This window comes from Protomyctophum bolini (assembly GCF_963924005.1).
Source record: "Protomyctophum bolini genome assembly, chromosome: 22".
NCBI lineage: Eukaryota > Metazoa > Chordata > Actinopteri > Myctophiformes > Myctophidae > Protomyctophum > Protomyctophum bolini.
In genome coordinates this window covers 29599274-29724734 of record NC_137883.1, presented here as the reverse complement: position 1 = coordinate 29724734, position 125461 = coordinate 29599274, and the positions used below count along the sequence as shown (strand labels likewise).

The window sequence follows — 125461 nt, the reverse complement described above, 5'->3', positions numbered from 1 at the left end:
AAATGGCAAGGGGCCAGGGGCCAGTAGATAAAATTACGACATTAATGATACTTGATAACTTCTCTCTTTCAATTGCTTTATTTTCGCAAAATGTATCAAAGTACAATGTGCATGCACACAATATGTAAATAAATAAATGTGTTACATTTTCTTGCATAAACACAAAGAGCTGTTTCCATAACTGCACAAATTATTGCACATAACATGAGTAGCTGTTATAATAACATAATAACATAACATGAGTAGCTCTTTGCCTGCCTGCCTGCCTGTCTATGAGTAGCTGTCTGCCTTCCTGCCTGTCCAATTGTCCATGAGTAGCTGTCTGCCTGCCTGTCCAATTCTCCATGAGTAGCTGTCTGTCTGTCTGCCTGTCTATGAGTAGCTGTCTGCCTGCCTGCCAGCCAGCAAGTTGGTTAACAGAAAATAAATTGTTATGGCTGAGTAAAATAAAATACAATAAACACAATTTGCCTGAAAATAGATTACCCAGCTATGACCTTTTTCATGAAAAAAAATGAGTAGTTATATGGCTGACTGAGTAAAATAAAACAATCTACCTGAAAATAGATAGCTATAACTGAAGAGCAATTTCCGCAATTTCCGCAATTACCATTTCCGCAATTTCCGCAATTTCCATTTCCGCAATTTCCGCAATTTCCATTTCCGCAATTTCCTCAATTTCCATTTCCGCAATTTCCATTTCCACCATTTCCGCAATTTCCGCAATTACCATTTTCGCAATTTCCATTTCCGCATTTCCGCAATTTCCGCAATTTCCGCAATTTCCATTTCCACCATTTCCGCAATTACAATTTCCGCAATTTCCGCAATTTCCATTTCCGCAATTTCCGCAATTTCCATTTCCATTTCCAACTATTAATGGCAGCTGGGTTTCATCATTCAAATAAAATAGAATTCTGTCTGTTTAGCTATAAAATTATGTCAGGGAATAGGGATACACAGTATATGTCTTTCATTTGCATTGCATCCCCCCCCCCCCCCAAGCTTTTATTTTCGTTCGAGTAATAGTACAACTCTAATAGTATTACTTATAATAATGTAATTAAAGATAACTTCATTCAGATTTATTTCTTTTTATTTCATTTTCCAGATTTTTTTTTCTTCTTGCTCTGCCACCCCCCCCAAGGACAGCTAGAGAGCACGCTGTCTTCTATGTGTGAGCGACGCCTCAGCATCCATGCCGGAATGAACAGAGCAGCCACAGGAAGCAGTAGGTGAGGTTCATGTTTTATTTGTCACTCCTCAATATACAGTACAATATACATACACATTTTTTTTGTAAAATACACATACTGTACAAAAATACCTTCTTCGAGTACCAGAGTGCACGCCCGCGTGCACACACACACACACACACACACACACACACACACACACACACACACACACACACACACACGCTCAAACCTTTTCACGTCATGGACCCCCATATTAATGTTTATTTATTAGTTTATTGATTATTATACATAATCATAACCTAACCTTATAGACCTACAGTCTTGACCCTGGCTTAGACCTAACCCTGGCCTGCATCTCTAACCCGTAGCCGCAACATTGACCAGCAACATGTCAGCACGTTGCACAGAACTGAGTACAATGGTAAGGTTTCTCTCTTGGGTTGACCTCCGTATACAGTACAATGGTAAGGTTTCTCTCTTGGGTTGATCTATCTACAGCGAAACCAATGGAACCTTCATGTTGCGTTCAGGTCGGGCGGTCTCCCTTCGGAAGGGAAGAGGTCATCATATGCAGGTGGAAGTGGACGGGTGGTGATGGTGGTGGTATGGTCACGCTCCTGGTACTCTGCTGTCTCCGGAGGTCTGAGGCGGGACAAATACAATAAAAAAACACATCAAATAAATAACGGTAATATTAATAGATTGCATTTTTATAGTGCTTTTCTATGCACTACGTGCTTACTCAAAGCGCTTCACAATGGTCCATTCATTCATACATTGGGAGGTGAAGCGGCGAACAGTCGACACCAGCATCGACTGTTCGCTTCCCACATTCACACACCAGTGGTGGCAACCACTGGAGGCTGTGTGGGATTCAGTGTCTTGCCCAAGGACACTTCGACATGTGGACAGGAGGAGCCGGGATTCGAACCGCCGACCCAGGGATCATTGGACGACCTGCTCTACCTCCTGAGCCACAGCCGCCCCGAACGTTTCGGCTATCCAGCCTTCATCACCGATGAAGGCTGGATAGCCGAAACGTTTGTCCCTGTTCAAAAATGAAATAAATATTTTGAACTGAAGTCTTGGTGTGTGCGACCCACTACCGTTATTTATTTGATAGGAACAAATATAATACAAGCACCTTATTTACAGTGGCATTGCTTCCCTAACATTTCTGTGTATAGCCTACTAACTATCAATATGAATATGTCCACTCTCAATGTTAATTATGGCTATAGTAGGCCTATGTGTTAAAGTTTAATGTGTTTAGGTTTCCGTAATAATCACACATCATCTCTGCATTAACCCAGAACTCTGAAATATCATGAGTGAAGTCCTGAGATGTGTTTTATTGTATACGTACGTAGTGAATTCCTCAGTGTTAATGTGTGTACACAATAATCAAATTGGGTCAATTTGGTTACATTACCAGTTAAAAATTGATAAAAGAACATGAGTATTTTACTGTGACCTTATGAGTAGCAATAAGAACCAAGAAGAATTTGCACACGGCAGAGTCATGACATGAGTGTTAGTTAACCCTTTACTTAATACAGGTCATTGTAGACCAAAGTTAATGTTTATGTGCTGACATTCTCTACTGTTTCTCACTGTGCTCATTAACAGGAACTAGACCTGTACGTGCCCGTCACAGTCGGCCACCGGCCTACTTGGGAATGATGCAACTCTCCCACATGGAGGTCTGTGTATGTGCCTGTGTGTGTGAAGACTGCAAACTGAAAAGTGTATCTGGCAATCAATTCGGCCCACTGGCAGAGCCTGATTGGTTGAGCCTCAATACCGTCTCAATACCGGGCACTGCACTCCCTGTGGGGGTGTGGAACGTGTGTGTGAAGCCGGTGGGTCAAACGGTTATCGAGTTACGTGCATTACAACCTTCAACATTGCCTTCCCTAGCCCTAACCCTTTTCACTGTCTTTTAATGATTTTTAGCTTCTAGTGATTATTTATTTTTTCTATTAAAGTTGTTTTTATTTGTGTTGTTCTCTGTAAAGACCCCCCATGTAAAGCGTCTTTGGGTACTCAGAAAAGCGCTATATACGTTTGAGATATTATTATTATTATTATACACGCGCACACAGTCAATTTAAAGGAGAATTTCACCCATTTTCAACGTTTCATAATATAATTGCTGAATGCTTCCGTCTACTTGGTCAGTCTCAGAATGAGTGTCGGGCAGGCAAGCGGCAAGAAAGTGCCTACAGCAGGCGTCTCTTCCGGGTTCTTAAACAGCTGGAGGATGGAAATGACGCTCACGCGCGGCTTCAACTTGCAGCGTGGGGCAAAGCGTTTCTGTTTTTGTTGCCGATGCTACCAGTTGAAGCCACACGAGAGCGTCATTTCCATCCACCAGCGAGTACATCAGAGGGACAGCGCATTTCAGATGTTTTGGAGATAAAGCCAGAGAGGCCAGACTGAGATGGTTTGGACACGTACAGACTAGAGGAGCGATAGTGAGTATGTCGGTAGAAGGATGTTGAGGTTGGAACTGCCAGGCAGGAGGCCTTAGAGGAAGGAAGACGAAAGAGGACATTTATGGATGTATTGAAAGAGGACATGAAGTTAGTTGGTGTGAGAGAAGAGGAGGAGGCATAGTATGGGACAGGGACAGGGTGAGATGGAGGCGACCCCTGAAGGGAAAAGCCGAAAGGAAAAGAAGACAAGCAAGTATGCTTTAATTACCTGCTGGCTGTGCGGTGTGTCGTCTCTACGAGGACGTGGACCGAGCCGTGTCCCTCCCTGGTGGTGAAGGCTGGGCTGTCTAGAAGAGCACACGCAGCGTGGTACCGTGGAGGAGGCGAGCTGGGACTGCAGCTCAGCTGGGCTGCTGCGGCGGGGCAGCCGGCTCCCTGCATGCCCAACGCAGCATAACAAGGAGGTGGAATGTTATATATCACGGTCTGACCTGCAGCGCCGTTAAACACAAAGGGATGCCGCCCCGTCGCTGGCATGTTCTCCAGTATCTCGGGCATCGTAGCGTCTTCCTCGTGGGCCCGGTGTTGTCGTCGTCGCCAGCGCCGCCTACAGGGCAGGATGCAGGGCAGCATCCCGAAGCGGAAGACGCTGATGAGCATGAAGGTGGCGCCCACGGAGAGCAGGATGGGCCCCAGCAGCTGGGTCCACTCGAACGCCCGGCCTGCGTCGTAGTTGAGCCAGCCCATGGCGGTGAACGTCATGCCCATCAGGCCCAGGAAGATCCCCGAGAACAGCAGCGAGGCTCCGGCCTTCTCGCCGTCCAAAGAACCGCCGCCTCCTCCTCCCGCACCGCCATGATCCGACCGGCCGACCCGAAGATGAGCGTTCTGAGAGAGGTCGACAGACGACAGGTTTATGACGGCTGGAGGACTTCTGGGGCTGCTGTGGTTCTCCTCTCTCTGAGATTGCTGCCCCGAGGTGTTACAAGTCCACAAGTCTCTGAAGTCTCCTAGTTGCTTCATCGTGATGCAGCCAGCTCGTTGTGGTCACAGACAGTCCTCGGCAGTACAGCTCACCTCTCTCTCTCTCTCTGTGTGTGTGTGTGTGTGTGTGTGTGTGTGTGTGTGTGTGTGTGTGTGGCCCCCTCTCACAGTGTGAAGATTGAGAAATGCTGAGTACACTGACTAACAGAGATGGCAATAACTTAACCAACTTGACCTTAGTTGGCCAAAACAAGTTCTGCTTGTCTACAGTATGGAATGAGTTCCACCATGTCTCCTCTGTCCTACAACCCTGTCCCAAGCACCATGTCTCCCCTGTCCCACAACCCTGTCCCCAGCACCATGTCTCCCCTGTCCCACAGCCCTGTCCCCAGCACCATGTCTCCTCTGTCCCACAGCCCTGTCCCCAGCACCATGTCTCCTCTGTCCCACAACCCTGTCCCCAGCACCATGTCTCCTCTGTCCCACAGCCCTGTCCCCAGCACCATGTCTCCTCTGTCCCACAGCCCTGTCCCCAGCACCATGTCTCCTCTGTCCCACAACCCTGTCCCAAGCACCATGTCTCCCCTGTCCCACAGCCCTGTCCCCAGCACCATGTCTCCTCTGTCCCACAGCCCTGTCCCCAGCACCATGTCTCCTCTGTCCCACAACCCTGTCCCCAGCACCATGCCTCCTCTGTCCCACAGCCCTGTCCCCAGCACCATGCCTCCTCTGTCCCACAGCCCTGTCCCCAGCACCATGTCTCCCCTGTCCCACAACCCTGTCCCCAGCACCATGTCTCCTCTGTCCCACAGCCCTGTCCCCAGCACCATGTCTCCTCTGTCCCACAACCCTGTCCCCAGCACCATGTCTCCCCTGTCCCACAACCCTGTCCCCAGCACCATGTCTCCTCTGTCCCACAGCCCTGTCCCCAGCACCATGTCTCCCCTGTCCCACAGCCCTGTCCCCAGCACCATGTCTCCTCTGTCCCACAGCCCTGTCCCCAGCACCATGTCTCCTCTGTCCCACAACCCTGTCCCCAGCACCATGCCTCCTCTGTCCCACAACCCTGTCCCCAGCACCATGTCTCCCCTGTCCCACAACCCTGTCCCCAGCACCATGTCTCCTCTGTCCCACAGCCCTGTCCCCAGCACCATGTCTCCTCTGTCCCACAAACCTGTCCCCAGCACCATGCCTCCTCTGTCCCACAGCCCTGTCCCCAGCACCATGTCTCCTCTGTCCCACAGCCCTGTCCCCAGCACCATGTCTCCTCTGTCCCACAGCCCTGTCCCCAGCACCATGCCTCCTCTGTCCCACAGCCCTGTCCCCAGCACCATGTCTCCCCTGTCCCACAACCCTGTCCCCAGCACCATGTCTCCTCTGTCCCACAGCCCTGTCCCCAGCACCATGTCTCCTCTGTCCCACAGCCCTGTCCCCAGCACCATGCCTCCTCTGTCCCACAGCCCTGTCCCCAGCACCATGCCTCCTCTGTCCCACAGCCCTGTCCCCAGCACCATGTCTCCTCTGTCCCACAGCCCTGTCCCCAGCACCATGTCTCCTCTGTCCCACAACCCTGTCCCCAGCACCATGCCTCCTCTGTCCCACAGCCCTGTGGGACAGAGTTGTGTACTCTGTATCATACTGACGTGCACCCTGCAGTGCATGTACTGTAAGTGGAGGAGCCGGACAGTTATAGCCCTGCAGAGGGGTCTTCTGACCTATTGACCCTCAAGAATGGTCAGTATGGTACCTTCTGACTGAGGGTGCGTTCGGAAATGTGGTCAGTTTGTTGAGGGTGGTGGGCGGTGACGTCACAGAGTGCGTTCAGTGTGCCTTATTTACGAACGACCACAGCTGCACGCAATCACATCGAATCACACCGGACAACCCCAGCTTCAGGGTAGGGTCGCTCAGTGGACGACCCCAGCTTCAGGGTAGGGTCGCTCAGTGGACGACCCCAGCTTCAGGGTAGGGTCGCTCAGTGGACGACCCCAGCTTCAGGGTAGGGTCGCTCAGTGGACGACCCCAGCTTCAGGGTAGGGTCGCTCAGTGCGGGCACTTGGCACACCCGGTGCGCAGCGCACTGGATTTTCTAACGACAACACACCGAGTGCACTGAATAAAAGAACGACACGAGAGCAGCACACCAGTGCGTTCAGGGCGCATTTCCGAACGCACCCTGAGACAGCATAAAATCCTGCCGTGAAACCATTCACTTTATCCTGGAACTCTCCCACTTCCAGAGGCCTGACATTGTCACAACCCTGGTACTGCTATTACAGAGCACTGCCTTCATGTGCACATACAGGGATATACCCCATTCTATTGACTTGATCCCTACAGACTTACAAGGAGAGACAGTCCCATGGAATATAAACTGTTGCACCATAATATGGATTACTATCCTATTAAGTGTCACCACCACAGATCACACCCTGACTTTGGATATGTCATAATGTTTGAACGTTCCACTCATTCATAAAAGCATTCATTCACAATTCCTTGATCATTGATTGGAAATATGACATTCACTATACAATAAATGTAATTATTGCAGATTGTGTGTCATGTGAAATCTAAAAGCCATGAGCGAGTGCATGCAACACTCAATGACCTTTCCCAAAAGGAACTTCTAAGACTTTGCCTCATAACAACATGTTTACTTCTGGGAATGCATGTTGAAAGAACCTTGCGTCACAAGACGTCTCACATGTCTCCATCTTGCAATGAGACCTCCATATGGTAACTGAGCCATGCATTGCACAACGAACAGAACAGAGCTATGTATTGAGGAGGCAGATGAAGACTAAGCCTCGGAAACCCAGCCGTTTTTATTTCAAAAGATGAAGACCAGCTAGGATTCGGGAAGGAGGATTCGGGGAGAGTCGACGGACTGGCTAGGGATGGCCAGAGAGAGGGAGGGATAGGAGGATGAAGGAACCAGAGGGAGTGACTGAGACCATCAACCCCACTGATGACCACATCCTAGCTCAGAGCCCGGCAGGTCTCAGGCATAGTGTGAAACCCCACGCTACGACCAGAGGCTCAGGGGTTCCCCAGACCATCCGACCCCTGCCGCCGACCCCTGCCGCCTGCCCGCCTGCGATGCTATCCCTCTCCCTGAGAAGACAAAGTCTGCCTCTCACTCAAAGCTCAAAAGACCTACTGTACGCATCGATCTCAGGAAAGTGAATTGCATTACATCAAGTTACTAATTCATGGCAAAGAACTGTATGGCTTTCATCCAATGGCTGTGAAGAAAGCAGGGACGCCTGGTCACACAGGGACAGGACTGTGTGTGACCGCGGCAGTCAAACTGTGCCCATGAAGTGCCTATGCTATACGCCCCGGGGGCCAAACAGCAACATTCTGAGTCACCACAAAGCACAAAGTCACAAGCTGTGCACTTTTAAACTCCAGTATATGGGTCAGTGTATGTGGGTCATTCTACGAGTGGAGGACTGCTGTGTGTCCTCCCCTGCACCCCCACCCCCCCCATGCAATTTAAAATGAAATACATCTTGTTAGATATTTGTTGTATTCAAATAAAATATATTTAAGTTCTTCACGTGCCAAAGAAGGCCGAACCTGCCAATGAAGAAGGGAAAGCCTATAGAGATGTTACAAGCTTAGCGACAGACATCATTGTTTATTTAGTTTAAGTTAGTTAGCTAAACATTATATTGCCCTATAGACTTCCTCTCTGCATTGGTAACATGTCCCACATTGTCCCACACACAAACATACTCTTTGTCCCTCGTGATGTGGTTTGTCTGGATCTGGTCACCACGGCTACATATTTATAAATATAGAAATTACGTTGTTGAATCATCAATGCTTATAGTATCCGAATTCAAAACCGTGAGTTTGTTTTGAAAATGTCACAGAGCAAATGGAACACAGTATGTTTGTGTAGGGCTTTGAAGATTTAAATTGCAGAATACGATTTAAGAAACCAGTGACGATAAATCATATATGTTGTACCATAGTTTGTTGTGAGCTCACACTGTGAGGCATTCTAAAGCCAAAAGATACCCACAACTATTGATGGCTGTGATGCACTTTCACTTATATGAAGTATAGTTTTTGTTTTCATGACTTTCTAATCATAAATTGTGAAACTGTGGTAAGCGTCCTCACTTCCCACGTTCACACACCAATGGTGGGAGCTCACACCGACCGACTCATTGGAGGTAATGCAGGGTTCAGTGTCTTGCCCAAGGACACTTGGACATGTAGACAGGAGGAGCCGGGATTCGAACCTCCGACCCACGGATCATTGGACGACCTGCTCTACCTTCTGAGCCACAGCCGATGATATATCTGCGCTGATGTGCTGTTCACATGACTTAGTATACAGCAAATTAAACCAGACTTAAAACAGGTTTGGCTTTACTTTTAAGTTTAAGCCCTTTTAAAAGTTTAACGCCTGGCATGAGAGTGATACGGGAAGGGGAGTGGAGGTGAAATAAGCATGAAAAGGGCGTTCCTGCACACACACACACACACACACACACACACACACACACACACACACACACACACACACACACACACACACACACACACACACACACACACACACACACACACACACACACACACACACACACACACACACACACACACACACACACACACACACACACACACACACACACACACACACACGAACAATCAAGTGCAGCAGCAGGTTAAGTGGATGGAGGCTTAAAAACGCATCACGCAATATGTGCTCTCTGTGTGGTGAGAGAGGGAGCTCAATGAGATCAGCGCTGAATAGAAGCCACACACAACACGCAGCAGCCATGAAGACATCCCAAAGGTGTCGGACAGAAAACCTTACTTCTCCATAATTGTCTCCACCAGGCTGAAGGCTGAAGGGGAGAGAGTATGTTTTGTTGTCTCCACCAGGCTGAAGGGGAGAGAGTATGTTTTGTTGTCTCCACCAGGCTGAAGGCATGGGGAGAGAGTATGTTTTATTGTCTCCACCAGGCTGAAGGCATGGGGAGAGAGTATGTTTTATTGTCTCCACCAGGCTGAAGGCATGCGGAGAGAGTATGTTTTATTGTCTCCACCAGGCTGAAGGCATGGGGAGAGAGTATGTTTTATTGTCTCCACCAGGCTGAAGGCATGGGGAGAGAGTATGTTTTATTGTCTCCACCAGGCTGAAGGCATGGGGAGAGAGTATGTTTTATTGTCTCCACCAGGCTGAAGGCATGGGGAGAGAGTATGTTTTGTTGTCTCCACCAGGCTGAAGGCATGGGGAGAGAGTATGTTTTGCAATCCGTCCATCCGTCTGTCTGTCCGTCTGTGCAACATTACCAGCTAATCTCCGGCACCGTTAACCCGGTCGATGCCAAACTTTGCACACATGTATTTATGACATGTATCACCTGAAAAGAAAAAGTTTTTTTGGAACATACTGTACAAGGTTTCCACCCGACAGCGTCGATTCTGTGTAATGGAGCCTCAGCACTTAAGCCAAGGTGCTACAGAGCAGTCTGATGCTGTGCTGCTGGTGCTACTGGGCCTGGAGTCACACGTTATTCACTACCCGCTAACCGCTAAGTGCTCATGGATGACTTCTCATCATCTCATGATAACCACAGTGGCTGAATGTAGAACTACTAAGTACATTTAACTATTTTGAGGTACTTTACTTGTGTTTCCATGTCTTCGATATATATGCTTTGTACTTCTACAAATATTGTACCTTTTACTGCAATTATTTGAAAACGTTAGTTACTACTAGTTACTATTATTATTAGAGTTACTACTAGTTACTATTATTATTAGAAAAAACATACTGCAGATGAACTAATTTAATAATGAATTGGCCATTGGACAATACCCGATCTACAAGCTCACAACACAATGTGTTGTGAGCTTGTAGATCGGTGAAGCCGTCATTTACAGTCACGAAAATATATTTTTCAAATCCTTTTTGATTGTACATGTATTCCGCCGGGCTCAAATTTCAAGGTTCTCGTGGCCAGACATTTTGAGGGGCCGGTCGGTGCTCAAGTGAAAAAAAAAAAGTGGCACGACGCATGGAACCCCCCGGAACCCTACCCCCCGCCGTTCCATTTGTATTCCTCCATGCTGTGGTCATTCTTTTTTTTATTTTTATCCCACGATTTTGTAACCCCAATGATCAAATCCTGGGCTCTACACACCCTCCACCAACCTAGTCCCCATCTATGGGGGACAAGGGGAGAGCAACGGACTTGAACTCATGCTTCCTTCATGCCCAAGTTGCTCCTTTACACCTGACAGGGGGGAGTTTCCCTGGTTGGACGTAGCGCGTGGAAGGAACACGTTATTCCAACCAGTTCCTTTCCCCTCCATCAGGCGCCCCGGCTGGCCAGGGGGAGGCAGTTTAGAGACCAGGATTTCTATACTACATTCTATACTACAGTCTGTAGTCTGCTGCGGTAACCAGCCGTGTGTCTGTAATACTGTACACTCTTCTATACTACAGTCTGTAGTCTCCTGCGGTAACCAGCCGTGTGTCTGTATACTGTACACTCTTCTATACTACAGTCTGTAGTCTGCTGCGGTAACCAGCCGTGTGTCTGTACAGTACTGTACACTATTCTATACTACAGTCTGTAGTCTGCTGTGGTAACCAGCCGTGTGTCTGTATACTGTAGTCTGTAGTCTGCTGCTATAACCAGCCGTGTGTCTGTACAGTATACTGACTGTACACTCTTCTATACTACAGTCTGTAGTCTCCTGCGGTAACCAGCCGTGTGTCTGTATACTGTACACTCCAGTAACATCACCTCGGCATCATAAATAATGCACACGTAATGCAAACACGGTGACATGCAAACATGTTTTTCGACTTGCATTTCTGAGCAGCAGAGAGTCTGTCTGCTGCGTGCCGTTCCCACGGGGAGAGGCCTCGCATGCCGTCGTCTATATAAAGGTGCGTTGCGTGTGAGTGACAGGCTGACAGCAGAGAGCTACAGTAGAGTACAGTAGATTACAGTAGAGGAACGACTCCAACAAACAACACCCAGACATACTACACACAGTACTACGGCAGCGGCAGCACATACCCATTTGTGGGTCGCGGACATATAAGGCCTCACTCACACCTTTCGATCTAGCATACAACGTTGAGGCATGCTAGATTTAAGTAAGATGTAAGTGTCATGGCCGCCCCAATGCATTTCCAATGGAAGTCACATGGTTTGATACAACATTTTGGACTACAAGCTGTTGTATGGCTTTCGGCTGTGTTTCGACTGCCCCCCTCCCCCTCATACAACACAAATGTTGTGTCAAACCATGTGACTCCCATTGGAAATGCATTGCGAGCTTGCATCAGCTATACATCTCAGACATACAACAAGCATACATCAGTCTGTTGTAAAGGTGTGAGTCGGGCCTTAGGCTTGACTCACACCCGAAAGCCGTGCAACACAAATGTTGTGTCAAACCATGTGACTTCCATGCATTGGGGCAAGATGTATCACACCCTTTGTATACATCTGAACCGGGGCGGTGGCTCAGGGGTTAGAGTGGCTGGATGGTGACCGCAAGGTTGCCAGTTCGAACCCTGTGGGCTCCCCCAGAGTTAGTGTTGAAGTGTCCTTGAGCAAGACTCGATCTGAACCCCTAATTGCTCCCGATGGTTGGTGCCTTGCGTGGTTTCCGCCGCCATCGGTGTGAATGAATGAATTTGTGTGTGTGAATGGGTGAATGTAATGAATGCACAATCTATATGTAAAGCGTCTTGGATAAAGGCGCTATATAAATGCACCATTTACCATTTTGAACCGGAGTGATGTCTCACTGTAAAATAATGAATAATAAAACCATTCATTCATAAACCACTGTACTATACCGGCACTGCTTCTCAAACTGTGGGTCGGGGACCCCCCACGGGGTGCGTGTGCGTGCATGGCTTGTGTGCGCGGCGTGTGTGTATGCGTGTGCGTGTGTGCGTGGCGTGTGTGTGTGTTTCCCATAATGAACAGCGGGACAAAGACAGTGCAGTGTTTAAAGAACCCCCCAGACTGAGCTCCACACATTCTTCCAATTAACAAACTCCAAATATTTATAATGTGAACATTTCCTCTCTGGATGTCGATGTGAATGGAGCGCATGTGTGCACCGCCGTCCTGCTTTGCATTGAACCCCATGGGCACGGCGTGCGCGTGTGTGTTCTCGTATTTAACTATCCACAGAAGTTGGGAGACATTTGACATTGTGTGTGTGTGTGTGTGTGTGTGTGTGTGTGTGTGTTCTCTCTTATATAACTATCCACAGAAGTATAGAGTTGCACATTGACACTGTGAGGACCACTTTCTTCATCCTCACGAGAGAAGTTGAGAGGTTGTTTTATGGTTAATATTGTGAGGTTAGAGAGACTCTCAGGATTTTGATTATGATTGATGATTAGTGGCGCATGTAACGATTCACTCAACTCACAATATACGCTTCAAATTTTGCTATTGTTGTTTTTAACCTGTAAAGCACTTTGTAACTTTATGTTTGGAAAGGTGCTATATAAATAAAATTCATTCATTCATTCATTCAAATCACAATATTAGGTTTTCAAAATTTTAACCCATATTTGGGACAATGGACTGTTCTAAAAACTAACCTTCTAAAGTTGTCTAAAAACCTTCAAATATTTATTCAAAAATTACACGGTACCAACATGGGTTCTCGTCTTGAAAGGTACAGTTACAAAAAGGTTAGGTATATAAACCAACGTTATACGATTTAGAAAAACGGTACTTTTTTGTAGAGTGGTATACCACACTTTTGGAGCTCGCCCCCCTAAAAAAATGATACGTAGGGCCTACCTTGTGGAGTTAGTTCAGTCAAAATGATACGTAGGGCCTACCTTGTGGAGTTAGTTCAGTCAAAATGATACGTAGGGCCTACCTTGTGGAGTTAGTTCAGTCAAAATGATACGTAGGGCCTACCTTGTGGAGTTAGTTCAGTCAAAATGATACGTAGGGCCTACCTTGTGGAGTTAGTTCAGTCAAAATGATACGTAGGGCCTACCTTGTGGAGTTAGTTCAGTCAAAATGATACGTAGGGCCTACCTTGTGGAGTTAGTTCAGTCAAAATGATACGTAGGGCCTACCTTGTGGAGTTAGTTCAGTCAAAATGATACGTAGGGCCTACCTTGTGGAGTTAGTTCAGTCAAAATGATACGTAGGGCCTACCTTGTGGAGTTAGTTCAGTCAAAATGATACGTAGGGCCTACCTTGTGGAGTTAGTTCAGTCAAAATGATACGTAGGGCCTACCTTGTGGAGTTAGTTCAGTCAAAATGATACGTAGGGCCTACCTTGTGGAGTTAGTTCAGTCAAAATGATACGTAGGGCCTACCTTGTGGAGTTAGTTCAGTCAAAATGATACGTAGGGCCTACCTTGTGGAGTTAGTTCAGTCAAAATGATACGTAGGGCCTACCTTGTGGAGTTAGTTCAGTCAAAATGATACGTAGGGCCTACCTTGTGGAGTTAGTTCAGTCAAAATGATACGTAGGGCCTACCTTGTGGAGTTAGTTCAGTCAAAATGATACGTAGGGCCTACCTTGTGGAGTTAGTTCAGTCAAAATGATACGTAGGGCCTACCTTGTGGAGTTAGTTCAGTCAGATGTAAAGTAACCCTTCACTCTCTCTCTCTCTCCAACACGCACCCACCCACGCACGCACGCAGAATCGCACACACACGTTTGAGGGAGACAGACAGACAGAGGTGTGTGTGTGTGTGTGTAGGGGGCACTGAAATGCTGACGCAAGACTAAATATGTGACTCTTCTCAGTCATCCCCTCCCCCAAACACACACACACACACACACACACACACACACACACACACACACACACACACACACAGCCGTGACAGATAGCCTGTGACTTGCCTCTGTGAACATGGCACGGAAGGAAGTCCCAAGGGTTCCATAGGGCAGAGCGGACTCCCTCATCATCATCATCATCATCATCATCACACTGTCCTTTCAATGGATCTAGGTATACGATCTACTTAACTGTACGTATTGACGGACAAAGGCTGTGTGTGTGTGTGTGTGTGTGTGTGTGTGTGTGTGTGTGTGTGTGTGCGCGCGCGCGCACGAAGCTAATCTCCGATCTGTGTCCCGCACACAATGTTTCAAATTGGCCTGAGGCCTCTTCATGTTTAGCCTATATTATATTGAACCATATATCATAGGCTACTTGAGGGAATCACGATGCATCTCCCCATAATAGGCCCCAACCATTTGTGCCACACTTTCATCCAAAACTAATGCAAATCGGTACACATATCAGCCCTCATCCAGGGTACACATATCAGCCCTCATCCAGGGAATCAGTATACACATATCAGCCCTCATCCAGGGAATCAGTATACACATATCAGCCCTCATCCAGGGAATCAGTATACACATATCAGCCCTCATCCAGGGAATCAGTATACACATATCAGCCCTCATCCAGGGAATCAGTATACACATATCAGCCCTCATCCAGGGAATCAGTATACACATATCAGCCCTCATCCAGGGAATCAGTATACACATATCAGCCCTCATCCAGGGAATCAGTATACACATATCAGCCCTCATCCAGGGAATCAGTATACACATATCAGCCCTCATCCAGGGAATCAGTATACACATATCAGCCCTCATCCAGGGAATCAGTATACACATATCAGCCCTCATCCAGGGAATCAGTATACACATATCAGCCCTCATCCAGGGAATCAGTATACACATATCAGCCCTCATCCAGGGAATCAGTATACACATATCAGCCCTCATCCAGGGAATCAGTATACACATATCAGCCCTCATCCAGGGAATCAGTATACACATATCAGCCCTCATCCAGGGAATCAGTATACACATATCAGCCCTCATCCAGGGAATCAGTATACACATATCAGCCCTCATCCAGGGAATCAGTATACACATATCAGCCCTCATCCAGGGAATCAGTATACACATATCAGCCCTCATCCAGGGAATCAGTATACACATATCAGCCCTCATCCAGGGAATCAGTATACACATATCAGCCCTCATCCAGGGAATCAGTATACACATATCAGCCCTCATCCAGGGAATCAGTATACACATATCAGCCCTCATCCAGAGAATCGGTACACATATCAGCCCTCATCCAGAGAATCGGTACACATATCAGCCCTCATCCAGAGAATCGGTATACACATATCAGCCCTCATCCAGGGAATCGGTACACATATCAGCCCTCATCCAGAGAATCGGTATACACATATCAGCCCTCATCCAGAGAATCGGTACACATATCAGCCCTCATCCAGAGAATCGGTACACATATCAGCCCTCATCCAGAGAATCGGTATACACATATCAGCCCTCATCCAGGGAATCAGTACACATATCAGCCCTCATCCAGGGAATCGGTACACATATCAGCCCTCATCCAGGGAATCAGTACACATATCAGCCCTCATCCAGGGAATCAGTACACACATATCAGCCCTCATCCAGAGAATCGGTACACATATCAGCCCTCATCCAGAGAATCGGTACACATATCAGCCCTCATCCAGGGAATCAGTATACACATATCAGCCCTCATCCAGGGAATCAGTATACACATATCAGCCCTCATCCAGGGAGGCAGGGAGAGCGTCTACAGGCTACATGGGTATGTAATCAATAGACATATTTGGGGTATTATTCTCTTTCTGTGTCAAAAGGAGTGAATGAAAAAGGAGGTTTCATAATAAGCCCCACATTTGGCCTCGACATTAGAGGAGCATAACTCATGATTGTGAAAAAAGGGGGAAAGAGCTTAACACGTTCTGACCTGAGATCAGATTCTATAAATGTCTTCTACATCCTGACAGTTTTCTATTCTGACCTGAGATCAGATAAAAAAAAATGTCTTCTACATCCTGACAGTTTTCCATTCTGACCTGAGATCAGATTCTAAAAATGTCTTCTACAGTTTTCTGAAAAAGCTATGTTTCTATGTCAGTGGTTCTTCGATTAAAAAAAATAGCAGATCTACAAGCTCATAGATCAAGCTATAAGCTATGAGCTTGTAGATCTGCTATTTTTCAATAGCTAAAGCATAACATAATGCTAACACCAAAATGGGGTTCCAGCCCAAAATGGGTTAACACGTTTCACAACGCCAGGGATTTCCGTAAGTCAGGATTTATATGACTGTAATTGACACGGAATCCTTCTTTACACAGTCCAGTCCAGGGTTTCCTTCTTTACACAGTCCAGTCCACAGGGTTTCTGGAAATGTTGTTTTAATGTTCGGAAGGTTGAGAAATCATTTGATTAGAAGTAATCACGCTTTGACACTATCTATCTATCTATCTATGGACTCGGACATATTGGCCCAATCAACGGTGCGACGTACTGTATAAAGAATAATAATAATGAATTGCATTTTTATAGCGCTTTTCCAAGTGCTCGCCAGCGTCCTCACTTCCCACATTCACACACCGACGGTGGCGAGCTCACAGCGACCGACTCATTGGAGGCAGTGTGGGGTTCAGTGTCTTCTTGCCCAAGGACACTTCGACATGTACTGTAGACAGGAGGAGGAGCCGGGATTCTAACCTCCGACCCAGGGATCATTGGACGACCTGCTCTACCTCCTGAGCCACAGCCTCCCCTACTGTATGTACAGTATGTATGTGTGAGGCCCAAACTTCTACAGTAGTTGTTTGAACTTTGAAATGAGCAAACAGGCACCGATTATGACGTCACTGGTAGGCAGTTGTGGCGGTGAGTAAACGGAAATGTTTACTCAGTGCTCCTTTAATTTGGGCGGGAACCCCTTTTGTCATTATGTTATGCTTTAGCTATTGAAAAAGCTTGTAGATCTGCTTGTATATCTGCTCACTGGCAGGTGAGAAGAACGACTGACATAGAAACATAGCTTTTTTAGAAAACTGTCAGGATGTAGAAGACATTTTTAGAACCTGATCTCAGGTCAGAATGGGTTAACAATTTTACCATCACAGGGTGCGGAAGAGTGCTCCGGCACGGACGTAGTGCTGTGGACGCGATGCGGGGAAAACTATAACCGTTCACCATGATGCCTCGACCTCCTGCTCCTGAGAGAGAGAGAGAGAGAGAGAGAGAGAGAGAGAGAGAGAGAGAGAGAGAGAGAGAGAGAGAGAGAGAGAGAGAGAGAGAGAGAGAGAGAGAGAGAAAGAGAAAGAGAGAGAGCAGAGAGAGAGAGAGAGAGAGAGAGAGCAGAGAGAGAGAGAGAGAAAGAGAGAGAGAGAGAGCAGAGAGAGAGAAAGAGAGAGAGAGCAGAGAGAGAGAAAGAGAGAGAGAGCAGAGAGAGAGAAAGAGAGAGAGAGCAGAGAGAGAGAAAGAGAGAGAGAGAGAGAGAGCAGAGAGAGAGAGAGAGAGAGAGAGCAGAGAGAGAGAAAGAGAGAGAGAGCAGAGAGAGAGAAAGAGAGAGAGAGAGAGAGAGCAGAGAGAGAGAAAGAGAGAGAGAGCAGAGAGAGAGAAAGAGAGAGAGAGAGAGAGCAGAGAGAGAGAAAGAGAGAGAGCGAGAGAGAGAGAGAGCAGAGAGAGAGAAAGAGAGAGAGAGCAGAGAGAGAGAAGAGAGAGAGAGAGAGAGAGAGCAGAGAGAGAGAAAGAGAGAGAGCAGAGAGAGAGAGAGAGAGCAGAGAGGAAGTGGGCTTGGGAGACAGACTCAAAACAGCATCCATGTGCACAGCTGGTACCTTTGAACGCCAGCCAATCAGAGGCCATGATTTAATGTATTGTAGCCCACATCGGCAGATGGCGACTGCATCACTTCCAGATCCACAGGAAACAAAGCGTTGGAACACTTTAGTTAGCCTGCAGTTATACGTGCAAAAAGAATCCTGAAAATGGTCGAACTTTTTCGCCCGCAGAAAATGGCTAAAAATTCATTTTCGGCCTATTCGGTATCGGCCCGAAAAGGCAGAAAATAGTGAAGAATAGAAAATAGAATAGTGTAAAAGAGCTGAATAAATATTTTATGGACCCATAATAGTGATTATTATTTAAGTTAAGTTTTGCCATAACCATTTATTTTGCCATAAATCAGGTAGCTTTAAGGTACGGCCATGACAGCAATGGTATAGGAAAAATATATATAATATTAATCATATTCGGATATTCGGTATTCGGCCGACTGTTTCCTATATTCGGTATTCGGTTTCAGCAAAGAATGTCCCTCTCTGCATCCCTTCGATCTACAAGCTCACAACCACTCGACTCCACTCATTGTGTGCTTTTTGATCTGCTATTATAGTTTTGTTCCTTATTTCACGGCATGGCTCTGCAAGACGTAAGAGGGCCAATCACAATTTGCGTCCTCCACTTTTGTCTTCAATGTTTGTGTTTACACAGACCCTCAAAGCTGGACATACTGTATAGCGCCCCTCAATAATGGCTTATGGAAGCCATGGAGTGTGCAAATAAGGTGCAAATACATCTGTTATATGAGCATATACTGATGACATCGGCGATCTCCATATATGGGTATACAAGGGACAATATGGCAGATACAGTACAGAGATCTGATATGTCCATATATTCAATTTAATTACATAATTTATTGTGTTTTGTAGGTAGAAGTAATATAGAGACGTCTGTTCCTATTGTGGAGAATCTGGGAGTGTGAGTGTGTGACCTGTTCAGAAGTTGAATTATTCCGCGGAGGTCTTCTGGGGCTTGGGGAGAGGAGGGGGAGAGGAGGAGGGGGATCCATATTAACCCATTCTGTACGGGAACCCTGTTGGTGTTTCAAGCATTATGTTATATACTTTAGCTATTGAAAAATAGCAGATCTACAATGTGCTATTTTTGAAAAATCTTGAAAATGTGGCGCACAGCTTTGAATAGATATTTTCAGAGCGAACGCTTTAAACTCAAATCTTTGCACCTGGGAGGTCCCTGGAACATATTTTCTGATGGGGTTCGGCTGGCCAAATACATGATATTTCTGGGGGTCCTTGACATGAAATAATTTGAGAACCACTTACAATAGAAACATAGGTTTTTCAGAAAACCGTCAGGATGTGTAGAAGACATTTTTAGAACCTGATCTCAGGTCAAAACGGGTTAATGCAATAAAGCAACACCATCCCTGTTTGCTCAGATGGTTTTCCTCACGTCTGAGGGAGAGATCAAATGGTCACATCTATCGCAAATTGTCCATGAACGTTACTGATGTAGTGCTCTGCTCTCCGGAGCGCAGAATAACTCAACTCTATGGCTCCGGCGGGTCTTTGGACAAACATATCTGAGATGGTTCGACGGTGAAGACCAAATACTCCTCCTGCAAGGGGGCAGAAAAACGGTTAGTTCAGAAGCTCAGGCTCTCACAAACATGGAGCAGTATGGGGCTGTGTGTGTGTGTGTGTTACAAATGTAATGAAACAAGCAGCATGGTGGTACATGGCTCACTGTGTTATGAACCTTGCTACACGTTCCCTGGGTAGCAATTGGTTGCCAGTTCGAACCCGGGCTCCCCCAGAGTTAGTTAGTGTCCTTGAGCAAGACACTGAACCCCTAATCACTCCTGATGTGCTGGTTGGTGCCTTGCATGGTTTCCGCCGCCATCGGTGTATGAATGTGTGTGTGAATGGGTGAATGTAATGCACAATCTATATAAAGCGCTTGGATAAAGGCGCTATTTAAATGCACCATTTATATATATATGCCCCATTACAGCAAAGCATCTTTTGAAGACTATAATATCCATCCAACACCGCTCGAGGCAAAAGGAAAAAAATCATGACACAAGGAGCATGCATGGTGGCCCACTCACTGCTAAGACGCTCCCAGGGTCCAGGGCCCAGATCCCGTGCACCGATGGTCTATACTATAGGCACCGGGAACAGTCATTTGGCATACTAATAGCATGTGGTTGTGGACAGGACAGGACAGGGCCCCTGAATCGAGTGATCGTAACAGCAAGTCTTCAAAATGTATGAAAATCTTTGTGAGCTATATTGCTTCATGTTGTACTGTTGCATGCGGAGGTGCTGAACATCTGAGCATGTTGGAAATGATTCCACACACATTACATCATCGATCGTGGTGGAAAACATAATTGGCATATTTTGCTAATCGTTGTCCTGAATTTGACTGAATTCCACGACCTATAGTCTTTGTTGTTTTGAGGGAATTACCTACCGAGGCCATCAGACAGTGGTTAGAGAGTGTCCGCCCTGAACCTGGGAGGTTCGGGGTTTCGATCCCCGGCCGGGTCATACCAAAGACTGTAAAAAAGGGACCCAATGCCTAGCATAGCACTCAGCATCAATGGGTTGGATTGGACCCAATGCCTAGCATAGCACTCAGCATCAATGGGTTGGATTGGACCCAATGCCTAGCATAGCACTCAGCATCAATGGGTTGGATTGGACCCAATGCCTAGCATAGCACTCAGCATCAATGGGTTGGATTGGACCCAATGCCTAGCATAGCACTCAGCATCAATGGGTTGGATTGGACCCAATGCCTAGCATAGCACTCAGCATCAATGGGTTGGATTGGACCCAATGCCTAGCATAGCACTCAGCATCAATGGGTTGGATTGGACCCAATGCCTAGCATAGCACTCAGCATCAATGGGTTGGATTGGACCCAATGCCTAGCATAGCACTCAGCATCAATGGGTTGGATTGGACCCAATGCCTAGCATAGCACTCAGCATCAATGGGTTGGATTGGACCCAATGCCTAGCATAGCACTCAGCATCAATGGGTTGGATTGGACCCAATGCCTAGCATAGCACTCAGCATCAATGGGTTGGATTGGACCCAATGCCTAGCATAGCACTCAGCATCAATGGGTTGGATTGGACCCAATGCCTAGCATAGCACTCAGCATCAATGGGTTGGATTGGACCCAATGCCTAGCATAGCACTCAGCATCAATGGGTTGGATTGGACCCAATGCCTAGCATAGCACTCAGCATCAATGGGTTGGATTGGACCCAATGCCTAGCATAGCACTCAGCATCAATGGGTTGGATTGGACCCAGTGCCTAGCATAGCACTCAGCATCAATGGGTTGGATTGGACCCAATGCCTAGCATAGCACTCAGCATCAATGGGTTGGATTGGACCCAATGCCTAGCATAGCACTCAGCATCAATGGGTTGGATTGGACCCAATGCCTAGCATAGCACTCAGCATCAATGGGTTGGATTGGACCCAGTGCCTAGCATAGCACTCAGCATCAATGGGTTGGATTGGACCCAGTGCCTAGCATAGCACTCAGCATCAATGGGTTGGATTGGACCCAATGCCTAGCATAGCACTCAGCATCAATGGGTTGGATTGGACCCAATGCCTAGCATAGCACTCAGCATCAATGGGTTGGATTGGACCCAATGCCTAGCATAGCACTCAGCATCAATGGGTTGGATTGGACCCAATGCCTAGCATAGCACTCAGCATCAATGGGTTGGATTGGACCCAATGCCTAGCATAGCACTCAGCATCAATGGGTTGGATTGGACCCAATGCCTAGCATAGCACTCAGCATCAATGGGTTGGATTGGACCCAATGCCTAGCATAGCACTCAGCATCAATGGGTTGGATTGGACCCAATGCCTAGCATAGCACTCAGCATCAATGGGTTGGATTGGACCCAATGCCTAGCATAGCACTCAGCATCAATGGGTTGGATTGGACCCAATGCCTAGCATAGCACTCAGCATCAATGGGTTGGATTGGACCCAATGCCTAGCATAGCACTCAGCATCAATGGGTTGGATTGGACCCAATGCCTAGCATAGCACTCAGCATCAATGGGTTGGATTGGACCCAATGCCTAGCATAGCACTCAGCATCAATGGGTTGGATTGGACCCAATGCCTAGCATAGCACTCAGCATCAATGGGTTGGATTGGACCCAATGCCTAGCATAGCACTCAGCATCAATGGGTTGGATTGGACCCAATGCCTAGCATAGCACTCAGCATCAATGGGTTGGATTGGACCCAATGCCTAGCATAGCACTCAGCATCAATGGGTTGGATTGGACCCAATGCCTAGCATAGCACTCAGCATCAATGGGTTGGATTGGACCCAATGCCTAGCATAGCACTCAGCATCAATGGGTTGGATTGGACCCAATGCCTAGCATAGCACTCAGCATCAATGGGTTGGATTGGACCCAGTGCCTAGCATAGCACTCAGCATCAATGGGTTGGATTGGACCCAGTGCCTAGCATAGCACTCAGCATCAATGGGTTGGATTGGACCCAATGCCTAGCATAGCACTCAGCATCAATGGGTTGGATTGGACCCAATGCCTAGCATAGCACTCAGCATCAATGGGTTGGATTGGACCCAGTGCCTAGCATAGCACTCAGCATCAATGGGTTGGATTGGACCCAGTGCCTAGCATAGCACTCAGCATCAATGGGTTGGATTGGACCCAGTGCCTAGCATAGCACTCAGCATCAATGGGTTGGATTGGACCCAATGCCTAGCATAGCACTCAGCATCAATGGGTTGGATTGGACCCAATGCCTAGCATAGCACTCAGCATCAATGGGTTGGATTGGACCCAATGCCTAGCATAGCACTCAGCATCAATGGGTTGGATTGGACCCAATGCCTAGCATAGCACTCAGCATCAATGGGTTGGATTGGACCCAATGCCTAGCATAGCACTCAGCATCAATGGGTTGGATTGGACCCAATGCCTAGCATAGCACTCAGCATCAATGGGTTGGATTGGACCCAATGCCTAGCATAGCACTCAGCATCAATGGGTTGGATTGGACCCAATGCCTAGCATAGCACTCAGCATCAATGGGTTGGATTGGACCCAATGCCTAGCATAGCACTCAGCATCAATGGGTTGGATTGGACCCAATGCCTAGCATAGCACTCAGCATCAATGGGTTGGATTGGACCCAATGCCTAGCATAGCACTCAGCATCAATGGGTTGGATTGGACCCAATGCCTAGCATAGCACTCAGCATCAATGGGTTGGATTGGACCCAATGCCTAGCATAGCACTCAGCATCAATGGGTTGGATTGGACCCAATGCCTAGCATAGCACTCAGCATCAATGGGTTGGATTGGACCCAATGCCTAGCATAGCACTCAGCATCAATGGGTTGGATTGGACCCAATGCCTAGCATAGCACTCAGCATCAATGGGTTGGATTGGACCCAATGCCTAGCATAGCACTCAGCATCAATGGGTTGGATTGGACCCAATGCCTAGCATAGCACTCAGCATCAATGGGTTGGATTGGACCCAATGCCTAGCATAGCACTCAGCATCAATGGGTTGGATTGGACCCAATGCCTAGCATAGCACTCAGCATCAATGGGTTGGATTGGACCCAATGCCTAGCATAGCACTCAGCATCAATGGGTTGGATTGGACCCAATGCCTAGCATAGCACTCAGCATCAATGGGTTGGATTGGACCCAATGCCTAGCATAGCACTCAGCATCAATGGGTTGGATTGGACCCAATGCCTAGCATAGCACTCAGCATCAATGGGTTGGATTGGACCCAATGCCTAGCATATCACTCAGCATCAATGGGTTGGATTGGACCCAATGCCTAGCATAGCACTCAGCATCAATGGGTTGGATTGGACCCAATGCCTAGCATAGCACTCAGCATCAATGGGTTGGATTGGACCCAATGCCTAGCATAGCACTCAGCATCAATGGGTTGGATTGGACCCAATGCCTAGCATAGCACTCAGCATCAATGGGTTGGATTGGACCCAATGCCTAGCATAGCACTCAGCATCAATGGGTTGGATTGGACCCAATGCCTAGCATAGCACTCAGCATCAATGGGTTGGATTGGACCCAATGCCTAGCATAGCACTCAGCATCAATGGGTTGGATTGGACCCAATGCCTAGCATAGCACTCAGCATCAATGGGTTGGATTGGACCCAATGCCTAGCATAGCACTCAGCATCAATGGGTTGGATTGGACCCAATGCCTAGCATAGCACTCAGCATCAATGGGTTGGATTGGACCCAATGCCTAGCATAGCACTCAGCATCAATGGGTTGGATTGGACCCAATGCCTAGCATAGCACTCAGCATCAATGGGTTGGATTGGACCCAATGCCTAGCATAGCACTCAGCATCAATGGGTTGGATTGGACCCAATGCCTAGCATAGCACTCAGCATCAATGGGTTGGATTGGACCCAATGCCTAGCATAGCACTCAGCATCAATGGGTTGGATTGGACCCAATGCCTAGCATAGCACTCAGCATCAATGGGTTGGATTGGACCCAATGCCTAGCATAGCACTCAGCATCAATGGGTTGGATTGGACCCAATGCCTAGCATAGCACTCAGCATCAATGGGTTGGATTGGACCCAATGCCTAGCATAGCACTCAGCATCAATGGGTTGGATTGGACCCAATGCCTAGCATAGCACTCAGCATCAATGGGTTGGATTGGACCCAATGCCTAGCATAGCACTCAGCATCAATGGGTTGGATTGGACCCAATGCCTAGCATAGCACTCAGCATCAATGGGTTGGATTGGACCCAATGCCTAGCATAGCACTCAGCATCAATGGGTTGGATTGGACCCAATGCCTAGCATAGCACTCAGCATCAATGGGTTGGATTGGACCCAATGCCTAGCATAGCACTCAGCATCAATGGGTTGGATTGGACCCAATGCCTAGCATAGCACTCAGCATCAATGGGTTGGATTGGACCCAATGCCTAGCATAGCACTCAGCATCAATGGGTTGGATTGGACCCAATGCCTAGCATAGCACTCAGCATCAATGGGTTGGATTGGACCCAATGCCTAGCATAGCACTCAGCATCAATGGGTTGGATTGGACCCAATGCCTAGCATAGCACTCAGCATCAATGGGTTGGATTGGACCCAATGCCTAGCATAGCACTCAGCATCAATGGGTTGGATTGGACCCAATGCCTAGCATAGCACTCAGCATCAATGGGTTGGATTGGACCCAATGCCTAGCATAGCACTCAGCATCAATGGGTTGGATTGGACCCAATGCCTAGCATAGCACTCAGCATCAATGGGTTGGATTGGACCCAATGCCTAGCATAGCACTCAGCATCAATGGGTTGGATTGGACCCAATGCCTAGCATAGCACTCAGCATCAATGGGTTGGATTGGACCCAATGCCTAGCATAGCACTCAGCATCAATGGGTTGGATTGGACCCAATGCCTAGCATAGCACTCAGCATCAATGGGTTGGATTGGACCCAATGCCTAGCATAGCACTCAGCATCAATGGGTTGGATTGGACCCAATGCCTAGCATAGCACTCAGCATCAATGGGTTGGATTGGACCCAATGCCTAGCATAGCACTCAGCATCAATGGGTTGGATTGGACCCAATGCCTAGCATAGCACTCAGCATCAATGGGTTGGATTGGACCCAATGCCTAGCATAGCACTCAGCATCAATGGGTTGGATTGGACCCAATGCCTAGCATAGCACTCAGCATCAATGGGTTGGATTGGACCCAATGCCTAGCATAGCACTCAGCATCAATGGGTTGGATTGGACCCAATGCCTAGCATAGCACTCAGCATCAATGGGTTGGATTGGACCCAATGCCTAGCATAGCACTCAGCATCAATGGGTTGGATTGGACCCAATGCCTAGCATAGCACTCAGCATCAATGGGTTGGATTGGTGGTCAAATCAACGAATGACTCCCGAGCACGGCGCACGCTGTGGCTCACCGCTCCAAATGCGGGGAACAAATGTCACTGCGGTAACGTGTGTGACTAACGTGTATGTCACTGCGGTAACGTGTGTGACTAACGTGTATGTCACTGCGGTAACGTGTGTGACTAACGTGTATGTCACTGCGGTAACGTGTGTGACTAACGTGTATGTCACTGCGGTAACGTGTGTGACTAACGTGTATGTCACTGCGGTAACGTGTGTGACTAACGTGTATGTCACTGCGGTAACGTGTGTGACTAACGTGTATGTCACTGCGGTAACGTGTGTGACTAACGTGTATGTCACTGCGGTAACGTGTGTGACTAACGTGTATGTCACTGCGGTAACGTGTGTGACTAACGTGTATGTCACTGCGGTAACGTGTGTGACTAACGTGTATGTCACTGCGGTAACGTGTGTGACTAACGTGTATGTCACTGCGGTAACGTGTGTGACTAACGTGTATGTCACTGCGGTAACGTGTGTGACTAACGTGTATGTCACTGCGGTAACGTGTGTGACTAACGTGTATGTCACTGCGGTAACGTGTGTGACTAACGTGTATGTCACTGCGGTAACGTGTGTGACTAACGTGTATGTCACTGCGGTAACGTGTGTGACTAACGTGTATGTCACTGCGGTAACGTGTGTGACTAACGTGTATGTCACTGCGGTAACGTGTGTGACTAACGTGTATGTCACTGCGGTAACGTGTGTGACTAACGTGTATGTCACTGCGGTAACGTGTGTGACTAACGTGTATGTCACTGCGGTAACGTGTGTGACTAACGTGTATGTCACTGCGGTAACGTGTGTGACTAACGTGTATGTCACTGCGGTAACGTGTGTGACTAACGTGTATGTCACTGCGGTAACGTGTGTGACTAACGTGTATGTCACTGCGGTAACGTGTGTGACTAACGTGTATGTCACTGCGGTAACGTGTGTGACTAACGTGTATGTCACTGCGGTAACGTGTGTGACTAACGTGTATGTCACTGCGGTAACGTGTGTGACTAACGTGTACGACTTTGGGTTGTATTTTAGAGGCAATACTGATCCCTCCTATACGACTGGACGGGGCGACGTAGGCTCTACGACGTCCTCCCGGTGGGGGCTCCTCACTGGCAGGCGAGTCAACAGGATACAATAGCACAGTGTGTGGGATGGTATTCATTGGCATAACGAGAGAAAAGGGGGCTAAAAAAAAAACTGAAGAAAAAAAAAGTGATTGTGCTCCATGATTTGTCTAAATCTGCCGGTCAGAAATGCTCATTTCAGAACGAAAGCCGCGACAAGGTTTCCGAAAGCACAAAATAAAAACCACAGAGTCCGTGATGAAGTAGTCATATTTATATATTTGTATATATTCATATATTACACATTTAATACAGGCACAATGAGAAATCATAAAGTGAGGACAAATAACGCGAGTGAGATATTGGGTAAAAATTTACATTTCATGAGAATCATTTACACAAATTGTCTTTTCTTTTCCATTTTAAAATAATCACACAATGAAAGAATGTGACCCCAAAAAAGGAAAAAGCCTTGTGATAAATGTGTCTGAATGTTTTGTAGTGAGACAGCAAGAACCAGCTTGCTATAATCTTGAATCTGTTCATGCATAGGGCTCGTCTTTCTGAATGCATTGGTACTTATTTAACCACCTGAAACCTTGTGTCCCTATTCAGGGCACACCATCATAATAATAATATTAATAAGGCGAACATTCGGTGAAAATAGACGATCTACAAGCCCATAATGTGTTGCACATTGTGGGCCAGGCCAGCTAAACTTTTTTTAATCGTTAAAATGGCCAGTCTACATTACAAGCTCACAACGTGTCATACCATGTAGATTGGCTAGTTGAACTATTCAAAAATGCTTTTCATTTATGGCGGCAGTTTAGCGGTGACGGAAATGGAGCCCTTGGTGTACGAGGCCCGAAGATAGACCGCTGCCATCCAACTTAACCCATTCAGGACGGGAACCCCTTTAGGTGTTTTAACCCATTCAGGACGGGAACCCCTTTAGGTGTTTTAACCCATTCAGGACGGGAACCCCTTTAGGTGTTTTAACCCATTCAGGACGGGAACCCCTTTAGGTGTTTTAACCCATTCAGGACGGGAACCCCTTTAGGTGTTTTAACCCATTCAGGATGGGAACCCCTTTAGGACGGGAACCCCTTTAGGTGTTTTAACCCATTCAGGATGGGAACCCCTTTAGGTGTTTTAACCCTTCTGGACCGTATTTTGGAGTTCTTGTTGCTAGTATGTACAGCATATATATATATATATAGCAACATAAAATGTTTGTAATTTTTAAATAAATATTATATTTTTTTTTCCAGAAGACTTTAGGTCAGGCTTCAGAAGGCGTTTTTTTAGAATTGGCCTCTGCAGTCATGAATTGGTAGCCTTTACTAGCCTACGTAGGGTTGAAGTGGTTAAGAAAACACCATGTGTTTCTAATTCCACACATGGATATATCTCACTTTACTAAACAACAAAGGTCTGACGCTACAATTTCAGGATTTGTAATGTAAACTCCACTTTAAAGGAGTATTTCACGCAAAAAATGACTTATTTTCTATCAATTACAAAACACCCCATGGGGATTTGTTTTTACTAGTTTTTGTTGCATTCATGAACCAATAATTCGAAGAGCGGCTGGCTGGTCCCCGGAACGACATGTTTTCCGATGGGGGTCGGCGGCAAAATACAGAACATTTTTGGGGTTCTTGACATGAACTAGTTTGAGAACCACTGATATAGAAACATATGATTATTTTTCTTCCAGAAAACTGTCAGGATTTAGAAGACATTTAGTAGAATCTGGCCTCAGTCCTAAATGGGTTAAGAATGCGACAAAACTTTATTTTAATTGACAGAAAATGAGTAATTCTTTGGGTGAACTACTCCTTTTACCTAGCCTATAATATTTGGTTGATTAAAAGTACAAAGTGAGGCACATAGTTTACGTCACAGAGACAACAGATGAAGTGGCATCCTCCATTCATTTCAGGTTAGTATCTGCATCCATATCTACACACTACCACCGAGAAAGGTCTAGTCTTATAAGCCAGGTGCAAATCTCTGTTAGACGCATTATAGAGAACGACGACGACGAAACAGATACAAAATAAAATAAAATAAAGAAAACCCTGATGTTTCAGAGTAATTAATGCCTTAATACAGATAATTAGCGTTTTATTTGACCAGATACGAGCAGACATACGACACGGTTAATGTCCAAAATCGTGAGAGGAAATAAAAGTGAAATTTGCGTGACACTCTTGTACGACAAAGTAGGACAACATGCAAAAGAGACTAAAACTAAAGCCGACTTATGGAGATGAGAGAGTTCTGCCCGACGGCAACCATATCAGAACACATCCTGTTAGACCAACGTGGGGATGACGGGTTAGAAAAACCTGACGTCAAAGTTATTAAAGGCTTCATCCGATTCTGACTAGGTTGAACGGCCATGCGATGTGATACTATACCATGTAGTGTAGTGTCGGACAGGACAATTTACACATTTTACAATTTTTTGAGTATCTGTACTTCACTTCGAGTAGCGGCAGTTGTTTTTCTTTTTTTTTTACTTTCACTCCACTTACATTTCATAGACAAATATTGTGCTTTTGACATCACTACGTTTATAGGAGGGGGGGTAAATGAATGAACCACTTTAAGCCGTGTTTCAACAACAGTGGGATTTGCAGAGACGCAAGAAGCCGACAACAACACATTGCACCGCAACGCGCCGTCAACTCATAGTTTGGCTATTTTCCGACCTATAATATTAATGACATGGCCGAAAGAGTTTTAAAGTAATTAACGTATACACAAACGTCACCGTTATCACTGGGGGGGGGGGGGGAAAGAAAGAGAGAGAGAGAGAGAGACGTAATAATTAAACTGTGTGGAACAATAGTGGAAAAATAAAGTCAGTCTCTCTCCATCGAGTTGAAGTATTGACCGACAGACTTCAACGCAGCGACCCTCCATTAGCATTATAAAAGCAGTGGTTCTCATAGTGAGGGGGGAGGAGTTCCACCGGGTCAGCTCTGTAACTGAGAGTTCATTAAACGAGGTTTGAGAACCAATGGTGTGAAGTAGGAGAGGAGGCGCTCGCCGCTAAATGTTCAGCACCGACAACCAAGCATGGCAGTGTGTTACTGTATGTCACAATAGTATCATCTCATCACAGTCATCAACACCTGATTATTCAGCGCTGGGTACATTTTTCATAAGGCATTTCGATGATTAATTTGGCCTATAGTTTATGCTGCTATCGTTCTTATGCCGTCGTCCGTCAGACAAGGTGTTTACGGTATATATAAAAAAAGGATAAAAGGTCTATTGACAAGTAGAAAATTGAAAAAGACCAGTTATACAACAAGTTGACCGATTTAATAAGTGGAAGACAGCTCTGGGCTCGGCTGTGTACGCACGACGCACGCACAGCAAGCTATAGGCGCACGTTTTCCCTTCAACATCCCTTCAACAAGTAAACGAGTATAAAACGACTGGCGCAGTAATAATATTGGTGCTATTCTCTTTAAACTGTGCTTATTATTAATACACAAACACTATTCGAGAAAGGTTACGATTTTTAGGCACATTTCTCCGTCAAAAAGGGCACAAAAGTTGTTGTCAAGGTGTTGTTTTGACGTCAACACACGAGATTCCATTTGAATAAAACTTTGGGTGAAAACTAAGTTGAAGTTTTTCCTTCACACTTACTGGGCAGCATCCTTTGAATATTTTTATTTGAAAGTGTGTGAATATATATATATATATATATATATACACACACACACACGCACGCACACACACGCACACACACACACACACACACACACACACACACACACGCACGCACACACACACACACACACACACATACGTAAGCAATTTTTCTCCATTAACGCTTCATAATTAAATTAAAATCCAGCCTTAACTCAAACGAAAAAAGGTCCCATGTTGATCACAGGCGTAGGGAGGGTTATTGTTTTTTAACCAGGCAAAAAAAAAAAACGAGAACTCAATTAGATAAAAGAACATTAACACAAATTTGTTGCTTGTATATCCACAGTAAGAGGAGGCACTGAGGTCAGGTTTTTTTCTTAGTTTCTAGTTTTTAAAGTTTTTTGCATTTTTTAAAGCACTTCTACACGGTTTTTAAAATAGTGTATCAAATCATTTGTGCCACAAGTGTGTGTGTGTGTGTGTGTGTGTGTGTGTGTGTGTGTGTGTGTGTGAGTGAGTGAGTGAGAGAGAGAGTATTCATATTGTTTAAGACAGATTCGACCTTCATTGCACATGATCACAAAAAGAAAAATCAAAAGACAGAGTCAACATATAAAATAAATCTTGAATATTCAGTGTTACTATTTACAGTTGGAGAGAAACAAGAGGGTCTAAAACCACTTGTGTTAAATTCCCATCTTTAGAATCTCCCATCTATAATCTGTTTTCATTTTACAAGAGTCTACAAGAAATATAAAAACATTGAGAAAAAAAAAAAAGCTTCTAAAAATGGCCGGAAAGATTGTTAGTGCACTTTTTTTTTCTTTCATTTTTTTATGATTTCAAATATAATATATATATATTTTTTTTATTATTATCTAATTCATTCATACATTGTTTCTGACTTTATAAAAGTCAGACTTGATCAACAAAAAAAAAGCAATTACACTTTATATCATATCTATACAAATTACTAACAGTTAATTCCTTTTCCTTTTTAACAGTGTTCAATACTCAGTGCTACGGCACGTTACGGTAACGTTACGGTAACATTACGGTAACGGTACGGTACGGTAGTGAGAGTCGTTCAGACACACCAGCACATGTAGATGCTTCCAGAGAGTTATAGCAGATCTACAAGCTCGTAGCGCGCCACTCGGTGGCGCGCTATGAGCTTGTAGATCTGCTAAAAAAAAGCGCATTTAGACACACCAGCACAGAGATGGTTGTTCCAGAGGTTTCAGGAGGCGTTTGCAACACGTCTGCACATTCAACCCATCTTTTATCCTTTTGATAAATAAGGTAATAAAGGGAGTGAAAAGAAAAAAAGGAAAGAAGGAAGAACCTTTTCAATATTTTGTTCTTGATCAAAGTGGGTGGGCTTTACTCAGCAATCTGCCATGTAACGCCCTGGGGGAAAAGAAAGACAAAAGATATACTCATTAAGGGAAACGTTGAACAGTACCTGTGGCGAATCTCTTCTTGTTGAGGGACAGCCGGTATCCGGAGCCCTGCAGTACAGTATCAATGGGCCTGAACATTAACAGTACCTGTGGCGAATCTCTTCTTGTTGAGGGACAGCCGGTATCCGGAGCCCTGCAGCTCCAGCTCCACGCCGGACAGCGTTCCGCCCTCGCTCATGAACTGCACCGCCAGGGTGGCCGGGGTCGACGGGCCGTCCGAAAGGTCAAACTTCGCCCTCAGAGAGCCGGAGCCTGAAGGTCAAACAAACAACGGGAGAAAACGTTGCAATGTTGTAGTTCCTTTAAATCAATACCGTCAGTTGATGCTTCATATCATAGTTTACAGTTCTTAGATGACACCAATTCTAAGATGATTATAGAAAAACATAACCCTGTGAGCCAGGGGGATGGCGGCAGTGATGTCACACTTCAGTTCACTAGAAGAATTCACTTTTAGAATTCGTCCGATTTGACCAATGCGGTCGAAATTGAAACAATGTATGTGTGTAGCATCCCTATAATAAATGTCTTCCTTTTACCTTCGTTTTCAGACTTTTCCGATATGTCGCTCAGCTTCCATAGAAACTTATTCTGCTCTGAGTTCCTGTGAGAGAAGAATGAAGAAATGACACGTTCTTTAATACTGTAGGTGAAAGAGACACCCGACACATGCACTCCTATAGCCTGGAATCCAAACAGATCTGCCACAGGAAGGCTATGCCAGGCTAATGCACACCCACTGACATAGAAACATAGAGTTTTTCAGAAAACTGTCAGGATTTAGAAGACATTTGTAGAGTCTAAATGGGCTAAATGTCCTCCTCACCAGATGGCGTTGGGCAGAGCCTGCATGTTGGTGACCCCTCCGTCCATGGGCACTAGGACCTGGACGTTGGACAGCGGCCCGGGGCAGGCCATGGACTCGGGGTTGTAGCGGTAGTCCAGGCGCAGGTCTGTGGTGCTGGGGCTGCACTTCCAGTACACGGCCAGGTTCAGAGGGGTGGACTGAATGCCGTTAGACTGCACCTGCACACACACATTTTAATCATTTATTTATGTCCACATGAGAGATACAATACAAGGACACAAATATTTACAAGGTGCTGTACAGAGTGCAATCAGCAAATCCCGGACACATACAGTACCCACACACCCTTCAAGGGTACAAGTAACTGCGTCTTCGCCAAATTTGGCGGCTACCGATAGTGTAAGAGATTGCACAGAATTTCGCAAGCCGTTTGGCTGCTTTTTTGGCATCCAGAGTTGTTGGAAGCCTCTTACAACCAAACTGTGTACATGTCCTATAGGCTGCCGAAGATAAACACCAGTAGATTGCACCTGTAGCCTAGCTCTGTGATGGTCTGGAGGAGCGGCTGGTTCTTAATGACTTTGGTCATAAAGGCTTCCTCTAAGATAGAATCAAAGGTCCAGTCAGGCTACTTCAAGAATGGAAACTGGAAACTTCATTGACCACAACAACATCTGGTGTGTTAGCAGAGAGATGTGCAAATTTTTCAGGAGTTGAAACATGGAAGGTTTGACAAAGGGATGTTTGTACATTCTCACAGACAGTGTAAAATGTTTAGATATGTCCTTTGTTATGAGATCAACTATTCTGTCGTGGCATGCTACGTATGTAAAGCCCTTTATAGGCATAACATCCATTCAGAATGTGTGTAAGGGAGGCAATGTCCACCGTACTTCAAATCACATCGACGGACACATCCTGGATCTTTGCCCTCCGATCACATCATGGCGAGATGACTGACCTGGTACTTCAGGATGTCCAGGTTGTAGTAGGAGGCTGTAGGACTGTGATGACTGACCTGGTACTTCAGGATGTCCAGGTTGTAGTAGGAGGCTGTGGGACTGTGATGACTGACCTGGTACTTCAGGATGTCTATGTTGTAGTAGGAGGCTGTAGGACTGTGATGACTGACCTGGTACTTCAGGATGTCTATGTTGTAGTAGGAGGCTGTAGGACTGTGATGACTGACCTGGTACTTCAGGATGTCCAGGTTGTAGTAGGAGGCTGTAGGACTGTGATGACTGACCTGGTACTTCAGGATGTCCAGGTTGTAGTAGGAGGCTGTAGGACTGTGATGACTGACCTGGTACTTCAGGATGTCCAGGTTGTAGTAGGAGGCTGTAGGACTGTGATGACTGACCTGGTACTTCAGGATGTCCAGGTTGTAGTAGGAGGCTGTAGGACTGTGATGACTGACCTGGTACTTCAGGATGTCCAGGTTGTAGTAGGAGGCTGTAGGACTGTGATGACTGACCTGGTACTTCAGGATGTCCACGTTGTAGTAGGAGGCTGTAGGACTGTGATGACTGACCTGGTACTTCAGGATGTCCAGGTTGTAGTAGGAGGCTGTGGGACTGTGATGACTGACCTGGTACTTCAGGATGTCCAGGTTGTAGTAGGAGGCTGTAGGACTGTGATGACTGACCTGGTACTTCAGGATGTCTATGTTGTAGTAGGAGGCTGTGGGACTGTGATGACTGACCTGGTACTTCAGGATGTCTATGTTGTAGTAGGAGGCTGTGGGACTGTGATGACTGACCTGGTACTTCAGGATGTCTATGTTGTAGTAGGAGGCTGTAGGACTGTGATGACTGACCTGGTACTTCAGGATGTCCAGGTTGTAGTAGGAGGCTGTGGGACTGTGATGACTGACCTGGTACTTCAGGATGTCTATGTTGTAGTAGGAGGCTGTAGGACTGTGATGACTGACCTGGTACTTCAGGATGTCTATGTTGTAGTAGGAGGCTGTAGGACTGTGATGACTGACCTGGTACTTCAGGATGTCCAGGTTGTAGTAGGAGGCTGTAGGACTGTGATGACTGACCTGGTACTTCAGGATGTCCAGGTTGTAGTAGGAGGCTGTAGGACTGTGATGACTGACCTGGTACTTCAGGATGTCCAGGTTGTAGTAGGAGGCTGTAGGACTGTGATGACTGACCTGGTACTTCAGGATGTCCAGGTTGTAGTAGGAGGCTGTAGGACTGTGATGACTGACCTGGTACTTCAGGATGTCCAGGTTGTAGTAGGAGGCTGTAGGACTGTGATGACTGACCTGGTACTTCAGGATGTCCAGGTTGTAGTAGGAGGCTGTAGGACTGTGATGACTGACCTGGTACTTCAGGATGTCCAGGTTGTAGTAGGAGGCTGTGGGACTGTGATGACTGACCTGGTACTTCAGGATGTCCAGGTTGTAGTAGGAGGCTGTAGGACTGTGATGACTGACCTGGTACTTCAGGATGTCCAGGTTGTAGTAGAAGGCTGTAGGACTGTGATGACTGACCTGGTACTTCAGGATGTCCAGGTTGTAGTAGGAGGCTGTGGGACTGTGATGACTGACCTGGTACTTCAGGATGTCTATGTTGTAGTAGGAGGCTGTGGGACTGTGATGACTGACCTGGTACTTCAGGATGTCTATGTTGTAGTAGGAGGCTGTAGGACTGTGATGACTGACCTGGTACTTCAGGATGTCCAGGTTGTAGTAGGAGGCTGTGGGACTGTGATGACTGACCTGGTACTTCAGGATGTCCAGGTTGTAGTAGGAGGCTGTAGGACTGTGATGACTGACCTGGTACTTCAGGATGTCCAGGTTGTAGTAGGAGGCTGTAGGACTGTGATGACTGACCTGGTACTTCAGGATGTCTATGTTGTAGTAGGAGGCTGTAGGACTGTGATGACTGACCTGGTACTTCAGGATGTCTATGTTGTAGTAGGAGGCTGTAGGACTGTGATGACTGACCTGGTACTTCAGGATGTCTATGTTGTAGTAGGAGGCTGTAGGACTGTGATGACTGACCTGGTACTTCAGGATGTCCAGGTTGTAGTAGGAGGCTGTAGGACTGTGATGACTGACCTGGTACTTCAGGATGTCCAGGTTGTAGTAGGAGGCTGTAGGACTGTGATGACTGACCTGGTACTTCAGGATGTCCAGGTTGTAGTAGGAGGCTGTAGGACTGTGATGACTGACCTGGTACTTCAGGATGTCCACGTTGTAGTAGGAGGCTGTAGGACTGTGATGACTGACCTGGTACTTCAGGATGTCCAGGTTGTAGTAGGAGGCTGTAGGACTGTGATGACTGACCTGGTACTTCAGGATGTCCACGTTGTAGTAGGAGGCTGTAGGACTGTGCTCCGCCGCTTTCCTGAGGTAGGACGTCAGCGCCGGCATGTTGAACCAGAAGTCCTTGGAATTCGAGTCACTTTGTGAAGGATCGCTGTGTGGAATAAATGGTAAATGGTGCATTTATTTACATAGATTGTGCATTACATTCACACATTCATTCATTCACACACACATTCATACACCGATTGCGGCGGAAACCATGCAAGGTACCAACCAGCACATCGGGAGCAATTTGGGGTTTAGTGTCTTGCCCAAGGACACTTCGACATGTGGACAGGAGGAGCCGGGATTCGAACCGCCGACCCGATCATTGGACGACCTGCTCTACCTCTTGAGCCACAGCCGCCCCAAGACAAACACGGAAGACAAACACGCACACGCACGCACACACAGTGTCACAAAGGCACACACACACACACACACACACACACACACACACACACACACACACACACACACACAGAGCGGTGGGCTTGTAGCGTATAGAGAAGTGATCAGAGACTGAATTATTCATCTCTTCTAGGCTTTGTGTGTGAAGCTTCAATAGCTCGGAAAATATGACCCGGTTAAAACGAGCCGGGCTATTAAATGATGAATTCTGTTTGATTCAATTAGTCCAGCCATGAGGTCTCAGGATACCCAGACAGGAAAACCCTTCTCTTTAGTTTTAGGCAAATTAAGAAAAACACAATTTCCACAGATGGCAGATTTGTATTAACCGCAGGAACCCTCTCCTCCATAATGATGGGACAAAACAAATACACGTCAAAAACAGACACTCTGCAAAGAGTGGGTCGGCGTTTTTTCGGTGAAGAGATTTGGGGCTCTGTTTTCGTCCATGCTAAACCCCCTTATCCCTAAACTACTACTTTTCCTTTTTTTTACTATTTTGAAAATAATTGTTGGTTAGTTCAACTAGCCGATCTACATGGACACCTTCACCTTGTGAGCTTTGTAGACTGGCTATGTGAACTATAAATAAATAAATAAAAATAGTAAAAAAAAAAAGTAGTTTAGCATGGAGGAAAATAGAGTCTTTGGTGTTTGGAGAAAACAAGCAGACCAAGAATAGATCCCTGGGGGACTCCGGTCAATAAAGTACAGTACATAGGGTTTAAGTGGTTAAGAATAGACATGCTGGAATGACGGACCTGTAGATTTGCTGTGAAATTGCATAAAGTTTTGCCAAGAGGTAAAACTAATAAATATGCAACTGAAAGGGTTGCCCACCGAGGGTTATATACTGTAGCGTGACAGCGTTTTATTGAAGAGACATGAGCAGATTGTTTAAGACGCTGGAAACTATCTCCCTGGCAGTCCTAATAATGATGGCTTTATGTCACTATATATTTAACTGGATTTCCTCTGGTTGACGCAGAGAGAAGAAGGATCCCCCATCCATTCATCCTCCTTCAGCAACTTTCAAAGGAGCCATGTACGCAGCTCTCAGTTTACCAGGACTTAAGACACGATAGCTCTCATCTAAACTTTAACCCAGACGCCCCTATTTTGGCACATCATGCCATTATTCATGATGGGTTTCAAATGTGCCACATCAATGCCAACACCTGCCAACTATCCAACCTCCGACCTGTTCCCCTCTCATGAAAGCAATATTACTTCTTATTTTTAAGCAGGGCCTATCGTTTGATGAAACAATTTAAAGCCCTCAAAGTGTAAGGTTTTCTACATTTCCTGGAAAAATAAATTACTGGTAACAAACAAATAAATAAAATAATTTCCCGGAAAAAATTACAATTTGGTCGAGTTACAGTAGCTACTAGCTGGTATCTGCCCGATAGCAGAGACTTTGACACAGTGAGTGACACACCTGAAGAGAAGCGGTTTGATTTTGAAGACTGAAAATGTAACGATGATGTTTTAGGTATGATCATTCTAAATCTAAACTATATTAATTGCTGTTCCACACAACATCCGGGCCAGCTGAAGAAATCACAGATTTGAGGCATATTAAACCGCTTTGCTTTTATGACATTTCCTGAGACCATTCATGTTTCTGGAAGATGCTTCTAAACTTTTATTCTATTGCTAGTTTGATCACTTCAAATATTCTTTCCTCTAAAAAATAACGAATGACCGAAAATAGCTTGTAGATCCAGCTATATTTTCGGTGCACAGCATGCTTTCACAGAAGGCTTCTATGGAATCCATAAATGACTGAAATCGGTCGTGGTGACTGAGAACTTTTCTTCATTTTTTTAAAAGACATCTTTTGGTGTTTTTTGTCATTTATTGATAGGGTAAAGTAAAGTAATAGACAGGAAAGGGGGAGAGAGACGGGGAGTGACACGCAGCAAAGGCCGTCGGGCTCGGGAGTCGAACCTGCGGAACGCCGTCCAGCTGGCTCGGCAGCCTAGGTGCCCAGACGGTTGAGCTAACTGTCCGGGCCGTGACTGAGAACTTTTAGGAGGATCTTCTCCAGTCTGCTGGTCTTTGTCATAACTATATGACCTTACCTGAAGAGCAGCTGCTGGTTGGGTAGGATCTGCTCCAGTCGGCTGGTGTTGCGTAGCTTGAAGGTGAGCACGGCGGGGGAGGGGTTGGAGGTGAACACCTTGATGATGCCCATGGGGAACGACAGCGTCATGTCGCCTGTGATCTTCACGATGCACCTGAGAGGAGGGAGGGGGGAGAGAGGGAGGGATGGAGGGAGGGAGGGATGGAGGAAGGGAAGGGGAGGGAGGGAGGGAGGGATGGAGGAAGGGAAGGGGAGGGAGGGATGGAAGGAGGGAGGGAGGGATGGAGGAAGGGAAGGGGAGGGAGGGATGGAGGGAGGGATGGAGGAAGGGAAGGGGAGGGAGGGATGGAGGGAGGGAGGGAGGGATGGAGGAAGGGAAGGGGAGGGAGGGATGGAGGGAGGGAGGGAGGGAGGGAGGGATGGAGGAAGGGAAGGGGAGGGAGGGATGGAGGGAGGGAGGGAGGGATGGAGGAAGGGAAGGGGAGGGAGGGATGGAGGAAGGGGAGGGAGGGATGGAGGAAGGGGAGGGAGGGATGGAGGAAGGGGAGGGAGGGAGGGATGGAGGGAGGGAGGGAGGAGAGGGAGGGGAGGAGGGACGGACCACGTGTCATCAATGTGTTGTAGCTCAGTGGTCCATTTTCACTATTCATTGTAGGATAGGATAGTAGAGTAGAGTATGATAGGATAGATAGATAGGATAGTAGAGTAGAGTATGCACATGCCTCACTCTTTTTCTTTTTTTGGCGTTCCTGCAAAACTTCCGGTTACGCTAACGATGTCACACGCACAGGGCTTAAGTGGTCAACACTCTTAGCAGGGTTAGCATAATGGTTCAGGGAACCAGCAGGGGTCCTCCAGGGCGTCTCCAGCTAGACTAAATGGACACTTACAAGTCTGTAACTCTGAGTGTGTAAAACAAATGGAATCAAATGGACACTTACGGGTCCATTTGGTTCCATTTGTACACACTGGAGAGTTATGGGGGTCCCGTGTCCTAATGCCGGGGCAAAGTGGGGGTCCTTAGAGGTAAAATGTATGAGAACCACTGGTGGTGTAGAGCAGTTGTACTTGGACTTATCTAAACAAATGTAAGTTTTGGGCCGGGTGGGTTTATCCGATGGGGGGGGGGGGGGGACCAGGCCTTTGGTGGCCAAGCCTGCTCTGTGTCTGCTCGCTCTGCTCTGAAATGTTCCATTCGCTAATCCCTGCGAAAATAAGCCTTTTGCACAGCAGCAATTTAACAGCAGTTAACCAATAAAAGACTGTATGTTTTCTCTGCCCGGGACTATAATCTGCCCCATGTGGCTGATCCACCCTGAAAGAATGGTGTCGACCCCGACGCAAATCTAAAACACTCTCCACACGCACAGGGAGGGAGGGAGGGAGGGAGGGAGGGAGACGCACACACACACAGTGTGAGAGGCACCATCACTATAGTGGACAGTTATGTGTGTGCGCGCACACACAATAGGCCTACCTGTGAGGGCCACCTTTTTTTTCTGAAATAAGACAATTTTCTGTATCTTCTCAAGAGATTTGAAGACATAATAGGTTCAGGTTGTGAATAAGGTTAGAACTATAGGCATTTAGGATTCCTATACATGATTGCAAGGTGTCGTGCACCAAAAATAGCCGATCTACAAACTCACAAACGCGTCGCAGCATTTGCAATTTTGCATCAAACTAGTGTGACAGTTCAGTGGTTCCCAAATTCTCTCCTGTTTTTTTTACATTATACTTGTGTGTGTACAATGTGCGTGCGTGCGAGGCCTAGTCTGAGCAGTGCGTGGACATCATGTGAGACTCACTTGGTTGGATCAGCTCCTTTGAAGTACGCATTAACCGACTCCGTGAAGGCCACGGCGATGGGCAAGGCATCCTGGGACGCCAGGGTCACAGGGCTGGGGCCGCGCGACGTCCCTGGGGAGAACCGCACGCTGCTTTTAGTCCTATAGTCTCATTTAGTTTCAGTCACATTTTATAGTCACCTGCTGGACTGTTTCAGTGTTAAGGTCTAGTTTTGGTTTTTGTACAGTTGATTTAGTCGAATGAAATGTATGTTGGCGGGCCTTGATGATGCCGTCGTAATGACTGATTTTACACTTGTTGAAAATTGCTAATCTATATCTTGTGTGTGTGTGTGTGTGTGTGTGTGTGTGTGCACCAATATTGCATCTCAATCGCACATACGTCAGCACATACGTACACAGTACATGTTATTTGGGGATTAAATACAAATTTGCATACATTAGCAAACTTCCAAAGGACATGCTATGACTGTTCAACTGTTGTATTAGATTATGTCAGAGTGACATCAAGCTCGTCAGTGACTTACAATAATTACATTAAACAGACAACAACAAGAATTAAGTGCATTAAGACATTGAACCTGTTAAAAAAAAAAACTTGATTACCGGTAACCATGTTCATTTTCACCTTTTTTCACAATTATTAAAACGATACACAACAACCATGCTAGAGGCTATTTTATTTGTGTTGTTAAACTGTTGACAGAGAGACGAGGTTGAGAGCATCCAGGAGAACATCAGTAGTGAACGTTGCCTTCGCAAAATAAGACAATTCATTCTGAAGACGTGTTAATGCTTGATTCATACCGAGTTGCACGTCAATGTTTGGCACGCCAAAACGTCCCGCATTGAGACCTGAGACCAGATTCTATAAAAAAAATGTCTTCTAAATCATGACAGTTCTCTGAAAAACCTATGTTTCCATGTCAGCGGTGCTCAACCTGTTAAAACCTATGTTTCTATGTCAGTGGTGCTCAACCTGTTAAAACCTATGTTTCCATGTCAGCGGTGCTCAACCTGTTAAAACCTATGTTTCCATGTCAGCGGTGCTCAACCTGTTAAAACCTATGTTTCCATGTCAGCGGTGCTCAACCTGTTAAAACCTATGTTTCCATGTCAGTGGTGCTCAACCTGTTAAAACCTATGTTTCCATGTCAGTGGTGCTCAACCTGTTAAAACCTATGTTTCCATGTCAGCGGTGCTCAACCTGTTAAAACCTATGTTTCCATGTCAGCGGTGCTCAACCTGTTAAAACCTATGTTTCCATGTCAGCGGTGCTCAACCTGTTAAAACCTATGTTTCCATGTCAGTGGTGCTCAACCTGTTAAAACCTATGTTTCCATGTCAGTGGTGCTCAACCTGTTAAAACCTATGTTTCCATGTCAGCGGTGCTCAACCTGTTAAAACCTATGTTTCCATGTCAGCGGTGCTCAACCTGTTAAAACCTATGTTTCCATGTCAGCGGTGCTCAACCTGTTAAAACCTATGTTTCCATGTCAGTGGTGCTCAACCTGTTAAAACCTATGTTTCTATGTCAGTGGTGCTCAACCTGTTAAAACCTATGTTTCCATGTCAGTGGTGCTCAACCTGTTAAAACCTATGTTTCCATGTCAGCGGTGCTCAACCTGTTAAAACCTATGTTTCCATGTCAGCGGTGCTCAACCTGTTAAAACCTATGTTTCCATGTCAGCGGTGCTCAACCTGTTAAAACCTATGTTTCCATGTCAGCGGTGCTCAACCTGTTAAAACCTATGTTTCCATGTCAGCGGTGCTCAACCTGTTAAAACCTATGTTTCCATGTCAGCGGTGCTCAACCTGTTAAAACCTATGTTTCCATGTCAGCGGTGCTCAACCTGTTAAAACCTATGTTTCCATGTCAGTGGTGCTCAACCTGTTAAAACCTATGTTTCCATGTCAGTGGTGCTCAACCTGTTAAAACCTATGTTTCTATGTCAGTGGTGCTCAACCTGTTAAAACCTATGTTTCCATGTCAGTGGTGCTCAACCTGTTAAAACCTATGTTTCTATGTCAGTGGTGCTCAACCTGTTAAAACCTATGTTTCTATGTCAGTGGTGCTCAACCTGTTAAAACCTATGTTTCCATGTCAGTGGTGCTCAACCTGTTAAAACCTATGTTTCCATGTCAGCGGTGCTCAACCTGTTAAAACCTATGTTTCTATGTCAGTGGTGCTCAACCTGTTAAAACCTATGTTTCCATGTCAGCGGTGCTCAACCTGTTAAAACCTATGTTTCCATGTCAGCGGTGCTCGGACTATAAAACCTATGTTTCCATGTCAGCGGTGCTCAACCTGTTAAAACCTATGTTTCTATGTCAGTGGTGCTCAACCTGTTAAAACCTATGTTTCCATGTCAGCGGTGCTCAACCTGTTAAAACCTATGTTTCCATGTCAGTGGTGCTCAACCTGTTAAAACCTATGTTTCCATGTCAGCGGTGCTCAACCTGTTAAAACCTATGTTTCCATGTCAGCGGTGCTCGGACTATAAAACCTATGTTTCCATGTCAGCGGTGCTCAACCTGTTAAAACCTATGTTTCCATGTCAGCGGTGCTCAACCTGTTAAAACCTATGTTTCCATGTCAGCGGTGCTCGGACTATAAAACCTATGTTTCCATGTCAGCGGTGCTCAACCTGTTAAAACCTATGTTTCCATGTCAGCGGTGCTCGGACTATAAAACCTATGTTTCCATGTCAGCGGTGCTCAACCTGTTAAAACCTATGTTTCCATGTCAGCGGTGCTCAACCTGTTAAAACCTATGTTTCCATGTCAGCGGTGCTCGGACTATAAAACCTATGTTTCCATGTCAGCGGTGCTCGGACTATAAAACCTATGTTTCCATGTCAGCGGTGCTCAACCTGTTAAAACCTATGTTTCCATGTCAGTGGTGCTCAACCTGTTAAAACCTATGTTTCCATGTCAGCGGTGCTCGGACTATAAAACCTATGTTTCCATGTCAGCGGTGCTCAACCTGTTAAAACCTATGTTTCCATGTCAGCGGTGCTCAACCTGTTAAAACCTATGTTTCCATGTCAGCGGTGCTCGGACTATAAAACCTATGTTTCCATGTCAGCGGTGCTCGGACTATAAAACCTATGTTTCCATGTCAGTGGTGCTCGGACTATTTCATGTCAATGACCCACAAAGAATTTTATCGTCCAAATTCTTTTTCCGCTGTGAAAGAATATATATTCAAAGATGTGCACTACATTTTCACGGTTAAAAAAAAAAAAGGAAAAAAAGCAGATCTACAAGCTACGAGCTTGTATATCTGCTATTGTATATCTGCTATTAGCTAAAGTATAAAATAAAGGTCAAAGTGGTTAAAAACTAAGGTGACACAGGTGTGTTCCAGGTCGGTCTCAATGATGTGTTCGTTTGGGCACGCGACACAGGCGTGCAACAAAGTACAGAAATCAGGCTTTTAGTGTTAGTTAAATGAACAGATAGAGGGTTTTTTCTTCCTGTGGTTTCAACCATAACGTAACCCCTACCTGTACCTGCGGGCGTCTCACAGCGCTTCTCAAAGGTAGGCAGCTTTGATATGAACAGATCATCCTCTATACATACACAGCCACCAACCAAACGCACAGAACAAAGGAAACAAGAGAGAAGATAAACCCAAAAACCCTGCATGAATTATGAGATGGCGGTGACAGCGACTCCTCGCCAGTTTACCGACTCGCCGCGGTGTCGTGCATTTTAGTTTTACTTCACGTCCATTTAACCCATTTTGACCCGAGGACGATTCTACAAATGCCTTCTAAACAGTTTTCTGAAAAGAACCGTCAGCCGTTTTCATGTCAAGGACCCCCAAAAGTGTATTTTAATGTATTATAATTTGGCCGCCGACCCCCATCTGAAAATATGTTGTTCCAGGGATCCCCCAGGGCCCAGAGGCAAAGATTTGAGTTAAAAATGTTCGCTCGGAAAGAATATATATTCCAAATTTGCGCAGTATTTTCAAGATTTAAAAAAAATAGCAGATCTACAAGCTCGTACGGTGCCACACTACAAGCTTGTGAAAGCTTGTGAAAGCTTGTAGCCTACTTATCATTGGTATTCACATACTCAACTTTTTATCATTGAATAGCTGACAATTGAATTGCACAAAATAATGTGATCACTTTGGAAATGAACTATAACATCTGTGGGTTTGACATACTACACTATACTGATGAAGACAGCATTATGTTAGCATAACGATGAAGGACATTGATGAAGAATTTTCGCTGCGGCGACTTGGTAAACTGGCGGATACCCGGAGCAACCATGACTGGTTGCATCTCTCTGTACCACCAAAAAACGTGCTTCTCTTCTGTAAAAAGGACGGCTGAGTATCCGGCCCTTCAGAGATTCACGTGTTAAAATGATATAGAGAACATACATGTTGGATGTGATAGAAGCAGCTATGTAAGCGAATAGGTTGCACAGCGATATACATATACGGGACGCAGGTAAAGCTGAAATCTGTTTGTTTTGAAAGTGGGTGGTACCAGATAGTTGTTCTCACTTCCTCTTGTATTGTGGCTGTGGGAGTCGCTCACTTTTTTAGACTAGACCAGTACAGTGCGTGCCCGTCGGCCTCTGGCCTACTTGAGAACGATGCAACTTGGGAACCTAATAATACCTGTTGTCAACTTGTCATAGCATGGACTATTGCACAGGTGAGAGGACTTGGCCTCATTAGGCCCACTGGCAGAGCCTGGCCAGAGCCTTTTGTGGGCTTTCTGGACAACGGTGTGTCCCACCGACTCGAGGCCGGGCACTGCACTCCCTGTGGTGGTTTGGAACGCGTGTGTGGAATTTGAAGTCGGAGGGGCAAACGGTTCTCGAGTTACGTGCATTTCAAGCTCAACAGTATGTAATGTGGCCCTCTGGAGTGAGTGAGGAAATATAGTGGCCCTCTCCATCACCACCCCTGAACTAGTACCCGTGCAGTGGTTTGAGGAGGTCTCCCTGCTCCCACTGAGGGTCATTTAGACCCTGGTGGAATCGTCTCCCATGCAGCGGGGAAGAACAGGGTTCCAATTCCAGGGACACAAAAGTCACAGATTGCAGCTTTAGCGGGAAATGAAGGAATGAAAGAAAAGAAGGATGGTAGAGATGGAGGTGCAGAGGGATCAGGGAGGAAAGGAAGACAGACTCACTTTGACTGAGCAGAAACAGAGGAGAGGGAGAGAAGAGGAGCTCTGACTCTGGGGAGGAGAGGAGGAGAGCACGGCTCTGCTCCCAGTGAGGGAGAGGAGAGGAGAGGAGGCGAGCACGGCTCTGCTCCCGATCTGTGAGGAGACCCAGGGAGGGAGAGGAGAGGAGACCCAGGGAGACCCAGGGAGGGAGAGGAGACCCAGGGAGGGAGAGGAGAGGAGACCCAGGGAGACCCAGGGAGGGAGAGGAGAGGAGACCCAGGGAGACCCAGGGAGGGAGAGGAGAGGAGACCCAGGGAGACCCAGGGAGGGAGAGGAGAGGAGACCCAGGGAGACCCAGGGAGGGAGAGGAGACCCAGGGAGACCCAGGGAGGGAGAGGAGAGGAGACCCAGGGAGACCCAGGGAGGGAGAGGAGAGGAGACCCAGGGAGGGAGAGGAGAGGAGACCCAGGGAGACCCAGGGAGGGAGAGGAGACCCAGGGAGGGAGAGGAGACCCAGGGAGACCCAGGGAGGGAGAGGAGACCCAGGGAGGGAGAGGAGACCCAGGGAGGGAGAGGAGAGGAAGAGAGGAGACCCAGTGAGGGAGAGGAGAGGAAGAGAGGAGACCCAGTGAGGGAGAGGAGAGGAAGAGACCCAGGGAGGGAGAGGAGACCTTTGTTTTGGCAAGACGTATGCTGCAGCCTTAAGGGAACATCAGTAAGGAGTAGGGTAGGGTAGGAGTAGGGTAGGGGTCGAGGGATGAACGGAGAGGAAACTAAAGAAAAGTAAGACAGTTCTCTATACTCACAGAGAGGCCATTCTGCTAAATGCTAAATGAATAATGGTCTGTAGAAGAAAACTAATGTAAAAGTATGTGGGGGCTGGGGGGGGCGTGTACTTACCAACGGTGGGCGTGTTGCTGGCGCTGAGCGAGGCGTTGGAGTTGGACGACAGCGAGGAGGAGCTCTCCGCCCGGGCCAACGGCGCCGTGGGCGGAGGGCTGGCGTTGGCCATCTTGGGCGGGCTGAACGGTCGCACCTGATTGGATGGATTTCAGAGTCACTTCATATTTGTATTAATATTCGGGCCTTTATTGACGTCATCAAAAGGAATTTGCATGTCGTCTGGTATAGAGAATAGACCTTATGCGTTAACTTTTCAGGAAATTGAAAATAAATAAATAAATAACCGGTTCCAGTGGTTCCGTGTAGTTATTATTATTTAGTCACAAGCTCTTTGGTTCAATAACTGCCGGTATAAAATTCACAGATGCTTAACCACTTTCAACCTGGCATCCCAATGTTGGGCATGTCTGATTGTCTGTATAGGAAAATGTGTCAAAAGAATTATAGAACATTTTAAATCTTTTTTTTTTCTCCAAAAATATTTAAAATAATAGCCGATCTACAAGTTCACAGCGAGTCACGTGTGAGCTCGTGGATCGGCTGTTTTCTCTCGTTTCACACGAAGCAGCAAACTAGTAATCAGGGCATTCCGAAAATATAATAAAGACTAAATAATAGGACATATATACATGAAGGCGACGGACGGTGAGGCACTTACGATCTCCGTGATGCCGGTGAGTTTGGCGGTGGGGATCTTGGGTCTTGAGGAGGGTCTCGGCGGAGGCACCAGGGCTCCGGCCGTCAGAGGGGTGGTGGGTCGGTTGGGGGCGGCTGGCACTAGTATGGACAAAACACAGTCTGGTCAGACATACGTCAAAACAATGAGTCTACCCCAGGGTAGGTACCCTCACAAAAAAACATGCAGTAATCCTGGTCTCTAAACTGCCTCCCCCTGGCCTGATGGGAGGGGAAAGGAACTGGTTGGAATAATGTGTTGCTTCCACGCGCTACATCCAACTGGGGAAACTCCCCCCCCTGTCAAGTGAAAAGAAGCAGCTTGGACTCCTCATGCATAGAAGGAAGCATGAGGTCAGTCCGTTGCTCTCCCCAGGTTGGCAGAGGGAGAGTAGAGCCCAGGATTACATTAGATAATTGACACTGGGTGGAAAAAATGGGTTAAAAAATCTAGGGATGAAAACTTAAGTACGAGAATAGCCGACCTACAAGCTGGATGCGAGTCACGGCACTCAGTGAGCTTGTAGGTCGACAAATTTTGACGTTAGACAAAGTATAAATCGGCCTAAAAATGGTTTTATCTGAATGAAAACCATCACTACATGTTACAACAGTTACAATAAGTATTTCCCTCAGTAAATGCAAAGAAAAGCGATCATGCATTAAAAGGAACCTTTGCCGATTCACTTCGTGGTTTCGTGTCCAGTGTAAGCTATACACACTCGACTCGTGGAATATAACTTCGTGATGTTAACGTTGCGTTGAGAAATATGCAGAAGTCACACGATATTAGTGATCAGCACAATGTGATTTACCGGTAGATTGTAAATCGGCAATTTTTCCCTTTTAGTTCTCAAACATTTCCCTTTTAGTACAACAAACCAATCAAAACAATCAAAGAAGAACATTCCAAAGAAAAGAAAATAACACTCTTATGCAAACGAATCGGCAAACCAAAAGATGACACACATGCCTCTCAAAAAACTGAAATAAATAAACAGAACTAAAAAAGAACACAACAAACAAGACAGTTCTATTAACAAAAGTCTAAAAAGAATAACTAACTAGATAAATTAACAATAAATTAATTAATAGATACAGATAGAAAAAAAAAAAAACAGCAAACACAAGAAAAACCTACAGTAGCACAAAACACCAAGTCAAAACACTCGCAGCAAAGATGACGCTGTTACCATGTTGCATTTGGCATTTGGCTGGAGACAATCTCCTATAAGAGGACGCCTCCGAGACACAGGGGGCGCCGTCTCCTTCTCCTACTGCGTCGTCGTCGTCGTTGTAGGGGTCAGCGGGGTCGTCGGAGAAGAAGCGGGTCGACCTGCCACCAGCAGTGACGTCGTTGGCGTTCCCGAGCTGGCCCGGCTGCAGCGAGCACTGACGCCGAGACGGGCCAAAGTTATCGCTGAAGGCGATCCACTGGCTCTGGGTCCACGACAACGACGAGAGAGCGTCCACGCTCCTGGGAGGGAGGGGCTCGGCGGTGGCGTCGGGGCGGCTGATGATGGGGGCGCTCTGGGCCCGGGCCGCCGTGGGCCGCAGCAACTCATAGACATTCTCTACGGGAGAGTCCCAGGGAGACGACGAGGGCGAGGCCAGAGAGGACACGTCTTTGGACTGCTGGGTTACTACCGTTAGGGGCCGGGGCTCTTGTGGAGGAGACGCCACCTCAGCTGAGGGGTGGCGTGGTAGGGGGTGAGGGTGGGTAGGGGGGTGGCATGGGGGTAGAGCAGAGTACCGTCACAAAAGGAAAGTAAGTAAGGCCTGAAAGATTTAGTAAAACAGCCCCCAAAGAATTTATACGAATGTCCGCTTGCACAATGAAGACCTAGATTCCTAGACCAGGAAATGTCTCTCTCTTACCCAGGCTTTCATTTTTTTGAGCCGAATGTGAACGAAAATAAAAGCCTGGGTACCGAGGCTAGCCAGTGAGTCAACCATCGGCAACCCTACAGCCTGCTTGCTATCCATAACAGGCCAACGTTAAGGCACAATCGTAGCCGATCTACAAGCTCACAACCTGTCGCAATGTGACACGTTCTGAGCTTTCCAAGTACAGAGCCATGTGGGGCTCCTACTGTTTATTATACAGTAGGATCTGACAAGAATGCCATGCAATGTATTCATAATCAAATCTCAAATATCAAGAATTTACAAAAGTCTAACAATTAGCAATTAAAACGGTGAGGGGTTAATTTGCAATACATTATAATTTTTTTGGGGTCAAATTTCATGCTGAAAAAGCGATTTACCGTTGGGTGTTAGCCGAATGGAGCGCACACACACGCACGCACACACACATTCTTTTACCTGGGGCCTGCTGTGGCAATAAGACTTCTAAGTCACTCCTTAGAAGAGACGGTGACGCAGGGATTGGTAGGAAAATAGAGTCTATAAGGTCTGACATGGGGTAGGTGGAAGAGAGAACCACAATACAATGGAATAAACAGTAAAAACCTTGTGTTGGCATCTTTATTGTCTATGTACTGATCTGTGATCTGTTTGTTTGTATATGTTTTCTGTATACTGATGACTGCTGTGCACAAAACAAAGTATATACTGTATCTGTATCTAAAAGCTGATGGCGTTTTCTAGTGCAAATAAAACAAAAGTATGACAAAAGAATACAGTGGAAAAAAACATGTATAAACAGAAGGAGAAAAAAAAAAGTTCAAAATGGTAGAAAATAAAATCGGGCAACAAACTGTAAAAATAATTATTTTAACAAGCGGTGTTTCTAATGAGAAAGCTCCCTCAACAGCAGATTAGCTTCTTCGCCGCCTAGAATAGCTCAATGTGTCATGAGTGTGTTAAGAGCATGCTAATACACAGCGCAATCCTCAGTGCTCGTCTCACTCCCCCCCAAAGTCCATTCCTCAACACTTTCAGAGTTAAACTAACACTCAGGGCTTTCACTGTGTGTACAGCCACACCCGCGTTGCCAGGTCTGCTTAGAATACGCTGACTTTGGGCTCATTTTCTTTTTGTTAAAGTTGCTTGTAAATGTTGGTACAGTAGTTGCTGGGTGTGTTGTATTTATTGGACAATAATTGTTTAATTCTTTTTTAGTGGTTCTTCTCAAAGATTTTCATGTCAAGGATCCCCCAAATTAAAATGTATAGTATTTTTCCGCGGACGTCCCCATCTGAAAATGGTGTTGGTATTGTTTCAAAACTATTCAAATTTTGTGAAAGTTCTGTGCGCCACATTGATTCGTGTTGTAGATCCTCGATTTTCCAAATAGCGGATGCATTTTAAGAATAGTTTTTTTTAAGTGCTTATGGTGGCCTATAGTCACTTCTGTTCGGGCTCATTATTTCCACAGACATGGTTGCTTATTTCTCTCACAGACTCGGGCAACAACCAGTGCTCCAGTCCACACTGTACACACAGGGAGATTTAACAGGCCCTAAGCAGGGCCTTAAGTCCCGGGCCGGCGTATGGTAATCGGGGTACTTTGCGCTGCTCTTTTGGCTTCTAAGCCGGGACCTTTGACAGTAACGAGATACTGTTTGACAACATTACGTGCCAGTGGGCCTTATAGCCGGCCCTCTGACCCCAGACGAGGTGCCAATTAACTGTGGATTACGCTTAGCCCAGGCAATGGGTCAGTGCTAACGTCACTCCCTTTTAAACGCCATGAGAGGCCGCATGAGAATCGCAACCGTCAATCGAAACAACGTTTGCAAGAAATCTCGCAACCGCACGGGCAAAGCACCGGGCCGTTTTTTCACAATGCTTGTTTTATGATCGTGTTTACAGCACTTCGGTTCAGCTTCTGGTCTTTGTAAATGTGCTCTATAAATAAAAGTTTGATTTCATTTGATGAGACTGCCTATGAAAAAAAAAGAAGAAAAAAAAGTCCAGTGGAGTTGGAATTAAACACATGAACCATTATTCTGGACAAATACCCAAACATTGGCCGTTTTCAGCAGAGCTTTGGTGGTGTAGACTAGAGGGAACAAAAAGGAAGCGGTCGAGTACAGATCCCTGAGGGACTCCGGTCAACTAAGAACTGTAGGATATACTGTGCTTTGTTGTTGCGGTGGCTAATGACTTAATAACCCTATATTATAGGGTTTAAGTAGTTAGGATATATACAGTATAGTGTATGCCTCATGAGACATAATTATTCCCCAAACAAAATACAAATAAATGGATAAATATGAACCCTTGGCTACGAAGGTGGCAGACAGGCAGATACACACTGTACATAGACCAGTGGTTTTCAACCAGTGGTCCGGGGACCACCAGTGGTCCTTGAGGAGCTCCAGGTGGTCCCCAGCTACATAATGGAGAGTTGCAAATGGAACCCTTATAGATCTTTAACTCTTGAGAGTGTAAAATGAAACCAAATGGACCCCGTAACCATTTTACGCTCTCAAGAGTTATATTATTGTTAAACGATCTGCATTATTTCATGTACAAGAAGTCTACACAATTAGAGAATATAGAAGAATTGTTATTTTGATCGTTCACTTGTTAGGTCTCCTAATGGTACCAACATCAATACAGCATGGAATTGGGGAATTTCTTGTATCCAACGACAAATGATATTATTTTGTTTTGGGCCTGAGAGGCGAGGGGCTCCATTTTCGTCACCGCTAAAACCCTTATCCCTAAACTTCTTTGCCTTTTTTTTACTATTTTGATTTTTTTTTGTTAATAGTTCAACTAGCCAATCTACATTGACACGTTGTGAGCTTGTAGACTAACCATTTTAACTATTAAAAAATGTTTTGCAAAATAGTAAAAAAAAAAAAAGGCAAAGAAGTTTAGGGATAAGGGGGTTTAGCGGTGACGAAAATGGAGCCCTAAATGTCATCAAATGGTGGATCCGTGGCTCAAATGCTGAATAAAGAATGGGCCTTGATGTTGAAAAGGGTTTAAACCCACTGTGACAGACATGCCGATAGATAGATGGAAATGGTTCAGAAGGAGATAGAACAGTGTGTTGGTAGCAGAGGTCAGCTCTTTGATCTGCCACTGACCTGAGACTAAACGCTTCCAAGCCAGCGCCTGTGGACAGTACAGGGACTAGTCAAGGTGTGTGAGTAGACTTAAATGATTGCAATTATTGTCTCAGTGATTATTCTATTGATTACTAACTAGGCCTGTCACAATTATTACATAATCGTCTACCCGTAATCGCAATTATTATTTGAGATAATCACAATTGTGTTTGCATAATCGTCAAAAAAAATCTACAAGCTTACATGTCACGTGTTGTAGGCTTGTAGTTCAGCTATTTTTGCTATTTTTTTTAAAAGTATAACATTATTAAATATGTCAGTAATTTCTTGTTACTTGTCATATCTTCCCTGTGGAATTTTTGATTAAGACTACAAGATAATGTCATAAAGGTCATTATAAGTTGTCATACATTATTATACACATTTTTTAACGCGTGTCATGAAGCCTCATGCATTATAATGCATTATAGACGATACCTTTAAGTAAAGTGATACTGAATCTATCACACTGCCATGGCCCTCGTCTTGTAACCATGGGTTGCCAAAGAGAGTGATTCAAAACATCAGTGTGATTCTCCATGGTTAAATAAAGGTTACATACATGTGCGTGTGTACATAAGAGTTTAACTTTTAATGTCCACTGGAGGAAAGAGGGAGTTAGCCCCACAAGACTATTATTATTACTACTACCCCCCTGAACCAATGGACACGTTAGGATTTCACACAAGAGTTTTACTTGAGCGATGGAATGTAAAAGGAGGAATGAATGAAATGAGATGAAAGTAGAAAGTAATGCTTGGTTTTCTAGTCCGTCCCGCAGTGGAGAATAGCAGATCTACAAGCTTGTAGATCTGCTAAATAAGGCTTTGGAAAGGGAATGAACAATGTGGAGGTTTTTGCTGCAAAGCAACAGTGTTTACCTGTTGACGGAGACACCGAGGCTGAAGAGCCTGCCAGGGTGGAGGGCCCAAAGGGATCCAGGGAGAGCAGGTCATTGTTGCTCAGCTTGCTGTAGAGACACAGAGACAGAGAATTAAATCAGCTGAAAACACTGGGATTTATTTTTGTTTTTAGTTTGTTTCCAGAAACAGGTAGGGGGAGCAAGAAAGGAGACAGGGGGTATCTACATGTTTACACATAGCATATCCATCCGTTACAGTACTGTATGTAGATATGTGAATGAATGAATCAAAACTATGTTAAAGCAATATAAGCCCCAAAGGCAACAACAAAACAATACTACAGGCACTGTAAATGACCGAAAAGGAGTATGAAGCAGTAAAAATCTATCATGAGAAAGAAAATAAGAAGAAAAGCACCTTGTTTTTTTCCTTAAATCGTTATACATAGACGCCCTAAAGGTCTTCCAGAAGCGTAACAAATAAACAAATAAGTTGGCAAATATTTCACATCAAAATGTTAATTTGGTGATGTGGGTGATTTTATTCGTGCAGGAAAGTCGATCGAGGCGGGGTTGGCTAAAGGGCCTTTCTGTGTGGAGTTTGCATGTTCTCCCCGTGTCCCCTAGGGTAGGTACCCTCACATGTTCTCCCCGTGTCCCCTAGGGTAGGTACCCTCACAGAAAAACGCGGGCGCCTGATGGAGGGGAACAAAATCGTGGGATAAAAAGAAAAATAAATAAAGAAAAGAAAAGTCGATTCTGTGTGTACCGTATAATATGTACTCATAAGAGAGACAACAGTTTAATATAATGTGAATCCATCGCTCCCGGTGTGATATCTGGACAGTTACAGCAAGATTCTTTTCTATAATACTTACTCATTAAAAGATGTTGGCATTCTGGGTTTGGCCAGCTCGTCACCTATAGGGTGAGAAACAAACTATTAGCTCATTTTAATGACACAGACAAGACATTAATTATGAAGACGTGTCACATGGAAATACTAATTGTCATCTTACAAGTCTTTAAGAAGCAATAGGCCATCATAGTGATCAGTAAAAAATAAAATAAAATCACCAGCAAGAAAATGTTAAGTTAGCATTTTGACAGCCTTGTTGCTCATGGCTTTTCGGTAGTATTCCCATCAACATTTCATTGGCACATACAATTCTTTATTACTTGTATGAGTCAGTGACAGATAAAACTGGGTGAAATCTTGAATCAGTTTGGAGGCTTAATTTGCATTTAGTGCGTCGGAAAACACTGAAGAAGAACAGAGACATAATAACAAGGAAACCGGCCAAAAGTTTCCGACTGACACAAAGATTGGGTTTGGAGTTTGGACCACGGTATTTCCAACAACACAAGTCTTTCTGCGAGTCTAGTCTTTTAGCCATTGCTGGATGCTGTCTATGTTAATGGATGAAGGCTTGCAACTGGGGCTGGCGTAAACAGAGTTAACAGTGCTTCTGTTGAGTCATTGTTGGCAGACAGTGACTCCAAAAGTATGAAAACATACGAAAAAGGAAGCTACATTTCCAGCTCTAGTTGAAAGCCTTCAGCATTCAGTGTTTCTTGCTTTTAAAAAGGTGCATTGTTGAATGACGTCAATTTTATTGTTAGTTGTATCACCTCTCTTTCCGAAGAAAGGTCTGGACGTCGGAATGAGTATGTATTGCGCTTTAAACCCTGTGTACTTTGACTGGGGTCCCCCAGGGCCCTCTAGTAGGCCCCCTCCTTGTTTCCCTGACTACACCAAATCTCTATGCTGAAAACTTCCGCATTGTGAGCTTGTAAATCTACTATTTTTGGCAAACGTTCACCCAAAATAGCGATGCTAGGGTTCATGTGGTTAAGCCTGATTTAGACTTTGTCTCACAACACATTTGCGTTTGGTATTTGACACCGTTTACAGCAAGAGAACAAAATATCAGAAGTTGTGAAATAGCTGTTAGGAGGCCGTGTCCACCAAGGTGACTTTTTTTCCCCCACTCAGAAATGCGAGCGTGTGCGTAGTTAGTTAGTTACTGTACGTCACGCTGGAAACACCAGCAGTAATGTACACTGAGCATCTATTTTATGCTGCGCGTTCACATCTGGCTTTTTATCTGGAAATATAGCGTCACCTTAAAATAATAAAGTCTTTTTATTTATGAAACTTTAAGTAATTTTACATTTTATAGATTATCGTTGCCATCGGGCAGAAACCTCTTATCTCCATATCTGATCATACTACAGCGTCACACCAAAGCATCAAAAGTAGAAGATCCACAAGCTCGGAACTCGGAGCCTGTCGATCTGCCACGGCGTCATTGTTTTGGAACTCGGAGCCTGTCGATCTGCCACGGCGTCATTGTTTTGGAACTCGGAGCCTGTCGATCTGCCACGGCGTCATTGTTTTAGAACTCGGAGCCTGTCGATCTGCCACGGCGTCATTGTTTTGGAACTCGGAGCCTGTCGATCTGCCACGGCGTCATTGTTTTGGAACTCGGAGCCTGTCGATCTGCCACGGCGTCATTGTTTTGGAACTCGGAGCCTGTCGATCTGCCACGGCGTCATTGTTTTTTTGGCTTTTTTTAACCCTGAAATGTAACAGTTTTGGACACAGGTTTCGATGTCCAAAATATATCGTCCACAGAGACGACATACCTTCTACATTTGGTTCAGTTTATGCCATTTATTGGTTTTTCATTTTTTACCAGAACATATTGATATATGCCAGGGATGTCCCAATCACGTTTCTTTTGCTCCCCATCCGATTCCGATCATTTGATTGTGAGTATCTGCAGAGTATCCGATCCGATAATTCTATTTTTATATAGAACACTTATGCTATTATCACAATATGCAAAATCACAGACGATATCCAGTCTAATATCATGATATGGATATAATATTGTTACTAGGGATGTCTCGGTCACGTTTCCTTAGCTCCCGGTCCGATACCAATCATAAGAAAATGACGAGATCGGCCCTGATTTTACGATCACGCGATCGGATCGGGACAACCCTAAAATATATGCCATTATTATTCGAAGACGGCGACGATATTTCAACTCCGGACGCCTTGCGTTTTCAGCTGGTGGGGGAAAAACAACCAACAACAACACGTTTGTGGACACTGGGCCTTAGAGCTTGTTGTTAGCAGGTTGTATAGTGTCGTATAGTGGCAGGTTCTGTGATGACGGGGATAATGGCGTGATTGGTAGAGTGACAGACAGCTGTGGGTGAGGAGGAGGAGGAGGAGGCTTCCACCTTAAAGAGCCGAAGATAATATCTGCTACTCACCTGCTGCTACCTGAGCCTTAGGGCTTAGTGGTGATACTGCTGACACCCCTACGCACGTGTAGAGTATATATTATATATATATCTATATCTATTAGTGATGATACTTTATAGTTTGTTCTATAAAATAAAACAAAGGACATCAATACAAAAGGGTCAAATAATAACAGTTTCAGTCGTTGTAGCAGTGTGTATTCCTGACTTAGGGTGTGTAGTGTTACTTTACACCGAACCTGCGGGCTGATTCTACCAAAGCTTTTCAGCGGGAGCGGAGCGGGTTGTTGCCATTCGGGGGTTTTCTATTGACGAACGGCTTTGTTCCCGTTGAAAAGCATCGGTCAAAATGTACCTGCACAGGCAGAATCACAGTTTGGTGTGACCGCACGTAAAAAAAACCCTTTTAGGTTTCATCAAAAATCCACTCATAGAAGTCTTAAAACAGCAAAACAAATAAAAAGCTGTGTTGCGGAGAGAAACAAAAAGTGAAATATAATTTCTGACATGTGAAATAATACAAAAATAATGAAAGATAATAAAGAAGTAAATCTTATTTGTACGTTAGGAGGGAGATTCCCCTCCTCAAGTACAGAAAATAACTTTTTGCCTCAGTCGGATGTGTTGGTTTTGGCAAGGACTCTGGTGTCTTTTTTTCCCCAGCTCTTTTAAAGACGAGTTGTCAAAAAGCGAGTCGGGGTCAAATGATATGTAGTGGTAGCGCTGGCCCCCTGTACAGTCATCAAACATCACACATACACACACACAAGACAGACGGAGGGTTACTTACTGGACTGGTTCCTTCGTATCTGACCCTGAAAAACACAAACAGGCCTTCATTAATCAAAGCACAGCCGCGCAAGTCAGACCCGCCATTAAACCCTTCTACTAATACTCCACTGTATCAGTGTTGTTTTTGGGCAGCAAATTTAGATTTTAGTTTTAGTCGTGGTTTCTTGAATACTTTATTTACTTTTAGTCACATTTTTGTCACCCGGAATGTTTGAATTGTCGATGAAATATCATAAGATTTTAGTCAACTGAATCTACAGGTGATGTAGTCGACTAAAATGTACTTTGGCGGGCCTCGATGAGGTCGTAATGGCTGATTTTACACTTGCTGAAAATAGCCGATCTACAAGCTTGTACATCAGCAATTCTGGTGTAAAATGACTTATACTGGATCTCTTGTCCACTAGTCCCTTCCTAACATTTTAGTCTAGTTTTTATTTGTTGACGAACACACACACACACACACACACACACACACACACACACACACACACACACACACACACACACACACACACACACAATACACAATACACACAAGCGAGCGTAAGAACATTCACAACAACATGGCCAGCTCAAAGGTCCACAATGTGTCACTTTTTAAACGTTCATGATATACGCGGAGCGACCGCCTTGTTTTCTCAAGAACCGTCTTCAGGAAAACTAATAAATAGTAAAACATATACTGTAGACTGCAGGTCAACGAAACGGCAATGAAAACAACGAGGGAAAAAAAACCTGCGGACTGTCCAACAGTATAAACCATTTAGACCTGAGAACTGTTTCTACAAATGTCTTCTAAATCATGACAATTTTCAAGTTTCTATGTCAGTGGTGCTGAACCTTTTTCATGTCAACGACCCCAAGAATTATCTGTATTTGGCCACCGACACCCATCTGAAAATATGTTGTTCCAAGGACACCCCCCAGAAGCAAAGATTTGAGTTAGCTTTTTCAAAAGCTAAAGTACAACACAATGCAGGGTTCCCGCCCAGAATGGGATAAATGACACTTTGAAAAGGCCCTGAAAACTATATCATGAACGTATTCCCAAGCGGCGGAGGCAATTTTCCACTTCACAGTTAAAGAGACAGTGTATATATATCACAAGGATTAGTGTGCACTCACACATACCAGACATTAAACCTAGGGTGAAGAATTCAGCAGAAACATGGGCTACGACTCCCTCCAACCCCTCCCCGCTCTAGAACCCGACCGTTAATCAGGGATAGAAACTGATGGTGGTGGTCTAAAGCCCTGTTTAGATGGCATCGTGCGCTGAAAATAGACAATCTACAGTACAAGCTCACTATAGCGTGATAATAGTGAGCGATATATCTGTATATGAGCTATACAGATCGGCTGTTTTCGACGCGCGGCAGCGCCCTGTGGACTTGACACATTTAACCCATTTAGACCTGAGGACGCGCATGTGTGTGTCAGCTTTTAACCACAGCAAAACCATTAATTTAAACTTTAGCAGTTGAAAAATAGCAGATCTACAAGCTCATAGCGCGGCACCGAGAGTGCCACGCTACGAGCTTATAGATCTGCTATTTCTTTGAAGAAATTCGCGAAAATGTGGTGCAAATCTTTGAATATTATGTTCGTCTTTAACTCAAATATTTGCTTCTGGGCGGGGGATCCCTGGTACAACATACTTTTAAATGGGGGTTGGCGGCCAATTATGTATATAATTCTGGAGGTCGTTGACAGACATGAAAAAGGTTGAGCACCACTGACTGACATAGAAACATACGTAGGTTTTTCAGAAAACTGTCAGGATTTAGAAGCCTTCTTTTTAGGTCTAAACGGGTTAAGCGTATAACTGTAACTTCCCCTCGAACAGAGCTGCGTGACCTGCGACATAAATCTGCCATGTCACCCTGCCCTCTAACATATAAGATATGGACGTCGCGGACCACCGTAAAGGCCCCTGTGGAAACTCCACCGCGTCAATTTCAAGAAAGAATTTATTCACACGAGAAATGGGGCGACGGGGTGAGGGGGGGTGCGGGGGGGAGGGTTTATTCTGGGGAGGGGGAGTTGAAAGAGCAACAGAATGGGGTTTAAGGAACGTAGCTAAAGCGTTAAACCAGCATAGCGGTGTGAGGCCAGAGTTTAGTCCCACAGGCGCTAAGCAGCAAATGGGTCCAATTACGGCTCTTCTCTGCCTCGCCGGCCCCCGGCCCACACACACACACACACACACACACACACACACACACACACTGGTTCAACAAAAAGGAAGAAAAGGACTGTGGAGGAGAACCAAACAGGAGAACTGAAGACAGAGAGGAGGAGGAGAAGAAGGAGGAGGAGAAGGAGAAGAATGAGAATGAGAAGGAGGAGAAGAAGAAGAAGAGGGGGAAACAGAGAACTGGGGAAAAGAAAATCTCTGTCAATAATTCACACCAGATGATGCAATGCTCGTCATCACCTTGACTACATTATTTAGCTTCTTTCTTTCTTTCATTCATGACTTTTCTTGTCACGGGGTAAACGACATGGTCGAATATTTACAGTAGGTGACAATCACAGACAAAAAATTACCAGATTATTATTATTTTCTTATTCCCCCCAAAAAATATAAATTATGTCAGAGAAAAATCAGGGGACATCGTAACCGCTAAACCCCTTATCCCTAAACTTCTTCGCCTTTTTTATTTTTTACTATTTTTCTAAACATTTTTTAATAGATAAAATGGCCAGTCTACAAGCTCACAACGTGTCAATGTAGATTGGCTAGTTGAACTATTCAAAAATGTTTTTCAAAAGGCAAAGAAGTTTAGGGATAAGGGGTTTTTAGCGGTGACGAAAGTGGAGCCCTAAGTTTGTAAATGATGACAATGTTACTCCTTCTCCTTTCAAAGAAAAAACTATAATAATAATAAAAAAGAACGGTTTGGGACATACAATATCGCTGGTCATTTTACTTTAAAACAAACAGTTGAATTATGTCTATTCCTGGAGAAAACAAATAAGACACGTTTGTCAAGTTTAATAGGAAACTAAAAACTCCATGAACTCAACAAATAAACAAATAAAAAAGAACAAATGACTAATAAAAGACCAAGCAATAGAGTTAAAAGAAAAATAAGTAAAACCTACTCTCCGACTCCCAGTCCCCCCTGAGGTAGACATGTGAGGAGAATATGAGAGAGATGGAGAGAGAGAGAGAGAGAGAGAGAGAGAGAGAGAGAGAGAGAGAGAGAGAGAGAGACAGAGAGAGAGAGAGAGAGAGAGAGAGAGAGAGAGAGAGAGAGAGAGAGAGAGAAAGAGAGGGGGCCTAGACAGAGAGTAGGTAGAGAAAGAGGGAGTAAGAGAGAGTCACAGACAGGCAGACAGACAGAGAGTAACAGACAGACAGAGAGTCACAGACAGACAGACAAACAGGCAGACAGACAGAGAGTCACAGACAGACAGACAGACAGCGTGAGGTTTCGTGACGTTATTTAATGTTTAGTAAGAGAGTGTGGCGGGCGAGCGGGCCGGCAGGGCGGACCTCACTCAACCCATTTTACTACGTTGAGCATGCACTCACACTCACACACGCACACGCGCACACACACACACACGCACACGCGCACACACACACACACACACACACGCACACACGCACACGCACACACACACGCACACACACACAAACACACACACACACATAAATAAAATAAACAAATACAGACACACAAACAGGGGGGGGATGTCTGCAAACATTGTAGTGATGGTTGTGTTAAATTTTTATGGCGAGTAGCAGCGTCTATATACCGGAGCACAGATTGAGTGACTGAAGGGAGGAAGGGAGGAAGGGAGGCTGAACGAGGAAATAAGTTGACTGGAAAGGAGGCTCCTTCATAAGGCATGAGGAAGAAACGCTGGAGCACGCTGAAGGCTGCCACTCACTGATGTGTGTGTGTGTGTGTGTGTGTGTGTGTGTGTGTGTGTGTGTGTGTGTGTGTGTGTGTGTGTGTGTGTATGTGTGTGTGTGTGTGTGTGTGTGTGTGTGTGTGTGTTTAAAAAGCAACAATTATAATAAAAGCAAAAAATAGCTCGACGTAAACAGAAACCTTGCAGAAAACACAATAAGTATTTTTTAACACTTCTTCTATATTTTATTAATTCATCTCTCAAATATCAAACTGTCCAATAAATACATTAAATACAATTATTATTATCATTATCATCAAACAAACTACATGTGTTTTACATTTTATATTTGTGTGTATTTTATAGAGTTTGTGGCTGCATTGAGAACTGTCTTTCCATGAATGAACATGTTTGTTTGACATTGTGCTGTTGCCCCCTAGTGGTGGTACGGCAGAGCAACAGGTTCCTGTTTGCACACACTGGTGTGAACTGAGGATGGTGTCCTGCTCACACAGAAATACCAGATCTACAAGTTCACACACTGACTAGTGGGTCCAACTGGTGTGAACTGAGGCTGGTGTCCTACTCACACAGAAATACCAGATCTACAAGTTCACACAAGATACACTGACGCAGTCAACAGTAACACCACAATTTAAGTATTGTATAGAGGATCTGCACATGCATAAAGTGAGTGGCAAATCGAGGATATCTATCTACATGTATATGTACATCTGTAATCCACGTTAACTTGAAAACCGTTCACCCGACCAACTTCAAATTTGACACACACGCCCCTCCCTGCCCAGGCTCTGGACAGGGCCAGAATTAGCCAGTCGAACACACCTGATCACCCCTAGATCTCCATATATGGAGCTGCCTGTACAATGCTGTTTCAACGTACCGTGGAGGAGAGAGGTGGAGACAGCATGATGTTTCCGATGGAGGCTTTGAGCTCGTCGATGGTGGCTCGGCTCTGGTGCGTGCCGTTGTTGGCCTGGACGGGCTTGATCTCCACGTGGAACTTCCGGGGCTCGTCCTCGTCCTCCGAGTCACTCGACGAGTAGAAGGAGTTCTCTTTGGCATGTGAACACGTTGGTTAAGGAGTCAGGACACTTAAGGTGGTTGCACACTTTTTCGGAAAACGGACGAAAAAAACGCAGCTAAAAATCAAAAGAAGGGCATCAGTGTGCAGGGTCCTTTACTGTAAGGTCTTTACTAAAACAAAGAACTGACAAGCACTTTTTTTTTGTTGGAATTGTTGGAGTTGAGGAATGACATTTAGTTTGACTAGATTCCGCTAGATAAAACATTGTGAAAATAGCCGATTTACAAGCTCACAATGGCTTGCATTGCGAGGCGTTGTTGTGAGATTGTAGTTCGGCTATTTTCGCAATGCACGCCTTGATCTTTCTCTCATAATATTAGACAATTTAGCATTAAAAAGGTATTAAATGTGCTTACATTGAAACTTTAGAAATGTGCAGATACACAAACACTGTTGGTTTGTTTAGTGTTCAGTGACAAAACAATGTTGCACAATAAGCTAATCATCTGGAGACGGGGGAGTCTAAAGCAAAATGAAAATATCACGACTGAAACATTTTGGATATGAAGAATCAACTGACTGAAAACACTAATCACAGTCACACACAGTCGTACGATTTGTCACACACGTGACATTTGTTCTCCGCATTTGACCCATCTCTTGGAGCGGTGAGCCGCAGCCAAGGAGCGGTGAGCTGCAGCAATGTTACTGCTGCTGAATTAGTTACTTTATTTTCACTAGAAACGCTGTATCAAATATAAGTGACTGAATATCTATCATAAACGATAGAGAGACACCTCCCCGACAATATCGCCAAGACAGTTTGGTTATTTTTGGACCACAATTCTCATATGAGACGATATTCTCCATAGAGAAAAACTTCTGTGAACCAGGGGATGAGTGAGTGACGTCAGGACACTCTAGTCTATAGATTCTCAAAACTCTCTAACTTCTTCATGTCAAAGCCACGCCAAACTGTTTGAAAACCAACACACAGGAATAAATATGTATTGATGTCTTAGAGAGAGATGAACCCCAAAGATTAATTATTAATAATGAAATAAGAGGAAAACATTTTCTTTTTAAATGGTCAAAAAAACCAATGGAAGAGGATATCATTATTATCAGTTCCGTCTGGTCTGATACAGAAGCCCTCCGCATCCACCTGGGGGACATTCTAGAAGAGGAAAAAATACATACAGTCAAAAAGTATATTCATGTACAGTTTGCACTCTATTATCAATTCACAGAGACGAAAGTGTGACAGAATTATCTGGATTTGACACTCTCATATTTTCCTTTAACCCAATTTGGGCGGGAACCCCTTTTGGTGTTAGGATTATGTTTGCTTTAGCTATTAAAAATAGCTATAAAAATAGCAGATCTACAAGCTCGCTACGAGCTTGTAGGTCTGCTATTTTTGAAAATTCGAAGAACGACTGACAGAAACATAGCTTTTTCAGAAGACTGTCATTTTCAAACAGACATTTTTTTAATCTGATCGCAGGTCAAAATGGGTTAAATTAGCTGGCACTTTGATACAAGAACTTACAAGTGTAAGTATACTTACACTTACAAGTGTGTGTGGTGTGTGTGTGTGTGTGTGTGTGTGTGTGTGTGTGTGTGTGTGTGTGTGTGTGTGTGTGTGTGTGTGCGTGCACTTACAGCGTTCTGGAAGTCAATGGCTCCATAGAAGCCCGGTGGAGCTCCATTGGCAGTGTTCTGTAGCCACAACAACAGGGAGGTGAGAGATACATTATTATTATTATATTATATTATATTATATTATATTACAGTGTTCTGTAGCCACAACAACAGGGAGGTGAGAGATACATTATTATTATTATATTATATTATATTACAGTGTTCTGTAGCCACAACAACAGGGAGGTGAGAGATACATTATTATTATTATATTATATTATATTATATTATATTACAGTGTTCTGTAGCCACAACAACAGGGAGGTGAGAGATACATTATATAGTGAATTAATACATAATCATGAATCCTTTTGAACTGTTCACTACAGTGTCTCAAAATTAGGAATTAGAAATGTTATTCTGACAGAGGAATAGGGACCGTTTCTTCTTACACAATTCAAGTTATATGTAGAATAGTAAAATACATGTCAGAAGTCTTACTAATGTGAATAATGAATAAGAAGAATACATCAATTCATTCCTTTTAAGTAGTTAGACAATTAATACAGTATAACAAGATAAATATTAGAATAAAATCAGTTAAAAATAGATGATCTGACGATAATGTGTAACATTGTCAATAAACAAATCTTAAAAATAAAAATAATAATAAAATCAGTTATGAAATCCAGATGTTTCTCTGAAAACGAAAGTATACTTACACCAACAGCAGGGTCAACTTCAGTCGATTCTCTGGAGAGAGAGAGAGAGAGAGAGAGAGAGAGAGAGAGAGAGAGAGAGAGAGAGAGAGAGAGAGAGAGAGAGAGAGAGAGAGAGAGAAGAAAGATTATATATATATATTTAATTAAATGTAGAAAATAACGGGACGTAAAATAATGTGTTCAACTAAGACTACATAAGTAGACCTAAAACTACTCCTAAAGACTCCTTTATAATTATGTCTCCATATGGCTGTGTTTGCTCGCTGAAAACAATTTGCAAACTAAAAAATAAATACAAATAAAAGCCTGTGTACCGAGGCTAGCCCTGAACCAAACAAAAAGTAAAGGTTGAGAGAATGTTTCCACTCACGTGGAGTCTGTGTCCTTAGTGTCTTTTCTTCTGCCTGGGATGGCGAAGGGTTTCCTCTTCCTGGGTTTGGCACCTTCCAACACACAACACAGCAAAGTATGATCGGCACTGTCAGACAGAAACCTCGTATCTCTGTCTATCGTAACTTTAAATCTTTTTGCATGAAAAGTAGAACAAAATAAATCAAGTCTGTGGGTTCTATTTTCCCCGAATGGTCACCCATTATGACATGGATGCTAGTGTTCACTGTTCATGGTCGAAATGAAGTAACTTTTTTTTTTTTACACATGAAACTATTGGGAGAAGCAGCTGTTTCTGCAGCTTTTATTCTCAGAACGGTCTAATTTGAATAAGTAGCATTTTTGGGGGTTGATTTATGCCTCTATTGATATAGGCAGACAGTAGTGTGACAGGAAATGGGGAGAGAGATGGGGCAAGACAGGCAAAGGTCGTCGGGATCGGGACTCGAACCCACGACACGCTGTCAGGCTAGATTACCAGCCTACTGTAGGTTGCCTGAACCTCTAGGCCAGCCCCAAGCCCTGAATGATCAGATTGATAATATTGTCTCAGGCTTAATAACGTGTTGTATACCAAGAGTGTCGTGGAATCTATCTTAAATGGATTACGCCGCCTATGTTAACGAGATGCCACGTTTCCACCTACCTTCAGTGGCGATGGATGCGTTGCACTCCTCAAACTCAATGGGTCCTAAAAGAGACACACGAGAAAGAATAATCCTTTATAGTTTGTTTGACCTGGAAAGGACCTCCATGGCCTACTGCTGAGAATGCTGTGACTGTACATCACGCAATGCACGCACGCACACGCACACACACACACACACACACACGCACACGCGCACACGCACACACGCACACACGAACGCCAGTCAGGCGTGCTATATGGAAAGCATATACAAACATGGCTGGGTTTTGGATCCCGCGGGCCAGACAGGGTCAACCGTGGAGTCAACTGGTGAGCGCTCACACCGTCACCGTGACACCAAGAGAGACACTAGCAGAACTACTCTACCGTTCTAGAGCAGTGCTTTTCAGACACTGTTGTTTTTGGCAGCTAATTTAGATTTTTAGTTTTAGTCATAGTCTCTTGAATAGTTTTCTTTTAGTTTTAGTCACATTTTAAGTCACCTGGAATGTTTTACTGTTTAGTCTAGTTTTAGTCGACTAAACATCATACGATTTTAGTCGACTAAATCTACGGTTGATTTAGTCGACTAAAATGTGTTATGGCGGGCCTTGATGCCGTCATAATGACAGATTTTACACTTGCTGAAAATAGCTGATCTATTTTCAGCATGCAAGTGTAAAATGACTTATAGTGGATCTCTTGTCCACTAGTCCCTTCCTAACATTTTAGCCTAGTTTTTATTTGTTGACGAAATTGTCAGTATATTTAGTCTTGGTTTTAGTCATCATAGCTTAGTTTTCATTTAGTTTCCATTTAGTTTTCCTCAGTGAAAAAAGGTAGTCGACGAACATTTTTCGTCTTAGTTTTAGTCGACAAAATCCAACACTGGTTTTAAGCCAGTGGTCCTTGAGGGGGTTCCAGGTGGTCCCTCAGCTAAATGATGGAGAGTTGGTAACCAAATGGACCCTTATAGATCTTTAACTCTTGAAGAGTGTTAAATCAAACCAAATGGTCCATTTGGTTTTCATTTTACGCTCTCAAAGAGTTCAATTATTGTTAAACATCTGCATTACTTGATTTACAAGAAGTCTACACACAATTAGAGAATGTGGAAGAGTTGTTATTTTGACCAGCGTATGCCTGTAATCTCTCCTACCAACATCAATACAGCATGGAATTGTGGACAATAATAATAATTATCCAACAATAACAAAATATTGAGGCAAAAACCTCATGGTGACAGATTTGACTGAGAGCCTGCCATCGCGCAACCTCCAGCTTTTCACCAGAGAAATACTATTTTATTAATTTTGTATCCAAAATGAGTTAATAGCACAGGCAGACTCTTCACAGAAGTGAACCTTTCAAGCCTGTTCTCTCAACTCGCTGTTTTCTGCAAGACATTTACTCTGTAAGCCATATCTCCAAAACTGCTGGGTCAAACTGAACAACCAATATGTCAATTTGAAAAGAAAAACTAAAAAACAATGGCAGTCCCTCAGTCAAATTTGGCCACAATGGTGGTCCATGGCTCAAATACTGAAAAAGGGGCCTTGATATAAAAAAAATGTCGTAGAGTCACTCTGCAATGACATGGACATACACGCACACACACACACACACACATACGCGCGCACGCACTCACAATCATTCACATCACGCGGCAAAATCATTAATGTATGGGTTCTTCACATGAAAAACCACTGACTTAGATACATGAATTATCAGGCTCATAAAGCAATGAAAACTCTAGATGAGAGCATTAGATAGAGGCTCGCTGCTCACAAGTCACAACTAACCCTAGTATGCACACAAGCGTGCGCACACGCACGCACACACACACACACACCTCACTAAACCCTTCTGCAAAAATTGACATAAACAAGACTACAATTAAACGGTATTTAAGTACAAATTCTTTCACAAGCTCAAACGTTGTCCCAGAACAGCCAGTGAGATAACACGCACACATGCACAGTCACACACTCTCTCTCTCTCTCTCACACACACACACACACACACACACACACACACACACACACACACACACACACACACACACACACACACGCGCACGTGCACGCTCTCTCTCAACTTGGCCCTAACCTGACAAGACGTGATGGAACCAGTGAGCAGGTTCCTCATTCAGTCAAACCGGAGTGAGGATGACAGATATTGCAATTAACGGTTTCACCACTTAAACCCTATATACTTCAATGAGCGGAGTCCCCCAGGGGTCTGAACCTGGCCCTCTTCCTCTGCCCCTCCGCCCCTGTGGGTGTGCACCATATCTTTTCGCCTATTATGACATGCCTAGAAAATGGACGCTTAGGGATCAAGTGGTTAAACTCAAAGCAAAACAAAACAAAAACGAAAAGGTCAAAGACGCGCAAGTCAAGCACCACGAAGACAAAAAGAAACTACAGCTGCTTTATTCTTTTTAGAGACAATTAGATGCATATGAACAGAACCTGATTCTTTTAGAGACAATTAGATGCATATGAACAGAACCTGATTCTTTTAGAGTCAATTAGATGCATATGAACAGAACCTGATTCTTTTTAGAGACAATTAGATGCATATTGAACAGAACCTGATAATTCTTTAGAGACAATTAGATGCATATTTAACAGAACCTGCACAACAACAACAGCAGCCAACAGCGTTCACACTTAATTTGCTGCTCATCAACAATACATAGGTTGGCTCGGAGCCTTTGCACTCGGAGTGTCACGCTCACAGCGCGTCACCACAAACATTTACACAGGCTTTAAAAGGTGATGGATAGTTAGCTAACACACACACACACACACACACACATTGCGCTCACGGACATGCACGCACAGTGTGCGTGCATTTAGTGTGTTTGTGCATCAGTGCGTGTGTGTGCGTGCGTCGCACACACACGCACTGATGCACAAACACACTAAAAGCTACAAACAGACACACACACACACACACACAGCGGCAGTCACGCACACTGCAGACATCCTGCATGCACTAAAAGCCGTGGCAAAACCAAAGGCAAGAAAACCTTGAATGAATGAATGCGTACAGTATGCCAACTACGAATATCGATTATTTTGGGTAGGCAATAATTCTATCGTCACACTATTCGTGACACATTGTGAGCTTGTAGGCGGGCTACTTTCACTTTCACTTACACAAAAATATCACCCCCAAAAATGTGATTATTTGTTATAATAATTAAATGCGGTCGCATTTAATTATTAATACAAATAATCACATTTTTGGATACATATAGGGTAGTTTTTTTTTGTAAATTCTGAAAAGGTTTAACAACTAAAATCTTGTATTTGGATCCAAAATCATCTCAAATGCGGTTCTGTACTGTGGCTATATTATATATATATATATGTATATATACACACACATAATTATTGTTTTTTTAATTTGGTTATCCTAAATGTGACGTGAGATTGAGAACCACACTATAGGTCTATTGAATGCCAGACACACACAGCTGTTTGTTATTTCTATAATTCTTACATTGTTGAGGAGCATCGACGACGGAGCGCTTATTGTGCAGTTGTGTGACCTCGCTGAAAGCCAACACTGACTGACACACAGGAGAGAAAAGGTCTGCCCCGAAAAGCGCCCGCTTTTAATAGAGAGCGCTCGCCCTTTGTGTTTATCTTCTTAAAAGCTAATGCATGACCGCCAGGACGTCGCAGACTGTGTTGTACAAGCAGACGAGACAGAGACAGAGAGAGAGAGAGAGAGAGAGAGAGAGAGAGAGAGAGAGAGAGAGAGAGAGATGTGGGGTGGGGGGGGGGGGGGGGGGCCCGTGGCAATATTTCCGATGCACCAACATGCCTTGACCTGAAAAAACAAAGCTAATGATATTTTAGCTCCACAACGTAAATACAGTACAGTAGCCGCGGTCAAAAGCAGCAGGGGGTCTTCCCCTAGCCTGGTTAATAAACCAGACCGAATCAGCCGTTAGTCTTCCCCATGGGGACGTCCACTCACTCACTCACTCACCCACCCACTCACTCACTCACCCATTCACTCACTCACTCACTCACTCACTCACCCACTCACTCACTCACTCACCCACCCACCCACTCACTCACTCACCCATTCACTCACTCACTCACTCACTCACTCACCCACTCACTCACTCACTCACCCACTCACTCACTCACTCACCCATTCACTCACTCACTCACCCACTCACTCACTCACCCACCCACTCACTCACTCACCCATTCACTCACTCACTCACCCACTCACTCACTCACTCACCCACCCACTCACTCACTCACTCACCCACCCACTCACTCACCGACCCACTCACTCACCCACTCACCCACCCACTCACTCACTCACCCATTCACTCACTCACTCACTCACTCACTCACTCACCCACCCACTCACTCACTCACCCATTCACTCACTCACCCACTCACTCACTCACTCACTCACCCACTCACTCACTCACTCACTCACCCATTCACTCACTCACCCACCCACTCACTCACTCACTCACTCACTCACCCATTCACTCACTCACCCACTCACTCACTCACTCACTCACTCACCCACTCACCCATTCACTCACCCATTCACTCACTCACTCACTCACTCACCCATTCACTCACTCACCCACTCACTCACTCACTCACTCACCCATTCACTCACTCACCCATTCACTCACCCACTCACCCATTCACTCACTCACTCACTCACTCACTCACTCACTCACTCACTCACTCACTCACTCACCCATTCACTCACTCACTCACTCACCCATTCACTCACTCACTCACTCACCCATTCACTCACCCACTCACCCATTCACTCACTCACTCACTCACTCACTCACTCACTCACTCACTCACTCACTCACTCACCCATTCACTCACTCACCCACTCACTCACTCACTCACTCACCCATTCACTCACTCACCCATTCACTCACCCACTCACCCATTCACTCACTCACTCACTCACTCACTCACTCACTCACTCACTCACTCACTCACTCACCCATTCACTCACTCACTCACTCACCCATTCACTCACTCACCCACTCACTCACTCACTCACTCACCCATTCACTCACTCACCCATTCACTCACCCACTCACCCATTCACTCACTCACTCACTCACTCACTCACTCACTCACTCACTCACTCACTCACTCACTCACCCATTCACTCACTCACCCACTCACCCATTCACTCACTCACTAGCAACTTAAAGCAAGAATCGCAGCATTGTTCCGTCATCGCCGTATGCCATGTATGGCCGGGGCTGAAAAGCGCAAGCAAGCGTGGAGTCACGAGAGGCACGCAACGGATCACGCCAAGCCGAGTGGATGATGTAGAGGAACCCACAACCGGCGGACGAGCGAAGCTACTCTACTGTGCAATATCAGGGCTCTTCTCCACCAGTGAGTACACACACACACACACACACACACACATACACACACAGCACTGACACGAATGCCTGTGTGTGTGTGTGTGTGTGTGTGTGTGTGTGTGTGTGTGTGTGTGTGTGTGTGTGTGCGCGTGCGTGTTTTCCACTCCAATCAAAACAAAGGCAAAGAGGCTCATTCAAGAGCTTTCTCCCACGAGAGCGACATGAAGAGGCGGGTGTGTGAGAGAAACAGACACGCACGCACGCACACACACACACACACACACACACACACACACACACATATGCGTGCGCACACGCGCACACGCAGGTACTTAATGAAGCGCACGGCATGTTTAGAGAAGAAGAATAAACAAACATTAGCATAATCATTTGAGTCTGACCTCGGCTTTGTTGCATCAGCTAATGATGTCACTAAACCAAAAGTATAGATATATTTTTAACACTATATTGGGCTCCATTTGTGTCACCGCTAAACCCCTTATGCCTAAACTTCTTTGCCCTTTTTTAATATTTTTTTTTACTATTTTGAAAAACATTTTTGAATAGTTCAACTAGCCAATCTACATTGACACGTTGTGAGCTTGTAGACTGGCCATTTTAACTATTCAAAAATGTTTTGTAAAATAGTAAAAAAAAAAAAAAAAAAAAAGGCAAAGAAGTTTAGGGATAAGGGGTTTTTAGCGGTGACGAAAATGGAGCCCAATGTATGCCACACACAAGCGAAATCCCGGGTTTATTGCTTAAGCCCACTTCACGCCAACCCGGGAAATGTCTCTTAAGTTACTGGAGAATTGTACTGCAGATTCCTGCGAGACGATGGGACGATTTGTGAGACGTGAGTTACTTTGGCCAGACTCTGAGATGTCCTAACAAGAGCTGCACTAAACCCCCAGACAGAGAAGAGAAGAGAAGAGAACAGAAGGCAGGACGTCCCAGACGGTGGATCTAAGGAAAAGACCATCCAAAGCTCTAACCACCTACGATAATGAGTCTATAAACACAAGTGCAGGCACTTCCCTAAACGTGCGTGCTGCAGACAGCACAGAGGGGACTGTTCTGTTTGGGGACGTCTCGTCAACAGACTACGTGCACTGTGGGACGTACTCTGTTTACACAGGAAGAGATGGCTTTCTATTCCCTCTAAACGCTCTCTCTGCGAGGAGAGGGAAGCATGCGCTCATGCATGAGTGGCGGATTGTTTTTGTTTTTTTTCAAATTGCATATGCTTCACATGGCCGCTAGCTGCGAGGGGAGGGGAGGGGGGGGGGACGGGCAGGGGTGGAAGGGTTTGCGTGTCTGGCCCTTCGCCAGTTGACAGCTCAGCTGGATATCAGTGAACACTGCCCACCTCCCCCCCCCGCCTCGCAGCGTGTCACTTTGGAATTGTTTCCGCATAGAAAGTTTATTCAACCTCTCTCCCCCCTCTCTCTCTCTCTCTCTCTCTCTCTCACAATCTCTCTTGTCTCTCTCTCTCTTCTCTGTCCCTCTCCTCCCCCTCTCTCCATCCCTCACTCCCTCTCTCTCCATCTCTCACTCCCTCCCTGTCTCTTCTCTGTCTCTCTCCCCCATCTCCGTTTCTCTCTCCCTCTCCCCCTCTTTCTCCCCTCTCTCTCTCTCTCTCTCTCTCTCTCTCTCTCTCTCTCTCTCTCTCACAATCTCTCTTGTCTCTATGTCTCTCTCCATCTCTCACTCCCTCTCTCTTCTCTGTCTCTCTCCCCCCACCTCTGTTTCTCTCTCCTTCTCCCCCTCCCTCTCTCCCCCCTCCCCCTCCCCCCTCCATTCTGCTGTGTCATCAGGGGACAGGCAGGTTATTTTCCTGACAGGGCTGAGACTGCTGTGTGATCCCTAATGAACAGCTTGATACCAAGTGGAATTCTCTAACCGTTCCTAAGCCTTTAAATGTGTTGTCCCAACAAGACGGACGGACGGACGGACAGACAGGGGTCAGCGCTCTGTGTGCACACACACACACACACACACACACACACACACACACACACACACACACACACACACACACACACACACACACACACACACACACACACACACACACACACACACACACACACAGCGGAGACGGACGGACGGACAGGGGTCAGCGCTCTGTGTGCACATGAGGTGATACCGCACAAGTGTCAAACTGTCAACCGACACACAAAAACAACAACAACTTGAACTGAAAGAATATACGTTCAAAGATTTGCACCACATTTTCATGATTTTTCAAAAATAGCAGACCTACACGCTCGTAGCACTCGGTGCCGCGCAAATGTTGACATTTGTTTTGTTATATGCTTTGGCAATGTAGAACATATTTTATCATGCCAATAAAGCATTTTGAAATTGAAATTGAGAGAGAGAGAGAGAGAGAGAGAGAGCGAGAGAAAGCGAGTGAGTGAGTGAGACAGGGGAGAAGGAGGAGGAGGAGGGATAGAAGTGAAAGTAGTCTTAAGTAGGCTTTGGTGTTTTCTCTTGATTACTGTGGCATGGAAAAGTTTACACAAGAGTTCTATAGTTGAGCCCTGACCCCGTGAGCAGGACCATGGAAGCACAGGGCGGTGGGCGGCCTCTAGAAACACTCACACACTGACTGCACCTCACAAGGACGGGTGGATCTTCTTAGAACTTTGACCAACGGAACACGTTCCAGCTCCTCAGGCTGGAACGCGTCTCTGTGTGAGTGCGTAGTGATGTGGACTGTTTCTACTGTTTCATTCACCGAGGTGAGATTTCAGTGACATTTAGAGGGGCAGGTGCTGCACAAAAAAAAATTATTTTTGTGTTTGTTTTATTAAAGGGCACAATGCTGTCCAGAGGGCAAAGGGCAGGTGGTGCTCCAGCAGCCCCTAGTGTCTATCTGTGCACGCCACTGTGTGATTTGCTGCAGTGCAAACAGCGTGAAGTGTCCCTTTAAGCCTCGGTTATTGCGTGCCGGTGCATGTCGACGTGCTCAGTCAAATAAATAGCAGATCTACAAGCTTGCCGCCCCGTCCCGAAAGTGGAGCGCGGTGAGCTTGCATGTCTGCTATTTGAAGGCATGCAACACGCCGGGCGTGCAACCCAAGCCAGTATACATAAGTCAGGCCTCTGGCGTGTCACATGCTGCTGCCTGGCCTGGCCTGGCCTGGCCTGGCTGAAGTGGAATGGAAAGGAATGCAGAGCCTGCCTACCTTTACAGCACATTACTGGGGCTGGCTGTGATGGACGCCCCCCTCCCTCCCTCCCTCTGTGATGGACGCCCCCCTCCCTCCCTCTCTAATTGGCCCTCTCTATTTACTCTGACCTCAGACACACTCTAAAAGCACTGGTTCTCTTTTTTTGTTTTTTTTTGTTTTTGAGTGGTGCACACCTGAGGACGATTCTAAAAAATGTCTTCAAAATCCTGACAGTTTTCAGAAAAACGCATGTTTCTACAGTATATGTCAGTCGTTCAGCGTTCTCAAACAATTTCATGTCAAGGACTCCCAAAAATATAATTATGTATTTGGCCGCCGACCCCCATCTGAAAATATGTTGTTACAGCATGATCATAAATGGTGCATTCATATAGTGCCTTTATCCAAGTCGCTTTACATACAGTAGATTGTGCATTACATTACATTCACACACACACATTCATACACCGATGGCGGCGGAAACCATGCAAGGCACCAACCAGCACATCAGGAGCAATTAGGGGTATACAGAGTCTTGCTCAAGGATACTTCGACACTAACTCTGGGGGAGCCAGGGTTCGAACTGGCAACCTTGCGGTCACTCTAAAGACAGGTCATACCTGGTCTCTCCTTCCCGGTTCCTTTGCTCTCCGCCAGCTTCTGGATCAGGCTCTCCACCGACGTGTTCTCCATGTTCCTCACAAACTCATTGTGGACCTATAGCGTCCAACACAAAGAGGACATCTCATCAACCTGTTTCTACACCAGTGGTTTTCATCCCCTTTCATATCAAGTCCCCACATAAAAACACAACACAGAACAAGCAAACCTCTTATATGGTTAATAATAATATCGCACTATTGCTTTCAGATAATACAGGATACAGGATTGTGTGTGACACTGTTGTCCCATGAAGTAGGCCAGTAGGGAATTCATTTATAAAAAAAAATAAAGGAAGAAAAAAAATGGAATAATAAATGGACAGCATTTATTATAACGCTTTCCTCCAAAGCGCTTTATAATGTATTTCACATTCACCCACTCACCCATTCACAATTTCACACACCGATTAGGGGTTCAGAGTCTTGCTCAAGGACACTTCCACAAAAAAAAATGTATGTGGAAGGTAGTTTACCAAGTTATCCTCTAAGGCAGGGGTGTCCACACTTTTTGGACTTGAGAGCTACTTTCAAAATGACCAGCTCAACAAGATCTACCCACCGAAAACATTATAATACCATTGCTGAAAATGGCTTTGGAATAGCGGTGCTGGCATTACATTTAAGACAAGTTTTTTTGTATTTCATTTGTAATCTACCGACATTTGTGAGCAGCAACACTCTTGAAAACAAAGTATTGCATTATGGGGTTTGAGCTGACAGGCCCTTTTTTATGTCAGTCAATCAATCAAGACAACTTAATTTAAGTGGGGGATGCCAAACTAAGTTTTTATATTTAAATTCAATTTTCTTTAGGGGCATGTCATGTGATCTACCTGCACAGCCTTTGATAGATCACAATCTACCTTTTGGGCACCCCTGCTCTAAGGGGTAGTACCGCACAAGAAGGTTGCCGCTTAAATCGGTCAGCAGTGTTTCCCTCCTACAGGTCACATGTATGGACACAACATGCTTACATAATACATTCTGACATTCATTCCGTCCCGGGTCTCCAGATGCCCAAAAAAAAGATAGGATTCTGTTTTGTTTGTTTGTTTGTTTTGTGAAATGTGCAGTTATGTGTGCACGTATGTGTGTGTGTGTGTGTGTTTGTGTGTGTGTGTGTTTTACTGGGGGGGATGGAGGGAGGAGGGTGGACTTGGATATTATATATGTATAGACATGGGACTGAAGAACAACATGGAAGTGGCTTTGTGCCATCCCATTGGTGGGATGGCTTTGTGCCATCCCACCAAACCATTTACTGTGGACGATGTGCGTGATACTGGAAGCCCCCCCCCCCTCGCCCCAGTGTCCCTGTGGCGAGGTGGAGTGCATTAGCCCTTGGTAGATATACAGGGAGGGGGGTGGGGGGATGTGGTCGGTTGCCGTGGAGAGAGACAGAAGGAACACTCCTTGTTGTGTGTGTGTGTGTGTGTGTGTGTGTGTGTGTGTGAGAGCCACACGCGAGCTGTCAAGTGCTATGGGGAGGGAGGGAGGCTGCTGCTGTGGTGGTGAGGTGATCTCATACATGCCATGTTCTCCATATGCATCTAGATATACACGCGACGCACGCATACACACACACACACACACACACACACACACGCACACACCTCCTCTCCAGCTTAATTAACGTTTCCTCACACACACACTGAACATGCATCTGCCTCGTAGACAGACGGAGGCACGCATAGCGCCACTCACACCTGTCTCTGTGCGTGTGTGAGTCAGCCCGAGACACACGATAGAGCAGCAACACTGAACACACACGCCATCTCCACTTTACTTCCTGTTGTATCCGTGTGACGTACAGTCTTAGAGTATTATTAATAGAGATGGCAGCGGAGGGGCACGGTGGCACAGTTGGTATAGTGCTGACGCCTCACGTCCTGGGTTCGATTCCCACTGGGGGGCGCTGTGTTGTCTCCTCCGTGCCCATATCCCCGAGGCGGGGTTGGCGAAAGGGCCTTTCTGTGTGGAGTTTGCATGTTCTCCCCGTGTCCCCTAGCGTAGGGTAGGTACCCTCACATGTTCTCCCCGTGTCCCCTATAGGGTAGGTACCCTCACATGTTCTCCCCGTGTCCCCTATAGCAGTGGTTCCCAAAGTGGGGTCCGGGGACCCCTAGGGGTACCTGAGGGAGTTCCAGGGGGGACTCATCTATTTTGTTCATGTTCATAAAGTGCTAAAGTGTTTAAAGCAGTGGTTCCCAAACTTTTTCATGTCAAGGACCCCCAAATTGACACTACTTAGCCCGTGGACCCCCATTTGAAAAGATATGCCAGGGACCCCCATAAGAGAAGACGTACACATTTAGACGTCTACATTTAGACGTACACATTTAGACGTCTACATTTAGACGTCTACATTTAGACGTATACATTTAGAAGTCTACATTTAGACGTATACATTTAGACAGTGTCCCCCCGAGTGCCTCCCCAGTGTCCCCCTGAGTGCCTCCCCAATGCCTCCCCAGTGTGCCCCCCCGAGTGCCTTCCCAGTGCCTCCCCAGTGTGCCCCTGAGTGCCTCCCCAGTGTCTCCCCAGTGCCTCCTCAGTGCCTGCCCAGTGTCCCCCAGTGTCCCCCCAGTGTCTCCAATAGCAATACAAGAGCAATAATACAAATTAATCTTAATGTATTAATCTTATTAATTAATGAATCAAATTAATTAATTAATCAAAATTGCGGCCTGTGCCCAGCACCATGCCAAAGCTTTTTCCTGCAGGAAACACTGCTTGTGGTTGTAAATATATTGTTATCCGTGTTGCGAGGATGAGGGGGTACCTGGAAAAATATCTACCCCAAAAGGGGTACCTGCGGTCCAAAAAGGTTTGGGAACACCTGCCCTATAGGGTAGGTACCCTCACATGTTCTCCCCGTGTCCCCTATAGGGTAGGTACCCTCAGAAATGCAGTATAATCCTGGTCTCTAAACTGCCTCCCCTTGGCCAGCCCGTTCATTTTCCTCATAGACTTTTCCGAAAGTATTTATTTAAAGACGGTTTACGCCGCGGACAAAGCAACAAACACAATTTTTCGGGCTGAACAAATAAGAAGAAGAAAACGGAACACTTTTTTTTTGTAATTATTTGTTTGGTCCAAAATATTGTGTTTGTTGTCATGATTTGTCACGACAAGAGTTGGCTTTGTACGACGCTTATAAGGTCTTTAAATAAATAAGTTTTGAAATGTCTATGGGAAAAATGCATTGGGAACTATTTCCTGGGCCTGGCGTCGTCATGAAAGGGGGCGGGACTGCGACGCTCTATATGGGGGATGAGGTTAGCAGAGGGTGTGTAGAGCCCAGGATCACATTAGATAATTGACACAGGGGTGGGATAAAGACAAAAAAAGAGACGCCACCGGGAGGAAACCCTGAGGCGAAATGGACAGTGGCCGTATTTGGTATTGCAGTTTGAGCCAGCGCTGGTCTGTTGACTATCATTGCGCACGTTCATGTTATTGGGCCCATGACACTCTGAGTGTGTACACATGGAACCAAATGTTATGGGGTCCATTTGGTTCCATGTGTACACTCTCAGAGTGTACACATGGAACCAAATGTGACCAGATTTGAAAGATTTGCACAAACTCCAGCTTTTCACCAGAGGAGAAAAACATTTTTTTGTAGGTCTGCTATTTTAGAAAAATCGAAGAACGACTTTTCAGAAAACTGTCAGGATGTAGAAGACCTTTTTTAATCTGATCTCAAGTCAAAATGGGTTAATAATCTAATAAAAGGTCAAATTGGTTACTAACTCTCCATCATTTAGCTGGGGACCACCTGGAACCCCCCTCAAGGACCCCTGGTGGTCCCCGGACCACTGGTTGAGAACCACTGACCTAGTCAACCCACTGGGCAGAAGACACGGTTCCATACAGACACACGTTTCTTTAGTTTACAGTAGGATTGTATCATCATCATAACAATAATCTAAAAAATATATACAAAGCATATAGCTGAAATATACAAAGATGTCCCAATTATTTATGGTTCATAAGTTGACATATCCTATTTGAGAAAAGGGCTGCTTCTTATTAGGACGCACAGGGGAAAAAAACATATCCCATAAAACAAGGATTAGGGTTACACAATGCCATTAATTACTCACAGATGAACTGTGTGTGTGTGTGTGTGTGTGTGTGTGTGTGTGTGTGTGTGTGTGCGTGCGTGCATGCTATGTGCGTGCTATGTGCGTGCTATGTGTGTGTGTGTGTGCGTGCGTGCGTATATGTTTGTGTGTAATTTTCTTTCTTTAAGCTTCCACAAAGTGGTCGCTAGTCTTCCTGGCTACAGAGCTGGAGAGACACTCCTGTTACTGAACAAACACTCGTCTATAGTCTAATAGCAATGATTACTATCGGAATATAGAGCCGTTTAAAGCTGTTTTAACCCATTCTGACCTGAGATCAGATTCTAAAAATGTCTTCTACATCCTGACAGTTTTCTGAAAAAGCTATGTTTCTATATGTCAGTCGTTCTTCGATTTTTCAAAAATGGGCACTATGGGCACATCTAAGATTCCGACGTCTTTTCCGGGTTTTTAGACAGCTGGTGGATGGAAAAGAAGCTCCACCCACGTGGCAGGTTGCCGCGTGGGCCAGATTCCCCGGAAAAGCAGCTTGCCCCAGCGGCATTCTGCCGTGTGGGTGGAGCTTCTTTTCCATCCACCAGCCGTCTAAAAAAAACGGAAATGACGCAAAACACAGCTTCTTCTGTCTGTCCGCGCATGGAATCTAAAGTGTGCCCAGGCTGGAAGAGTGACAAAGTCCTGCAGGCCCGGAAGTGTGGCAGAATGCACTGGACTCAGGCAACGGCCCAGCTTTAATGACCTTAAATCCCTTTATTTTCGATAGTTTGTTAGTAATAAGTACTACATAAACATTACAGAGACTTTTGTTGTCACTGTACAATACTTTAAGACAGTTGTCATGTTGCACAGACGCCTAAAATTGCTGATATTTGCGCCGCTCTCGTTGCATGCAAAACAATGCATTTCAAACTCCAGCTTGTCACACTAGCTCGAGCGCAGTTTTCTGCCCCCTCAATGACGCCACTCTTCTAGTCTACACCACTCTGCTCTCTGACCTAACCTTGCACAGGCCTCATGCTACTCATGGTGGAGCTCTGTCTCCCCCTGTGGACACAGATGGCACAGCAGCAGCAGCTAAAAGGGCCAGCAGTGTGATCGTGTGCAGTGGTGGGAAAAAGTAGTGAAATGTTGTTGTCAGGTAGGCTGGTGTATTTATATGTTAACGTGAAATACAATGCAAGCAAAACAAACCACTGGCCTGTAGCGTTTAGAGAAGTGAATGGACACAGTTAAATACATTGACCCACTTATTGACCCACTGAATAAAACACAAAAAGTTTCAATATGGACAGTACACTAGATGACAAAAAAAAAAAATGGAAATCAAAAATGTACCGTCAAAACTCAAAAGTGACGGCTGGAAGGCAGCGCTGCGTTTGGATTGGTGGAGAGAGGAGAGTTTTGATCAGTTTTTAATTGCTCGCTATCGGAGGCAGAATGGAACGCTTCCTGTCTCTCAGTTAGTTGATTACGCAGATCAAAGGCGACACTAATTGACGTGACACACACCGAGCACGGTGTCAGGTCAACTAGACACCCGCCCCGCCCGCAGGAATGTGTAGTGTGTGTGTGTGTGTGTGTGTGTGTGTGTGTGTGTACTTGTATCACTATATACTTGTATACAGTGTAGTCGAATTTCAGAAAATAGAGACTTGTGAGGCCATTTGAATGATCAAGGTTCAGATTGGGGTAAGCTTGTAGATCGGCTATTTTTGGAGAGTGACACCGGCACAGAAGATAGAACCATAGCATAAAATGGACTGGATCTCTTCTCCACTAGTCCCTCCCTAACATTTAGTTCTACTGGATCTCTTCTCCACTAGTCCCTCCCTAACATTTAGTTCTACTGGATCTCTTCTCCACTAGTCCCTCCCTAACATTTAGTTCTACTGGATCTCTTCTCCACTAGTCCCTCCCTAACATTTAGTTCTACTGGATCTCTTCTCCACTAGTCCCTCCCTAACATTTAGTTCTACTGGATCTCTTCTCCACTAGTCCCTCCCTAACATTTAGTTCTACGGGATCTCTTCTCCACTAGTCCCTCCCTAACATTTAGTTCTACTGGATCTCTTCTCCACTAGTCCCTCCCTAACATTTAGTTCTACTGGATCTCTTCTCCACTAGTCCCTCCCTAACATTTAGTTCTACTGGATCTCTTCTCCACTAGTCCCTCCCTAACATTTAGTTCTACTGGATCTCTTCTCCACTAGTCCCTCCCTAACATGTAGTTCTACTGGATCTCTTCTCCACTAGTCCCTCCCTGACATTTAGTTCTACTGGATCTCTTCTCCACTAGTCCCTCCCTAACATTTAGTTCTACTGGATCTCTTCTCCACTAGTCCCTCCCTAACATTTAGTTCTACTGGATCTCTTCTCCACTAGTCCCTCCCTAACATTTAGTTCTACTGGATCTCTTCTCCACTAGTCCCTCCCTAACATTTAGTTCTACTGGATCTCTTCTCCACTAGTCCCTCCCTAACATTTAGTTCTACTGGATCTCTTCTCCACTAGTCCCTCCCTAACATTTAGTTCTACTGGATCTCTTCTCCACTAGTCCCTCCCTAACATTTAGTTCTACTGGATCTCTTCTCCACTAGTCCCTCCCTAACATTTAGTTCTACTGGATCTCTTCTCCACTAGTCCCTCCCTAACATTTAGTTCTACTGGATCTCTTCTCCACTAGTCCCTCCCTAACATTTGGGTGTTTGACAAAATTGTCAATATATTTATATTTAGTTTTAGTAATCCTAGCTTAGTTTTTCTTTTGTTTTCGTCAGTGAAAAAAGGTAGTCGGCGTACATTTTTTTGTGTGTTCAGTGACACAGAAAATAGCTATAAACTCACAATGAATGGGTTATTGTGTTGTGAGCTTGTAAATCTTCTATAAACTCACAATGAATGGGTTATTGTGTTGTGAGCTTGTAAATCTTCTATAAACTCACAATGAATGGGTTATTGTGTTGTGAGCTTGTAAATCTGCTCTTTATAAACTCACAATGAATGGGTTATGGTGTTGTGAGCTTGTAAATCTGCTCTTTATAAACTCACAATGAATGGGTTATGGTGTTGTGAGCTTGTAAATCTGCTCTTTTCCAGTTTATTTTCCAGCTATTGTCAGATATACTTTCAATGCGTGCGTAAAATGCGTATGTCCTCATCACAAGTAAACAAACCTGTGTGTGTGTGTGTGTGTGTGTGTGTGTGTGTGTGTGTGTGTGTGTGTGTGTGTGTGTGTGTGCGTGTGTGTGTGCGTGCGTGCTCACCTCTCCTATTTGAATGTGTGTTTCTTCAACTGACTGTGCGTATGACTGAATGATCTCCTGCATGTGCACGATGTGGCTTTCTTCAATGTCCTGAAATTTCTGAAAAGAAAAAGGAGAAAAGAGTAAATTCTTCATGTATACAGCATATACAGTATATGCACTTGGCTGTACGGCGGTGTCTCACATACGGGCCATTTTCAGACTTGACCCCATAATATAGACCTGAGGACGATTCAACAAATGTCTTCTAAATCATGACAGTTTTCTGAAAAAACCTATGAAAAAGGTTGAGCACCACTGACATAGAAAATGTCAGTGCCGGTGCTCAACCTTTTTCACGTCCCATAGAATTACCCGTTTGGCCGTGGACCCCCATCTGAAAATATGTGAACCCCTCAGAAGCAAAGATTTGAGTTAAAAACGTTCACTCTGAAAGAGTATATATTCAAAGATTTGCGACACATTTTCACGATAAAATAAATAAATAGCAGACCTACAAGTTCAAGCTGTGAGCTTGTAGATCTGCTATTTTTCAACAGCTAAAGCAAAACATAATAATGCTTAAAACACCAAAAGGGTTTCCCGCCCCAAAATGGGTTAAAATATAAATATAAATTGTGCGGGCTGGGGATGAGACTTCAAATCAATCACAATCACAATTAATTCAAGACTTTAACCCATTCTGACCTGAGATCAGATTCATACGAGGTTTCCACTGGACACACACTGGTCTGATGAACCCATTCTGACCTGAGATCAGATTCTAAAAATGTCAGTCGTTCTTCGAATTTTTCAAAAATAGCAGACCTACAAGCTCGTATCGCGCCACTCGGTGGCGCGATATGAGCTTGTAGATCTGCTATTTTTCAATAGGTAAAGCATAACATGATGCTAACACCAAAATGGGTGCCCGGTCAGAATGGGTTAAGGTTGGGTCTATAATGCATCATGATCACATTCGTATAATGCATTCTCTAACATAAGGTTTCCAAACACTCGTTTTGTGCAGTTGAGATGAATACAGTCCATAAAAATTATCCATAATAATATATAAATTATGGATGGGAAGGGGTCAGGACAGGCCTTTTCTGGGAGGGGTCAGAAGAAGATTATGGATTTAGATGGTTAATTATGCATGACAACGGTTTGCAACGACCATTAATGTGTGCACAGATATACAGACACAATGTGAACATACACTGTACAGGTCAGGAGAAGTGAATAATATCACGGGTGCAGTACTTAGTTTAGACAGTTTTTGGTTTAGACTAGTCATTTGGTGACCAGTCATTAGTCCTACAACTACAACCTATCTCAAACCCTCAGCCTAAACCTAACCTCCCACGAGGCAGCACACCTAAACCTAACCTTAACCCATGTCTAACCAATGACTAGTCTAAACTAAGTATTAAGCACCCCTAATATCACAGAATGAACGTCACTGACTGTGCCATAAGATACTGCAGAGGTGTCACTGAAGTGACTGAATGGAATGTCAAAGGCAATATCAACACCACCATGTCCCAATGATTATACTATTGTTTAACGAGAACAGAAAGAGACAGACAGACAGACAGACAGACAGACAGACAGGCAGGCAGGCAGGCAGGCAGGCAGACAGACAGACAGACAGACAGACAGACAGACAGACAGACAGACAGACAGACAGACACGAGTTTGAATATTACGGAGATAGGATAGGTTTCTGCCTCAACAGCGACCAAGTAGCACATCCACAGATTCCACAACCTTCAACATTATGATATTCAGTAGTGGAAAAACCTGTAACACACATTCATTCCCGGGGCGAGCGAGCGGCTGCGCCAGCGAGCGTTGGATCATAATAAAAAACACACACACACCACCAACAAAGGAAGTTTCACTTCCCCGTGCGTTCTGTTCCCCATATAGCTGCCACTTCCTGTGTGCCGTGTGTCAATGTGGGTGGTCTGGTAACGAAGATGCTCCGTGAAAACATGTGACAAACATCTTTGAACGTGTGTGTGTGTATTCCATGTACGGTTGTACCAGTGCAGTTATCTGGGGTGGGCTGCGTCCCAGAGGACAGCCAGAGGGTCTTAATAAGACCCTCTGGCTGGCTGTCCTCTGGATAAGACCGTCTTATCAGTGGTCAGAGTGGGCGTGTCACGTTGGGCGGTAAACTCCACCAGAACCGTCCACGTCGGGTGGAAACCTCACTTTCTTTTTCCAGTAAGACGTTATGGTTGATGTCAGGCGAAAACCTCTTATCTACATATTTTAAAGTGATATTTCACCTTAAAAAAACCCACACAATTCTGGTCTTTCTATCGTCTCCTCAGGTTTATGTGAACCCCAGACCATACCAGACCAAAACTAGACCAAGACCAGAACAAGACCAGACCAGACCCCAGACCGTTTTTAAGTTGCTTGGCTCAGTATTTAGATATTCATTTTAGCTGCCCCGCCCCCCCTTCCTATACAAACCCAATGTAACTTCAAACTCCATTTTAACCACGATAGAGTCATCGAAAACACCCGTCCTTTTTTTATTACAAACAACAACAACAACCTTAAAAATATGAAGATACAAGGTTTCTGCTCGTCTCGGGCTCTGTAAACCTAGAACTATAGGACAGACAGTCCACTCGAGATGATGCATTTCTGACCACAAACATGTACTACATATGGCACACGCGCACGGACACACACACGTAACTACATACTGTATGTACACGTGCACGGACACAAACATGTACTGCACATACTGTGCACGCGCGCGGGCACAAACATGTTTTATTACTATACTTTTTTTTTTTAGGATGGCAATTACATAAATGGCATTTTACCTCTTTTTGTTTGGTTGCCATTTTTAAACCTAAAAAAGGTCCATTCATACAACAACAACAACCAACTCACGAGGACGAGGGAAATGGTCCCGACAATGTCTGTCTCTCAAATTCCGCTATATTTGTGGGGACGTTTGGCCCTCACAAAATAATACACGCGCACAAACACACGCGCACACGCACAAACACACACAAAGAAAGCCCTTGGCAGTGGCATGTCTCTCGGCAGAGCACACACATGTGTGTGTGCGTGCGGTGGTGTTTATACGCGGTGTCCACATGTGCTGCGTTGGAGATGAGCCGTTCGTAACTTGTTTACTGTGATGTGAGGAAGCAGCGCTGCCACGCTGCTCCTCTCTGGGGGGAGAAGGAAAACCTCAGAGGGGTGTAAGTGGAACCATGTCCGCTGTGACGGGACGGGAGGCCGCTGGACAACCTCGTATGTCCACATCATCCAGGGATTTTAGTTTTAGTCAAAGGGCTGTATTTTGCGTGTCTTAAAGACCAGGTCTTATTCCCTAACTTGAGTAAACTAAAGACCTGGAGGCGTGGTCAATGCTCTTTGGCCACTCAGAATAGCCAAAGAGCATTTATCACGCCTCCAGGTCTTTAGTTTACTCAAGTTAGGGAATAAGACCTGGTACTTAAGACACGCAAAATACAGCCCATAGTCTCTTGAATAGTTTTAATTTAGTTTCAGTCACATTTTAGTCACCCGGAATGTTTTACCGTTATAAATATTATAAGATTTTAGTCGGCTAAAATGTATTTCGTCGGGCCTTGATGCCGTCGTAATGACATGCTGAAAATAGCTGATCTACAAGCTCACAACGCGTCACAGTGCGACACGTTGTGAGCTTGTAGATGTGCTATTTTCAGCATGCAACCAAGTGCTAACTGACTTATACTGGATCTCTTGTCCACTAGTCATAACCCTAACATTTTACTCTAGTTTTTATTTGTTGACAAATTGACAATATATTTAGTCTTAGTTTTAGTCATCGTAGTTTTCATTTAGTTTTTGTCAGTGGAAAAAGGGTCGACGAAATCAACACTGTACTGAAGTAAAAGTATCAAATCAACACTGTACTGAAGTAAAAGTATCAAATCAACACTGTACTGAAGTAAAAGTATCAAATCAACACTGTACTGAAGTAAAAGTATCAAATCAACACTGTACTGAAGTAAAAGTATCAAATCAACACTGTACTGAAGTAAAAGTATCAAATCAACACTGTACTGAAGTAAAAGTATCAAATCAACACTGTACTGAAGTAAAAGTATCAAATCAACACTGTACTGAAGTAAAAGTATCAAATCAACACTGTACTGAAGTAAAAGTATCAAATCAACACTGTACTGAAGTAAAAGTATCAAATCAACACTGTACTGAAGTAAAAGTATCAAATCAACACTGTACTGAAGTAAAAGTATCAAATCAACACTGTACTGAAGTAAAAGTATCAAATCAACACTGTACTGAAGTAAAAGTATCAAATCAACACTGTACTGAAGTAAAAGTATCAAATCAACACTGTACTGAAGTAAAAGTATCAAATCAACACTGTACTGAAGTAAAAGTATCAAATCAACACTGTACTGAAGTAAAAGTATCAAATCAACACTGTACTGAAGTAAAAGTATCAAATCAACACTGTACTGAAGTAAAAGTATCAAATCAACACTGTACTGAAGTAAAAGTATCAAATCAACACTGTACTGAAGTAAAAGTATCAAATCAACACTGTACTGAAGTAAAAGTATCAAATCAACACTGTACTGAAGTAAAAGTATCAAATCAACACTGTACTGAAGTAAAAGTATCAAATCAACACTGTACTGAAGTAAAAGTATCAAATCAACACTGTACTGAAGTAAAAGTATCAAATCAACACTGTACTGAAGTAAAAGTATCAAATCAACACTGTACTGAAGTAAAAGTATCAAATCAACACTGTACTGAAGTAAAAGTATCAAATCAACACTGTACTGAAGTAAAAGTATCAAATCAACACTGTACTGAAGTAAAAGTATCCGGAGTAAATCAACACTGTACTGAAGTAAAAGTATCCGGAGTAAATCAACACTGTACTGAAGTAAAAGTATCCGGAGTTCAAAATGTGCTCGAGTAAAAGCATAAAAAGTATCAACATAAAAATGTACTTGAAGTATAACAAAAGTAATAGTAAAGTACTCATTATGCATTTCAGGTTTTCATTAAAAAATTAAATAGCAGATCTACAAGCTGTATATCGGCAGTACAGTACAGTACAGTACAGTACAGTACAGTACAGTACAGTACAGTACAGTAGTAGTACAGTACAGTACAGTACAGTACAGTACAGTACAGTACAGTACAGTACAGTACAGTACAGTACAGTACAGTACAGTAGTAGTAGAGTACAGTACAGTACAGTACAGTACAGTACAGTACAGTACAGTACAGTACAGTACAGTACAGTACAGTACAGTAGTAGTAGAGTACAGTACAGTACAGTACAGTACAGTACAGTACAGTACAGTACAGTACAGTACAGTACAGTACAGTACAGTACAGTAGTAGTAGAGTAGAAGTAAAAGTATTGGAAGTTGTTTCGCTAAGTACTTAAAGTTTAAATGTGCTTAGTTAGTTTACACCATTGATGGGTATACGGCATTCATTTCCGAAGAAAAAGAAAGAAAAACAATAAAATAGTTGAAAATAATGTAAATACGAGGTTTGCTGGCCGACTGCGACGGCATGCGCTCCAAATTGCCTCGATCTGACTTTAGTTTTGGAGTTTTTATCTAATCAGTTTCCTTCAGATGGATCCAATCTGGTCTTTTCCAAAACCATCCCGTTTTAACCCATTCTGGGTGGGAACCCCTTTTGGTGGTAGCATTATGTTGTGCTTTAGCTATTTAAAAATAGAAGATCTACAAGCTCATAGCGCGCCACTCGAGTGGCGCGCTACGAGCTTGTAGGTCTGCTATTTTTGAAAAATCGAAGAACGACTGACATAGAAACATAGCTTTTTCAGAAAACTGTCAGGATGTAGAAGAATCTGAATCTGATCTCAGGTCAGAATGAGTTATGGGGAGGAAAAGAACACAAGCTGGAGATGTTGTTATTTGGGCAAGGAACGAGAAAAACACACACGTGCACGTGCGCGCACGAGCACGCACACACCCACGCACACACACACACACGCAAAGAAGCAAGCAGTTACCATAGACATGCCAATACACATTGACATTGGGGGGGGGGGGGTCCCTGGCACAAAACAGTATCAGATGGAGGTTCATTCATGGCCAATTATTGTAAATTAATGTTGTCAGTCTTTGACATGACACAAAGCTTCAGAACAATGGAACTACTGTACCTGTGCCGTCTCTGCCATCTTCAGCTCAAACTCAGACTTGGCGCTGGCGTATTTCTCCACGTAGGACTTGTAGGACTCTGTGGCTTTTTTGGACTTCACTCCAGCCTGTAGTAGATTAGCATTTTGGACAAAACAAAGGGATGAATCATGAGATATGCAGTAAGTCAGTGGTTTTCAACCCGTTTCATATCAACCCGTTTCATATCAAAGCCCATTATTTATCCTATTATTGAAATAATAAAAAAAAAGTTTGCTCTGAAAGAATATATATTCAAAGATTTGTGCCGCATTTTCACGATTTTTCAAAAATAGCAGACCTACAAGCTTGTAGCGTGGCACTTGGTGGCGCGCTATGAGCTTGTAGATCTGCTATTGTTCAATAGCTAAAGTATAACATAATGCTTAGTTATTCTGCATTTAAGCCACGGACGTCCCTCCTGCCATTTTGATGAGATTTATCCTCGCAGACCCAAAACCAAACAATAATTTGTTGTCGTTGGATAAGATTCTGTCCACAATTCCATGCTGCATTGACCGTGGTACCATAGGAGAGATAAGGCAGACGTTGATCAGAAAAATAATTATTTTACATGGTCTAATTGTGTAGACATCTTGTAAATTATGTAGAATAAAGCACTAATTAATGCAGGTGTTTAACAATAATTTAACTCTTGAGAGTGTAAAATGTAAAATGAAACATGATTTGTTTCATGTTACACTCTCAAGAATAAAAGATCTAATAAGGGTCACTACATATGGTTATATTTATCTGGGGACCACCTGGAACCCCCTCAGGGACCACCGGTTGGAGAACACTGCAGTGAGTCATAACAACATCACATCCCCGTTCGGCCTTCTGGATCCACGTGGCAAAACAGCCGCTAAAAGCTCAGCTTCATTTAACTATCCTAGAGACAGTTTTTAACCGCATGAACTTGAACGCTATTCTGGGATGAACGTGAATGAAAATAATAAGTGCATAATAAACTCAATTTATTTTGTGTGTGTGTGTGTGTGCTCGTGCTTGCTTGCGTGCGTGCGTGTGCGCGCGCGCGTGTGTGTGACCTTGTCCAGGTCTCTCTGTGCCGCCCCCTCCTTGCGGAGGCTGTGTGTGTGTGTGTGTGTGTGTGTGTGTGTGTGTGTACCTTGTCCAGGTCCCTCTGTGCAGCCCCCTCCTTGCGGAGGCTGTGTGTGTGTGTGTGTGTGTGTGTGTGTGTGTGTGTACCTTGTCCAGGTCCCTCTGTGCAGCCCCCTCCTTGCGGAGGCTGTGTGTGTGTGTGTGTGTGTGTGTGTGTGTGTGTGTGTGTGTGTGTACCTTGTCCAGGTCCCTCTGTGCAGCCCCCTCCTTGCGGAGGCTGTGTGTGTGTGTGTGTGTGTGTGTGTACCTTGTCCAGGTCCCTCTGTGCAGCCCCCTCCTTGCGGAGGCTGTGTGTGTGTGTGTGTGTGTGTGTGTGTGTGTGTACCTTGTCCAGGTCCCTCTGTGCAGCCCCCTCCTTGCGGAGGCTGTGTGTGTGTGTGTGTGTGTGTGTGTACCTTGTCCAGGTCCCTCTGTGCAGCCCCCTCCTTGCGGAGGCTGTGTGTGTGTGTGTGTGTGTGTGTGTGTGTACCTTGTCCAGGTCTCTCTGTGCCGCCCCCTCCTTGCGGAGGCTGTGTGTGTGTGTGTGTGTGTGTGTGTGTGTGTGTACCTTGTCCAGGTCCCTCTGTGCAGCCCCCTCCTTGCGGAGGCTGTGTGTGTGTGTGTGTGTGTGTGTGTGTGTGTACCTTGTCCAGGTCCCTCTGTGCAGCCCCCTCCTTGCGGAGGCTGTGTGTGTGTGTGTGTGTGTGTGTGTGTGTACCTTGTCCAGGTCCCTCTGTGCTGCCCCCTCCTTGCGGAGGCTGTGTGTGTGTGTGTGTGTGTGTGTACCTTGTCCAGGTCCCTCTGTGCAGCCCCCTCCTTGCGGAGGCTGTGTGTGTGTGTGTGTGTGTGTGTGTGTGTACCTTGTCCAGGTCCCTCTGTGCTGCCCCCTCCTTGCGGAGGCTGTGTGTGTGTGTGTGTGTGTGTGTGTGTGTACCTTGTCCAGGTCCCTCTGTGCAGCCCCCTCCTTGCGGAGGCTGTGTGTGTGTGTGTGTGTGTGTGTGTGTACCTTGTCCAGGTCCCTCTGTGCAGCCCCCTCCTTGCGGAGGCTGTGTGTGTGTGTGTGTGTGTGTGTGTACCTTGTCCAGGTCCCTCTGTGCAGCCCCCTCCTTGCGGAGGCTGTGTGTGTGTGTGTGTGTGTGTGTGTGTGTACCTTGTCCAGGTCCCTCTGTGCTGCCCCCTCCTTGCGGAGGCTGTGTGTGTGTGTGTGTGTGTGTGTGTGTACCTTGTCCAGGTCCCTCTGTGCAGCCCCCTCCTTGCGGAGGCTGTGTGTGTGTGTGTGTGTGTGTGTGTGTGTGTGTACCTTGTCCAGGTCCCTCTGTGCAGCCCCCTCCTTGCGGAGGCTGTGTGTGTGTGTGTGTGTGTGTGTGTGTACCTTGTCCAGGTCCCTCTGTGCAGCCCCCTCCTTGCGGAGGCTGTGTGTGTGTGTGTGTGTGTGTGTGTGTACCTTGTCCAGGTCCCTCTGTGCAGCCCCCTCCTTGCGGAGCCGTTCCTGCTCAATAGTCTTAGTGTTGTAGAACTCCTTGGACTTCTGCAGCGCTCCAGAGATGCTCTGGATGTTCTGGACCGCGTCCAGAGTGGACGCAACCTCCTCCTTCGTCTGCACGCACACACACACGCACACACACGCACACACACACACACACACACAGGGTTAAAAAATAATAATAACGCTATTGTTTTCTGTAAGGTTAAGTGGGACATCAATTCTATGCTTCAGACTAGTGGTCTTTGCTCAGGCTTAATTTGTCCACATGGACTGAGGATTCAGTAGAACACATTCAAACATCATTGCAAATGACCACTAGTCTCTTCACTGTATTTTGTAAATACACAAACATACATTGAATGGGGCTATGGGGTGTTATGCTAGTTCGCTTATTTCCATCGAAAGAAGTAGTAAAGTGTGCCGCTTGGGATATTATTTACATTATGAAGAGAGGATATATACAAAGAAATTATAATTTTGAGCGATGGAAATAAGCGAATTAGCAAAACACCCCATAGCCCCATTCAATTCCCATTCAATTCAATGCAATTCATTTAGGGCTTATGGTAGGGGAAATAGCCAATAAGGAGCTTTTGCACAAAATAACACCTGGACCTCTTTGGTGGGGACGTAACAACTACAAAGAAAGGTAAGAAAGCCTTTTAGTATGGAATTCTCCTTTAAATGTATGCACGTGCGGTTGAGTTCTAACAAATCCACCGTGTAGGAGTGGGAGCATTCATTGAACGACAAGCCCCGGCCTCTCGTCGCGGGACCCGGCAAACGTCTATAATAACTAAAACAGCCATTTCATTTAACATAAGAAAACTGCCGATATGTACAGCCGTAAATTATCCGAGTGGAAATATTGGGTTACTTAAATATTACAAACATAAGACGTATAAGGCAAGCTACTGGGTTGAATTCGTATTCACCGTATACTAGTGACCAGTCCACAACACATCGCAGTTTAACATGGATTTTTACAAAAACCGCGACACATAAACTAGTCATATCGACTTGTAGTTTAAGTAAACAATATATTACAATTTACATCGATGGTTGTGCTCAATTTGATATAAAAACATGGATAACACACAGATGCAAACGGATAAAAATGCAATAATATCATCTCACCATGATGGTTCAGATAGAAAAGAACGACACGCACACACACACACCACACACACATTTTTTGTAGACAAATATGGCGAAAAATGTTCGTCGACAACCTTTTTTCACTGCCGAAAAATAAAAACGAAGCTGTGTTGACTAAAACGAAGACTAAATATAGTAATGCACGCGCACACACACACACACACACGTGTAAAATGTAACACTGCATCTTTTTACGTGTGCATAAACAATGTCTTCATAGACACCCCTAGTCACCCCTAAAGGACCACTTCACCACTTTTCAACCCATCTTCATATAATTGGTCCTCACTAATGTTCATGATAAAATGGCACAATTGTTATTCTGTGTCTCATAGGAGGGCTGTGGGCAGTTCAGAAACCCGTCCACCAGTGACATCATCAATGGCGAATCCAAGCTAATAGAAACTGCAGGCTTTCTATTCGTGAAAAGTTGCGATAATGGAAGCCATCGTTCTCACGATAAAACAAAATTCGCACGATGATGTCACTGGTGGACGGGTTTCTGAACTGCCCACAGCCCTCCATGAGACACATTGTTGAGTGGAGTGAGTCTCCCATGGCTTGACACCCTCCTTTTTTCCCTTTACACAATATTTCTCTGCCAAAAATAGTCCATCTACAAGTTCACAACTACTTCACGTTGGAATGCAACTTTTCCTTGAGAGAGACAGGCTGTCCTGCTATGCACAACATTTCCTTGAGAGAGAAATTCAGTCTTGCTATGCACAACATTTCCTTGAGAGAGAAATGCATTCTTGCGATGCGCATTGCGTGGCCTTCCCTTGTATTGTGGTGAGATATGCAGTCTTGCTATACAACTTTCCTCTGTAAGAGATTATTTGTGACGCGAGACAAGAACGCAGACAGACACAGATTCAGACAAGAGATGTTTCACTTTAAGTCTACAGTCACACATCTGTGTCCGGACCGGTGTCGCCAAGGCAAGCTGAGGCATGTGAATTTCCCATGATGCCTTGCAGGTCGTAGCACTGCCGTGGTGTGATAGTATTCTACATCGCCGCTCTGGCAAGTCCCGGAAAAGATGCGCTGTGAATGTCCAGTAGTCACTTGGAGCCACTTTGAGCGACAGTTGGGGCAAACGCTCAACCCAAAACATGATGTCACGGCTGAGTGACTCAGGCACTTGACAGCGTGTCGCAAGTTCGAATCCCGATCCCGACGACCTTTGCTGCATGTCTCCCCCCCCCCCCCATCTCTCTCCCTTTCCTGTCAAACTACTCCCCCCCCCCCCCCACCCCACCCCCAAAAAAATATATATTACGATTCTGTGCATATCTGTACACAACGTCGAGTTGTCTCAAGTGAACTTCGCAACGCTCAGCATGGCGACTCGCACGCTTTAGCTGGAGACGTCACACACCAACCCGCTCCACCATGGCTGCCATAGAACGGACGTGAACAGGGGAGCTGGCTGGCACGCCCGACGTGCATGAAGACAATGTGTTCTGGTGCCCTAAAGGTTTCTGATTTGACATCAACGTGCTGTACCTTTTTGTGCGCCTTGGCCTGGTCGTCCACATACTTCTGCACCTCCTTGATGAGCTCCTGGAGCTTCCTCACTAGTTCTAGATGGCAGCTGGCCAGCTTCTCTGTGGAGCTCTTGAACACGTCCCACACCGGAGCGAACGTCCTGCCACATAGACACACAGTACACAGTCACAACTCAGGCCTCAGACAACAGACAAGCACAGAACATGAAGTTAACCTGAACCTATCTACGCTATAGTGAACTGCATTCACACTTATCTTCCCCCATCTACACTATAGTGAAGTGCTTTCACACTTATCTTCACCAATCTACACTATAATAAACTACTATAGAGCAACGAAGTCTGACGTCAATATCGAGGCGCAAATCCACGGGTTCATGTACTTTTTATTTGCATTGTAATCCCCATAGGGGGGATTTTAGATCGCCTCATATAAGAACAGTTTGAAAAATAAACAAATCGACTGTCAGTCAGTGTCACTTCCCTGTTAGTAAAGGACTATACAATTTATTCTTCTTTCATGCTACCACAATATTTTGCATATGCATTTATATGTACATGTTATCTTTTTGGTATGTTCCGTATGGGTGTGTCACATATATTGTTATGTTATCTGATTTCCACACTTACCCGAGTTGAGAGAAGTTTCCTGCTGACTTGGCGAGTTTGGTCATAGACCTGGCGTACGCTTCCTCTATAGCACTCCTGGAGGACACAACATGAACAGCATGAGGATGAATAGATCACACAGATATAATGTAGCTCATGCTCATTAAGGGGAGAGAGATGGGGGGGAAGACATGCAGTAAAGGCCGTCGGGATCGGGAGTCGAACCCGCGGCCACACTGCCAGACTGGATTACCAGCCAAGCAAGGTGCCTGGACCGCTGAGCCTTTATAAAAAACACAGACAATACATATCAATGAACAAGAATACTGTGCAAGGAAAGGAAGAAGACGGCCGGCTTATTTGGAATCCTTTCCTGTATGGAAGAGGCCATCAAACTACATCATGCAAACTACATGCGAGGAAGAAATAAGATGTTGCTTTAGATGTTTCTTGAATATTGGCAAGGAACATGAGGACTTAGCGAGACAGACAGACAGACAGACCACTCGATATTTATCCCTGTTGGCTAAGAGTAGAGAGCTACAACTATTAATATATAATTATATATATATACACATGTATATGTGAGACACGCGCACGCGCACGCACACACACGCACACACACACACACACACACACACACACACACACCACCTGGAACCCCCTTTAAGGACCACTGGTGGTCCCCGGACCACTGGTTGAAAACCCACTGAAATATGTAGACTAGAGTGTCAGCCAGCAGACAAAGACTATTGACATTATTACAGTATGTGTGTACAGTCAGTCAACAGCAACACAGTGGAACAATAATGAGCTGTACAGTATATAGACCATCTGTCTGTGGTCAAACATTCACAGCGGTTCAGTTAATCACCCAACCCTCCTCCAGGGCAGGTGCTTTAGTTTAGTGACCCGCTTCTCATTGACCCACGCAGGGGTCCTTGAGGGAGGGAGGGAGGCCCAGGGGGACAGCACATTTTAGTTTTAGTTTTAGTCACAGTCTCTTGAATTGTGTTAAATTTAGTTTTAGTCACATTTTAGTCACCTGGAATGTTTTAGCACCAAGTCTAGTTTTAGTCGACTAAATATCATAAGATTTTTAGTCGACTAAATCTACAGTTGATTTAGTCGACTACAATGTATTTTGGCGGGCCTTGATGCTGTCGTAATGACTTGCTGAAAATAGCCAATCTACAAGCTCACAACGCGTCGCAGTGAGCTTGTAGATTGGCTATTTTCAGCGTGCAACCAATTGTAAAATGACTTATACAGGATATCTTATTCTCTTGTCCACTAGTCCCTTCCTAACATTTTAGTTTAGTTTTTTTTTGCTCTTTTTTAAATATATTTTTTAGATGTCATCATGTTTATCTTTGATATTTTCATGTAGGTACACCGAGCATTTGTGTACCTATAGCTACATGTATTTCTCTCTTTGTATTGTCCTCAGCTTAGTTTTCATTTAGCTTCCTTCCAGTTAGTTTTCGGCAGTGGAAAAAGGGCAGTCGACGGACATTTTTCTTCTTGGTTTTAGTCGACGAAATAAACTAAGCTAAATATAAGCTAAATAGGCCCCGTTTTATGTTTCACCTATTCAGAAATAGCCGATCTACAAGCGGTTGTGAACTCCCTGGTACAACCTCTTTTCAAGTGGGGGTCTGTGGCCGAATTCATATCAATTTGGGGGTCCTTGACAGTCATGAACCACTGCTTTTAAGTGTACTCTCATTCTAAAATTAGAGTAAATACTATAATAACTTGATATTGATAATAATTATTCTCCAGGATTCACATGCACCACATAGTGTATTATATGAGTTACATTACTGGCATAATAATACATAAACGGCGCTGTTATAATGATGACATTACATGAAATGCACATTTCATGAAATCATTGCAATGTGTTCATTTGGCCATCAGATGGCGCCATCGTGCTGTATTTCAGAGTTCTAAACCCTAGTGAACCTGCACGCAAATCAGTGTACCTACATGAAAAAATAACAAAGATAAACATTTCTTTCACCAGTACATTATCTTGTGGAGACTAACGCTTATGCAAAAGACAATACCTAAAAAAGTAAGTAATGCCTCACACAAAAATACAACATTTAAATGATCTGTAACAAGTTAATTGAACAAATATGACTTTAATCATTTGTCCAATTAACTGTTGCACACCTAGTAGGCCTATTACTTTTTGATTTTTTATTCCTCATTATCTTCATATTATACAGGACATGATGTAAGCCTTTGTCAAGTTAGGGGTTTCTTTAATAATTTGTTCTTATGCTCACAGAGATGAGATAGTGAGATAGTGAGAGAGTGATAGAGAGAGAGAGAGAGAGAGAGAGAGAGAGAGATAGAGAGAGAGAGATATAGTGAGATAGTGAGAGAGTGATAGAGAGATAGAGAGAGAGAGATAGAGAGAGAGAGATATAGTGAGATAGTGAGAGAGTGATAGAGAGAGAGAGATAGAGAGAAAGAGAGAGAGAGAGACATAGAGATAGATAGAGATAGAGAGAGAGAGAGAAAGGGAGAGATAGAAAGAAAGGGAGAGATAGAGAGAAAGAGAGAGTGAGCAATGAGCATACGAGTCCAGATATCACAGATGTGTGTTCTGTTGGACATGAAACCTTGGCTACGGTGCAGTGGTTCTGAAGTGAAACACATGCAGCACATTGTTTTGGAAACCTGTCCTTTCAACGTTTCCATGAGAAGAGAGCATTTGTTTGCACCGCTTATAGATATATCTTTTTTTTTTCTTTGATATTCAAAAACAAAAAATACAAATATTTTTGGAATGGGGATCCCTGGCACTGACATATTGTCTTTCCAGCCGGGTGTCCTCAGCCAAATATACAGATAAATCTGGGCCTTCTTGACATGAAAATGTTTGAGAACCGGCGCTCTAAACTATAGCAGTAGTTCTCAACCCTTTTTAATATCAAGGCCCATTATTTATTCAGCATTTGAGCCACACGGACCACATTTAGCCTCGCAGACCCAAACCTAAAGAATATATCCACAATTCCATGCTGTGTTTATGTTGGTGCCATTAGGAGAGATAACAGGCAAAACGTCAATCAAAAAAACAATTCTTCTACATTCTCTAATTGTGTAAGACTTGTAAATGAACTCAAGTAATGCAGATGTTGAGCAATAGTTTAACTCTTGAGAGTGTAAAATGAAACCAAATGGACCTGTAAGGGTTCATTTGGTTTCATTTTATACACCCTACATCTCTCCATCATTTAGCTGGAGCCCACCTGGAACCCCCTCAAGGACCACCGGTGGTCCCCGGACCACTGGTTAGAGAACCAGCGCTCCAAACTAAACATTAATTCGAGTGTTGAGTCACATTTCAAAACAGGTCACCAACAGGTGTGTGACATTTCCACTCCGTAAACCAGAAGCCACAGAAAGTAATCAGTGCAAGAGAACAGGACAATCCGGTTAATGGGTCATTGTACTCCACTACCATTAGTTGTGTGAATAATGAGTGGCGCTGCATTATTATTGGCTGGGAGGCATTCTGATGCCGCCTTGTTATTGGCTGGGAGTCTGCGGGAGGCATTTCTAATGAGTGGCCATGCATTCTCATTAACCCATTTAGACCCGAGGGCGATTCTACAAATTCTAAATCCTGACAGATTTCTGAAAAACATGTGAAGGACCCTCAAAAATATATGTAATTGGCCGCCGACCCCCATCTGAAAATATGTTGTTCCAGGGACCCCCCCAGGAGAAAAGCTTTGAGTTCAAAACGTTCACTCTGAAAGAATATATATTCATTCGATTTTTCGAAAATAGCAGACCTATAAGCTCGTAGTGCGGCACTTGGTGCCGTGCTATCTGCTATTTTTCAATAGCTTCAACATAATGCTATAACACCAAAAGGGGTTCCCACCCAGAATGGGTCACAATGCTACTCCAAACAATTCCACCTTGTATGTTTGCCTTTCCTGTAACCTAGCAACGGCAGCCAGCAGCTGTTTCATTTAGCCTTTTTTTCCCTGCGTTCTAATCAGAGATATTATTGATTAAAGTGTGATATGATTGTAATAATACACCCCCCAGGCCCTGTCGTACCATGAGGTATTATGGTCACTGATGTGGTATGACTCACCGGTGCCAATACGTCATGGTTTAGTTAGTATGACCTCATTACTGCTCAATAATGTGTAATGCACATTTTGTAATTAACCCAAAATTGTATTAAACATACATTTTGTAATTGCCCAAAATGAGAGCGTTTAATTTGAGGTGTTGCAAGTATCTTTTTTTGTTTTGTTTTCACCAATTGATTATAATAATCAAATTGATTACCGTATTTGTGCCGAATATCAGCATCGTGAAAATGTGGCCACAAATCTTTGAATATATATTCTTATTTCTTTCAGATGACTTTTTTATTTATTTCCGACATCAGGCCTAAATGGGCCAGTTGGACTTACCGTTCCCTGATGAACTCTGTGAGCTCCTTGGAGGAGATCTGGCCATGCTTCATGTTGTGGTAGAGCACGTCGAAGCCATTGTTTTTGTCTCCCTGTCGTCCACAGACGGGAAAGAGAGAGAAGAAACACAATGTTGACAGATCAGGATTCAGTTTCCAAAAAAGAACAACCTTAGAATAAGCACTTCTTCTTCTTCTTCTTCAACAAGTTTTCCCTCTGCTCTAATGTTTTTTTGTTTTTTTTACCATGGAGGCCTTCTCTAGCAGCACCATGCTCATGGCTTGCATGGTGGCTCCCAGCTGCATTTGGAGCACTTTCTGGTCGACCATAGACATCCCGGCCATGGTTTTCTGACGAGGAATGGACGTTAAAAAATGCCCTTGTTTCAGAAGCGCGATGAGATAAGACGAGTCTATATTACCGACTATGAACCGTCCCTAAAGAAGACCTGCCTGTGTGTTTGGCTTGTGGGGAGAGCAGCAACTATACGGTGTTCTCTGTGAAGGTGTCTGGTAGCACCGAGGGCTTTAAAAATGCATACAGTAACGTACACTGTCCAATTAATAATGCATTAGAACCGTGTGTGTGTGTGGGTTTTTTTAAGATAATTAAAAGAATATACATTTTAGTGATGCACCGAATATCCGGCCGCAGAAAATATTCGGCAGAAAATGGCTAAAAATTTATTTTCTGCCTATTCGGCTTCGGCCCGAATAGGCAGAAGATATATCACCGAATAGTGTATGCAATTAATGCATTCAAAAGAGCTGAATAAATGTTTTATGGACCCGTAATAGTGATTGTTATTTAAGTTAAGTTTTGCCATAACCATTTTATTTTGCCATAAATCAGGTAGCTTTAAGGTACGGCCTTTCGGTGCACCCCTAATACATTTAGCATGCATCATACAACACACATGCAAAGGGAATTAAATATTAAATAATAAATAAAATAAAATAATTAAATACAATACAAAACTATCTGAAGGTTATAATCACATGGTCAGCTGCCTGGTACAGTATGTGGAATTCACATCTTTTACAATCACAATGCAGTTCTCAACCCTTTACATTTCAAGGACAACCGTAACGGGTACAAATAACTGAAACCTTACGGGTCCCTGCACCTCACTGTGTGTGTGTGTGTGTGTGTGTGTGTGTGTGTGTGTGTGTGTGTGTGTGTGCGTGTGTGTGTATCAATCGTTAAGGAATCGGACCGTTAAGAGGGAACACCAGAAGGGGTTCCCACTTCCCACACAGAAGGGGTTAAACATGACATCATGGGCCACTATATGCTCGATAACAGGCTTGAGAAGCCCAAAGCTAAATCGATACCACCGGGTACTCAATAAGCTTGGTATCAGGTATTTTCAGGTATAGGGTTTCAAGCTCCATCCCTACTAATGACACTATAGCTGTCTGTGACATAATATCTGTGAAGGTTTCAGTCCGTTGAGTCCAATCAGAGTCACTTAAGGATTCTATTAAAAAAAACATAATTTTACGAAAATTGGTGGCAGTTATTCTGGGTTTGCAAAATGAGCTACAGACAGACAGACACGGCTATAGCCTCTTCTAGATCCACACTGTAAACAAATTACACAAATCGGACCAAGTGTGCAAAGACCTTAATTCTGTGTAGGGAATTATACAATTATAACTAAATTAATGTTTTCACATCGTTCTAGCAGCAAACAACAGTTTGTGTGAAGCGGATATGATCAGGAACACACCTCATGTTAACCCTGACAGAGGTAACGAAGGTCATCCTCATTCCTGTGTGTGTGTGTGTGTGTGTGTGTGTGTGTGTGTGTGTGTGTGTGTGTGTGTGTGTGTGTGTGTGTGTGTGTGTGTGTGTGTGTGTGTACTGTGCGTGCGTGCGTGAGAGCTATCACAGAGTGTGGTTCACAACCTCAGCCCAGAATCACTGACTCCACACACACGTTTCCTGGTTCCTGAAGCAGCTCACAGTCAGCGGTTTGCTGCATCACTTCTGGTTTTAACCCCAGGTTTTTTCCACATAAACAAAACAGATCAATCAGACCACCAGATCAAAAGTCAGGAAAATCTCCTGCCAAAACATGAAGCAGGCGGTGCTAAATAAGGTTATATTTACCGAGCAAAGACGGGACGAAATAAATAACTAAACTAGGGGCTGTCAAAATAACTGAGTTAACGCATTTAAACCTAAGTTCGATTCTACAAATGTCTTCAAAATCCTGACAGTATTCTAGAAAAACCCATGTTTCTATGTCAGTCATTCTCAAACATTTTCATGTCAAGAACCCCCAAGATGATATGTAATTGGCCGCCGACCCCCCATCTGAAAATATGTTGTTCCAGGGACCTCCCCCCAGAAGCAAAGATTTGAGTTAAAAACGTTTAGAATTTTTTTTAAATAGCAGACCTACAAGCTCGTAGGTCTGCTTGTAGATCTGCTAGTTTTCAATAGCTAAAGTATAACATAATGCTTAAAACACCAAAAGGGGTTCCCTCCCAAAATGGGTTAACAGAGTTACCGGTAATTAAATGTGAAATTAATTAGATTAACGCAATTAATGCGTGATCCGCACCATAGATCCCATAATCCCATCGACTCTGCACTATCTGGATGGGGAGAAAATACATAAAAGGCTGTACAATTTACATACAGTAGGCAGCGGCTCAAATCACATACTGTACACAGAGCACTAAAACGAGTCAGAGACACCATCCTGCCACACTGGATTTGTTATAAAGAATTAAACAAACATACATACGTATGTTTTTGTATGTATGCTAAAGGTATCAGCCTTTTATCTTTTTATCTTTCCATTCCCACAACACTAAACAGAAAAACATGGCATATTTTGGACATCGAATGGTGATTAAGGATTTTTAAGCTGTGATTTTAATCATTTGCCAGCTCTAAACTAAACAAACTCATTCGTATTGACCTTCACCCTATTTGTGACAATAAAAAAATATTTGTGACAATAAGAATTAAAAATAAACATAACGGGTGTTATGACTGCTGTACTGTATAAAGCACATCCTGCACCATTGATCTGATACAAAGTACAGCAGACACAATCACATTCTTTGATAACAGAGAGGCCGAGGACACAATGAACAGGGCAATAATATTAATAAGGCCACAGAACAGTAGAGTTCAACTGAGAACTTGTCTAGAGCAAGCCAGGGTTCACAATCTTTTTAGGACGTGACCCCCAAAATAATCATATGTGAACTGGGGTCTTTTTTTTCTTCTTTTTGTTTAGGCATTAAAAAGGTCTTAAAAGTCCTTAAATTGTCACTTCACGAGTTTCTAACACATGATAAATATTTAATCAAGATCCTCTTAGCATGAAGTAAAAAAGCAATCACACGACGCTGGTACCAACAGGACCCACCAACGAAAGATCAATGGATGGAAATTATTGAGGAACTGTATTCTATGGAAAAACTAACATTCATACTGAGACTACAAGAGGATAAATTATATAAAAAATGGGAAAAGTGGAATCTCTTCTCTCAGCCTAGCGATATTGCAATAGGATTTCATTGAATGTTTGTTGTAATATGAAAAATGCAGCCTTTTTTCTTTTACTTTTTGTCCTTTTTCTTTTCTTTTTCTTTCCCGTATTGTCTTGTTAGTTGAGTTTTTTTTGTGTCTGTTCTTCCTTCAATAAAAATTAAGTGGAAAAAAAGAAAAGTCACTTCACTGTCATCTGATGACAAAAATCATGGTTGAGAACCCCTGGTCTAGACCGCCACCATTATTACTCATGGAATAAAGCTAAATAAAATCTCCTGACTGAACCACTTTGCCCTCGTCTGTGATTTGTGACTAAGTGTGCTCCGTTTCCTTCTTATTCGTGAGGTCCAACTGTCGCTGTGTGCAAACACAAACCTTGTCCTACACATTAAATGCCATTGACAATGATTTTGCAACCCATTTTTTTCACCCAGTGTCAATTATCTAATGTAATCCTGGGCGTTACACTTCCTCTGCCAGCCTGGGGGGGGGCAGCGGACTGACCTCATGCTTCCTTCTATGCATGAGGAGTCCAAGCTGCTTCTTGTCACCCGACAGGGGGGGGGAGTTTCCCCGGCCGGACGTAGCGCGTGGGAGGAACACGTTATTCCGACCTTTTCCCTTTCCCCTCCATCAGGCGCCCCGGGTGACAAGGCCAAGGGGGAGGCAGTTTAGAGACCAGGATTACTGCATGTTTCCACCAACCCCACTTCGGGTATGGGCACTGATGATGCGGAGGAGAGAGCATGCCCCCAGCGCCCGCCCCACAGCGTCCCCAGCGGGAATCGAACCCAGGACCTTCTAGCTGTGAGGCGACAGACAGCACTACCGACTGTACCACCATGACCCCATGTCATGAATGGACAATTTTGAGTGTTTGTGTGAACACAAACACTGCGTAACACAAACATTGAACACGAAGGTGAGGACGCAAATTCTGATTGGCCGGAATGAGATGATATATGATGATGTACAATGATAAGAGCACCTCTCACAGCCAACCAGAAATCACAGGTTGAGGTTTTGACCTTTGCTTTGCTTTTTATAACAATAATTTAATATCAAAAGACCATTCATGCTTCATGGAAGATCATGCTTCAATCTGACATTCTGAACATGTATGATATTGCTATAGTTTGACCACTTTAAATAATCTATCATCTTAAAACGATTAACTGTGTGCGACATGCTTTCGGAATCCAAACAATCACTCGTGACGACAGAGAACCCATATATTCTTATACACCATTTCTATTTTTTTTATAAAATAAAAAAACAGCTGATCTACAAGCTCACACGTCTCATTGAGTTGTGTGTGAGGTTTTTATGTTTTGTCCTTTTTTGAGAATGTTCCTCTATACTGTATATCGACATGACCAAAATAGAAATAACATGTTAGTATGGAAGTGGTTAAAAAAAAAGGAAAAGACAAATCAAACGATGGCCCGATATATATATATACATTGGCCAAAACCGATACTGGCTGAAAACAAAACAGGGAAGTGAGGAGGAGAATGCGGGCCGGAGTGAGAGAGCAGTTCAAAACACGGCAGAACAAAGAGTTATGGGAACAGGAAGAAAGTGCATTCTGTGCAGCGTAATGTTGGTGTGGAATGCTCTGTATCAAAGAGCACTAAATACAATACAAACAAATGCAGGAAACTGTTAAGGGCGTTATTATTTTTGGTTATTTTTCTGCCACCGAAACCTTCATCACCACATTTCAACTTTGAATTAAATTATTTTGTAATAAACGTTCTACTCAGTTGTACATGAAATCGAACACTAGATTTGAAAAAATGTCTGTGAGTTTAATTAAATATTTTAACAATGTAAAGTATTACCAAGAAGTTGCGACAATAACTACACTGGATCCAGGTTCTGTTTCTGTCAATTTCTTTTTGGACATGCAACATCCATCTGCGAGGAGATAAATAAAAAAGATTTTAGCTGTCAACAAGCCTGAAATGGCCTCGATTTGTACATGAGCTAGCTTAGTTATAGCTAAGCGTTATAGCAGCGGGTTCCCTTAAGTGGCCCTTGCGGGGGTTCCTGGGGGTCTCCGTCAAAATTAGTTAAGGGACCACTTCACCCATTTGGTCCTCACTAATGCTAATGCTGTAATAAAGGTACAGTCTGTGTCTGTGTCTCAGAGGAGGGCAGTGGACAGTTCAGAAACCTGCCTACCAGTGACATCATCGATGTGGGGAACTGCAGCCAATAGAAACTGCAGCATTTCTATTACTGGAAAGTTAGCATGCTATAATAGAAGCCATTGTTCTCAAGTTAGTAAAAACACAAATCAAAAACACTTTAAATCTCGTTTGAAATGACCAAACCTGCCACTGGCAGGCTGAACAACTGTCCACAGCCCTCCTCTGAGACAGAGTGGATTTCCAAAAACTAGGGATGCACCAAAAGGGAAATTCTTGGCCGAAACCAAATACCGAATATAGGAAACAGTTGGCCGAAGGAGAACTGAGGTCCCAACGTTTGGGTCTATTACGACCTTCAACAGGTGATACCTGATGGAGGTACCTATGGCCAGTTACGCCTTGGACACAAATAGGAGAAGATGGTCATCATCGGACACGATGAAAATGCAACCACAAGCACGCAGGACATAAGATACCTGAAGAAGGTCATAAATAGACCGAAACGTTGTAACTTCAGTAGCCTAATAAACTACTGCTATAAGTCAAGACAGTGTGCGGGACAATATATATATATATATATATATATATATATATATCCCGCCCATATCACAAATATCACAAATCTTCTATGGGAGTCCCTGGTACAAAATATCTTCAGGTCGGTGTCCACGGGTTAATTACACACGATATAGTTTGGGAGTTCTTTACTTGAGAGTGTGAGAACCACTGGCCTAGATTTGTAAGTAAGCTATTAAACCCAGGGCTGGTGTGAGAGCACTAGCTTGTGACTGAGTGCCTTTCCTTCTTTCATTAGAAGAAGTGAGACAAAAAAAAGAAAGAGGAAAAAAAAGGATAATGATTATTTTCTCTGCATCCACCTGCCACCATAGCGTTTTACTGTTCAGTGGAAACCTTGTATGTCCAAAACCGTTCCTTTTTTTAAGAACAGTTAACTCTAAAAATATCAGATCTACAAGCTCACACAACATCGCGAGGCATTGTGAGCAATTGCAGAGCTGCTTTTGTGCGACACTCTTGTATGATGAAGTAGTAGGGCATTCATTTACAAAAAAAAAGAAAAAACATAAAACATTGAGATATTGGAGATAAGAGGTTTTTCTGCCCGACAACAAACCCTAAATGAATGATTTTGTAGCTGGGCCCAGGGACGTCGCTGACCATTTGGTTGCCCTATGCTACTCGTAGGATATTTGTCGGTGTGTTGCCCTACTCGCAGTGCGTATGGCGCATATACGTAAGGAGTCAACGACGGCACTGCCAGCATGGTCTGTCTGCCAACGTTAGAACAAAGAGACAGTGAAAGGTGCATCCAGCTGTCCTCAACATGATTTGTGTAAATAATTCATGCTGCTCTGGGTAGTCAGTCTGGGTCGTCAGCGCCATTTGGCCTCACTCACTCACAGAGACACTTCTTAGAGCTAATATTTTGTATAGCAAGAGAGGGCTCTCGCAGTAACACCAAAACTAAATGTTAACCAATTTTTGGTGTTAGCATTATGTTATGCTTTAGCTATTGAAAAATAGCAGATCTACAAGCTGCATGGCGTTGGCAAGTAGGTTTCCTCCTCATTGTTATACAAGCATCATGTCCCGAGATGTTTTTAATTTACTTCATTCGGTTTCAGCTTTAATGTTTTAGGAGCTGGCCCAATAATCATCTGAAGACAAAACATTGCCTTGACTCCAAACTGCAATCTCACCAAATCAAATTTAGGCCTATAGTACTCTTTCTGACACTAATCATAAAAGACAATCTCTTTTTTTTTATAGACGTTTTTCCAGAAAAGGATTTAGATGGCCTTTTTAGGATCGGTCTCAGGTCTGAATTTAAAGTTTAAAACAGTCCATAACCAATTATCACATTAATCTGCATCAGCTTGAGTTGGATTCATTGTGTACCGACTTTACAAAATATTTATAATTACAGAAATATATATCTATCTATCTATAAATTCACCAAGTCTCTGCGTGTACGTAACTTGAGAACCGTTCGCCCCACCGCCTTCAAAAATTCGACACACCCACAGGGAACTCCATATATGGGCATAAAAGGGACACAGACAAATAACGTTCCAAGTAGGCCAGTAATAGTGCCCAAGTGGTACCACTCGATTTGAGACAATGTAAAGAAGACACAGTTCTGGTTGTTGAATGGGGTGCTGTGTGTGGCGTCATGGAGGTCATGTCAGGCTGCAGTGCTGCTGATCAAAGGTCATGTTGGGCAGCTGATCTGCATAATACTGGACCGTCTATCTATGGGTACAACAACTACTAAACTGTCCCGTCAAGAAACGCCTGCCCTAGAGCATCTATTCCGGCTTTTTTAACCCATTTTAGACCTAAGTTCGATTCTACAAATGTCTTCTGACAGTTTTGTGAAAAACACGTTTCTATGTCAGTGTTTCTCAAACATTTTCATGTCAAGGACCCCCAAAAAAACAAAGCGATTTGCCGACGCTACAAGTTGCAGCCGCTCTAAGGCGCTTTCTTGCCGTATATGTGCCCACACTGACAATGTTACCGTGGAAGGAAGTGTTGCCAGATTTTGTGCGGGGAAACAAGCGACCAGGTCTCCGAAAACCAAAGCCCCGAAAAGAAGCAACTAGGCCCCCCAGACATGATCAGACACGCAACTACCAATATTTACAAGCAGGTTTATAGAAAAACAAGCCCAAAGTCGCTTGTAATAAAAGCAGACACGGCATCATTGGTTTCGTGAGACGTTGAAGCCTAAGGCTAAGAGCCAATTAAGTACTCTAAAGATCAGCCTCTTATTTTAGAAGAATGTATTTATGAGCTTATTACTGTACATTTCTGTCAGAAAATGAGACTAATTACGAGCTCCATCGTATCAGATCTCCATCACACCCATTCCCCAGGACTTAACCCGTTTAGGCCTGACGTCGAAATTAAAAAAAAAAAGTCTTCTGAAAGAATATATATTCAAAGATTTGTGCCGCATTTTCACACTTTTTTCAAAGAATAGCAGACCTACAAGCTTGTAGATCTGCTATTTTTCAATAGCTAAAGTATAACGTAAATGAATGCTTAGTTAAAACACCAAAAGGGGTTCCCGTCCAAAATGGGTATGTTGTAAATCCATTTCCGGTGTCATTTTGGAGAATTTGATCAACATCAACCAAAACACAACGAAACGATGTATTTCCACTGAAGTAAAATGTGTCTTAAATTCATATTTAGGAAAAGTTTCAGATGTCAAATAATTCTGAGATGATGGAATGATGGTGATCATGGAAGGGGAACCTTCTGAAAGGGCAAATCTAAAAATAATCAAAATAATGACCTCTCAGTCATGCTAGTGTTTAGTGGTGAAATGAATCCAGCATATTAATTAGAAAATACAATGAGCAAGAACATGTTTACCGGTAATCAATGATACAATTTCATACAATATGTATAGTGGGAGTCCCTGCTTCATCTCTCTCTCAGCTAAAAATAAATAATAATGAATTGCATTTTCATAGCGCTTTTCCAAGTGCTCAAATCGCTTTACAATGTTGCATTCATTCATACATTGGGAGGTGAAGCGGCGAACAGTCGACGCCAGCGTCCTCACTTCCCACATTCACACACCAATGGTGGCGAGCTCACACCGACCGACTCATTGGAGGCAATGTAGGGTTCAGTGTCTTGCCCAAGGACACTTCCACATGTGGACAGGAGGAGCCGGGATTCGAACCGCCGACCCAGGGATCATTGGGCGACCTGCTCTACCTCCTGAGCCACAGCCGCCCTTATTCAAAATAAATACAAAATAAAAACAACTTGGAGAACCCTGCACTAGGTGTCCGCTGAGTCCAGGACTTACCGGTAGTAGACAGGCAGTCTCATTGGCTAACCTCTCTCCAGGTTCTTAACCTGCACCATAACTAAATCAAACTCTAACCTAATGCCACTGTAACCTTATACCTAACTTATGTTAGCCATCTTTAACATAACCTTACACACCGTCCGAAACGTAACCATATTTAACCTCCACGGGTAATGCCTAACCCCCAACTCTTTATAACTTAAAGTGGTTGTCAAAGTGGGGTCCAGGGACCCCCAGGGTGACGTGCTCGAAGGGGTTCCCCAGGTCAACGAGACAGACGATCAACACAGCTGAGCTCACAAGACGTTGCATGACAAAAGCTTTTCAAGAATCTTGAAAATATGTGAGGAATTTGGATACTTAGTTTTGACATTTCTTGGGAGTCTCTCAATCTTTTCAGAGAGGGGTCAAACACAGGAACAAACAGCCCACAATACTGGAGGAAGTGAAAACGATTTGGTACCGCACCCAATATAGAACAATCATGGGTAAATTATCATTGTATTACTCTGCCACCAAATGTGGAATGCCCTGGCTGACACCATCCATTAAGTCTATAGACCGTTAATGTTTGTTTAGAGCCCAATTAAATATGTACCTATCCCAGCCAAAGTCTATATGGACTTTAACCCATTTAGACCTGAGGAATATTCTATAAATGTCTTCCAAATCCTGACAGTTTTCTGAAAAACCCATGTTTCTACCAGTCAGTGGTTCTCAAACTATTTCATGTCAAGGAGCCTCAGAATTATGTATGTAATTGGCCCCAGACCCCAATCTCAAAGAAAATTGTTCCAGGGAGAAGATTTGTGCCACATAGTGTCATACATATTCTGAAGAAGACCTGGAGACTGACATTCAGTAATTGGGATACACTGACAAGACCAAGTCTTTTCCACGGACACATAACTGTATGTCCGTGTACGTACAGTACTTACGTACTGTTCATTGATGGCCCCTCTGATCAAAACGGTTCCAGAACCACACACTGCTTGTCGTGCAAAGCAAACTGTGGCCTACTAGTGTAGCCTGTAGAACCAGGAAGTCTGCCACTTCTTCTTGGCGCACGCACTGGGGAGGATCCACCATTAAGAGTTTCATATTATGCTCTCTATGGGAGGAACCCAGACCCAGTGACATCATCATCATCATCATCACTCAGCCCTGCCCCCGCCCGGGGTCATGTGATTTTAGAGTGGTGTGTGGGAGCGCAGAGCATTGAGCTGTCACAACTCATCAGAAACACAACAAAGAGAGGCACATACTTGTGCAAATCACACATTAAGCTTGGCTCTCAGTCGTGGTACATGATTTACCTTGTAAATAAACAGAGGGAAAAGGGCTTGTCTCTCTGGTTAGTGGTTAGGAATGCTCCGTCATTCATTGGGTAGGAATGCAACGTTGTAGGCTATAGGCTAAATGGGCTAAGTAGGTGCTGTCTGCTAGCTTGACCCCTGTGACCTTCTATCCCGACTGCAGTTATTATGTAACTATGGACTCTTATGTCTGAAATCTTATATGTAAAAACAGAAAAAGAAACCGGTCTTCCAGTGGATTGAATGGATTATTTTAGTCATTGATCTTGTTCAGTCGATTCTTTTCATCAGTTAATTATTCATAAAACCCACAGACAAAAACTCCACAGTGTGTTATTTACAAAAAAAAAAAAAAAAAAATTGAAACAGACAGCAGCTGTGTTTCTGTAGAAACAGAGGAGATGTTGACCAAAACATCCTCGTCTCACACTTCTGAGGTCATGATTCTAGTGGTCCACGACACGTCACAAAGAAATCCCAAGCAGTGGAAACGAAGAAAAACAATCTAGCAAGATATTAATTTACCTCAACCTCATTATAGGGCTGAGACCTTCCATCGTTTTTCTCTTTTTAAGTCGAAGCTTCTAGCCCTAAAAACGAGCCGAATGTATTATTTATTTGATATGGACATAACAATTGAATTGCTCATTGCACAGTTGTACAAATTGTAGATGCACCGTTTACAGTGTGTAGCACATGTGCTAATTTTCACCACTTGTCCACAGGAGACTTTTCTAAAAAAAAATACAGTAGCACTATAGTTTAAAAAAACACCCAATCAAAACCATTACATAATCTCCAATACCCAAGTAAATAATGAGTCAAGTGATTACTGACTCATTGTAATTACTGACTCATTCGAAATAATGAGTCAGTGATTCATGAATGGTGGAGCTCAAGCACACATGGCTTTGAAGGGTATCCATCAGCTCTACAATCTCTCAACATGTCATGCTGCAATGCGTTGTGGGCTTGTAGATCGGCTATTTAGATTTTTCTTTTTAATGAAACAAATCAAATGGAAAGAAATAATAATAATTAAAAAATAATATTTTTCATGTTCGAATTTCGTGTCATCGAACAAAGCTTCGAATATTCAACTTTTTGGGCGGGTTAGCCCTACGTTTAACCTCATATCACCTCATGATTTAAGATTAATTTCAGGGGGAGCGAACACAACTGAAAGCAAAGCATCCATCATTCTAACTTACTTTACTGCACAGTCTGGGAGACCTGCAGATGCATTGTGGGATGTGTAATGGGGTGCATACTTAGTTTAGACTGGGTTAAGGTTAGGTTAACGCACCCTTGCGAACTGAGCAGTGCAACTATACTTTTATATTGTTATAGTTACTGTGTGTGTGTGTGTGTGTGTGTGTGTGTGTGTGTGTGTGTGTGGCTGTGTGTGTGTGTGTGTGTAGGGGTCAATAGGTCGTAAGGGGTCAAAAGGCCCTTCTCTAAACAGACAGAGGCACGTACGCACAAACAGAGAGACGGGCACAGAGAGGGACACAGCTAGAAAATGGGTATGAGGCAGATAAGGACAAATAACTTAAATATAAAACATTTACATAGCAAAAATAGCTGATCTACAAGCTAACAACGCATCACTTTGTGACACGTACGCTTGTAGATGGCAAGATAATTGCAATTAGACGAGTATGGGCAGGCCTAGAAGAGGCATGACGTTTAAATTGCATCTCGCAATTGGTTGTCGTCGAGTTGTATTTCTTCATAGCAAAAAATAACAGATCTACTACTAACTCACAACATGTCAAGAAGACGCAATGTGTTGCGAGCTTGTAGAGGTTTTATTTTCGCAAATTCGCCGTACGATGCACACCCCAATGGGGTGTTTGTTGCGGCTGCGCATTTCGCCTTGTGCCTGGAGGGACATACAGTATATAGCAACCTGCCTAGCAACCTGGGCGCAGTATGGCATGTGTTTTGGCTTCCGCTGGTGAATTTTGATATGAAGTGATTACGCGGCTCCGCAGGTTCGGCTATCAAAGGGTAATTATGATTACCCACGGCGCCGCGGGTCATTGGCGACAAGGGTGTTAAGAGAGGTTTAAGTCAAGCACTTTGATGTTGTCTGTTTTAGATCCACGGTAGTTGGCTCCAGGTGCCACATTTTGAACGAAGTAGTAATAATGTTCAGCAAGCTGCAGCAACTATACAGACTAAAGACAATAAATGTTTTCATGGAAAGAATGAAAGAATCGTGTGAGAATCGTGATCTCTATTCTTGTGTGAGATTCACATTTTGAGCAAGAATCGTGCAGCACCACTGCAGACAATTCAGTACTTTTTGACGTCATGTTGTATTAGGACAATAGTGGTGGATGGACACTTGGACAGACAGACAGACCAACTTAACTATCAAACATATCACTCAATGCAACTTTAACACAGCTTAAATATGAGTGTGTGTGTGTGTGTGTGTGTGTGTGTGTGTGTGTGTGTGTGTGTGCGCGCACACAGTAGCATACAGTACTTGCACAGACAGAGATGTGAAACCAATCACACACTCACACAGTCACACACACACACACGGAAACTGTTGGCTTTCATTGTTTGCGTATGACACTGACAGCTTATTTACTCAAGAGATTCTACGGGGGAAAAGATCTCTGTTTGTTAGGACACATAACCTACTAAAACATCAGTGTGTCAGCCGGTCTAGCACTGTACAACTCTAACCTACTAAATACAGGTCATATGTTAATTGAAAATAGCCACTCTATAAGCTCACAAAGCATTGCAATGTAACACGTTGCAAGCTTGTAGATTGGTCCTTTTCATTGCGCTACACTGGCAAGTAACTCATTATAAACCATTGTTAAGCTCAGTGATCACATGGCACTTTTAACACCCCAATCGCCCAGGACGAAGTTCACCGTCCTTTCTATTAGTAACGCCTGACGCCCAAGACGAAGTTTTATCCAAAAGACGAAGTTTATGGATATGAAAACGGATCGCATCGCTCCACAGCCTGGAACGGTGCTGCAAGACTCTTGCTCAAATGTGAATCTCAATTGTCCTCCACAAGAATTGAGATCACAAGTCTCTCATTTTTTTTCATCTTTTTAATCTGTAGTTGCTGAACATTACTACATTCAAAATGTGGCACCGGGTGGTGGCCAAATACTGTGGCTTTGAACAGACAACATCAAAGCCCGACTCTTAAAGTCTCTCTCTTGTAGCAAAAACTTAAGAGTAACTCAAAATGAATTGGACAGCCAACTATAGTGCTGCACGATTCTTGAATCTGCGTATAGGTCTGAATCTAGATCACAATCTTTTTTTTCTCCGATTAATTCGACCAGGAGGAGGAGTCGTCTCTGGACTTGGACTCAAGTACTGGTGGGTTTGAGCACGTTGTCCTCAGAGCTGGGCTCAACGTATTATCCGGGTCATGGCACCAGTGTGCTGGTCACATGGTCACACACTGCATGGGCACTGTGTTGTCCAGCACTATGAGGCCTGGCCTGGCTTCAACTTCTGTGTCACTGACCAGAGATTAAAATAGGGTGCATTTTGCATCCCAAAAACGCAGTTTATATAGTTAAGGGACGTAATACAACAGCGACCTCTGCATCCACGTGACGGGATGCACTACTGTACTCGGCATGTACAGTAAAACTTAATACATGTAGCCAAAATAATATGAAATATGTAGAGCATTTATTTTATTCTTGTTTATTTTTGCTAGGTTTAGTTATAAATAGTCATAATTTATTCTTCTGTTTTCAACATGAATATAACCACATTATAACCATATAAAATGAAATGGGAGTTGTAATTAAATGCTGCAATTTGTAAAAAATGACAAAATATGACTCTTAACGTTGCTGAAGTGGGACTCATCAAATGTCCCTGGGACTCATCTAAAAGACCACCCCTGCATCCCGGAAAACCTATTTACATCACTGCTGACACATCTGTGTCACCGTATAGCTTTTAACCACTTTAATTATTTAAAAGCTGTTGGAAAAAATAGCAGATCTACAAGCTCATAGCACGGCACTGAGTGCCACACTACGAGCTTGTAGATCTGCTATTTTTTTTTAAATCGTGAAAATGTGTCGCAAATCTTTGAATATCATATTCTTTCACAGTGAACGTTTCTAACTCGTATCTTTGCTTCTGGGAGGTCCCTGCCTGGAGCAACGCATTTTCAGACGGGCATCCGCGGCCAAATACAGATAATTCTGGGCGTGCTTTGACAGGCACCACTGACCTGTGTCAGTGACACAGAAACATAGTTTTTTAGAAAAGGCCTCAGGTCAGGTCTAAATGGGTTAAAATACTCTTGTTACGCAGAATGTGCCATTTCACACGTTTCGAAAATGTATATCAATATTCTTTTGCAATAAAGATAAATAAAGTAACTCAAAGTAAAAGTACAATATTTGGATCTGGATCTTTAAAAGTCTTTAAACCAGAGAGAAGATTTGTGTTTTTTACACAACTTCTTTGACTATAGCTGATGCAAAAGCGCACGCGTTGGGAGCTGGTTGTAGGGTAGTCTATTTTCGAATACGACTGATGAAAACATCTGATTTTGATGCCTACTATATTATCAACTTTTTTTTCTTTCTGGGGGACCCCCTCAAGGGTCCCTGGGGGTCCCTCCCTGGGCCCCACTTTGAGAAGCACAGACTTTTAGGAGAACAGAACCTCATTGTATCTGAATTACAGTGATTCACCATGGCCAGTGGATGTGTATAATCAGTTGTCAAATAAGGGGAAGTGGCGCATCGAGTGATGCAACCTTAAGCTGGCAGACAAACTCTACCGCCTTCATGTCTGACGGTTCATTCTTAGAAACTACTTGTTTATTCAGCTGAGGGGAGATTCTGTCCAAACGCTAGTCCCGACTGCCGAGTCAAAAGACTGCAACCAATAAAGCAAAGAGTGTATCTAAAACAGTGGCTTTCTTTCAACCAGTGGTCCGGGGACCACCAGTGGTCCTTGAGGGGGTGCCATGTGGTCCCCAGCTAAATGATGGAGAGATGGTGACCAAATGTAATAATAATAAAGCTTTATTTGTATAGCACCTTCTAAGAAGGGCTTAACCTGTCTCTTTGAAAATGACAGTTTTCTGGAAAAGCTATGTTTCTATGTCAGTCGTTCTTTGATTTCTCAAAAAATAGCAGACCTACAAGCTTGTAGCGCGCCACTCGGTGGCGCGCTATGAGCTTGTAGATCTGCTATTTTTCAATAGCTAAAGCATAACATAATGCTAACACCAAAAGGGGTTCCCGCCCAAAAAGGGCTTAAAAGAAAAATATATATAGAAACATAGCACACAAAGACACAATACAATACAATAAAATAAATGTGTCAATAATGCACAAGAGCAACAACAACAACAGAAGATAACAATAAATAAAATCATCACAAATCACATGGGTAATGTGTTGAACGCAGCTTTGTAAAAATGAGTCTTTAGGAGTGATTTAAAACGGACTCGGCCAGCCTGATCTCCAGGGGCAGGGCGTTCCAGAGTGATGAGTGGTGCACCAATTGCGAATGCCCGGTCGCCTACAGTTCTTTTGCAGCCTGATTTTATTGAAAGAAGGGCCTTGCCAGATGATCTTACAGCTCGCGAACTGGCTCGCAAGGGTCGAGTAAGTCAGACCCAAATGGACCACTTATAGATCTTTAACACTCTTGAGAGCGTAACGTGAAACCAAATGGACCGGTGCGGGTCGATTGGGTTTCATGTTACGCTCTCATGAGTTAAATTATTGTTAAACATCTGCATTACTTAATTTACAAGAAGTCTACACACAATTAGAGAACGTAGAAGAATTGTTATTTAGATTTTTGCTCAACGTTTGCCTGTTATCTCTCCTATGGTACCAACATCAACACAGCATGGAATTGTGGACAAAATCTATCCAACGACAACAAAATATTCTTTGGTCTTGGGTCTGAGAGGCTAGATCTAATTGAATGGTGATCCGTGACTCAAATGCCAATTGAGTAGTGGGTGGGCCTTGACAAAAAGATTGAAAACCACGTGCACTGATCTAAAAGACTACAGAGAAATGATACAGTATGCTTAAGATAACCGGACTCCCGACTAACATTTTACACAGCAGTGCCACTCCACTGGTTTCTTAGTGTGTCTGCCTTGGCAGTTGGCACCCTAGGGTGCCGTGATCCGTTTAACCACTTGGACCCTCTATATTTAGTAAAATCACGCCTGTGTGAACTGAGCCGATTGGTGCAACTATTCATTTATTGTTATAGTTACTGTACTCTACTGTGCTCTGTACTGTATTGTAGTGTACTGTGCAGGGGTCCCCGGGAACATCCAGACCCCCAGGAACACGCACAGGGTGCCGGACCCGTTACTTAACATGTATAGAGAATCACTGTGTGCATTTAGCGTTTTGTCTGTCTGTCTTATTTGTACATGCACTCAGCTGAGAATGTGTGAATCAAAGTGTTTGCGTGTGTGTGTGTGTGTGTGTGTGTGTGTGTGTGTGTGTGTGTGTGTGTGTGTGTGTGTCTGTCTGTGTGTCTGTTTGAGTGTGTGTGTGTGTGTGTGTGTGTGTGTCCTGCATGTTAAAAGCACAGCTGATGAGGCTGTCACTGGCTGCTCTTGTGGCTCATCACAGAGGCACAAAGGGCAGATTGAGGGATCATTGGGTGCGTCCCTTTTTTGCTCTCCTCTCTTGCATCAAGTTAACGATGAAAAGAAACCCCCGTATTCTTCCTCGTAAAAGAAAAATGACATTGGACGTAAATTAAAAAAATGTTACTCGACCGTATGCTTTGGCAAAACACAGCGGAATGAATGGACGTTCAACGAAAATAGCCAGTCCGCAAGCGTCATGGTTATGCCGTGTTGTTGTGAGCTTGTAGATGCACAATGCACCGATTTAAAATGTCCTTGCACCTAAGCTAACGTCCATAGCATATGATGTACACTACGGTATAGATCTGCTGCTAAGCTCACACACCTTATTTCTCACCTCAGGTACGGGTACTGAGGTACTGAGGCACGGGTACCTCAGGCCGGGGGTGCCCCCCCAATATATCTGCACAAAAATGAAGATTTCCCCCACTGCTTTGCCCCTGTAAACCCCTGATTTCCCCCACTGCTTTTCCCCTGTAAACCCACTGCTTTGCCCCTGTAAACCCCTGATTTCCCCCACTGCTTTTCCCCTGTAAACCCACTGCTTTGCCCCTGTAAACCCCTGATTTCCCCCACTGCTTTGTCCCTGTAAACCCACTGCTTTGCCCCTGTAAACCCCTGATTTCCCCCACTGCTTTGCCCCTGTAAACCCCTGATTTCCCCCACTGCTTTGCCCCTGTAAACCCACTGCTTTGCCCCTGTAAACCCCTGCTTTGCCCCTGTAAACCCCTGCTTTGCCCCTGTAAACCCCTGCTTTGCCCCTGTAAACCCCTGCTTTGCCCCTGTAAACCCCTGCTTTGCCCCTGTAAACCCCTGCTTTGCCCCTGTAAACCCACTGCTTTGCCCCTGTAAACCCCTGATTTCCCCACTGCTTTGCCCCTGTAAACCCCTGCTTTGCCCCTGTAAACCCCTGCTTTGCCCCTGTAAACCCCTGCTTTGCCCCTGTAAACCCCTGCTTTGCCCCTGTAAACCCCTGCTTTGCCCCTGTAAACCCACTGCTTTGCCCCTGTAAACCCACTGCTTTGCCCCTGTAAACCCCTGATTTCCCCCACTGCTTTGCCCCTGTAAACCCCTGCTTTGCCCCTGTAAACCCCTGCTTTGCCCCTGTAAACCCCTGCTTTGCCCCTGTAAACCCCTGCGAGGCTGCAACGTGACAATAAAGTTAATTCCGATTGTGATTTTTGTTCACTATTAACACTTTAAACCCCATGTCTGATATTCTGTTGTGTCACATCACTGGTCTAGACTAGAGGTGTAAGTAAAGAAGTGGGTGAAATACTGAAATTTGTGCACGTGTATTTTTCAGGAAAGGGAGAATACAGATAGAGAGCATGGAGGAAAGGAAAATAAAAACGGGTAGAGATCATAGGGACCATATGAAAATGTTTCCATTGTGGTCCTCTGTATTCTGAAATATCAGTCAGAATCGCTATCGGCAGATATGACCCTGCAAATAATCGGAGCTCAGATATAGGTCATAATTTCATAATCGTGCAGCCCTACTATTTTTGGCTCAGGGCACCCCATGCAAATAGCTTTTTCAGCTGTGTTCACTTTTACACCATCTTCGGCGAAATGGCAGATCTACAAGCTGTTCACAACAACGCAACACATTGTGAGCTGCCTTGTAGATCAGATATTTTCAACAAAGAATAGGGACGTGCAGGGTCTCTGAGTAAAAAACAAGTTAAAAAGATGACCACGTTCACATCCACATAGATTACAGTATCACTCTCTGTACAGTTTGACCGGACTTGGTTTGAGTGTGCAGTTACCTCCTAGAATATGAGGTAGGGATGCACGGTATTGATTTTATGAAACCGATATCGATAACTTCCTGCTTCTAAATGCAACAAGCGGTATTCGAACTCAGGTCTGCCGCGTGAAAATCCAACATCGAGATATTAGACTATTGAGGCCATCAGGCAGAGGCTCTGAGCCACTCTGCTACACTCACCCCCCCTTTTGACCTCATACCACAGGGAAACCCGATCCGGGTCACTCACAGCACCATTCTAACGCCCGGGATTCGAACTCGGGTCTCCCACGTGAAAGTCTAACATCTTAAGCACTAGACCAAAGGGATATCCCTATGGACCGGGGGAGATATTAAGACTTTTGAGGCGATGAAGGTTGAGGCTCTGAGCCACTCTCCTACATCGAGACCGATACTAATAACCCATTAAATATACACATAGAAAAGACAAACTAGTGAGCAGCACGGTACAATTTTAACATAGCTTTGACTTTGAGCAAATACAGTGTACCATACCTATGACACTATTTAAAAAGAGGTCCAAAAACCTTTGTCAGCAGATAAAAACTAATCATTTAGCACAACTGCAAGCATATGACAATATATATAAAATAAAGAATATATACAATATATTATCTGAGTTATTAATGATGTACATACATGGCAGGCCCCGTCTCAGTTCCGTGCATTAAAGTGTGATGTGATGCCTCTTGGAACTATGACTGGTGGCCTTCTGTTGGCACTGTTTCTTTATTGTCAATGTACTGTCTGTGTGATCTGTTTGTTTGTATGTTTTCTGTATCCTGATGACTGCTTGGCAACAAAACAAATCTCAGAAAAGGACAAAGTATCTATATCTATCAATCTATCTATATATGGGATTTATCGGGACGATGTCACAACTCCTGATATGGGGCCAATAAGTATCGGGGGGGCCATCCCTATCCACAGCCAGGCACTATTTCAGTGCATATTATATACTGTAGTACACAACACGCTTCCAGGCAGCACAGCACACACAGTATAGCACAATAACACACAGCCGCATCCTCAGTGTATTTACAGTATTAAATGGCAAGCTTATAAAAATGTAACCAACATGGGCCCATCATTTGGTTACATATTGCATTGTATCAGAGTTACAAAGGTCAGACAGATAGAGACAGGCAGACAGTACAGTCGTAGATTGAAAGACAGATACAAACAGACAGGCAGACAGACAGACAGTCATAAGATTGAAAGACAGATATACTGTACAGACAGGCAAACAGGCAGGCATACAGACAGGCAAGCAGGTGCCTGGAAGACAGACGTGGATTATTGTAACTAGCATTCAAGACTACTCAAGGATTACTATTAATGATATAGCCTCTCGTAGATGTAGTTTTATCAAGATTGAAAATGTGAAGAATCGATAAAACAAATCTTAGGCTAAGACACACACACACACACACACACACACACACACACGTAGCTACTATAGCTGGCTGCCCTATTTATGTGAATGGTACCAGACAGTGTAACAATTGAACCTGCTACAATGTAGCCACGTCAAGTTGTAACATAATAACCCAGGAAGAAACAACATGAAAGCTGCCCTGGCGAGAGACTTGAAACATTGTAAACACTGTTAGCACATTAATAGCACTAGCAGACATTATTATGACATGTTCTATAAGCCAACGGTTACATTAACAGGACTTTATTGTTGACGTTAAACAACAACGTCTTGGTTAAAAACAAATCAAACAATTAACTTCTCTAAAAAAAAGTTTATTATTACAACATCTGGCCTCTCACTGAAACTTTGTTACGTGACGCAACCACACGGACCTTGACTGACGGCCGACGAGAACCAATAGGAAGCGCGGGGCCGACCATAAACATTCCAAGAAGGCGCGTGTCAGCCAATGAGGAGGCCGCAGCCAGCTCTCATGTTAGAATGCTTTACCAAAAAAAAAGCCCCCCTCCCCTCCCCTCCAGTGGGGTGGGGGGGCACGAACAGAACACACACACACACACACACACACACACACACTAGGGGTGAAAAACATCAGCCAGCAGGCAGCGACACTTAAATTAAAATACGGCTGAAATACCGTAAAAAGAGAACAAACAAACACAAAAATAAACAAATAAAAAAGAACCAGCTGAGTCAATAATTGAACCCGGGGTTGAATAGTTGCAATTCCTGGCTGACATGTAAAGAGAAGGGAACAGGGAGGAGACACATACACACACACGTAGAGAGAGAGAGAGACAATACATAAGAAAAGTGCCACCGGGAGAGAGGTTTCTCTCTCTATCCACAATCATAACAACATTAATTAAACACATGAGGAAAAGAACCAACAACAACAACATAACATACCCAGAAATTCTCCAGGAAGAACGGCGTTATCATGGTGCAGTTTAAGTTGTTATTCCTTCTTCTTGTGTTGTTAAAGAGTAGCGGTGTTGTTGTTTTGTTGTTTTGTTTTAAAGGAGGAGTACTATTATTATTGCTCCCACTGCCTGCCGCCGTCCTCCTGTCCTCCCCCCGGTTTGTGTTCTGTCCACTCCGCCTTTTCCCCGAGTTTTTTTTCTCCTCCTCCTCCTCCTCCTCCTCCAATGCCCCATGCACCCCCCCCCTCCTCTCTCTCTCTCTCTCTCTCTCTCTCTCTCCCTTTTCTTCTTCTACCATGGAGGCTCACTCTCAGGCTCCACCTCTCTCTTGTAACCGTTCAGGAGAAATGAAATAGCCGATCTACAAGCTCACAGCGCCCTGGCGGAGGAGCAGAGATACGGCTTGTAGATTGGCTATTTTTCAAAGAGACTGTCAGAGGCCCGAGAGAGAGAGAGAGAAAGTGCGACTGCTTTGAGTTTGAGCACCAGTGTAGAAACAGCGACGACTGGTGGCTAAACATACACACTACTACTACTACTACTGGTACATAGACCTGGCAGGTTTGTTAGAAATATATTATGCTATAATAATATATATAAAGTGTGTGTGTGTGTGTGTGTGTGTGTGTGTGTGTGTGTGTGTGTGTGTGTGTGTGTGTGTGTGTGTGTGTGTGTGTGTGTGTGTTGGCTCCACCTTCATTAAATAAATGAAAATGAACTAAATACATTCTTAAAAATGGTGCCCAGAGTTCACAGGACACCACTATTCAATAAAAGAGTACCTAAATCACCCCAGTCAAACCATACTTGAACACACACACACACACACACACACACACACACACACACACACACACACACACACACACACACACAATAATAATAATCTACCAAGAAAATACCATTTTAGTGCAATAACGAGCCAGTCTTTTATTTAACTAATAATAACACCACTTAACTGTTGGTCTAACTTGTGGACAATAACCATTAACTAGCTTTTCTGTTTAGATGACTATTTCCAAGTGGGGCGCTATTCAGCATCTAACTCCTGTTGGAGGTTATTATGTTTATTCCGTTACTGCAGGGGTCATCAGGGGGTCATCACTAGCATCCCTATTTTGAATTAGCCAAAAATATAGCAGATCTACAAACAGGCGTTGTGAGCCTGTAAAATAAATCTGCTATTGTATTGTACTGTCACTGTACTGTCACACCCGAAATCATCATATATACAGTTAATGTGTGTGTGTGTGTGTGTGTGTTAGGCTGCACAACAGTGACACTTGGTTGTGAAAACCAACCAAACGCTATTTTCGTGCTCGGACACAGCCAGGGACGGATGTACACAGCCAGCCAGCCAGCCACAGACACACAAAGCTGCGTAAGGAAGTGGTTGCACCGCTTAAAAAAGAGAAAACCTAGTACAAGTGTTCGAAATATTGAGGGTTTAAGGCGAGACACCCCAGGTGAATAGGGAAAAAAAGTTAAATAATAGCTATCACAATGAAACTTCTCCAGTTGATTACTTATATTAAAACTAAGATTTTTTGTATTACAAGTTTTCTGAAATTATATGTTTAAATATGCAAATTAGGCATTATATGCGCTAATTTGCATACATTTCGGGACGATAAATCTGAAGATCGGATAAAGCCAGGTTCAAAATGATCATTTCATTTTGTTGACACATTAGAGACAAAGAAAATTACACATGGGATTTTTGATATCTCTAATTATCACTCCACAAATCAGAAAATAGTGTCAACAGGCATAAAAAACCCAATTTTCGGCATTTTTTTGGTATAAAATGTGATGTAAATCAGGCTGTGAATGATATATCAACAAATCCATGTGTAAATGTCTGCGGAATATAGTTATGAATAAGACTGGAAAGTTTGGTGTATGTGAGTTCAACTGAAGTGGAAATTCTTTGTCCCAAGTATGAGGAAAACTCATTTTGAGAAAACGGCCTTTAAAGATTTGTATTGTAAAATTCCAAAACGTTTTATTTGAAGCCACTATTTTGAGACAAAATATCTCATCCAAACCTTGGCAACAACATATAATGGCATATATCATTGGAAAGGTCTGGACCTCAAGCTGACTGTGGTCTGATCCAAATATGGTCACTTCCTTTGTACCAACAACCAATCATGAAAATAGAGATGGTGGCTTTTCACCCCGAAAAACGAGCTGTCATTGGCTAAAATAAACTATCCAACTAAACATCTAAATCTGTATTTTTAATGTGTATTTTGCTTTAGTTTGAAAGAAAACATGTTTAGGAAGCAAAATAGCAAAAAAAAAAAAAAATGAAAAATCATGATTTCACCTGGGGTGTCTCACCTTAAGTGGCTATAACTGTCTGAAAATACACATCAACATGAACCAACTCAAAACAATGCTATGATAATGCTGTCAAACAAGTCTATGAAATCTATCTTATCTAATTGAAAACGTTTATCTCAAACACAACATGAAGTAGTGGTGGGTGGACCCCCTGCACTACATATTTCTCTCAGCTGAGGGGTCCTTTGGGTCCTTGGCCTGAAAAAAAACCCCCGCTGTATTTGAAAACAGCTTTGTCATGGCAAGAAAGTGCACATACCCGTAATCAGTTATATATTATGTAGACAAACAAAACGTGTTTATGTAAACAATTTATTCTGAACATTTTACAGACTCAAGCAATGATAACCATTCACACAAACTACATTGTCTTACAAATATTGTTACAAAATTACTACAGTACAATATAGATTCTTTGCATGATCCAAAATATTTGGTTAGTGAAAAGATGAAAGGCAGACATTCTAATCATGTTTCGAGACTAAATTATAAATCAGGATACAGCATTTCTTTAACTGACAAATTATATTAGTTGTTGCTGCATAATAAGTCGAAATTTTATCAAGCGCCCTCATATCTAAAAAGTTGCTTAGTCCAAATTAAATCTGGAAATCACATTATGTAAGCTGTCATCATAATAGCTTTTTTTGCCAAGTGTCTCTTTTCATCTTCAAATATATAATTGCAAAACCAACAAAAACATATTTGCTCACAAGGCATTTTGTACTTATTATTAGACTTCATACCTACCAAAACTGTTTACAATCACTTGACAAAAGAAATACAAAATATGTGCAAGTTACAATATTTCCAATTCACTGCCCCCTCCCCCCGTCATCTTGTCATGTAATAATTGCTTGTGCCGTGTGACCTAAGTGTCACATTGCACGTAATACGCATAAATGCCTGTTTAGGAATACTCGCTGATATCAATTTCATGCAATACCCCACTTATAATCTGCCGTATACGACGGAATATAAACTAGACTCCAGTCAGTGGGGGAGGTTTTGTTAAACTATAGTCCACTTGCCAGAATGTGAACCCCGGCATTTTGAGTACCTTAACGTTTTTATGTTGCAAATGTTGAGTATGGGTTCCCAGCATTTAGAAACTGTTGGATGCTAACTTGCATATGTTGAGCAATTTTCACAATTGGCATAATTTGCGATCATACCATTAACAACCGATATAAGGCCAAAAAAATCTAAATGTCAGCATGCTTTAAGTATCATGTGACGTGTCAAACTAGGGGGTTTTCATGATTCTGAATCCATTCCAAGCATTAGTTTTGCACAAAAAACATTGGTTAAAAATGGCCATAGCCGTCGTCACAAATGTAATGAGGTTTAGCACATTTGGTGCTCTGGGCGTTTTTAGCCCAAGGAGTGTTTTTTATGCGAATGCTTGGAATGTATTCAGATTGAACCCCCTAGTTTGACACCTCACATGCTTTGAAATGTTTGCCTTATATAGGTTGTTAATGGTATGGTCACATAATGTGCTAATTGTGCAAATTGCTCAACATATGCAAGTTGGCATCTGCCAGTTTCTAAATGCTGGGGAGTGGGACCCAAACTCAACATTTCTAGCATAAAACTTTATATGGTACTCAAAATGTCCGGGTTCACAACGGGGCTCTATGGGCTGGCAAGTAGTTAGTTAGTTAGTTTAACTAGTTAGTTAGTTAGTTTAACTAACTAACTAGTTAAACTAACTAACTAACTAAATAGCAAGTAGACCATAAAGGGAGATGGAGAAGAAATAAAAGGCATACATAATGCAGAAGAGAAAAAAAGAAACGGTAAACACTGACGACCTGAGGTGACTACAACACATATTCAAGTAGTGAAATAAAACTATTATAACGTATAGCAGCTTTTTCAATTCAGAAATACAGCACAGACATGGTGATTGTTTTATTCTATATGTTTTTTAAGCCTATTAGGGATGGGACGATATGCAAAGTTACAATAATTGCGATTATTAAAAGACGTTATCACAATAACGCCAAAATATGCTTAGAACCTAAAAAGCCACTTTTGTTAATCACTTGAACACTATTCGGGGGGGGGGGGGCGTTCATCAAAAATAGCAGATCCAGATCTAGATTGAGCTTGCAGATCTGCAGTTTTTGGCAGAGTGATTTTTGTGTAGAGTGAAAGAGCATTTTTCTCTATACAGATCCTTAAAGGTCCTTTACAGGTCTGTTTTTATCATGTATAGTGGTATTGGATTTACAGCACAACAAAAGCTAATTCGTCTTAGTGCATGACGGAGGACAATTTCACAATGAATTAAAATCTCCACTATACGATTGTGAGCTTTTTTTTATCACGATAAAAAGTTATAACAGTTATCGGCCCACCCCTAAAGCCTATTA

The 125461-nt window shown here is 44.1% G+C and overlaps 2 protein-coding genes across 8 annotated transcripts; both read right to left on the bottom strand.

Annotated features, from left to right (window-relative positions):
* Positions 1 to 27821: 27821 nt before the first annotated feature.
* LOC308310243 (F-BAR domain only protein 2-like) lies at positions 27822 to 120976 on the bottom strand. Of its 7 annotated transcripts, none has more exons than XM_080756485.1 (29): positions 120718 to 120976; positions 99095 to 99186; positions 94659 to 94733; positions 94027 to 94168; positions 91318 to 91470; positions 88757 to 88861; positions 82567 to 82665; positions 75171 to 75267; positions 65995 to 66039; positions 65329 to 65401; positions 64959 to 64989; positions 64258 to 64314; positions 63709 to 63769; positions 62449 to 62630; positions 57673 to 57697; positions 56892 to 56939; positions 54482 to 54524; positions 53623 to 53711; positions 47698 to 47816; positions 47037 to 47172; positions 46158 to 46289; positions 44502 to 44567; positions 40993 to 41104; positions 39183 to 39338; positions 36664 to 36796; positions 33384 to 33583; positions 33097 to 33161; positions 32645 to 32809; positions 27822 to 32504 (listed from the first exon to the last, which is right to left on the bottom strand). In XM_080756485.1, exons 1-29 carry the CDS (start codon positions 120748 to 120750, stop codon positions 32482 to 32484), a joined length of 2757 nt encoding a protein of 918 aa, XP_080612611.1. In that variant the 5' UTR covers positions 120751 to 120976; the 3' UTR covers positions 27822 to 32481. The 7 variants fall into 7 exon arrangements, with proteins under 7 accessions (XP_080612611.1, XP_080612612.1, XP_080612614.1 ...); XM_080756486.1 differs by having other exon boundaries at positions 44508 to 44567; XM_080756488.1 differs by lacking the exon at positions 46158 to 46289.
* LOC308310422 (uncharacterized protein) lies at positions 48852 to 50136 on the bottom strand (the record flags this gene model as incomplete). The annotated part of the gene is made up of 2 exons (XM_080756765.1): positions 48852 to 49402; positions 50040 to 50136. 2 exons carry the CDS (start codon positions 50134 to 50136, stop codon positions 48852 to 48854), a joined length of 648 nt encoding a protein of 215 aa, XP_080612891.1.
* Positions 120977 to 125461: the final 4485 nt, after the last annotated feature.

Excerpts from the sequence above, each read along its gene's own strand:
- LOC308310243 (XM_080756485.1), bottom strand. The coding sequence starts at position 120,750 with ATGATAACGCCGTTCTTCCTGGAGAATTTCTGG. Across the intron at positions 75,268-82,566 it reads CACACATTCAAATAGGAGAG|GTCCACAATGAGTTTGTGAG; the intron begins GTGAGCACGCAC and ends TGGACGCTATAG. Across the intron at positions 53,712-54,481 it reads ATGCCAACATCTTTTAATGA|CAAGCTGAGCAACAATGACC; the intron begins GTAAGTATTATA and ends GTGTCTCTACAG.